General features: G+C 37.7%; 4 protein-coding genes and 1 long non-coding RNA gene across 9 annotated transcripts in view; 2 read left to right on the top strand and 3 right to left on the bottom strand.

Annotated features, from left to right (window-relative positions):
* The window catches only part of MGLL (monoglyceride lipase), a 190,039-nt gene extending 177,952 nt beyond the window's left edge, over window positions 1-12,087 (top strand). For all 5 annotated transcript variants that reach the window (XM_087954696.1, XM_087954697.1, XM_087954698.1 and 2 more), the window contains exons 7-8: window positions 4,461-4,676; window positions 7,001-12,087. In XM_087954696.1, the coding sequence (XP_087810822.1) occupies window positions 4,461-4,676; window positions 7,001-7,135 (351 nt within the window). In that variant the 3' untranslated portion in view covers window positions 7,136-12,087. The remainder of the gene's footprint in view (window positions 1-4,460; window positions 4,677-7,000) is intronic.
* Window positions 12,088-27,340: 15,253 nt separating this feature from the next.
* On the bottom strand, window positions 27,341-62,206 carry ABTB1 (ankyrin repeat and BTB domain containing 1). The gene is made up of 12 exons (XM_087954692.1): window positions 61,557-62,206; window positions 58,443-58,505; window positions 55,699-55,754; window positions 54,365-54,509; window positions 53,551-53,710; window positions 52,307-52,352; window positions 51,256-51,372; window positions 46,267-46,382; window positions 37,146-37,240; window positions 36,383-36,554; window positions 32,914-33,114; window positions 27,341-30,239 (listed from the first exon to the last, which is right to left on the bottom strand). The coding sequence occupies exons 1-12, from the start codon at window positions 61,610-61,612 to the stop codon at window positions 30,033-30,035; spliced, it is 1,434 nt and encodes a 477-aa protein (XP_087810818.1). The 5' UTR covers window positions 61,613-62,206; the 3' UTR covers window positions 27,341-30,032.
* Window positions 62,207-62,225: 19 nt separating this feature from the next.
* On the top strand, window positions 62,226-65,601 carry FERRY3 (FERRY endosomal RAB5 effector complex subunit 3). The gene has a single exon (XM_026678081.2). The coding sequence runs from the start codon at window positions 62,336-62,338 to the stop codon at window positions 63,959-63,961; it is 1,626 nt and encodes a 541-aa protein (XP_026533866.2). The 5' UTR covers window positions 62,226-62,335; the 3' UTR covers window positions 63,962-65,601.
* Window positions 65,602-72,021: 6,420 nt separating this feature from the next.
* Window positions 72,022-77,751, bottom strand: LOC148132016 (uncharacterized). The gene is made up of 2 exons (XR_015747503.1): window positions 76,498-77,751; window positions 72,022-76,467 (listed from the first exon to the last, which is right to left on the bottom strand). It is a non-coding gene; the product is annotated as an uncharacterized LOC148132016 (long non-coding RNA).
* A 1,647-nt stretch (window positions 77,752-79,398) lies between these two features.
* PODXL2 (podocalyxin like 2) lies at window positions 79,399-128,123 on the bottom strand. The gene is made up of 8 exons (XM_087954691.1): window positions 128,044-128,123; window positions 108,471-108,761; window positions 94,980-95,860; window positions 92,981-93,055; window positions 89,316-89,472; window positions 85,479-85,540; window positions 82,302-82,481; window positions 79,399-82,156 (listed from the first exon to the last, which is right to left on the bottom strand). The coding sequence occupies exons 1-8, from the start codon at window positions 128,087-128,089 to the stop codon at window positions 81,947-81,949; spliced, it is 1,902 nt and encodes a 633-aa protein (XP_087810817.1). The 5' UTR covers window positions 128,090-128,123; the 3' UTR covers window positions 79,399-81,946.
* Between the last annotated feature and the right edge of the window lie 16,056 nt (window positions 128,124-144,179).

The following is a 144,179-nucleotide window of genomic DNA, read 5'->3' as shown; positions in this document are numbered from 1 at the left end:
TAGACATTCACCTTGAGATACCTTCCTACTATAGGGCAGCTTTTCAGACATTTAAGAACCTAAAGTTTGACCTGGGTTGTAATGCCATGTTATTTTATCTGCTACTTTTAGGTTTCGTCTAAAAAGCAATATGTAAAAGATCTGCAGTTTGGCAGAAATAAGTCTCCAGCTTCATAATATCACCCACATTCAATATTGCAGAATACAAGTTCAGATTGTGCTGGGAACAGCCACTATTTACATGTTGAATATATTCACCAGGCAGACCAATTTCTAGTCTCTATAAATATCATTGGGATAGTCTCCAAGAATTTCCTGATTTGTTTGTGTTCATAGCAGTTTGGTTTTTAAAGCACAAACTGAAATGTAGAAAGATTTGAGACATTTTAGGTTTTTCCCCCCTTCTGGTTAGGTTAGTTAAATCAGATGCATAATTCCAAATCTCAATTCTTTTGTTATGTGTTTTGTTATGTTCACAAACCTGGTGTCCTCCAGAATTCTACTAATGAGATTCAAATGAGATGGAACTCCTTAGAATTGAGGTGTGAAACATCAGGATGACAGTAGATCCCCAAAATAGGCAATATAAAAGATAAGGCAGCATTGCTGTTCAGCACAATTATTTTCGGTCTTGCTTGCCTTTGGGAGAGATCTCCTCTGTTGTAGTTTCAATTGTAAATTGAAGATTGTGATCATATTTCTATTTGAATCAAGATGGTTGCATTGGACTTGCATTGTGACTACAGTACATGTGGGCATTCTGAATCAAGCTTTCTTCCCCACACTGGGCTCTTCTTAGCTGGAAAAATATATGAAAAACTTCATTAGTAAATTTGAAGATGGGGAACTGCCAAGATATAGTTCCTACACTGTGAATATAAGGTGGAATAATTTAGGACATTATAATTGGCTTTTTATAACACAGCAACCCATATTATTATGTCCAAGCTTTAACCCAGTCACAATGATGTAGAATAGGCACCATATGCATAACAATCACATAGGAATAGCTAAGGTGGTACTCTAAGAAGAGTTTCATTTGTTTTCTTTTGTTAAGAGTATATAGACAATTGAATATTATTAATAATATATATGTGTATTTCTACAATCAATAATATAAAAATTCTATAATACCAAATAATGTCCAGTACAATTGGAAATAAACTCTATGAAAACATAGACAAGTTATCATGACACCAAAGATTATGAAAATCATGGTAAAGATCTTGTCTCTGGATGGCTTACAAAATAAATAAATAAAATAAACAGAAAAAAACAACAGTAAGAAAAATAAATAAAACACAAATTAAAGCTATTAAAAACAAATGTAAAATATGGGAGTGTATCAATCAAAAATTTATATAATCATTTCACCTGTTCCATACCTTCATGGGTTTGCCATGCAGATACAGAGTCACTATAAAAAGCTAATGCTACATTAGCAGTTTTTAATTCAAGACAACTCATAATCTACATCAGTGAAGTCCAAACGACACAATTGATTTGGATTTGCAGGGCAAATATGGTCTGATGTTACTGAGGAGTATCAGATTGAAAAAGCTTTATTAGCTCAAAAGTGATAATAGGACCTAAAATGGGATCTTAGAAATTTCCAAAACAAAATTTGAAAATAAAATATGAAAAGAAATTAATAAAATGTATGGAAGATATTTTAAAGACTGAATGGAACACAACTATTTCCATATACATGTTTCTTCACAATGGTCATACTAAGCTTGAAGCAATAATTTGTAAATATATGCTGAAGGCAGAAACCTATACATTAGAAATCTTCAAACAACTATGATTGTGATAAATAATGGGATAAAGCTAGTCCTCATTTAGCAACTACCTCACTGAGCAAACTTACAAATATGGCATTAAAAACATTTTCTGACCAGCGTGTGCATTTACAACCAAATTTCAGGCACTTGGTAACACGAGCCTTCAGTGAAACTAATTTAAGATAATGAAAGCTACACTTTCAGGTAGCAGCACAGCCTGATGTAAGGTTCTACTGAACTAATTAAGGACATAGAGCTGAGCTTGTTAACTTGCGGTTAGCATTTTTTTTTTAGGGAAAGGCTGCACTGCCTAGACATGCAGCTCAGGAAGAGATAACTTGCTTAAGCAATCCCTTTGCCCTGTGAGGAGGGAAGGGATGGGTGAGGTACAGGACTCTGTCCAAGAGAACTTTTATCTAAATGAGAAGGCAGAACCATGATCCTCCCAGCCTGTCTCTTGAAAGTCACATGTTCATTTAGCAATCATTTAGTTTCTTGTTCAAAGGAGAGGGTGTAATGCATATGAGCTTAAAGGGAACATTGATGTGTTTCATAAATTGTAAAAATCATTAATGTTTCCAGGTCAAGAAGCAGAATTATTATTAGCATTACAGTTACGGTATCCAAATGGGAACAAAAACGAGGCGCCTGCCAGATTGTAACAAGGAGTCATATATCTGTTTGCTGTCACCTAGCGGTAGCCCAGATTTTTATAAGTAAGATATAGCAATTCTGTAATTGGCAAAGTAATCAAAAACAAAGCATGATAATACCATAGCAGTGAAACCGCACCAATCATGTATGCTTTTCTGGAATTAAACTTGGTGTAATTACCCAAAATAGAATCCAGATAACAAAGTTTAACTGCAGATTTTCATTATAGTACAGTTCTCATTATCTCATTCTTAAGTATAAATGTTGGTGGTAAATAATAGCAAATAATTACAGGTAATCCTTTGTTTAGCTACCACAATTGGGACCAGCAACTCAGCCATTAAGAGAAGTGGTCACTAAGTGAAACCATGCTTGTGCTTGTGAAACCATGCTTTAGCTTTGCTTTGCAGACCTGTGAAGTTCATAAATGTGAGGCTTAGTTGCAAAGTTACTTTTTGTTCACTATCTCTGTATGAGGTTGCAGATTGATTGCAGTCCCTGTACAGGGCACTTCACTGTACAGGGCCTGTACAGTGAATAGATTTTAAGTGAAGGTTACACATAGGTGTAGTATTCAACACTTCTGATCAGAAACACTTAAGGACCTTCTGTACACAAAGCATGGATATCACTATTAAGTTATTCCGTTCTTCTCAATATCCTGCCTTTAAAGGTGGTTGGATGAAGAGAGAATCTGTGGTTTTGAGTTTTGTTTTGGTTTTTTAAGTTATAAAAACTTCAGTGAAAAATCTGGACTATGTTGATAGTATGCAAAACTGGCCAAATGATGCTTAGAGAAATTAATTAATGCAGACGGAATACTGGAAAAGAAGAAATGTAATAAAAAAGAAAGATTCTTGGCTTGTCCTTTCTTGCCTTTCTGCATCCCTCATTAAAATCATCATCATCTTTCACAGCCTTTCTCCAGAAGGTCTCCATTTGCAACACCTCAAATATGTTCATATTTATATGAAATCGTAATTTAAAAACCAAGTGTAATCTCTAGCTATTTTTCTTCTATTCTCTCACTGCGTTCCTTGCTTGGACAATCACGTAATGTCACATACTTGGATCACATCTGTTGAATCTCTTGTATTTCTAGGAGTTTTTAAAATATCAGTATAAAATAGAGTTAGAGGTCAAGAACAAACAAAAAAAGCCCACCTCCCAGCATTTGTGGCTTTGTACTGGGGTGGCGAAGGGAGTATGTCATACCAGTTTATATCATTTTACTCTGTGGGAAGGGAACATCTGTCAATTCAACCACCCACTCCTTTGTGGTTTCTTTCTTTCTTTCTTTCAAGAGTGCTTAAAACTGTTGCTTTTTAGTAAGTGAAACAGCTTGGAGCTATGTTGCCTCTGTGTGAGATGCTGTGGCACAGCACCAAACAACTGGGCAGTTTTTAGGGTAGAGTTAGTTGCTAAGTAGCCAGAAGAACCCAGCACTTTTGTTTAAATTGGGGGTGGGGTGGGGTAAGGCAAATGGATTTGAGTGAAAATGTCAGGGCTGCTATGAAAAATGTCAGGCTGCAAAAAAGAATTTACACTTTTTCTGGTAGCATAATTTTCTTTCTCCCTTGCCTCTTCCCTGGTTGCCTGTGTGCAAAATAAAATCCTTCTAAACCAAATTTCTTCCCTTCCTCGTCATTTCTGGGAGTTAAAGTCTACAAGTCATAAAAGGGCCATCGTTCCTCACCCCTGCTCTAGAGAATCCGTTTCCCTTCGGCCACTTGACAGTGGACACTAGTCTTTGGGCCATTCGCAGTAGTTTGTGTATTATGAATTGCTTTGACATAGTTTTTTTTTTGTCAGACACTGCCATACATTTGAAATAAGATTAAAAATTAACTTTTAAATCTGAGTTCAAAGGGGAAGGGCAACCATATCAAATGTGAAAGGGTATGTGACTATTAAAATGTATCCTCTTTAAAAACATCTCTTCTAAAATGGCATAGAAAATGCTTATCAGAAGTTGATTATTTGCTGGCTAAAATGTCTGAAATGTTGTTTTACTCCCAACAGGTTGAAAATTACCGTTCAGACCCTCTGGTCTATCATGGTGGCATGAAAGTCTCCTTCGTCATTCAGCTACTGAATGCTATTGCCAAAATTGAACGCTCTCTCCCTAAACTGTTTCTCCCCATCTTGGCGCTCCATGGTTCACCGGACAAACTCTGTGACATCAGAGGGTCTTACTTATTGATGGATACTGCCCCAAGTCAGGATAAAACATTCAAGGTTAACTTATTTAATTTTTGCAGGATCAAACAGTTACTGTTTCTAAAGTTGTGCTCTATTCAATGATTCTGATGTATTGGTCTAAGTAGATATTTTACAAAACTATCTATCTATCTATCTATCTATCTATCTATCTATCTATCTATCTATCTATCTATCTATCGGCATGTTTTAGTTTTTCAGATACTGAGAAAGCCTGGATGAAATAAATGTTGGGATGATATTCAAGTAAAACTTTCAATTTCTTCCATTCACCATAATTCAAAGCCCATTTACTAAGATGATTAATCCCACTGCTTTTAGCAGAACTTAAACAAGAGATACATTCACTTAAAAATAGCAAGTACAATGACTGTTTATAAAACATTCACTTCTATGAAAATGCCCAGAGGAATACCTGAAAGAAGCAAGTTGCATTTCAGGAGACAGTTTTTGTTAGCACATAATTTTAAAATCAGAAATAGATATAAGGATCCCCCAAAACTGCACATGAGCATAGAATAACAGCATCGAAAAAGGATTATTTAAAATGCATGATCCATCCCCTTGGCTATTTCAAATTTGTGTATTGGTCATAGACAAATAACCATTTTTCTAAAATGAGTTTCCTACTTGAGCAGGGAGTTGAACTTGTTCTGTTAGATAATTTCTAGTCTCTATCAGAGCAACTGGACACTGAAAACATCACAGTGAATATATTTAGGAATTTCCCTTAGGATTTATCTTGTGTATAGAACTCTGAAACACGTTTAGAAGTTCCTCATGCCATCCTTTACTATTTATAAGAAGTATTTATAGATTTGAATTGGTGGAACAATATACATTTTAAAGACAATATTATGTATTTGATAGACATTTATGGATGAGATGACTGAATTCTAACATAATACATTGGGACTGATAAACTCGCAGCCCGCAGGCCAGATGCCCACGTCCGGTTTAGCGAAGGGGGGGAAAGTCATGATACATCACATGACGATGCCATGACGATGCGAGTTTGACATCCGTGTAATAAATGAAATGTAAATTAGAAAAATGGTGCATTCTTTATTTAATGTTAGAAGAGATTAGCAAAAGATAGGTTCTCCTTGAAATTTGGAAATAAAGAGAGATTCATAAAAGAAGATAGGGTGATGACTGTAACCAAGTATATAAACAAATATTAAATGTATTTTGTAGATAAGGAACAGATTAGGTTATTTTTCATAAAGTCATTAGGCATAGAGGGTTATTGTGAGTATACTGAGTAAATGGGCATTCAGACAGGAAATGCCAAATCGAAAGAGAAAATAATGGAGGTATTTGGGGAAAAATCCATATCTGTGGCTGGAGATAATAAAGGCACAAGACCAGGGTTGGGTTTTCTACCGGTTCTGTCCACCTCTGTAGAACTGGTAGCTCTGAAGAGCAGTTTTGGCTCACCCGCCCACCCAAGCTCTTATCTGATCTTGATTTCCTGCTTTTTCAACTTCTGCTGCCAAGCGAGGCACAGCTGTAGTTTAAAAAGCAGGAAAAAAGAGCTTTTTGAAAGGCTGCTTCTCTGCAGGCAGCGTGCTGATGACGATTTATAGGCCCTCATGTGCAGCATGCAGGGAAGCACATCGTAAATCATCGAACCTTGTAAATCACTGAACCGGTAGTTAACCCTATCGGATCCCACCCCTGCACAAGACTAAAACATAGATGGAAGGAATGGAAAAGAGTTGTAGATGCAACATTTTAAAAGTTGATTAACTTTTTCTTGGTGTCGTACATGAGAGGAGGAATATAAAATAGAGCATGAAATACTTAGTGGCATTTCAATTAATAAAAATATTTCAATAACAATTTTTATTAATCAGATATTTGAGACGTTTACATATGTCTTCCAGCAAATGAGCAGGATTTCTGAGCTCTTACTAAAGTTTTATAAATGTAAACATAAATATGTATGAAAGGAGCAATATTCAGTGAAATTCATGCATAGATTGCCCCAATGTGTTTAATTAATGGATACTAAAATTATTGCAATGGAGAAAGATTAAAAAGAGTCTTGGTTAGTGCTGCTTAGCAGTGTTATACAACACATCTGAGCACAAGGGGAAAATATGTGATTAAAATATTCTAAGCTATTAACCACCTTCCTAATAAGCAAAAATTTACAAATACAAAAGTCAAGATTGCTCCCTAAAGATAATACTTCAAAAATTGGGTTAATTAGATAGATATAGGACAAGATGTGGCCAGAATTGCAAATTAAAATGACACGAAAGTGTATATTGGAAGAATAGTCTATCAGAAGTAATTTGCAATGTGCCTTCAACTTCCTTTCTTGCATTCTGCAGGTATATGATGAAGCCTTCCATGCTCTCCATAAAGAGCTTCCTGATGTGACTACTTCTGTTTTTAAAGAAATAGAAACATGGATTGGTCAGAGAGCAACTGAGGAAGCCCACCAATCTAAGCAAAAGCCACTCTGAAACCCTGTGTCTGGTGGTTGGGGTATACTGGGAAGGGAAGTTCTTTTTCTTTTAACAGCCTCTCTTTGAGGGGAAAGGTCTTATAGGGGCTCCTGAATTAACTTATTTTTTTACAAGAAATTGCTGTGTTACCCGGCGTGGGATGGGAGGAGAATGCCATGCTCCATTTAAAGCCCTTACTCTACAGAGGAAAGAGCTAGCAAGGACATTAGGATGGACTTCCCAGCTGGGAGTGCCATTGTATTAAAGGACTTTGTCCAGTCTTTCACCAAACCTAGTTTTTGGTTTTCCCAAGGGGTTCCTGAGGTGCTGAGGTAATTTTTTATATTGCAATAATTTTTGGAATGTTTCAAAGTTTGGCATCTTCCACAACATTCTGTTTTTTACTCTTGCCAGATTTTAATTCTTCCCTCCTGTTCTTTGAAAATTTTCAAGCCTACTAATAGGACCAAGCATTTGACAGGCAGGATTAGGAGGCTGAGGAATTCAGAACATCTCACAACATTCTAATATGTATTACAGTTAATCTGGCCAAAAGTTTTCTCCCCATACAAACCCCAAAATGCCTTGAAAGAAGAGGCCATTAGATAATAGAAACAGCACAGTTTTGCACTTTGAAAGGGTGTAGTTTGTACTCAGACAATTAACATTTATCTCCAGAGTTGATACTGTGGAGAAATGAGAGTATGTAAAATGTATCTAGAAGACTTATAAGCATTGAAGACATGATGCTGCTTCCAGAAGCCAAATCATTTTTTCAGTGCAAGATATGTAAATACTTGGGCTGCTTTTTTGTTACCTGTGTTGCAGATAACTTAAAGTATAAAACTGAAAGTTATATTTAAGAGAGAAATAATTAAAAAATAATATATAAAGTTTCTGTAAGTTTCTCAAAGATATCTTAAGGAGGAATGAAGGTGTACAAGATGGAATAGATGCCATTCCTTTGCCTAATAACTTTTATGCCCGAGAACTGCCTTTGTTGTATACAGAAGGCCATTGTCACTTGAAGGCTGGGAAATAATTCCTTTGTTCTCACATTCCTGTTCCTACTCTGACTTAGAAGTTGGCCAGCCATTAGTGACTCTTGGAAGGCAAGGAAACCAAAGAGAGAAGGAAGAAAGAACTGCCTAACATAGCTGTGCTTGCAAGAATCCAAACAGATAATTCTAACTCTCTACTGCCATCTAGAGGCTGTTTGAATTTTTGCAGCAAGTAGGTAGGCTGGAAAAAGGGCTATTTCAGTAGTGGCAGGCAAAATTCCAAATAGCACTTAATCAGTAGAGAAGGTTATTGCTAAAAATTATTGAGGAAAGCCAATTATATAGGACACACAGTGGAAGACTAGGATGTGGATGAAGGAATTTAATTGGGGCTTCTAGACCTTGGCAACTTTTAAAAGGCTGCAGATAGTGAGTTAGTTTTCTAAGTCTCTTTGCTTCCCTCCGTTGGTCATTTAGAGTTTTGCAGCCTAGACATAAAGGTTCGGTGCACTTATGAATGGACAAGGTAGTTGTGTGCAATCTCAATTTCACCTGATGTTGAGGTTGTTTCAGGCGTAATTGTGACTAACTACTTAATAAAGAACAGTAACACTAGAAAAACACGGAGCTGCCCATTGTAATCAAATATTTGCTATTCAGCAACTAGCAATTTTCATGAGTTCTTTTGGTGGAAGAAATTCTATATTATTATCTCCTGTAAAATAGTCTTTTCTTATAATCCATTTTTTATTGTAACTCCCTACACATTTATTGCATGAGAGCATTCAGTACAATTTACAGGCTACTTCTAAATCTGAATTTCCTGTGTGGAAAGCCTGATGCTCTACAGAACTAGGCTATCATGAGATTTTTCCCAAGAAGCAGTAATCCTATTTGCAACCATCAGGCACGTATTCTCATGATTTTGTTGCCTGAATATGCTTTCTGTGTAGGAAAGATGTAATATTTGAAGTATCCTTCAAATATTCCAATTGATGTGGCCGGTGTAAATTGGAAAGGAAAATATGGCCTAATGGATGCTAGGATACAATGTTAGTAAAAACATGAGATTTCCATAGTTCTTAATTACCAAATTAAGATGGATGAGATGAGAAGTTGGAGGAGAGAGAACAGTTTACTTTCCAATATAACTAAGCTTTAATACCTGGTTATTTGGATGTGATTGTTACTCATCCTAGAAATCAAATAAGTGGCTGATTTATAAGTGCAGATTCATTAATTATTTGAACATCAGAGCTCGGCAGGTAGTAGAGGCACTAGTATCGCTACTAAGTAACCCAAAGTCAGTGGGGAAAAAGTTTTGCTTTCTACTGGTGCTTCAATTTTTAATAAGATCTTTCTGAGGCATTGCAAAAAATACTACACACAGTTCTGAAAATAAGGTATCATTCTGGAAGCCAGCTCTCACGCTAAAGACTATACTAATGGTGCGCGTTTTGCAATTCTTAGAACAGAGTTGCCAAGTTTGGGGACCTCTGTCTTAGAATGTTCAATCTGGCTGATTTTCCACTTTGGGAGTTGGAGAATCACACAGTATCATTATTATAGGTTTTTAACTGAGGACATGTAAAACAGTTGTACAGATTAAAACAGTTTAACATTCCACCTTGAAAAAATATTTTGTATTTTTCATGGGCAGCTCCAAATCTATTGTTAAGGATAGTGGTTGGCATGCAAAAATGCAAATGGCTATTAGATGGCAGCAAAATAATAATAACTTTTTGCTGTTATATAGTGATCATTCTGCATTTATGAATCCAGATTTATTTTAATAAGTTCTACTCCTTCCTCTAGTAAAAATGCAAGCATTAGATGCTTAATAGGACTTGCAGAGATCTGGGGTTGATGGGTAAAATTTGGAGCATGTGATGGTGTCATGCACTGAATCACATTTTGCCTTTCACATATGGATCTCTACACAGCTGTAATTCCAAATATAAGAATCTGCAAGAGCTCAGTAGGAGTAACAGTTGCCTGTTTTGTGTCTCTGTGTGCAAATCATTAAGGTGCCTAAAGTGACACACCTGAATTAATTCTTGGTAGCATGAATTTTATGGATCATCCCATAGCACAAAAGAAAGATCCTGCCCACCATGTATGGGAAGCTACTGTAACTTGAGAGGGAGGTCCTTTTCCCATTCTATGAGCAGGACTGAGGATGACCAAAAGTGTCTCTTCAGGGTTTGGGGCGGGGAGGACATTAGGCCTTAAAAAGGGGGGAGATTAGCTATACTATGGATGTAGTAAGAGTTGTATTCAAGAATTCAAGGCAATCATGATAAAGATTATTCCAAAGATGTACAATTTGGTTTAATTCTTAACCTGTTCAAGTGTATTGGGATTTCAGCTATAGTGAAATATATCTAGACCAGCACTGCTCGTTCTGGGGACCAAACATTTAAAAAAGGAAACACCCATACATAAGGCAAGGTACGACTTTACTGGTTCCTTCTTACAGTCAGAAGTTTGAAGATCAGTGCCTTTGAATAACTTTGTTGAGGGAGTATCTGTTGTAACTCCTGAGTTCTGAAGCAATATAGAAGTATTAGAAATTATATTCAGCTTTCAGCAGAGTTGTGGGGACTAGGGGGATAGGTGTGAAATAAGAGGCTGAATCATAAGGAAAGTGGGAGTTACCTTTCAGTTATTTTAGATGAGACATATTTGTTTGGACAGTCAGAATATTGTCCATTGTCCCAGAGTCCCTAATCCAGCAGGCTTCTTCAGCTTTAATCTCCCAAGAAGCTTGGGAAAGAGGAATTGATTTTTGCCAAGCAAGATCCAACCCCTACCGTATCTGAAATCTTACAGTTTTGCTTTTTTAAAAAATACCTAAATAATTACAGTTTATTAAGATTGAATGTAAAAGTGGCATTTGTTTGAAAATTAAGTTGCAGTTCTTATGTAAAACTGCAGCTTTTGCAACTGAAGTTAAACTTACCAAATGTAAGCTAGATTAAATAAGGAATTGGAGAGTTTGCTATGGAAAGGGAACAACAGACCTGTAACTTGGGGAATGGCTGGTAGGTTGCCTACCTAAGTGTTCTTTGCCACCCTTGAATGTCAACTGGGCATATACTCGATAAGTTTTCTCTTTCTCTTCCCCACTTCCCATCTATTCAAGACAGTTCTAAACAGAACCAGAGGTGGCTATGTTAAGACTTACATGGGACAAAAAGAAAAATATACTAATGTGCTTTAAAGCAGCTGAAGTAATCTGGTACTGTTCTGATTTAGAGCTGCACAATTTATATTCTACGAAATGGTAGTATAACCCATAAAGTGCTTGACATATTTTATATTTCTACAGTCCTGTACATCTATAAGTCTCTCTGATGGACCTTCATACATAGAGACAGGTGAATTTAATTTGGATAAGTAGGGTATAAATTATATCAGCTGAATCTACTATAAAATCTACTTGCACTGAAAGCAAAAGAGTTTGTTAATAGAAGCAAACAGAGATCTCTATGTTTGAATGCAGATAGATTGTGATGACGAGGTTAGAATTGTATCAGCTCCAAGTCACTGCTGATACACCAACAGTTTCCCCTTGAGAGCATAATTCCTCTGACAGCAATAGTTGCGTGTAACTAATGTATATCACTACTATATGCAACAAATGTGGCATGACAATTTACCTATTCATAATATGTCTGGAACCATGTTTTATAATGAGCCTGCTCTTTTTATATTAGTCACTGTATCACTTTGATGACATGACCTTATCAAGATACTTATTTTTCCAAGTAATTTCTGATTACTGTTTCTTGTTTCGTTTCTGTGCTCCAATTTACTCAGTACTATACACTCATACATATATATATATATACATATATATATACACATTTGAAATACTTGTACTTAAAGCAAGGATAATATGTATAACTTAGATACTTTTGAGGAAAATATATATGAACATTAATAATAAAAGATAAGTTTTCTGAATATGGCTTATTTGAGATTATTTCTATTCATTCAATTACACCAGGAAGTTCAGAAATAAAGCTTTTTACACAGAGAACAATAGCCATGCATTGCACCAATCTATTTTTGATGCATAAAACCCAAAGACTGCACCAGGCATGCCTAGAACAGAATCCCCAGGGATATATTTTTCTCTAATACCATGTTATGTATTTTGGCTTCCTAGCAAAACTGTTTTGAAAAGCAGGATGGAATAATAAGGAATTGACCTGGGCTGGAGAACTATAACTGTGTTTGAAAAGAAATAAACGTTAAACTTAATCTTCAACACAAAATGAAATTGCACATCCATTCCTCATTTTTAAAAAAATGTTGAATACATCTACAGTTCTTATTGACTCCATACTTTGCCCAGCATTCACACCATAATGTGCTCGTTTATATAATTTATATATCGTCCACAGATCACTATAGATGCCATTTATTCCATTAACATGCATAATATAAAAAACACAGTGCAGCCAAGTTCATAAAATGACCAGCATTAAAGCCAAAAGATGAGTCCTTCATACACCCGATGCCCAGGCATAAAGCCAAATTTTTGGACCGGCAGCAGGGTTGAGACTAATCTCAGAGGGAAGGATGTTCTAAAGGATAGAACCAGAGCAGAGAAGTATATCCTGAGCCCCACCTTGTGACACCCAGCAGGCAGCTCTCCTGCTGGACTGGTTCCTGCCCATGAAACTTCTTTATTCTTAAATACTTTTGGAATTGCTTGGGGAATTATTATTATCCACCTACATTCCAAGCAATTTGGAAAGATGCATGTAATGAATTTAATTACTGAATAATAAAAAGACACCAGCTATTGCAAATCTGGGTTCCAAAAAGCTTAACAAAATGAGTCTCAATGAACCAAACTGAAATAGTCCAACTTTCGGCTCACTCTCTCCTACATCATAACTATACAAATAAGAAAGGGAAACATGAAAAGGCAAGCAGCTGCTTCAGCCCTTCTTTCCCAAACTCCAGAAATGTGATTTGTCAGGTATAGGTTTTCTTTGCACTGGCTGTGTGACCTGAAAATAATGGCAACCTTTCAGATACCCATTTCATTATTTATGATGAAGGCCAAGAGAACAGGAGGGAAATAACTTGATATGTATACACATTGCCTCAGCAACTTTATAGAATAATTACCATTCTGTTTTAAAAAAGGGGCATTTTACTCAAAATTCAATGTTTTTTAAAGTTGACTGAAATATAAAGAATATATTGAACATCCTTTAAAGTGATTTTGCCTGTTGGTCCAGAGATGGAATAGGATAGACAGATGCATCCCCAGGTTCAGTACAGGAAAAAAAATGTAGCTGAAAGACACAGACATGCAGTCTTACAATCACTTTGGGAAATTATGCATAAATATTGAAAAATTCAACTCTGATCTATTTCCACTAGAAACACAAATGCAATTCACAATAATCAACAAATGCTATCAGGAAGCATCTTTTGCCCTCTGTTTTTCCTGCTTGCTCATTGTTTTTCTTCCCCAACTGGAATAGTTTTTCTATCCAGAAATATAAGGTGTGTTGAGACTGAAGCATGGAAGCCAGTACTGTATTTTAAGCAGCTTTAATCAAATGTAGTTTAACTCTGTTTAAATAGTTTGTTTTATCCTTTTTTAATTTTTTTTCTTACTTTTTTAATTTTCTTTCCAAGTTTTAATTTTTTACAACAAATATACCAACAAAACATAAAAACATAAAACCCTCTTTCAATTATATACATACAGTGTGTCGGTTACAATCTTTTATGCTATCCTTTTTTTTACCATTACTCACAAGTTATATAAATTCTCACCTTAATCAATCTAGCTTGTGCTTATGTAATATCAATTATTAAACATTCATTTATTATTAAACTATTTTTCCATCATTTTATACGAGATATTCTAATATTCATTATGAGTTAATCTTATACATTCATCCAATGGTTATATATTTTATGTTGTATTCTATATCAATCTATTAACTTTTATTGTAAAATAAAAGTTGATAAAATTGATAAAATAAATCCCATATCATATAAAATTGTTTATCCTCTTGTTCTCTAATTTCAAATATCAATTTACTCATTTTGGCACAGTCCATGATTTTCTTAATGATTTCCTCCTGCATAGGTATTTTTAGTTTGTTTTATCCTTTGAGGTGACTGCATGCCACAGATTTCATCTGGCATTTCTTGAACAGCAAGAAATATTTTGATAAACAACTATAAACCCTGGCCTATCAACATTATAAGCAGAATGTATCCAACTCCTTCAGCCATTCTTGACTTCCCCTTATTTTTTTGGCTAATCTTATCAACAGTTTTAATTTTTCATATACTATTTAAGAGATCATGATGCAGGCATTTTTCTCTAAGCTATGTATCAATTACCCCTGAAGAAAAATTGCTATACAAAATGACAAAGTATTTCAAGTATTTCTTGGCTAACAGTTCATGGCAGTTTTTAGACAAATTCTGAACATTTTTGTTTGGAATGAGTCTATATACAGACTGCAGCTCTAAGAAATTTGGCTTTCATTTACTTCACATCTTTTTTCCCCCTGAGCATTCAGGGTGGCTTTCAGAGAGTCTTCTCTATGCCCTTTCTGCCAATTCTGAGAATCAAGATGAGCTAAGAGTGATGCACCCAAAGGCACCTACTGAGTTCGAGGTCAGCTGGGTATTTCCTGGTCGAACACTTATATCATCACAGTACATCTTGGTGTAGTTTGCAGGACCACCCATCTCTCTATAGTTCCATGCTGTCCTATTGATATGCCAAAATGAACAATAAAAATGCAGCACTGGAATTTTTTTAACGAGGGAAAATAGTCCCCATTTTCTTCATACTAATCTTCCTGGGATTTAGGCTGCAGGTAATAGCATACGTATACCTATTGATGTGTAAGCAACCCCATGTCCTGCAGGCTTCAAAATCCTGCAGTTTTCAATCAACAGACAACTCTTCCCTCCCCATCCAACAATCTCAGACTTTGAATGTCAACAGTGCCTGATACAGGATGACTGGTTCTGTCCTGCAGCAGCCAAGATGTCTCAAAGTCACATGAATAGGGAGATGAGTGGTGCATAAATTTAATAAAGAAAGGGAGCTGGGAAGCTGTCCTTTTCATCCCCACTTCTCTTGTACAGTACACCTAAAAGCTCAAAACCAGCATCGGTGGCACCTTTAATTGTGAAGGGGGCAATGGAAAGTACACAGGAGAAAAACCAGAGGTTCTGTTTGTTGGCAGCTTCCCAGGCTCTTGGGAGTCATTTGCATGGTAGAGAGAGTTAAATGAATAAACTAACCCCAACCAAACTCAGGTTTTCTGAGGACTAAATCCAGCCTCTGCTTGACTAATGAAGAAAATCAGCAGATTCTCCAGCCTCTGGGCCCAATTCAGTACATGGTACCAATGGGACTTGTATCTTCATTTAGCTGGATCAGGCCTACGCTTGATTTAGTCCAACACTTTGTCCTCAGTCAGGAGCCAGATGGTCCTGGCAAGTTCCTAACATACAGAGCAGGCTGATAATGGGCCTTTCTCCTCTATATTCACTGCCATCCTACCCCACCCCAGCAGCTGCTGCATCTAAAAAGAAAAACATCCAGGTTTTAGCCATCAAGTTTAATGGACATTGATTGACCTTCCCTTATGTTTTTAAAACTACTTTAAGTATGTCGTCATATTTTGTGCTGATGAATTCCATTAATTATGCATTATGGGAATATGTAATCTCCTTTCATTTTTTACAGACTTGCTCTGGATCAATTTAATTAGGTGGCCTGAGCTAGGAGGATGGCAAAGCTGACATTTTGTTCAAGGCAAAAAATGGATAGTTACATTGGTTCACTTTTTTTTTCTCCAGACAAACCATAACTACTCTTATTATATTCGTATTTCCCTAAATCTTTAATCTTATCTGGAACTTGGCAATCAGACACATTTGTAGATTTCTGTATTATAGGCAGTGGGAAGAGATTGTTGGCTTCCAAAAATATTCTGAAGGGAAGCCCTCTCTAAATTTTAGAAAATAGCCATAGGGCCTCTAACCTAACAAACATAAATGGTTTCTCTTTGAGGCAAATGGGTGGTTCAGAAATGTGAAAAATGAATAAATAAACATGTGCCTCCTTCTCTAATGTTTCAGAGTACTTTTTCCTATGCCAAGCCCTGCTGACAAAGTGGTCACTGAGAACTAACAGCATGCAAGCATGTTTATAAAAATGTGGAGATATTCCTTCACAGAACCTAAAAGGAGTTAAGTAGATCGCTACAAACCCCATTAGCATATTTTAAGTGTCCTAAGGAAGGAAAATAATGGACTACAAAGCTGAGTGCATTGAACTCCTGCCAAGTATAAAAGGAATTAATAGCCATAACTAAGCATTTAGTACTTGCCAAGAGATCATTCCTAGTCAGCAGCAGAAAAATGCTTTTCAGCATTTCCATTGCTTACAAAGCTTTTTAACCCTGAACTAATCCTGACTCTTGTTCAAGCGCTAGTCCATAACAGTTGATAGCAGAACAGGTCCAACTTTATATTGGCCTTTGTGATACCCAAAGCAGTAGCTGCTAGATTAAGATTGATTTCCATAACATGTGAAGCTGCCTACACCCTAACCTTGGGAAGGTTTTGCTATGGCTGGGCCTCTGCTACTTGATTCTCTTCAGAATCCGTTTTTATCATCACGAAATAGGTGTGTTAATTGGCTATCCTTGACCCATCACAGGCCAGCTATCTCAATCAGTTTTAGCAGTTTACAATGGAATATTTAATCTGCAAAAATCTGGCTACAGAGCACTTCTAACAGGCTGCAGGACAGAATGAGCTACAATTGTTTTGGTATCTGCCTCGGGTTGATGGCCTCTCAGAGATTCCCTAAAACAACAGCAGCAGCCAACAGCATTTTTAAGAGCGGTGGATCAGAATTTTGCCTGAATATGTATGACACAGTTGAAAAGAGATATTAACGTTTGTGGTCTGTTTGTGAATACACACACTTCCTCCAATAACTCTACTTCTAAGAGTTCCTGTGTGCAATGAACAAGGGATGCTCCATTCTGTTTCCCTATCTTACTGCTGTTTTGACAATGTGGATTTAAAGAAGTCTTTCTGTGTTTTCATCTCTCTCTCTCTCTCTCTCTCCCCTCTCTCTCTCACAGACACACACACACACACACACACATTCACACAAACTGTTCACCTGTAATATTGCTGTCCTGATTGACACCATCTGCCAGTGACAATCCTCACTGCTCCTTATTTGCCCTGAATGGCTCCAACACTGCCAATCACTATGATGCCCAGCATAAATTCCTGAGGAACAGCAGCTTGACTAATATGAGAAAGATAAAGCCCATCTTGCCTAATGTTGGTTTCATAGTATATAGTGTGAGACCCCAGGGGATAGAACATGATCAGTTTGGGCATGTTTATCTGCAGCTTAGACAAACTCAGTCTAATGATTCTGGCTTGGAGGGGAGGTAAAAGAAGGCCCGGCATTCTAGCGCCTTTCCTTCCACAGATGCCATCTAATTATAGAAATAACAGAATTTCTGCCATCTCTAATGACTAAAACAAAAAGCAAAGACCTTAGATCATGGCTGGCTGAAGAATTCTGGAAGACAAAGGCCACACATCTTAAAATTGCCAACTTTGGGAAACACTGCTTCAGATCTCTTAGGCCATAGGCCAACTTTATGACCTGTGGATTTCAACTCCCACAATTCTTGAGTCAATATGGCTGCCATAGATAGCACCGCTAAAAACAATGATTGCTCAGTAAATACCATTGCCATTTTTGGAAAGAGTAGTGACACTGGATAACAGGAAATCTGCCTTTTCACCTCTTTCTGGTATTGCACCCTCCACCTTGCTGCATTCCTGCCCATTAACGCTATTTTTCCCTGAACTTCTCCATTAATGATCATGATAGCCATCCTATTTGACAAAAGCTCATTCTCACCCTTGTGTACACCAGCCTTTAATAGTGCTTCCATAATCTGGACTGCAGATCCAGTCAACCACAGTTGTCAACTATCTGGCTTTAGCTGTTGTCTAGAATTTTGCATCCAGTTATGGTAGTCTTGTCCAGACATCTCTTTGGATAACTCCGTGTTATCAAATAGTACAGAAGAAGGACACAGTCACAATGATCTATTCCTGTTATTCTATTCAGAATTCAGAGTGGGGCTATCATTTTTGGTACACGTGCAAATGAGCATTAAATGTATTGGCACCATCCCACCCCCCCTGTGCATTTCTAGTTGGTTTAATTCAGTGGGTGAAGGTGCAAACACACACATTTCCCTTCCTTTATGTGACAGCCTGTAATAAGGAGAGTCAGGAGCTCTCTTATTAGGAAAATGTATTTCATATCCAGATTTCAAGTGCCAGATTCCTTGTGAGCAAATATGGGTGTGTATGTGTGTTTAAAAACTTTTTTCTCCAGGGTAAAAAAAATCCAACTTGATTTTCTAGAATGAATCAGTAACAGAAAGAGCATCTATGCCAGGGGTGTCAAACTTGTGGTGTCACAGTGGCATCATGTGACATATCAGGACTTCCCCCCCCCTTTGCTAAACCAGACGTGGACGTGGCCAGCACGTGACGCATCCGGCCAATGGGCCACGAGTTTGACAGGCCTGCCCCATGTAGCCAAGGGTTGCATTGGTAGCCAGGTTACATATACCAATTGAGTCTGCCAATGCAGCTTGGGATCGCTCCATGATCTCCCAAACAAGAGGCAAGGACTTGAGGTATCTGGGGCCTGAGGCCATCAGCCGTGCTTACAGCAGCCAGGCACCACCATCTTCTTGATCCTGCAAGAAGGTATGAAGAGGGATGGCTGATGCTACTTTTCTAGCCTGGTTGAGCCTGGTTGGTTTTTTTGGCAGAAGTTTCCTTACTAAACGTTATTCCAATGCTGATGTTACCTAGTTTGGTTAATAAAACGTCTGTAAGGAAACAACCAAGCTCAGAGAGCACCAAAGACCCCTCATTTCAACCATGAGTTATAAATATTCTCCCTTATTGATTTCCCAAGTCTGTGGTATAGCAATCATTCCTGCTTGGCAACGTCTCCTTATAAGTTCCTTCCACATGGCCTCATGAGAACATCCATCTGCCTTGTAAATCCCACAGTAGTTGTGTTTCAAAATAGTTGGAATTGGTGGCCAAGGAAATACTTTCTACAAGTACACTTCCCAACCCTGAATAACCATTTAAGCCAAAACTGTTGAATAAATAGCATTAAGCATGAACCTCTAACCGGTGGTCTCTTTCTGTTCAACATGCAAGCAAATTATTAACATATAGCTTCAAGAGGAGGAAGAAAAGTAAGTAAGGCAGGATGTTTCTAGCAAGCAAGTGAACTTTTGAATTTTCTGGTTATACTTTAAACAAACTGAAAGAACAGGGAAAGTTATGTTACTTCATGCTGAAGCCATAGAATTTACCTTTAATCTTGGCTTGAAGATAAAATCCAGAAGAAATAGATAGTAATCACAAACATTCAGACTTGAGTCCTGATAAGCGGCTTGCAAGTTAAGATCTTAGTACTTTTAAAATAATAATGGCCCCACTCCTTTTGAAAATAAAATCAAAGTGTTGCCATTGTATGGATTTTAGAATACTTTTATCTCGTTTCTGTTATATATTTTAGCACAAAGCAGCATCTATTGAGACCCCTTTTGATTATAGGTTTTTGTTTCACCAGGTTCAAGTAGCTGAGCTACAGAATAACTATAAAATTTGCACTCAGATCAGGACAAAAGAGATGAAAATCCACATGACTGTGTAAAATCTCTCCTTACTTGCTAAATTGGTCATATATCCAGAGCATAGGAGAGAATGCGGGTGAAAGATGCTTTCATCTTCCCAGAATCATTGGAATCTGATGGCACATAATAGCTCTGTCAGGATTCCAGCAATCGCTCTAATTAAATCATGATTCTCGAGCCAAACTTTTAAAAACTTCAAAGGATTTATTAGAGGCGACATACTGTTTTATGAGTTGACAAGCTTATTATTGCTATTGCTAATATTATTCTTATTGCTATTGTTAATATTTCTTGCCTCTTATTCCTTCTTTTTCTTTTTTGGCCTACTGCTAGTATTAATGTTGTGTCCAAGCAATGTTTACCTGCAGTGGACATAATTTATTAGTTGGTATTCATGCTGTGGTTACATGTTGGTAAATGCATGTCAACCATTTATTGATAACCCTAAACCTAACCTTCAACCAGTGTGTGTGTGTGTGTGTGTGTGTGTGTTGAGTGGGTATTTATGTTAGACAGCCAAAATAAGTGAATGTGCAAAACCAATTGACAAGGCTAAAAAGAAACAACACCCTATTTCTCTAAATAATCTTCATAAATACATGGAATCCGAGGCTGTAGCCCTTTGAAATAACCAATACTCCTTTATTCTGACACAGATCTATTTTGATAGTACACAATTCCCCCCCCCCCCAAATTCATCATGTGATAAAATTTATTAGAACCAACAAACTGTGTGAACCTGAGTTTGGTAACACTGATAAAGAGCTCAACAGAACTCAAAATCCTGCTTGTTCTTTGGTGTCATTTTGGTTGTTACTAATAAAGTTACCTCCCAGCTACAGTGTTGGGATTTCTTTTTCTCATGGACTAAATTGTTTTTAGGACAAATATACTGCAAATCTCTTTAAAACCCCGATCATTTTTGCCCTTTAAAGAATCCGAAGTACTGACATTTCTAAACAATCATCTGGATTTGGAAAGGGCATCTCTTTCTGCATCTGATGAAATCGTCTATATTCCATTAAAGCCTATGCCCGTGATGGCGAACCTATGGCACACATGCCACAAGTGGCATGCAGAGCCACTTGTGCTGGCATGTGAGCTGCTGACAAACTTACCTCACTGCGCATGCGCATGCCTCACAGCTAATTTTTTTTTTCGGTTGGTTTGAGGCCTTTTTCAGCCTCCCAGAGGCTTGGAAAAAGCCTCTGCAAGGCTTTTCAGGATGAATTATAGGCCCGTTTCGTCACTTACAGGAAGTGACGAAACGGGCCTATAATTAATCCTGAAAAGCCTTGCAGAGGCTTTTTCCAAGCCTCTGGGAGGCCGAAAAAGGCCTCAAACCAGCCAAAAAATCAGCTGTGAGGCACAGTACAGGTAAGGGGGTGGCGGGGGGGATTGTGCGTGCATGCACAGGAGGTGTGGGGAGGAGGGGGCGCATTGCATTCTGGGTGCTGGCACATGACTTTTGGCACAGGAGCCCAAAAAGGTTAGCTACCACTGGCCTATGCCATTAAAACTTGTCTACTCTGTAGAGTACACAAGAGTACTATACTTTTTTTTGTAATTACAGGCAATCCTCAACTTACGACCACAATTGAGACCAAACTTTATGTTGTTAAGTAAAGCATTTGTTAATTGAGTTCTGCCCCATTTTACAACCTTTCTTGCCATGGTTGTTAAGTGAATCACTGCAGTTGATAAGTTAATAACCAGTTGTTAAGTGAGTCTGGTTCCCCATTGACTTTGCTTGTCAGTAGATCGCAAAAGAAGATCATGTGATGGCCCCCCGGATCACTGCTACCATCATAAACATGAATCAGTTGCCAAGCACCTGACTTTTGATCCTATGATCGTGGGGATGCTGCGAAGGTCATAACTGTGAAAAATGGTCATAAGTCACATTTTTCAGTGCTGTTGTAACTTTGAACGGCCACTAAACAAACTGTTGTAAGTCAAGGACTAGCTGTATTACCAAAAGAAATTAGATATCTTCGACTGAAAATTATTATTCTGAAGTCAAAATGCTAGTGGCAAAAACAGAAATTCAAAATCCATTTTCCAGATCAATCTACTATATTTTAAAATCCTAAGAATATTTATCTGTTGATAAAAATAATTTAGTTGTTCTATCCCATTAGAGTTGTTCTATCACTTCATTTTCTCTAACGCTTTTTTACTAAATAAAAAGTCCTTTCTGCAAATGTTTCATTGCATTAATAAGTAGCTAGCAGTTGCTGAGGCTCAAAAACACTTCTAGATGTCACTCTTGCCACTTTTTTGCATTAACAATTCTATATTTAGTTCAGCAGTAGAAGAAAATCCTCTTTACACCTTCTATCCATTCAGTTTCGTTGTTAATTAATTGGATTTAAACTGTCTGGGATCCACATCAAAACCAAGACATTCAAACTAAGATAAAAGGTATGAAAAAGTCTTCTAAGAATGAAGAATATCCCCTTCACACACGAACACACTAATGACTGGAACCTATTACATTTTAGGAACAGCAGACTAGTTTTGCTCTTGTCAATAACCCCACAAGCACCACAACTCTTTCGCGGTCTGGAAGACTTACAAATGCTGCTATTGCTTACACAAAGTCAGTCTACTCTCTCTAGCTGTCAGTCACAGACTATAACATTAGTAACCACTAATGAGTCAATAATATATGTCAGTGGTGTTAAGGTTGCCTTTAAAAGATGTGTTTCAGAGCAGCATGCACTTCCTCTTGCCAGCCTTCCAGAGAAAATGCATAAAATGATTTTTGGTAATGAAGGGCAAGGCTTCACTGATTTGGACTCATGTGCTGTTGCTATTATGATGATTGGAGCATTTTGCATGAATGTCACGCTGCACCGGAGACAATGAGAATGCAGAGCCAGCATTACATAATTAAGGTGCAAACTACTTTCATCATCCATCCATGCACCTGTCAGCAGCAAACCCTTGGCAACTGATTATTTCCATAGCCATAAATGTGCTCTATAACAAAGGCTAACAATGCCATTAAACCAAGGAAGATAGTGGGCCACAAGAAGAACAATCGGAACATTATTAAGGGCTACAATAGCATCGTTTGTTACAAACCTTGTACTAAAGGTCATGGAGGAAAAGTGGGGAGAATGCAATGGAGATAAGTCTCAGGCAAGAAGATGGTTAGGAAGGGTAAACTTATCATTGCTGGTGAAGGGATTGCAAACAATGAGTTTAAAGGTGCAACACCACGTAACAAATTGAGACGTATGGATTGTTCTGCGTTAGTTTTTAGTTTTGAAAGTCATTGTATTTTGGAAACAATAGTTTTTGGTTTGGCACGCTGTGTGAATTCAGGCAATTGTAGTACATTCAGCACCCCAATTAAACAAACATGGTTAAGTATGATATGTGACTCAGGACAGAGTCTAATTTCCCAACTCATCTAAACCATTTCCATTTGCAGCTATGGAAACACAGCTTTTCAAGCCAGTTTCTCAGGAGATGATAGATTGGGAAATTAGATTCTGTAATTACATTTGCAATGTATCTTGAAATAGTTAATAGCACTCTCAAATGCTAAGTGAGATTAGCCTTGTCCGCTCTAATGCTCTTCAGTTGTGTAGAGTCAACACTTAATCGTTCCCAACCAGCGTGGCCAAAAAATGCATGCTGTAAGATATGAAGTGCTAAATAACTGGAGAGTGTAAGGAAAAAGCCTTAAATATCACTGATCTCTAAATAAGAAATTGCACACTCAGTAAGTTTTGTAGCCCAGCAGATCAAGTGACCATGGTCTTAGTGTACAATGTTCTGGTTCACACACTGTGTATAAGACCATACAAAATTCATTGGAAGGGGTGATTTGCCAAGGGTAAGCACATTCTCCAGAAGCATTGGCACAGCTTTTCCAAATGGCCTGTCCACGTACAGACAATGTATCAACTGGGACTGCTTGTCATATGCATGCACGTTCATGAAGAGTCATCTAGTTAGCTGCCTCTATGTCTCTTTTCCTTCTTGGTAGTCATCATTCCTTGACTTTGCCTGTTGTCAAGTTCTGTTAAATACTGGGGACCTTTAATTTATGGTTTCAGTTATGGCCATTTTTTCTGCTACCTTAGGTTCAGATTTACGGACCTAAAGGAGACATGACAATTAAGTTATTTGAGCCGTGTGGTAATTGGCTGTGCTTTATAATGAAGGCTCCTATCCCAAGCATACCCTTTGGCTATCAATTTGGATCCGCTATTCCTTCCCAACTCCACTACTCTAGTAAGCTTGAATTTTCTCAAATACCCACTAGATCAGGGCTGTCAAACTCGCGGCCTGCGGGCCGGATGCATCATGCACTGGCCACACCCAGTTTAGCGAAGGGGAACAAATTGTGATGTCCCATGACGATGCCATGACAATGCGAGTTTGACACCCCTGCACTCGATAGTGGAGGATGGGTAAGGACCATATGAGAATCAGAAGCCCATTTCTTGCTATATTGCCTCTAACTGCAAAGAGCCCTTTTGAATCAGAGAAAGATGAATTTGGGAGAAGAAAAATGGGCTTTGTTCTCTGTGACATTTTTTCCTTAATCTTCAATAATTAATAATACAGTTGTGAAAATACAAAGAATACTGACTTGAGGAAGGAGTGGATTTAGGTTCTGCAAATCCTATAAACATCAGTGCTAATAGGAGTTGTCTCATGCTAGAAGCACCTGGCCACTCCTTATTTCCACATGTTATGTCTCCATTTAGATCCTGGCTTGCTTTCTCCTCTGCTCTAGAAGAGTTACAGATTGCATTATTTTGGGAGACAGAAGTTTCTCTTCATAACATAAGTTTCTCTTCAAAACTTCTGTTGTATGTAAGTTATAAAGTATATTTATAAATTATACATACTTTATTAGCAACATATTTTATACAAATGTACAATACATATCCATAGGGATAGGAAACTGTTATATAAAATGTGTTGGAAATTGAGCTTTTCTTTCCTCTGAAACGTCTTGTCACACCCTGTCAGCATCTACTTCACTGAAAGCTCTCTTCCTGTGAGCCTTGCAAACTCAGGAAAAGCAATAACTCCTTTAAGGAGGTGCTGACAGGTGAGTTGTGAATCCTATCCCATCTGAAGCACCCTTTGACAAGACCCTATTCAACTAAGATTTTGCTGATCCAGAACCATGTTAACCAGTAACCGTTTGTGCCCTTTTCCTGTGCCTGGCTGGCTTAAAGTTCTTCCTTTTTCAGCCAAATAGCAGCAACAGCTACTGATCAAAGTGGTAGCATGCTTTAAAAAAATAATAATCACAGGTACCAAATGGCTTTTAAGTAGAATAAAGAAATGAGGGCTTTGCAATAACTTATTTATAGCAGCTGCTGAGATCCCTCCTCCCCAATGCAACCGGAGAAATTCACACATTAGAGATGGCAAAAACACCTTAGTTTCTACTGCATGGGGTGTAAGAGGATTTGGGCAATTTCAGGAACCGCAGTAGCTTGGGGTGGGCAGATTACTAATAGTCCTAAAGAGCTCCCTGTTCATTGTCTAGATTCTAATGTCCACAAGCTTTACAATATTTGAGAGTTTCGAGTAAAAATAGTACCCTGTAGAAGTGCAAATCCCATTCAAAATCTGAGTTTCTATGTGGATGATGTGTACTTTTATCTAATAACGCACCAAATAGCACGTATCTGGCAAAACTGCAAAAACGCATTTTTAGAGAGAAGTCCATCAAATCTATATTTGATAAAAAATGCTAAATATCAAGGAGACATCACTTCTCACATTTTTCTTTTTGAGATTCTCCTCCTCCTATCATTTCCCCCAAACTTCCCCTTTTCAACTCATTCACTTTTCTGTGGTGACCTCCCATTTACTTCACATTATTTTAATGCCCCCACCCTTGCGTATGAAAGGACAAACAAACAATTGGTTAAAAAGCAACCAGCTTTGATCAGCCCAAAGTTCCTCTATATTCCTGTTGCAGTACCTAATTGGTGGGAGTTTCTCTTACTAGCTGGTGATGTGCTGCAAGGGGAGGCAGCAAAGACAAAGAAGAAAACCAAGCATGGTTATCATGATTGCCACAGGTAGAGCTGTGGTGGCGCAGTGGTTAGAATGCAGTATTGCAGGCTGACTCTGCCGACAGTTCAAGTCTCACCAGGCTCAAGGTTGGCTCAGCCTTCCATCCTTCCAAGGTCGATCAAATGAGGACCCAGATTTTGCGGGCAATATGCTGACTCTGTAAACTGCCCAGAGAGTGCTGTAAAGTACTATGGAACAGTATATAAGTCTAAGTCAAAGGTGTCAAACTGGTGGCCCGTGGGCTGGATGCAATATGTGCAGGTCACACCCACCTCAGCTCCGCGAAGGGGAAAAACATCACGAAACGTTACATGACAGCAATGTGATGCAGCCAGTTTGACACTGTGGTATAAGTGCTGTTGATATTGCTATGTACTAATCAAGACAAACCTTTAGAAATAATCTATAACAGATGCAATATATGCAGGTCAGGGACTGGCAATAGGACCAGCACATTTTATGACAGCATTCTTTTACTCAGAAGTGGAGGAAAAAATAAACAAAGATCTCTTCTTTCTTCTCTACTTCCGTGAATAACCAACTCCCAAACACGACTAAAGGTAAATTGTTCTCACATTCCAGGTCCACAACCATTTAGGTGATAAGCATTACAATTTGAATTTAAAGTTGTGGACACCATACACATTGATCTCTGGAACCCCATATATCTTGTGCAAGGTTTGGTTAACATCTTGTAGCATGATATTGAAAGGTTAGGAGTATTGTGAACTAAGGCAGCCAGAATGGGCTACTGACAAGCCTTGAACTACTAAAACTTGGATTGCTTTGGTGAAGTTAGAATGATACCTGTCAATTCTGGAAAGGAGACAAAATATTAAATTACCTAAGAAAAATGCTGGTATTACTTCAGTTTCCCTCTATGTTACTTTTTCCTGGCAAAGCCATGAAAAGCTTGTGCTGATTTCAGTTTTTCATTTTTTTAAAACCACACAGGATTAAGTACTATAAAATATCAGCATTCATGAGATCAGATTCAGAAATGATGCAAGTTCTGGATCAATAGCCTGATAGTTGTGTTAAGTGTCGAATTAAGTGATATCAGTTCTACATATATAAAGCATTTTCCCAAGCTACTATAAAATCTCTAAATGATAACTGAAAAGGATATTCTATGCAACTTCTGGCAATTAAATATGTCATCAGAAAATGTTACTGTTGATTGGAAGATGGCATCAAGGTTGAGTCTTGGGAGCCTAAGTAACATGGAACTTTTGCAGCAACTCAATTTTAGTATTTAATGAGCACAGGAAAAGCAGATTAATGAAATAGACTCTTTATTGCTGCACTCATGCTTATATATTAAGCTCTTAAATACTGTATATAATTATGTTGCCATTCTGTAAAGCTTTACATTCTTTTTATTTTAAATAACACAAGGTTAAAGTAAATTCATAATAGTAAGAAGTCTGACATTTAAGCTTTTTACAATGAAATTAATAGCCAGGAAGACTATACAATAAATAATTAAGAGATCCATTGTTTTCCTAACTTCTTTGGATTTAAGAAAGGTGACTTTTCACCAAATGTTAAATAGGTACTACTGGTGCTTGTTTTTATCCACAACTCTGATTTATATCAAGGCAACCAACAAAATATGAGACAGAGCAAGGGGATAGCTCAACAAGGAGCTGTACTGAGAAGCAGCTTCCAAACACAGTAATACTGGTAATTCATTCTGAATTTACTTATAATTCTCAGTACTATGAACAAAGCTTTGTTCAGCCACCTTCATTGCCTAAAAGTTAACTGGATCTTCACTTGACAATATTTTTAAAAAGTCTTTTATTTAAAAAAAAACCACCAATAAGCAATTACTAGTAGTAATTTTCTGTGCTTATATCATGTTAACTTTACTAGATATTTGCAAGGAAGAGAACACTAGGATGCTTAAAAAAGCTTACTGTGCTTTGTTTTTGTTCCAATAATTTACTATTTCAAATAAAAAATTGAAACAGAAAAGGTTGTTATAATTTATTCCACTATGATGTCCATTTATTCACTGGAGGGGGCTTATAAGTTGGTACAAGAAACAGTCTAAAATATTTGCCAAAGATGTTTGCCGAAAAGAAATGTCAAGAAATCCAGCATTTTAGTTCCCTTGATTTTCCTCATACAATGCAGGGGGAAAAAGATCCTGGCCAGGCTTTTATTTATGGCTTGTGAATAACAGACGATTTCCACATGCTTTTAAATAAGCACCATTCCTTTAAGAGGTGTGCTTTCCTTGGCATACTATTAGGAATACACAACTTCTTGACCTTATGTGTAAAGAGTTATCAGTGCATGGAAAACTGTGCTAGAGTCCAACATCATTTTTGTCACATCAATGTCCCACTAAAGTTAATCTATCAATGCAATTGCTGTAACACTTACTAACAGTAGTACCGTAGTATAGGAAAAATATTGCCTCATAAGGTCAGGGTAAGCCAAATGGGATTTAGTATTTTCCTTGTCAAATTTCTCTAATGACAAGCACATAATTCTAGGGTGGTTGGGTGACATAGAACCCTGGCTGATCTACTTACTATGGTTTCTATATTACGCACTCATTTTACTGCATTTCCCCCATCTCTCCCTTCCCACTTTCTGAATGGCCAGAATGCATTTTCCATCTATCATTCATATTAATTGAGCGGGTGGGGGGGAGTAACAGAGAACATAATGACCTGGACAGTGGTAAGACACTATTTACTTACAGACTAAGATCTTAATAATTGTGCAACATGTAAATATGGCATGACGATGCAGATTATGAAAGGTCAGGTAGAAAACTTGACAAATGTTAGTTCAGGGCACCTCTATCACTCTGCTATGCTATTCTGAATTTAGTAATTAAACTAATCTCATGAGTTATTTATATATACCCTAGATTTAATATATACAGAATGGGGAAACAGCACTAGTCTCATTTAGGAAACCTGCCAATTACATAGAGCCAGCCAGAACATCTGTTATCAACAGGTGATCATAGATATTAGAACTGTGTACATATGGATTACCTACACCTCACTGCATCCAACAAGAGAATGTTAAATTTTCATACAGCCCTTCACATAGGTGACCTTAATGTGAACTGACTTAATCCAAAGGATGTTTACCCTAAAATATTGCACTGTGTAGACTATGGCATGTGCATATATTCCCATCTGCCATTCAATATATCAAAGGGTAGAACTAGCAAGATGATACCTTCTATTGCCTCACAATATTGGGATCTGCACAAAACAAATGTATACCTCCACTGCAAAGGGAAACAATGCTCCATCGGTCCATTGTGGTATCATGCAAGTAGAACACAGTCACTTGTACATACATACTCCATGCTAAAATTTGTGAATCAGTTGGGTGAATCCCCAAGCATAATAAAATCAAAGGAACATTACTATCTACAGATATGGTAAGCCTCCATGTCTCAATGTCCCCTACAAAATAGCAGGGGGGAAAAGCGGGGGGAGTGCATTTGCACCTAGTGATGACAAAATATTTTATTTCAAGGATCAGAACAGAATTTTTTTAAAGAAGCAATTGGAGTTGATCACCTGATGAATAAGGTAGCTAGACTAGAAACGGGTCTGCTCAGTTCCAGCTGTGCACATTTGGAAGATTAGGCTGTAAGACTAACAGCAGGCAGTCCCAGCTTCTAGTCCACCAATTTCCTATTCTTATAATTCAGTAAAAGTTTTTATTTCCTTCTTTATCCAGCAGGAATGGCAATGTTCTGAAGGGTGGACCTATTTTCATTGGGCTTTTTGGGACTGCAGTTATACGCTAAACGGTACATTCATTACATAAAACATGCAAATCTTTCCTCAACAACATTAGATACACCCAACCATATTTTTAAATTACAGATTCTTCTGGGGACCTGTTTCCTGGAAGAAGAAAAATATTAACCCAGATGCAATAGTCAGTAACACAAAAAATAAGAGAAACTTAAATAAAATATAAAGAAATGGGAAAACCAAATAAGAGAGAAAAAGATGTGAACTTTGCAGAAATGAACTCTGAACTGATACTTCATATAACGACACAAGAAAATCTCCCAGCTTAACATTCAAGTCCGATGCTAGCCAAAAGATTATCCAGGGCATCTAATTTCTGGTTAGCCTCTTCAATGGCACTGTATGTTTGAACGTTGCTGGTTATGTGAAAACGGATGTCATCCACCAGAGGAATAGAATCAGTCTCCTGCCGCTCCTCCACGGCATCAGCATTCTCCTTCACGGCTGCTGCAAATTCCTCAAACTCCACTAACTGAAGAAACAAAAGACAGAAAATGGATAAATCCAGGAGAATCTTTATCAGACTGTTTTCACCTATGCTGTCAATGGCAACAGAAGTACAGTCTCAAGCGCATAATCCTGCAGCGTAGGAGTGCAAGTCGTCTAACCCTAAAAATCACTGTTTTCACCGGCCTGATATTGCTCTGAGAATATGATGAAACATATATCTTAAAAATGCAGCCTTCTAATGCTATAACAAAAAAAATATAGTGATGGCACATATATCTTAAAAATGCAGCCTTCTAATGCTATAACAAAATATATATATATATAGTGATGGCACAATCTTTTAAAAACAATAGCTAAGGATCTTGGGATCAAACCTTGACCCTTGATCTTTTAGCCAGATTGCTTTTAAACACACAACTCACAGGGGAATGTTTGCAGCCTCACATCATAGAAAGTATTGTCTCCACTTTGTGCTTCTGTTTTCAATAGCTTCTTCTAATAAACTATAATAATGAAAAGGACTTCTTTGAATTCTGAACTCTGGGGAGATTAGTTCAATATCTCGTACTGACTTGGAGATGAGAAGGACAATTACAAAAAAACCAATTATTGGGCCTATGGCAAGCAAAATTGGGCCATGCTTGTTCCTATTTTAAAAAAATATAGGTGAGGAATTTTGTATTAGTGAAACTGTTAATTTGGGGGGGGGGGTGCTTTTTCACAGACAGGAAAGAATTTCACACCTCTCTCAAAGCCTGTTAAGTAAAGAATGTTGCAACTTATGTGGGAGTGCTAATTAGAACCATTTATAACATCAGTGAATTGACTAGGGAACAGTGAATTTCACTAAGGAAAAATTGGTGCTGGCCAAATAGATTTTCCATATTCTATAACCATGTGTGAAATTGCATTGAAGGAAACACCAGCATTTCAGTCAAACACTGGTATGGATATCGATATCTATCTATCTATCTATCTATCTATCTATCTATCTATCTATCTATCTATCTATCTATCTATCTATCTATCTATCTATCTATTATCATCACATACACATACAGTGAATATAACAATGTACTACAGGCTACTTAAAGCATAATTCAAAAATGATTTCCCCATCAATTTAATAAGAATGATAAAAGTTGCTTTCTCTATGTGTACAACATAAAGGTACAACATAAACTCAAGATTAAAGCAACAGGCCATTGGTGCATGTGACCTAAGTATGTATATGATAACTCATTCTTTTAATTATCTCTTGTAGCCCTAAGCTGGTCCATGCAGCCAAGATTTAGTATATGGCAAAAAAAATAAAAAATAGAAGATATGAAACCAGTGTTATTTTAATATGCAAACTAGAAAAAATATTTTCCATATGGCAAAAAAATACACAATTGAATTTATAAATAATAATACACAGACACACATACAGCAAATTCTGTCAACCCATCTCATAAATAACTAGGATGAATATCTCATTCACATGTTACACCTCTATCTAAACATACCAACCATGTGCTAAGCATATCAGGCAAACAACTGGTTCAGACAAACCACTTCAATTTGCTTACCACATCACCAATAATATAAAATACTTCATATTTATATTGCATATTTTCAAATGTTGTAATACAGCAGCCATATAAATCAGGATGACAGTCATTTCAATACTAACAATTTTGGAGTAAAGGTTTTAAACAAAAAAAAGTAAATAACTTTCCAATGCATAATAAGAGACTTTATAGCCAAATAAGAACATTTTCATACGCATTCTTAATTATATCAATTCTCACTTATATGGATGTTAACACAATTGCCACTGAGGTTCCAAGAAGCTTAGGGATTATGTTAACTGTTCTTATGAATTCATCTTGTTTATGACAAATTTAAATCACTTCAAAGAAATTCTAAGAAATCTCTTCATTCTATAAAGGTTTGGTCTGAGAAAATTAAAACGCATCACACATTCTGGTTAATAACACAGAATATTATCTTAGAACAACTGACATAATGTATTCTTTTAGGCCAATTCTGTCTCATTATTGTTAGAAATATTAATTATTTTTTCCTAGACTATGAGTTTTGGGCAGTACAGAAACATATAAAAGTGTATCATCACAATATCCTGAAGTAGGGGAAAAATCAGGAATTAATAGCATCTTTTCTTTTTCAACAAATATTTTTTATTAAAAGGCATTAAGCTTTCATGAGCTGTAGTTCACTTCATCAGATCATTGGTTGAGGAGGGAATATCTATCATTGGTTTCACTGAAGCTGGCAATGTTAAGATTTTTGTTAATCTTCATATTCTTCTATTTATTCCACCTTTGATGAGATTGCTTTAAATTTAGGATTGTCTTGTTTTTGGCTAAATATAAATTGTAATTGTACATAATATTTATATTGATAAAAGTTTTTTAGATGAAGAAACAGCTCCTTTTTTATGGCAGAGTTATCACTTTTCTCACTATAACATGGGAAATAGCATTTATTTCACTATATGACATCCGTTGTTGTAGACATCAATTTCTATCGAAACCAACTGTGGTTATGGTTATAAAAAATAGCAAATTTTACAAATAAAATAACTGCTTATTGGAACTTAAGTTTTAAAGACCTTTTGTATCAAATATTCATTTGCAGCCTGCCGGACAAATAATATCTATAGTAGCTGTCCTTCAGCTCCTCTTTATTACCTTCTCAATTATCCTTGCCATATACTCTGTGCATTGATCTTCCAATCGGGTCAGCTGGAATAGCTTTGCAATCTTCCAGATGCTGACAACACTGTCTTCCTCAAGAACCTGTGCCAAAATTCTCCCACACAGACGCTTGAGCCCAGGTAACAGATACATATCGGCCACACAAAGCACTTCATAGGCGTTTTCAGGAGACAACTGCTGGGACAAAAAGGTATCAATGTCAGCATGACTCCAAACCAATATGTGGCCCAACTATAAAACAGATTGAAAGCCCAATCTGGATTAGGACTAAGGAGACGCAGGTTGTAGTCCAACCTCAGCCATGGAAGTGCACTTGGGATCACTCATACGTTCTCTCCTCAACCTATATCACAGAGCTGTTGTGGGGGGGGAAATTAAAGGTGTAGTGCTGTGTATGGTGCCTAAAGTTCCTTGAGGAGAAAAGAAGTATAAATCCAACAAATAACAAGTGTTTTCTGGGATCTTATTCCTCAACTCCCTGATCTGCATAGGCGTAATTTAAGATTAATAAACCCACAATATTGTTAATGATTACACACAGCATTCATATTTTCAGTCTTTTCATTTATCTCACAATACAGGTAACTAACGATCATTCAAAGTTACAATGGTGCTAAACAAATGGTGTTTATCATGGGTCTGCCGTGGGTCTTTCAGCATCCCTGCCGTCACAGGATCAAAATTCAGGTGCTTGGAGCATACCATTCACCTTTACATCCACAATGCTTCAATGTCCCCAATCAACCTATCTCCTCACCACCATCTCTGCTCTTCTGATCAACCTGCCTGCACCTCCATCTGACCTTTGTTATCTCCTTCCTCCTGCTAATGAGGTGAAGCCAGCAGCTGTCTCATGAAAGTCGCCTGGGGGTGGGAGGGGTGGCAAAGTGCAGGGAGTCAGGGGCAGCAGACTACAGCGTGGCCAAAAAAGGGCAGAGATGGGAGGATGGTGGGCAGGAGGGGAAGAGTCAAAATACACCCTGTGATCATTAATGCAGGCAGGCTGCCAAGTGCTCACATTCTGATCAAATGACCATGTGGTGGCTGCAATGGCCATAACTTCGAGGACTAATATAAATAGTATTTTTTTTTTAGCGCCGTTAGCATTTCAAATAGTCACTAAACAAATGATCCTTAAATGAGGACTACCTGTATTGTATCTGCAAAGGATACCAAGCTAGGGGGGAGTAGTAACATCTTAGGGAATGAAATCCTGATTCGAAATGACCTTGACAGTGCAATTGGGGAAGTGCCTTTTAGCTGGCTAAAGGAAAACAAGGACAGATGGCTTCGTTTGGCAGCATTACTGTTGCCCTGCAGGGCAGCAAAGGGAAAGGGAAAGTGTACAATCTCAAGCAATGTTTCACAGAGCAACAAGAGTTCCTGCAGAACAATTTTCTCAAGACTGTGGCGCAACCAACGTATCTTCTTGGTGCGATAAATTTAGGGAGAGGACAGATACAATAACTGTGTTTTTTATGCTAGAAAGAAGTCACTATCACTAATATGCTGCTCTATGACCTTATAAAGATTTGATTTGCACTATCTTTCACTTATGCCCGTTGAAGAGCAAATATGGTTATTCTCTAAGCAAAACAAAAACAAAAAAACAAACCAGGCAAAAAGCAGTTCTTGTGAACAGCAATCTAATCCCTAAAATCCATTTTCAGAAAAAAAGCGGCAGCTATTCTCTGCCTTTGTTCTTGCCTTTCAGTACATGAAGTACTGTGCACATGTACACATGTATACAGTACACATGCAAAGTTCCTCTGCAGTGAAATTAGGCTAGCTCATTGTGAGATATACATTCAAAGTATGGAAATGAGGTCTCCACCTCACATTTTACCCATCATACTATTACTACCCGATGGAACTTCCTGGCTCAGATTGTTAATGTTAATTTCTTTTTATACTTAGAAAAATAAGGCATATATTTATGATTTTATCTTAAAGTTCATTTTGTCCAAATTGGACTGCATAATGAATGATTGAATGTGGCAGTTATCATATTTCCATTTTACACTGAAAATTCCCCATCTGAATGGGGGGGGAAAAGATATTTAGTGGGCTGGTGTCTATAATCATTTTGACATCACAAACACCACGCTATTATTTCATATCCTCTACCTTTTTGAAGAATTCTCACTAAACAAATTCATCATTACTTGTGAAAAATACATGTTTAGCAAGTTCCTCAGAACTCAATTGTCAGAATACGATACAGAAAATAAGAGCATCCATGCTATAGAGTTCAGTTCCATTACGAATTTTCTAAATTCTAAAGCTGCTACTGAGACTTTGCACTATATGCGACAAGAAAATGCAGCATAAAAACAGTGGAAACTATTTTTAGCTCTGGCCAGTTTGCTAACTGTCTACTGCCCTCTCCTGGCAAACTGACCACTCTGTGCACTCAGGTTTCTGTAAAGTCACTTTTCCATTGAGCTTCCTGCTCCCTTTATGGATATACATCCCTGTAGTATTCTTGGCAATCACTACAGCAGTGATGGCTAACCTTTTCAGCTTGGTGTGTCGAAAATCGGGAAAAAGTGTAGCCTTCCTCGGGTCGTGTATCACTTCAAGAAATATCAATAATTTGGTTTATGACGGACTGGGCTGGGGTGATCACACAGGGCTGTGAAACTCGTCTCCCTGGTCTCAGGGCTGCAGGTGCAGGATATGGGGATCGGAAAGCCACCTTACAGGGCTGTGAACCTCATGGATCTCCTTTCCTCCTGTAGCGTTCCTGAGGTAATGGAACTGACAAACCTCAGTTTATGGCGGTTAAAACTGGTTCTCTGCTGCAAAGATCTTGCGGCAGCGGTGACACCACACCTCCACGCAACAAGCAGGGAGCAGGGATTGGAGCAGAGCACAGGCAGCCTCTAAATGTGCAGGTTTTCCCCACACCAACAGGCGTGTCAGTCAAAGTGCCTCGGCGTGTCACGAGTGACACGCGTGTCATAGGTTAGCCATCACTGCACTACAGTTTCTGTTTCTGGGACTTTTCCCCCCGTCTTTCCTATTAAGCCAATAGTATACCGTACAAAAAAGAAAAAGAAAGAACATGTGTCTATATATGCACAAGTGTGTGTATGCATGTTGTATATGCATATGTGTGTGTGTGTATGTATACACACACACACACACGCACAAAGATATATGTGAAAGTAAAGGCCAAAATGGTCCCAGTGATGGTACAAGTATTTGGGACTGTGACTCCTAAGCTGGGAAGAGTGTGGCTCCCAACAGGTCCCAGGATCCACTCCCTTGTCCAGAAGACTGCAGTGCTAGAAACAGATAAGACATTTATCTTCAAAAAAATACAGCAAGCATCATACAATGCCTGTTCTGCCATGTTTACTTTGCTCTATAACACTGTCATCCTTGCTAGAAGGAATAGCCTAAAAGGCCTCATGCTGAAAAAGAACCCCAGCCTCACCTCTGTGTCATCACTATAGATGTAATATAGAACTCTGATGAAGATCTCCTCTGAAATGTCGTGAAGAGTCACCACAGGGATGCTGGGTTGGGTCTGTAGTTCCTCACTCTCTGAGAAGTGGTCCTCTAGAAGGGCTTTGAAATAGTCACTTCGGCCACAGAAAAATGCCTTCAAAAAGAGAAAAGAATATGTACATGTATGCATATGTACATGTGTGGGTACATATGTCTATATATGTGTGTATACACACACACACACACAAAAATAATGGAATCTTCTTAGTTAAAATAAGCAAGCAGCAGGATCCAGAAAAGGGTCTGTGACAAGGCAACTACTGGTAAATTTCAAAAATAAAAATAATTAATTTGGGAAAGCGATCTCACTATCATGAAAGGTTTAATTGATTCACTAACCCAAAAGAAGAAGATGATGATGACAGCGGGAGGCAGGAGTCACTCTCTTCCCCTCCCTCGGAGGCCCCCTGAGTCAGTCACTCACTGAGAGTTAGGAGGCATACAAGTTTAATAAATAATAATTTACTATTATCTCATTCCTATTCTGGAAATGTCCTACAAGATGTCCCATAAATAAATGAGTGAGTATCATTGGTTCTATACAAAATAATGGAATCTTCTTAGTTAAAATAAGCAAGCAGCAGGATCCAGAAAAGGGTCTGTGACAAGGCAACTATCCCAAACTTTTTAAAGATCAAAAAATCATCACGCTTGCCATCTTTTATCTTTATTTTTTGTTTTATTGACTTTGACACAGGAAACTGTAATTTGCCACTCGGAAACACAGATCAGGATAACTACTGAAGCTGTCGGTGCTATCAAAAGGCAACTCTCCAAAACCTACCTGTACACAAAACAGAAATAAAACAACTTTAATATTTGACAGTATATTTAATAACATTACATTACATAAATGCACAATAATATATATGCATAATATCCAAATATAGTATAACACAATACATGATAGGAGAAATATTGCCCTTTTACCAATTTTATCACTATGGTACAGGAGTAAATCTAAACTTTGATCAGACTTGCTTTTTACCTTAATCCCAGTGACATTCTAAGTCTCCCCAACCACTCCATTTTTTAGGATACTTCAGCAAATTAAAGAATGCCCTTGGTTCTTTGGGCTTGGACAGCTGTTTGGCTGTAATCCTGAGTCTGCTGTCTTTAATATTTTTAAATCTATACTCTTTGTTGCATCATAGATCGACAGTCTATGTAAGACTATGAAACTCTATGTTGACTTTCTCAGAAAGTCAAATGAGTTGTAAACCAGCATTATTCATACATACACCTACAAATACATCAAGGGGCCATATCTCTGTTGAAGCCTTGATTTGTGTTGAACTATTTGCTAGGCATTCCTTTTCCTTTCATGTATGCTTTATTTCCATTATACATTAAATGCTGTTATTGTAGTCAGCCTTTATACTCATGTGATAATTTAAAGTTACTTGCTTTATTACATGTTTTATTTAATAATAAATTTATATTTAATAAATAAATAATATTAATATTATTTTAATATTAAATAAATTTAATAAATATATCTATGCTATCCCTACTAATCAAATGACAGGAGAAATAAATGAAAAAAAAAAAAGGGTTTCTATTACCGTGTTTCCCTGAAAATAAGTCCTATCCTGAAAATAAGTTCTAGCATGATTTTTATGCCCCTAATATAAGCCCTACCCCCCAAATAAGCCCTACTTAAGAGCCTGCGCAGCTGGCCTCCAATCCATTCTGTCTGGTAGCTTGTGGTGCCGCTGACACAAGGTGAGGCGAGGTAGGTGCGGGGTTGGAGCTGCCCCACGCATCCTGCACTGCAGCCAGGGCAACCTTGCCCCAACAACTGCCTCATGGTGGCAGCACTAGCAGCCATGCCAAGCAGGAACCCATGTGGCCATGGGCCCACTTCTGCTTGCTCACGAATGCAATGCAGCAGGAGGACGAGCGATGTGCCAGTGCCATGGCCACGAGGCAAGGCAGGTGTCGGGATGTGGATGGCCTGGCTGCGGAGGCCCTGAGGTAAGCCAGTGTGAGGCATATGGGTCAGCTTCATCAACCTGCCTCATCTCGAGACCATGGCACCAGCGTGTTGCTCGGCCTCCTGCTTCATTGCAGCCTCAAGCAAACAGAAGTAGGCTGGCGGCCATGTGGGGTTCTGCTGGACAGGGCTTCTGGAGCTGCCGCTGCAAGGAGATGCAGGTGTCAGGGTGTGGGTGAGCTGGCTGTGGGGCCCCCGAGGTAAGCCAATGTAGGGTGCATGGGGCAGCTCCATCCTCCCACCTCATGGCAGCAGCCCTTGGACACCACATGGCTTCGTGCCCCACTACGGCCATGAGAAAGCAGAAGAAATGGGCCTCGCATACAAGGGGGGGAAATAAGACATTCCCCCAGAATAAGCTCTAGTGCTTATTTTGACACCCTCCCCCCAAGACTGGGTCATATTTTGGGGAAAACATGGTAACAGAAAAATTACCATATGGGCCAGCAGAGATCACCTGGCATATGCTAAATACAATACAATATAATAAATGCTGTCTAACAGGAAACTGGTATAAAATGATTTATGGTAAATTTTCTGTTTATAGCAAATCAAAATATTTTGTCCCAATGTTTAGATTTGCAGACCAAAGCTTTTTATGAGTTCCATATTTTATTAGTTTACTTTTGTTAACAGAGCCAAAAATGCAAGGGGAGTGCAGAAAAATATGAAAGGATTTAACATAGAATTAAAAACACATAATGCCCGATTTCTGAATGCTCGTCAATATAATCCATGCGCAATCAAAGGATGTGTGCAACTTCATACAGTCCTTTTATTTGTCATGTGCTCAGGCTTCAATTTTCTACCACACATTCTCCCAAAGGCAGTGGGAACTTTAGCAACTTCTCAGTGGAATAAGAATGGAAGTCATACATATTTGGGACAGTATGAAGCACAAGAGCTCTCACACAACTATATACTGCAACTATTACAAAATGAAAAGCACAGTTTTTCTATATCTAACATGCCAGTATATTGGAAAGGGAAACAAAGAATACTGAAGCCTTGCATCCAGAATTTGGGGTTTACCCCAAATATAAAAGTTTATTTTCCTAAGGCTAGTGGGGTCTGGAGAGTTGAATGAACTGACTGGGTTAAGGCTGGACTGAACCCACAAGTATTTTTTTCAATGACCTGGAAAATGATAACATTTCCACCAAACACAATGGCTACTGAAATAAAACTATCTGAGCTAGCAGTATTGACAATAGCAAGCTTTTTGCAAAATATTACAAAAAAGTGAGACAAAATGAGGCTGTCAATTCAGGTTAAAAATAGAGTTATGAGTAGGTAAACTGCCCATCAATATTGTATAACTTTGGTTACCCTAAGAAATATGGATATTTTTTTTTGAACAAATTTTATTAATTTTTAAAGACATACAAAACATAAATACACAAGCACACAAAACATAAAAGCATAAAAAATCTCTTTTCTGAGAGTTGCTTAGTCCCGGGTTAAAACTCTTGGTACAGACACAAATTCAAATTCATATTCATTTTACATACCATTCCATATCTTATTAGCATTTTCAATTTTCTATATAACTTCTCCTCTCTTTTAAATTTTCTCAATTTTATTTTATTTATCTCCTCTCAATTCGAATCATAATATTTATTATTCTTTGTCTGTTCTATTTCCAGCTATCCATTTATCTTTCTTCTTTAAAAAAAAAAACTTCTCCTGTACACTAAATGGAGTATGATGCCTTTATCTCTTTCCCCTATATTTATAATACTTAATATAGAACACATAACTTACATTGGGATTCTGTCTGGTACATTCTAAAATTATACAGTATTATCAAAACCAATACAAATCTATTCATTGATATTGATATTCATATCTTAAATATTTAGCACAGTACTTTTCAGTTAAATCACATACTTTTATGGGAGCACCTATTTTCCATAGTTATTCCCCCCCCACACCACATATTATAGATCATTATTTCATTACGATGTTCCCCCTTCTTCTACTTCTAATCTCTCATTTCTCAAAATGTTTCACTAGGATAACATAGTCTAATCATTAATATTAACAATCATTTATATCTTAAACATTTTACCCATTTCAATTAAATATCATGCCTTTGTGGGAACACTTATGCTTTCCAAAATTGTTCCCCCCCCCCCCACATCACATATCTTAAATAATTGTTTCATTACAGTACTCCCCTTTTCTTAACAAAAATTTCACTAAATTATACTAAATATTTTATCACATTTTAAATTGCATATTATTTCCAATTTTCTAAGGTTATTTCTAAGTACAAATGTAAAAACACAATCTTATGTACCTTTCTAGAATCCCTTTTTCAATAAAAATTTATCCATTATCTCTAAAAAACTTTTGCTTCTTTACATCTTGCTCCCCACCATTAAGGCTTCTCATCCCTTCCTTTCTCCCTTGCTTCTTCTTCTCCTTGTCCTCTTTACCCCCTTGTCTCTCCATCTCCCTTTTATTCTGCTTTCCCCCTTTCTGTTGTTTCCTAACATAATATCCCCTTTTCACCTTATTCTTCTCTTTTTGGGTTGTTTTTCCAGGTCTTAAAGTCTTCTTTTCCTTTTTCTCTTTCTTTTTCCCTTCTCCAACCAAAGTTATTTGTTCATCAAAGATGGCTTCTTCTTTGTCCCCATCATCCTGTTGCTCATTTAACTTTACATAAGTACAAACCACCATTTCTAAAAATTGAAAAAGAGTGCCAAGGACATCTTTCCCTTCTTGCTTTTCTTTTTCATATTTTTGATATACAAGTTTCAGTCCATCCACAAGTGATGCCATTATGTAGAGAAAAAGTTTTTCCAAACAACCACCCAAGTGCTTTTAGTCAGAAATAATTCTCAGAAGTTCCAAAATCACCACACAATCCAAACAAGCTGTTCCTTTTAAATACTTTCTCCTTCTTCACTTTCTCTTTCTGGGGTTAAAGTTTAGTCACAAAGTTCCCTTTAAAATATATCTTTTAGAAGTCTTATTGATGTTTAGTAACTCTTTAGAATTCTAGGCAATCTTCTCCTTATTTTCAAATTTTGCTCCAATTTTTCCCCCTCTCCCTTCCCACTCACAGCCAAAAAGATTTTTTCCATCCGCTGTCACGTTAGGAAGGAGAGTGAAACGAAAAAAAACAAAAACTTTCCCTTTAAGAATATTCGCAGCTTGTAACTCTCACTGGAAACAATGTATCCTTAGCAGCCTTCAAGCCTCCAGGGCACTTTCTCTTGCCTTGTCCCGGTTGAAAGCAAATTTCGTAATTCTTCCAACTTTCTCCCTCCTGCTCCTGCTTGTCCGGCTGCAGATTTCTTCGTGGCGGCCATTGCTGACCGCCGCTCCTCCGCCTTGGGAAAAGGGGGTTCTGCCGGGTGGGGAGGGGGTCTGCGACACCCCCAAGCCCCTGTCCGGATCCCCCCTGTCTTCAGCTGCCTCTCACGGGGCAGCTATATCCCCCAGATCCAAACGGATCGGGGTAACCTTGGCGGCGAACGCAGCAGGGATCGCTCAGTATCGCGAATCCCTGCCGCTGCCGAAACCTTGCAAACCGGATTTTTTTCCCCTTATATGAAATGAACTCATTTATGTTGCTGTTCCTTTAATGCTTTTGGAACCCAAAGTGCCATAAAGTTTTACAAATGATACAGTTTAGCTTTCACCAGTGGTGGAAGTAATTCAATCTATGTTCTTAAAGAAACTGCATGCCTACAGTATTCCTCCATCTGGAGGACAGATTTATCTGCAGTTATGTGAAAAAGTAAGTACACCCCATTTGATGTCTGTAGAGATTCTCAGTCATCCAGGTGATGGTTGTCCCAAAGGTGCTTTTTCAGGAGGCAACTGGACTTTCTGTTTTTTCTTTTGAAGACATGAACCAGGAGCACTGCTCGGGTGACCCTGAGGACAGCGATTAGTATTTCAACGACTCTCTAAAAGGATGAAAATTACTAGCTATCTGCAAGGAATATAAGTCCTTCCATTCCCCACCATCCTGTCAGAGCTGAAGAAGCTTCTTGGATGAGAAGCGAAACATCTTCAAAGAAAAGGAAAGAAAGTCCAGTTGTCTCCTCAAAAAGCATCTTTGGGACACCCCATTTGATGTTTCAACTTTTAAAATATATTTCAAAATACAAATATTTGATCTTCATTTCAACAATGCCACTATATATATATAACAAATATCATGCACCATTTACATTTTGTAGTCTATCTTGTAATTTAAATAAACCTAAATGAAAATGTCTATGGGAAAATTAAGGACACCCCTACATTTATCATTACCTCAAATATCTAGAACTAGACTCAGGTGCATGAGATCAGGTACAAATGATTAGAACTTGGTTACAGAAGATCTGGGAGGAACCTGTCTTGTTGAAATCTCAAGACATTTAATTTGTTTGCTCTTTGCTGTTGAAATGTGTAGTATCACCATGCCTAGATTTAAAAAAAAACACACTGAGGCCTTCAGAAAAAAGATTATTGAAGTCTATAGGTCTGGGATTGGATTTAAAAGGAATTCCAAGCAATTGGACATTAATCATTCCACTGTCCAGAAGATCATCTACAAGTAGAGATTTCAAACAACTGCCAAGTTGTCCCAGTCAGGCCATCCTAGTAAGTTTGGCACGAGAGCAGAAAGCAAGATGCTGGAAAAAGTCTCTAAGGACCATAGAATGCTATATTCACAACCTATCAATAACTCTTGCCACTACTGAGGTCAAAGTGCATGAGTTTACTTTTAAAAATAGAGCTGCACAACTTAGATCTACATGGAAGGTGTGCCGTGTGAAAACTTTGCTGTCCAAACAGAACACCAGGGCAAGACTAAAGCTTATTCCTGGTTTTTGCCAAGACCAGGACTTCTGGAACAATGTACTCTGGACAGAGGAGACAAAGATAGAGATATTTGGCCAAAGTATACATCAGAGGATGTTTGATGAAAACCAAAGACAGAATTTCACCAGAAGAACCTGATACCAACTGTAAAACATAGTGGCAGAAATATTATGATTTGGGGCTGTTTTGCTGCATCAGGCTCTGGGCAGCTCACCATCACAGAATCCACTATGAATTCTTCATTGTATGAGAGGATGCTCAAGAATAATCTGAGACCATCTGTCAGAAGACTAGAGCTCAGACAAATGAGAACTTTGCTACATGTCAATGACTTAAACATTCCAGTAAACTCCCCAAGGAATGTCTGGGGGAAAAAGAAAAGAAATGGAGAGTTCTCTAGTGGCCAAGTCAAAGTCTGGCTCTAAATCCCATAAAGATGTTATAGACTGATTTGAAATTGGCTATGCACAGCTGAAAACATTCTGCATGGAGAAGTTAGAAGTGAGAGTTCCTCTCCATCAGTATAAGAGACTGATAGACAGTTAAAAGAAACACCTATTTAAGGTTGTTTTTGCCAAAAGGGTCAATTACTCAAGAGTATTCTTCTTGTACAGGAGGAAATGAAATGTCTGTTAAATTTTTTATTGAATAAATGATTGCAAAGTCAATTTTTTATAGTTCTTTTGATTCAATTATACATTACCTTTATATACTGCATGAATGAAGATATTTTATGTCTACGTTTATTGAAAATGAAAAAAAAAACCTGTACATGGAGTGTACTTAATTTCTCACAGGACTATAATCTCTAATATAGTTGGTAAATGCCTGTAAATAAAAAGTTACATTGGTATGGATTTCCCCTATAGTCTTTATGCCTTTGAGTTATGGGACAGAAAGATGGGGGAAAAGTGAAATCCTTAACACAATTATGTGAGAAAATCTTTTGGCCAAGAATCTTGATTAGTAAAATTTACATGTTTGTGTATTTTCATATTTTATTTCCTAAAATTTAATTGGCAGATATAGGAAAATATGAAAGATATGGCTTAGAAACAATGAAATACTGGCTCAAACTCCACTGTACTACTATAGAATAACAAATGATAGAATTTTAATCCTGCCTATGAATAATTTATTAGGATACTCTGGCAAAGATTTTCTTTTCTTTTTTGATTGGGACTATACTATATCATGAAGAGTAGTAAGATTTTTGTGCGACTGCCAGCAAAAAGTGAAAACAGATAATGTCTAATTTAGCAATTCAGGCTGCTTTTTTATCTAATATGTTACAAAGCCTTTATTTATTGATTTATGTGCCGCCAGATTCCAAGACAACTCTGCGTGGTTCACAATACAAAACAAGTAACAATAAAATAGAACAATACAAGTGAACAAGATCAGCATCTAATGAAAAAATAATACATAATACAGGCAGAAACCCATCTAGCAAGAGGACCACACCTATTCTATCCCAAGGCCTAGTAGAACAGCCAGATTTATAAGGCCTTCTGGAAACAATCAGAGTGAAGCCACACGCATTTCTGAAGGGAACTTCATTTTGAGAGGATAGACACTGTGACAGAGAAGACATAGTTCCTGATCCTGACAGATGGCATTGTTTAATAATAATCATAAAAACCTGGACTGCATCAACTCTGCCAGCTTTTAGTAGTTGGCCAGAAACCATGGATAGGTGGTTCCTCAAATAACCTGGCCTAATGCCATGCGAGCTTGTAATCAGCACACTGATTTGCACCTGGAAGCATAATGGCAATGAATGTCACTTGTGAAACAATGGTGTCATGTGGGCATATCGTGACATGCTAAAAACTGCCAGCACCAATATTTTTTGGACCAGCTGAAGCTTAAAAGTGCCTTTCAGGAGGAGCTCCGTGTATAACATGCTCCAATATTTGAGCCATGGGGTGATTAGGGCATGAGTGACTGTCTGAAGGTTTTCCAATAGAGGAAGGGGCAAAACTGTGCTGACGAAACTATGTAAAGACCTTCTTGGCCACAGCTGCCGCCTGACCTTTGACAGGAGCTGGGAGCCAAGAGGACCCACATCACATATGATATACAACCCCATACAAGAGTAGAGATGGAAAAACCCTGGACTTGGGGGACCCCAATATCCACAGCCATTCAATTTGATAGGATTAAGTTGGAGCTATTTCTCCTCATCCAGATTCATATGGAATATCCTTCACTGGAATAAGAACGTGACATCATCACTTGGCCAGCTCAAGATCCAGATGTATATTGGGTATCATCAGCATATTGATAATATGCTGGCAGATGATCTCAGTTTCATTTAATGTTGAACACAAGGGGAGCTAGTATTGAATTACGGCACTGCACAGGACTGATTGGAACCAGCCATGAAGGAAGAGAGTTGCTGTAAACACTGTTCCCAATTTCCAATCCCCACAGCCAATCCAAATGAATACTACTACACTGATGGTGTCAAAAGCCAAAAAAATTCAAGGAGCACAAAGCGAACTGCATAAGTCTTAACCCAGCTCTGCAAAAAGGTAATCAACCATCACAACCAAGGTTGTCTCTTGGCTAAATGCCAACCTGAGACATTACTGAAACCAAGATAATTTGCTTTCTCCAGGGTTCTCTGCAACTGCAGCCAATCACTTGCTCAATAACCTTCCTTAAAAAGAAATAATTGGAGACAAGATGTTAAATTGTTCAGAATTGTTGGATTCAAGGGCAGTCTCTTGAGGAGAAGGCATACCACTGTTTCTTATAAGGTTGAAGGCACCACCTTCTCCCAGGCCAATAACACAGCACAGACCAAACTGTAAAATCATCTCCCAGACCACCTTAATGATTCAGGGGGGTCCTGGATCTAATAAATAGCTGGTCAAATAATTATCAGGCAGAATATTAAACTAAATGTAATTTCATTAGATTATTCAAATGGAAGAACACATCAAAGAAATGGAAACGAGAAATGAAATACTTCCTACCCTGAATTCAGCTGGCAAGGCACACTCTGCTAGCAGAGCGAGGTCTTCCTGCAACCGTGAATCACCTGATGGTTCAATTGTAAGCACCTTTACACAGGTGCCTGGCTTGGAAGAAACTAAAAGAAACAAAAGCAAAAATATCAAAACTTTAAAATACAGGCATGATATTCCCCTCCGGAAAAAAAAAACCTGAAAAGTAGCCAGGGGTGCAGGTGTTGCCTAAGCACCCGCCGCGGTCCGCGCAGCGCCCCGGTGGGAATTAAATTGGCAACGCCCCCTTGAAGCTTTAGCAGAGTAAAGTAATCAAAAGTGATTTTTCAAGGTGAGTCTGCATGATAGTTTTATTATTTGACAAAAAAAAAAAAAAAAGCACCATGAGAATGCTCTCGGGCAAAGGATTTCACATTTAAAAAATAAAACAAACAAACAAAAACAACAAACAAACCCTGCTTAACAGACAGAAAAACAGCCACAATGCTTCACCTCTAACTGGACTTTCTCTTTGTTCCCTTTCCTTTGATCAGCATTGCTTCTCTATGCTTCTTCTAGCTAGTTGAGCTGATAGCATAACTTTGAGTCTGGCCTGTCTTTTGGCTACAGTTGTCTTCCTCTTCAGTTCCAGATTGGCCCTCTTTGCTGCAAGCTTCTGTTTTATTGTCTTCAGTTCTTCCATGTACGATTTATGTGCCCTTCTCATATTTCTTACAAGACTTGGATTCACTGGGTCAAGGTCCTTCCTTTGATACTGCTGTACAGCAGACTTCCCTGAAGCCTTCAATGAGTATTTAACACTTTGAAGAGCATCAACTGTCCTTATGCCAAGGCAAGATGTCTTGGAAGTTATAATGTTACCCATTAGGCTGAAAGAACTCTCAACTTGGGGTCCATGGAAGCAGCTCATGATTGCTTTCATCATCTTGAAGAGGCAAGGATACTTTCCTGCTGAAACAATCCCAGTCCACCAGTTGTCTATCATTGCTTGGTCTGCTGCACTAGGTATCCTGGCATCACTGTGATACCGGTGAACCTCTAGTATGTAGGGCTCTACCTCTGAAGCTTCCAAGACATTTGGTAGAAGCTGTGGAAGTGCCTTCATGCACTTCAGTGCTTGGGAGTGTCCTCTCACAATGGGGTCTGTTGCTGAGAAATGAGCAAGTAATTTGTTCTTGATAGGCAGTTTTTCCTGCAAGCATTTTCCAGCTGAAACATAGGCAGACCTTGCCCTAGTAAGGAATCTGTTCTTCACCTCTTTCTTGAGAATCTCTTTCGCTTCAGGCCAACAAACATGTCTATACATGGTAACAAAGAAATCTCAGCTTGGACATCTACTGCACACACTTTACAGTCACGAAGTACTTCTGGCTTCACAAAGCATGCAAAGAAGTTCTTTGTCAAGTCTACAACTTCATCATGCAGTTTGTGGATTTTTGTTTCCTTCTTCTGAAACACCAGAACAAACTTCTTCAATAGAGGCAAGGAAGCACAGTAGAAATGCAGGAGCAATCTTGTGTAGCTGCGATTCACAAACAGCTTCTGTGTGATTCTTTCTTTTCGTTGTTTCCCCTCTCCTGTCATCTTCTTCTCTCTGAGTTTGACTTGAATTGCTCTGATAGCCCTGACAGCTTCATCTCCAATATCCTTTGTGTTGAAGATACCCTTGCACAAGAAGAAAAAATGCTGACGATTGAATGAAGGTAGGAAGGAGAAGTAGAAGATAGTGTACACTTCAAGCAACCTTAGAGTGTCAACTGCTACATCATACACACTAAGCCACCTGGTTGGAATGTATCTCTCTGGCATGGTGAACTTTACTCCAAGAATGATGCTCAGCTCCTCCAGGTACTGGCGAAGATCCGTAGACCATTTGAAATCATTGTAGATGGAGGTGAATAGCTCTTCTCAATAATGTTCAGAAGCACTTGAGAACTTCTTGCAAGAATTGTGTACATGATGACACACATCTCCATCAATGTCCAGGAGATGAGGAGCATGCTTTGTCCTTATCCGTGTCTCCAATCCAGCCTTTGAGCCCCTCATAACATTGCAGGAATCCATGAGAATAGACATGACATTTTCCCACGGTATGTTGTGTTGTTTTAGCAATGCATCGATTACTTTTTCAAGATTCTCACTGTTCACCACTATCAAACTAAGTGAGGCAAAGTGCTGAATTATAACCTTCTTCAGAGAATCAGAGTAGTAGCTCACCAGGACAGTCAAAATTTTCTTGTTGCTGTCAGAGGTTGCCTCATCAATGTTCATTGAGAACTTGCTGCTTTGCAGGTCCTTCACTAAGTCATCTTTGATAGTCTTTGCAAGGCCATATTACATTTTATATGATGCAGTATTTCTGTCCATGGAGAGTTGACTTAGGACCTTGGGATCTCCAGCAAGAGCCTGTGACAAGCTGATCAAATCTGGTGACAAGCTAAATGGAAGCGACTTCTCTGCAAGAAACGCCAACAGCATGGCCTCGTGGTTAGTAACTCTGTCCACGAGAGGAACCGAGGCTTGAAGAGGTGGACAAGATGGTGCTACGTTTGACTTGACGGAAGGGTGCAAGCCATACGTTGAGCTGGAGGTTGATGTTGAGGAAGCAAATGCAGCTGTAAAAAGAGAGAGGGAGAGGTAAAACAAAGTAATATGACATCATAATAATGATGATGATGATGGTGATAATAATAACTACAATTATAATTATTATTATTATTATTATTAATAAAATTTATGATACTATGTACTGACATTTCCTATATAATTAATATTACAGGAAAGAAATAATTTTTGAAGATATTGTGAGATTTGTCATGCTTTAAAACATTTTTAGAAGTACAATTTATGACACATTTACTTCATGTTTCAATACCAAAATACCTTGAAATTATTTACAAATTTATCTTCCCTAAAGTCATAAATGTTCATAGATTTCCTCTGAGGCAGATGTTGAATTGGAGGCATGATTTTTCTCCTGATCTAAACTTGCTGAGTTCACAATTGGTTATTTACATGTTGTTTATTCAAAATTGTTTGTGATCAAGTCTAATTATATGTTTATTCAATTTTTGTTTGTTTGTGATACTATATTAATTAATATGCAGGGCCTTCACGTACAGTAAACCAGTTTATAATAACCACTGATAAAGCTACCCTGGGTAAAAAAAAAAAAGAATAAATAAATAGAATAAATAAATAAATAAATAAGTTTGGATGCATTCACTAAACACTCCTTCAATCACTTAATCTCTAATTAAATTTCATCAAATAAATCAAACCAGCATAAAAACCCCATTCACGTAAGATCGGAATGGAGCCGTCTACTCGAGCCAACCAACAAACCCCCACAGCACAAAGACTCGTGCCACCAGTATTCACCCCCGGAACTCTGGCAGGGCTAGCCTGCAGTACGCCCCAATATAATCAGCCGGTTTGCTTCAGCAATTCAGGGATCGTATCGAAATTGCAGTCAGCACCACTATTCAATGACTAATTAACTTCACAAAGGGGGGAAAATTTGGGGCTAAAACACACAAATTTTTCATGTAAAAATTATCTACACACTCTACAGTAACTTTCCAATGCCAATTTTGGGGACTTACGGTTTTAAAATCAAGGGATTTCATGAAGAGTTTTCCGTATATTTCGAGCTGGGCATCCCCGCATAGCACTGTCTAAATGCCGATCCCGTACACACGCAAGCACAAATATGAACGAACAAATTCAAAGTTTTAGTTCTAACTTGGTCCGGACGTGAAGACAGAAATGATTACAAAACATTTATTTTAATAAATGAGATCACAGATGAAACTTACCACTAAGGCTGTAATTTGTTTCCCTAAGTTTCTTCACGTCCATGTGTTTCTTCTTTGTCATATGCCGCTTTATCACAACGAGGCCACCCTTTGCATAGGTGATAACACTTTCACACCAGACACAAAATGCTTTCCCTGGTTCCGCGACTTTTCTGATACATTCAGATATCATGGTGCCATCAACAGTTCTCTGGGTCCATTCCCAATTCCACTTGTCACGGACAGTTCCATCAATTTTCCTGACAAGGGCTTCATCCTTTCTTTCCAAAATTTTCCACCGAGAAGCCATGCTGTTTTTGCTGTCTTTAGATACGGGAGGCCAAATCCAGCATGTGCATAAGCAATGGCGATACATGGCGTGTTGTAAAAGTAGATATTTTCGCGCGATTAATTATCGCGTTCGGTCGAGTTAAAACAATTTCACGTGTTTCTAATTTCACGGAATCAAGACGTACATAGAGGTACGTATAACAAGCAAAAATATTTGTGTGCTTTTATTTTCGCGCTGTCTGATTGCGCGAAATGCGCGAAAATTTCCACACCGCGACTTTTGGGCATGCGTATGACTGATTGAAACACAGGCCGTACGCACGATGCCAGCACGCGCCCCAGCCCTCGTACACTAGCTCGCTCTGCCTGGCTGGCGCGGGTCATGGCCGCGGAGCTAGCTCTGATCGGATCAAAAATACTGAATATTTTATTGATATGTTCTTCTAACACGAGCTAGAAATATACATACAGTATATTATATAACCTCTATATAACCAGCATGCACTTTATTTCCACACAGGCATCTATGGGCAACATGGTACCCAAATGTCTTAAACCAAACTACTTAAAAATCTGCCCACTTCCATTAAAAGACTTAACTTTAGCTTGACAGTTTCTGTGCATGATACAATTGCAAGATTCAAGGGATATATACAAGAGATAGTGTTTTAGTGTCATTTTCTTTCATTTCCCCATAAGATGAAAGATATTCTGTTTTAGACTTTTGATCTATTGTTCAATGTTAGATACTATGGTTACCGAGTATGGTATCTCGTATGGTTATTCTAGTATGGTGAACTAGATATTGTAAAATAGATAAATTTGCTTTTGGTAATTAATATGAGAAAGGGCTACTTTTCCATTTTCCGATAAAAAATGACAGGGAGATAAAGAAGATTGGGAGGCTTACCAAATTCATACACCTTTTTACATTTGGTTTCCAAGTCTTCAATGAGATCTTGGAGCTGACATTGTTTGGCCAATCTCTTGCAGTCATTAACATATTCTACATCTATGTCCAAACACCCTGGTAAAGAAAAGAGAAGCGCTAATTATCCTCTCACTTCATTCTTTCAATTCATCCTTGTTATTGTTTACCCATGTCTTCTCTCCCTCCATACAACCATAGCTATAAACTTAAACTCCAGCACCACCCTGTGGTTTAAAATAAACCTGTTAACACTTGTGTGAACAGAACAGGTTATACAGGCATCTTAAAGTGATCTTCTAAATGATTATATTAGCATGAGCTAATTCTATTCTTTTACTGCATTAACTCTTTATATGTTGGGTTTTTTTTCCATTGAAAATTATAAATTACAATTATCAAAAATTATGCTACTAAATTTCAATGTCTGAGGCAGGGTGTTACCAGTAAATACCTGAAAAAGTTGTCCAAAACTTTACAGGTATATGAGGGACATATCTAAAAACAAGAACCTCCCATTCCCTCCCTTTTAAATTTTTTTGGAAATTCTAACCACATTTATTTGATGATTATTACTACTTATTTTTGTATATATGGTGGCAGACTGGAAAACCATTTTAGTGATAGATAACATAGCATTACTGTGCTAGGGTATGTCAAATTTTTCTACTTTCAATTTCCAAACATTAGGGGTGCTCAAAAGTTGTACAAGCCTTGGGGATTGTAAAGATATTTTGATTACTTTAATATAATTTAGATGTGCTTGATAAGTAACTACAGAAATATCGTAATTTTTTAACATTTTGCTTGTTTCATGAGTATCCACTCAATTTCGCTCTGAACATCCACACGCTATTTAATTCTAATCTGGAGCAAAAACCTGTCCGCCCAATGAACTATTTATTCCCAGAATCTTTCAATAAATTCCAACAAATCTAAAATTTTGACAGGAAATATCAACAGGAAATTTATGTAGAACCTATCACAAATAAGAAATAAAATCCATAGTTTTAATATATCACATTAGATTTACCTGTATAGAGGTATTGCAGAAGGGAACTAAAGGCTGCTGGATTGATCTGTATATGGAACAAATGAGTTATATACAAACTTTTGAAAGAAATAATAGTATAAACGAGACCTAAATTAGAAAGTAAATAGGGCCTAGAATTCTGTTGGCTGAATTGGGCAGCTACAGTTGGTGCAAAATGCAGACTCATTTGCAATATTGGCAAGTCTCATTAAGTCCTATAATGGCTATAACACCCCTGCTATAAGGGATGCAGTGTTTACTACCTGGCTTCTGGCTGTAATTCAATATGTTGTTGGTTTATCATCTACAAAGCTCTGCATGGCATAAGGCCTAGCAATTTGAAGGTCCATATGCCTCCTCTGGGGTCCACTCACCCTGAGAGCTCTGACAGTTGGCTTGCTTCAGATTCCATTAATTAGGCAAGGTCATCTATGGGGAACCTAAAAAGCAGGATTACTCTGTTGCTGGATCTGCCTGTTAAATATAGCTCCCTCCCCCATCACTCCAGAAATCCACACAGCTCCCACTTTGTCCATATTCAAGCATATTTTAAAATTTCCCCCAGCCTTGAGTTAAGATAGACAGATAGGCCTCTTTGAGGGGAATGTTTAAGGATAGCTTTGCTCTACTGGCTGGCCACTGTTTATGAATATTGTTTCTTTTTACAGACTTTTTCACTTTCTGAATCTGATCAGAGCCACTGGGAGTTGACTGGCCAAAAAAATAAGCAAACAAGTTTAAAACTTCCCTCCAGCATTTAAAATTTAATGGCAAGAAGCAACAAGGAATATACAACAAGGCAGCAGAAGCACGCTCCTTATCAGGCTCCTTATGACACTTTTGCTATCTTGAGGATACGTTAAGCGCCCAGGTAATATTTGCTGAAGGCTGAATGTTTTGCATGACAATTGACTTGGGAAACTGGTTCCCCATAATTCTAATAAAAAGTGTTTTATGAGATCTAGACTGCTCATGAGAGGTCATCTTTCTGATCTCATTTTCATTTTAAAATACTGAAGAGAAATATAAAACAGAGGTTTAGTTTTCAGTACCTCTTAGTTCTAATTCACCTGCATCGCAGATTAATGTATCTAAAAATGGAAATGTGTGATACTTCTGTTAGCATGACCCATAATTCCACTACTTTGCAGTAAAATTTGTTGGGATCTGTTTTTGCCAAATGATAAGTAAGAAAGTCTTAAATGTAAAAATATTCAGGAAAAAACCAAGATTGGGTTTCTTACCAATGGATGTTTCAGTGCTATGACATTTTTCCCCTTCCACTTGGTCTCAAACATTTCTGCAAAATATGCACTTCGAGCACCCAGTACACAGCGATGAGCACAGAAAGACTTCCCATGAACAATAAAAACAATGTCACTGTGGTAACCCTGTTCTAGAAGCCTGCAAGGAGATTGAGAGGGAAAAGTAGTTTCATGATTAAACAAGAACAGTATGGAATAATTCAACTTGACATTTCTATGCACTGAGAGGATACATCACCATCTTTTCCCCCCCAAAGAAAAAGATTAAAGCTGTAATATAGCATTATTAATATTGTATTTGATAAATCCTATTTATTTTTCTTATTGTAGTGCTGATACAGTTTTTATTCTAGATGATAAATTCTAAAGATGTAACACCAGTCACAACTGTATGAAGAAAGAACAGTTTTAAACACCATTGTAGTTTTTTTTACACACTCCATCTCCTTAACTACTTAAATTCCTAGCAATCAAATCCTGCTCTAATCCTCTCCAAAGGCCTTTAAAGAAGCTATGTCTTTCCCTGGGCTTCCACAGCAACAGCACAAATCATTTCTTCAGCTCAAAGACATATTTTTCTGATAGTAGGCAAGTCCAGGCAAAGGTATGGCTTCTTTAAAGAGCAACAGATAGCTAGGGAGAAGAACTAAACCTTGCATACTTCTATATAACAGAGTGCCATAACTTAACGTCACTTTTATTGCTATGGGAAGGCATGATAATAAATAAAAGACAATGATATAGTCCCCTCTGAAGATGACTCTTTTGCCAACATCAAAATACATCTCTTTACCGCTGAAGAAATGCATCATAATAGTCCCTCTTCATGCACTTTGCTGTGATCTGTTTATATTCCTTCAACACTCGCCGAATAGTATCATTCAGAGCTCCATATAAGCAACGTTCACCATCAAATGTGTTTGCTTCACATTTTGCACCTGTAGGGAAGATCAGTTTACATAATGTAAACATATACCACGTAATATAACACATTTTTATCAGCACTATTTTTGGAAAGGTGACTGATAGAAACCAAATAACTTCTATAGAGTCCTTAGATATCACTGCAATTTTTTTAGGTCCAAAGAAAAGCTTATAAAAGAGAATCAAATCCCATGCAGTGTCATCCACTTAAAGAGCTAATTTAAGATTATGGAGCAATATTTTAGAAAAAATACATTTTTATTGCGCATGAATTATAAAATTATAAAATGAAAACAGCAATCCTATAGTAGACAAATTTAGGTCCTCAAAATATTAGAATGACACTACTCTATTTGGCTGAAATAATAGAAAAAAATCAGTTTACATACAGAAAATACATAGAAAAACAATAAAAATAATTTGTCACTACATTGAGTTGAGTATACTATAATAATACTCTCAGCTAAATTACATTTCATTTCTAGGTAGCTCGCCTACAGCTTCTGTTAAATTCTTTAATTGTAAAATATTTTATATCTGTATCCCTAATTTTAAAAAAGCAGCAAGTTACCCCAAGAAAATCTTCATGTATTAGGACATGAATCTGCTTTGTGATTTAAAACACACTCTACTGTTTTAATGTCTGATCTTTATTTTCTCAGGTAAATTTTCCTGTTAGAAGACTTGTATAAAGCTAACTATATTTCTTTTTCATATATTTTCCTTGCAATCAAATTATTATGAAACAGTGTATTAATTCTCAAGAACATAGGTGAACAATAGCTTAGTTTTGATGGATTTCTATGCCAAACAGCTATTCTTAGTTTTCGTGTTTCTTCTACTATCCACTTCATAGATGACAACAGCTGGCCATTTCTAGCTTGCTTTTAAAGTGAATGTATTTCTGGTATAAAACCTGGTCCAGTTAGATCTCCCTCTAATCTAGTTTACCCTTTTAGAGGTATCAACATGAAATGGAACAGAAACTATGTTACATAAAATGTCACCAAGTACTCTCCAACTTCTTAAAAAAAGACCCATAAACAGAAAGGAGGGAAGACTTTCTTCGGTGTTGGAAACAAGTTGAAAGGAACTATAGTTTTCATCATAGCAAGATTATTAGCTGACTTTACAGTTCCAGTTCTAGAGGGCATAAAGTGACAACATATATTTATTTCTAGAAGAATGTACCAGTCTTCTTACCATTGGCTAGAAGATATTGCACAAGTTCTTCATGTCCACAGAGACAAGCATAATATCTGTAAAAGAGAACAGTGTGATCAGATACTTGAAGATGTTCTAATATCTCCCTCTCAATCTCTATTGGAGCTAAACATACTGAGATCCTTTAACCATTCTTTGTAGGTTTGCTTTTCTGGCCCTTTACTATCCTGGAATCTTTCCTTTGAACTTGTTCTCCTTGTCCTTCTTAAGGACCAGACATAGTACTCCAAGTGAGGTAGGACCAGGGCAAAATAAAGTGGAGCAATCATTTCCTGTGATTTATATTTTATGTTCTTATTAATGCACCCAAGATAGCAACTCTTTTTTAAGCAGCTGCATTACACTGCTGGCTAACCTGCAACCTTCTATCAGTTAACGACACCCAAATCGCTTTTAAATGTGCTACCGTCAAGCCAGGTCTCCTCCACCACATTAAGATATTACAGGCATCTTCACTTAACTACTGGGCTAAGTTTATAATCAGTCGAAGTTAAAACATCCTCAAAATGGGCATTTTACAGCCCAAAATGCATCCCCAGCAGTCGTAAAGGGTAATGCAATGCCTCCTGCAACCACCTGACTGCATGTTGGGTAGGCCAGCTTTATAAACAATTATGAATTCCACAGTAATGTGATTTGTGATGTTTTTTGTTCATTTTCTGGCCAAACAAAAGCCCAATCAAATGAATGGGTTTTCTTAAAAACCACGGCATTCACTTAAAGACCACAGTGGAAAATTCCTTCTGATCACACGAGTGCTTCGACTTATAACTCCAATGACATGACCCTAATTCCAAGCTCTATTATGGTTGTAAGTTTAGGGCTACCTGTACAATCATCATGATAAAGCACTCAAATAGCCAAAAGTGTTGCTGCATTTGCCACAGATTATCCCTATATTACAAAGCTTTCAAAATCAAACTTATTTTCATTAAGCTGTTTAATTTGGTTATATGTATATGCAAAATATTTTAAAATAAAAAAAATTATTCAGTTCCAATACAGTGTAGGATGACAACCCCAATAAAACTCAAGATTAGAATTATGCAAGTGTAGAAAAGGTTCCTAAGCACTCTAATTGTATCACTGAGCTCCTACATATTCAATCATAATGTGGCGGCCTATTTGGTGTTAGCTTTGCATATTTTAGAAGCAAACTCATATAGTTTATTTAGTAATTCATTATGAGAGAAAAACAGCGTAGCATGATAGTCTCACAATAGAATATAATGTATTACCTGTTATTCCCTCAGTTGGGAAGAACTCATCTCCAATAAACAAACCAAGAAAATTATACATTTGATATTTTTAAGAAATATAAATGCTCTGCTCCTTTTATGCAAGACTTCCAGAACAAATCACATAAATAATAAATATTTTAAGCAGCAATTTCTTATGAGCAAAAGCATTCGGCCTTAGATTTAAACATATAGAACAGTGTATACTTAAATATCTTGTCTTGGCTCTAGAAAGATTTGTCTGAAGCCAGCAAAAGTTTGCCTGAAAAATTCATTCTACAATAAGAGCCCTTTTCCCAGTCTCATCTTGAGGAATCAAGATAAAACAAAGTTTAAGTTGTCCAGAAGTTGCTTAAGCGTTTAAGGCAAAACCATCACTTTGATTTTTTTTCCTAGATTCAGACTGATAACTAAAACTACTGTTTCAGGACTAATGTAAAATACAATTTTCTGAAAGATACTTGGGTAAAGTTATTTTTGTCTACCTCATAGCCAGCAAACATCCTCACCAATCCCACAATGTTGTCTTTCAACCATTACTAATGCAAAATAAATTAACATGTTTCCTTACCACCCTCTGAAAAACTGTTCTCATTTTCTCCCCAATTTTCAAAATCAATCAAACTCACATTCCAATAAATTAATCAGTTCTCAAACGCAACTTTTCTGATAATACTGCTCTCCAAATGTTTGCTAAGACATACTACTTCTCAAGGTGGTAATGGTAATGCTGTTTTTCTGCTTGGAATCAAAAGACAGCTGCTTACAGTGTATATGCTTTGCTTTCTGTGAAGAAGATATTTAAGAACCATAGGAATTGGTCAATTAGACAGAGAAAGGAGCACTAGTTTATTGGCACTCTTATTTGGCAAATGGCTAACTAGAACCAGACTGAACAATGACTGAAGAAGTTTTCTGCAAACTCCAAACTTACAAATTTGAGGCTGCATGCTAAGAAAAATGAGTTCTGTAGACAATGAAGACAATGTGAAATCCCAAGTACATATTAAATTGCATTACAAACAAATAAGTGAAAACTTTTATGGTGTGACTGATCACATTGTATAATTCTAGACATCCTTATGCTATATCCTGGTCCTTATGTCAGTCCTTTTGCTTCAAAAATAATATAGCTCCAAACATAAGTTGAAAACAATTATGAGAATTAATGTTTCCATGCTAACGGCTAAATCAAATTAGCAGGATTTTTCTAGCAACTTATTCAAATGGCTACTCTCAAGCAATGATAAAAACTGTACTGTTACGCATATTTTTACAAAGGAAAAAAAGTATCCAGAGGGGTAAACACTCAAGTATTCTTCATACATATAATCTGGGAGAGATTACTTAAAATACTTGTAACAAAAAGCATTTTCTTTTCAAAAAATACAAAGGATAGAAAATGCTGCAAAAGCTGAAAGACCTTTCTTAAATCCCTTTGTAAATTATCAAACAGTATGGGTGTCTCAAGGCCAAAGCACTCACAAAGGCGTACTGTCCCATTTGTCTCGGACATTGATTTCAACATCTCGCTGTTCAAGAAGGTATCTGAAAGACAAACAGACAATTTTAATAACTAAGGATCTATTCCAAGACACTTTATTCATGGGTTGAGTTTTCTTTTTTATTAAACAAGTGTCCTAGCAACGGAACCCTCTCAAAGCCTCAACCCAAGTAAGTAAGAATCCGCCAAAAATATTTTCAACACATTACACTAATTCTACTGCTTTTCATTTGTCTGCCTACTATAGATCAAATCTAACTTTCTAATGTGTGTGGGGGGAATCAAATAACAGAAGTTCTTTAAGATTATTTATCAAAGATACTATTGATAGGAATACAAATATTGTCCCTGTATATTAGGAGCATTAAGAAATAGAAGTATGCAGCAAAAACTGCATTGGTCCATTTGGTTGTCAGGTGTAATTCTAAGTGCTAATTATCACATTTGAAATCCTTTGCTACTTGGAGCCTCATTATCACTAAAAGAGCTTACTTCAATTAGAATCTGCCTGCAGAAACTAAATGCTCAGAGTTCCCATTCACCAGGAATTAAGGCAGAAGAGACTAGAGACAAGCATTTTCTGCAGAGACTCTCCTGTTAAGGAATTTTATACTATCAAATAAAGCATTGGTCCTTCATACATAGAATTTAGGAAATTATATCTATCAGAAAGCATTTGGACTAGGAAATGAAGAATGCATACGCCAGAGGTGAATGGTAGTACAGCAAGGATATAATGCTATTCATGATTGTTTAAGATAGCATTCTACTGATATAAACACTATAATATTATTGTACAGACTAATAGGATTGTTATATTGTTTTGTTCCATGCTGCTTAGATTTCCACTGACTGAATAATTTTCCTAGAAACCAGGAGGGTGTGAATTCTAATCCTATCTTAGGCATGAAAGCCAGCAAGGTGACTTTGAGCCAGTCATTTTCTCAGCCCAGCTTACCTCACAGTGTTATTGTTGTGGGGAAAATAGGAGAAGGAAAGACTATTAGGTATATTCACTATCTTGAGTTATTTATAAAATAATAAAAGGATTAAAATTGAACAAATAACTGAAATAAACAAAAATAAATAAAAACAAAGCATTGTTTCTTGAAAAATCCTTTAAGCACTATAAGAATAATTTATCATCTGATTTAGTCATCTTACTGATTTAATCAGATTTAAATTATGTGAAGTACATAATATAATCACAAACATGGGGCCTTTCTTTATATATTGCTAACAATTATTATTAGCTTGTATTTTGATTATGTTCTGTCATACAGTAACAGCGCTGAATTCTTCGTTACAGGCCGCATGAAACATCTAGTGGAAAACCAGAAGATAGATTCAAAGCATCTTCAAATAAACACCATGCAATTTTAGGATGAGACTGTATATTTATAAATTGCTTCAAAGCTCATCTTACATGTACTGTATCTCTCTACTTTTTACGCTAGCTGTGTTAGGATATCTGAAGTTGTCAGCTGTTTTAGGGATGAAGTAGAGCTGATAAGCAGGAAAAAAAAATTTTTTTGGAAAGAATGTAAGAACCAGGGACTCAGCTAGGTGGCAGCATCTAGCATAACTTGACTGATGGAAAAAGAAAACAAAAGGAAACCATAAGGCAGTTAATACCTGGATGGTAAAGCACAAGATAATTCCAAGGCTAGACCAAGAAACAAAATAAATGTTCCAGAGGCAATGTCAAACCACTTCCATGTTGTTGCCAAGAAAATTGCAGTGACACAGCCATCAAGTCACCAGGAAGTGAACCTAATCAAGGAGGATATTGGATTTCCCACTACTGTCATGAAACAAGTTGAGGAAGAGACTTAATAATACCAAACAGTAGTTGCTTTGGGAGATAAGTAAATGTGAGCAGGCCAAAAGCATGCTCATCATGACAAAATTAAAATAGCATTCTTTCTATCATTTTTGGGTCCCAAATATTTAATATTCTGTAAGACAAATTTGTCTTACTAATACAGGATTCTAACACATACTTGAAAGGATCAAATGTGTGGAGTACGCATACACACTTTGCTGCTGCTGGAAGAGATAAAATGGAAATGGAAGTGATGAAAGCTAATGAGAATTACCCATGGTATAGCGACTTCCAACAAAGCAAGTGTGAATCAGGCATTCTTTCATTGAATATTTTAATATATGTAGCGTGATAAGAAAATTTGGTAACCATGAGAAATGGTGTTAATGCCTCACTACTGTTATATTTAATGCTACAAAGAGCCAGATGTGGTGCATACACAGCGCATTTCCTCCCAAAGGCTACTTCTCAACCTAGAATACAGGTAGTCCTCAACTTACAACCACAATGGAGCCCAAATGTATGTTGCTAAATGAGAAATTTATGAAGTGAGTTTTGCCCCATTTTACAACTTTTCTTGCCACATTTGTTAAGCGAATCAGTGCAGTTGTTAAATTAGTAACAGGGCTGTTAAGTGAATCTGGTTTCCCCATTGACTGTCAGAAAGTCGCAAAAGGGGATCACATGACCCAAGAACACTGCAACCGTCATAAATGCGAGTCAGTTGACAAGCATCTGAATTTTGACCATGCTGTGAAAAATGGTCATAAGTGTGAAAAATGGTCATAAGTCACTTTTTTCAATGCCATTGAGACTTTGAACAGTGACTAAAGGAACTGTTGTAAGTCGAGGACTACCTGTACTTAAATCGCAGTTTTCATTCTACATTTCCATCAATCCGGGCAACTTTTGCCTTGCATGCCACATAACAAGTGGCTGCATTTTCTGCTACCCCTAAAAGGATGGTGAATAAGTAATTAATAATTAGAAGCACTTTCAGTTAAGCGCCTAGTCCACATTTATAGGTTGGAAGAGTCTGAAAATGCAAGAGCCACTTTGAAAAGTTCCGGCTGGTAAACAAACACGCAGCGACTCTCAACAAACACAAGGGTTTCGGCAAAGCCCGAGAAAGCGGCAGTTGTACCACCCCGCACTACCACCACCCAGCCGACCTCGGGGGCTCAAGTCATAACCCCAAACGGGCCACCCGCACCTTCTCCACCCTCGGCCCGCCCCCAGCACCCCCTTAAAGCCTCGGCCCAGGCCTCACCGCACGCGACAAACGTCGCCCTTCTTGCAGCTGGTGAAGAGGTCGCTGGTGTCCATGGCCCGGCGGAAAGCACCGCATTGACCCGGCCTGGAAAGGGAGCGAAGGTGGGTTCGGGTAGAAGAGGCGGGGGTGGGGGACTGCGAGGCCGCGGAGTGGAAGCCGAACGGGACGGATGTAAACACGACTGACGGGGGCTGAGCCTACCAAGGCCGGCCCTCGCTCTCTCCACCCCGGCCAGCGCGCAGGCAGGCCCGCCCCTCTCGCCGGTTCGCAGGAGGCTGGACCTGGGCGGCGGGAAGGAGCCTCGTCTCGCCTCTGCCCGGTTTGAAAGGTGAGCCGGGACGGCAGTCGGTCCTTCAAAGCCCCCACCACCACCACCACACCGTGGCTCAGGACGGCCCCAGCTGCGCGGCGGCGGCGACTAGCCCTCTTTGGACGCTACGGGCGACGGCCTGGCCTCCCCCGGAAGCCCCAGTCACGCCCGGGGATTCGCATGCCGCCCGCTTTGCGACCCTCGCCCGAAAAACGGCGACGCCGCTCGCTTATTAAGGTTTGAAGGCATCGCGGGCCGGGAAGCCTTTCTCTCCACGCTCCGGAAGCCGGCTCCCATTTAAAGGCAGCGGGCGCTGCAGAAGCCACCGAGAAGCGGAAGCGCCTGTTAGTTTTGTGGTTTTTTTGCTTTTGAAAAGGACGCGAATTGAAAACGCAGCTTTAAAGAAGGCGCCCAGCCCTGAAAAGGAAGAGCCGCCGAGGAGGCGGGGAGGAAAAAAAGCCGCAGGATGGAGAGAGAATTTGTGTATGAATTCAAGGCCGGGAACCAGCTTTTTCTGCTTACCGTGCCGCTGAAGTTCCCCGTCCAAGAAAACGTTAGTCATTTGCCTAGGTGCCTAATGCTGCTTCATAATTTGCCTTGCTTCGTAGAAAACGGCTTGAAAGAGTCTCTGACGAAATTCATAGAGGAGGCATCCGTAGAAGATTTTGACAGAGAAGCGGAAGCGGCTCTGGAAGCTGTAAAATCTGGTAAAATGGATTTACACCAGCTGGCGAAGGCTTGGGCCCAAGCTTACACTGAGGCAACCTCGGAGTATGCCAGGCCAGAAGACCCCAGCTGGGATGAAGATTTTGCAGATGTTTATCATGACTTGATCCACTCTCCTGCCTCTGAAACTCTATTAAACTTGGAACATAATTATTTCGTTAGCATCTCCGAATTAATAAGCGAGAGGGATGTGGAGCTAAAAAAACTGCGAGAAAGACAACGGGCAGAAATGGATAAGGTGATGCAAGAACTGGGGAAATCATTAACAGATCAAGATGTAAACATGTTGGCAGCTCAGCACTTTGAATCCCAGCAGCTACTAGAGAACAAGTGGAACAGTGAATTGAAACAAACCACAGCAATCCAAAAGCAGGAGTACCAAGAATGGGTGGTAAAAGTTCACCAGGATCTGAAAAATCCCAACAGTACTATTGGTGATGAGATCAAAGTTACTCCTAATCAGTGGAGAGAATCTGAAGAAGGAACTGGAAGACTCTTTGAGGACCAGAGGCAATTGGAAGAAAGTTTCACTATCCATTTGGGAGCACAGCTGAAAACCATGCATAATCTGCGACTCCTGAGGGCTGATATGCTAGATTTCTGCAAGCACAAGCGCAGTCACCGCAGCGGAATCAAACTCCACCGTCTTCAAACTGCACTTTCACTTTATTCAACTTCCCTTTGTGGTCTAGTCTTGCTTGTGGATAATCGCATCAGTTCGTACAGTGGGATCAAAAGAGATTTTGCAACTGTTTGCCAGGAGTGTACAGATTTCCATTTTCCTGGAGTTGAGGAACAGCTTGAAGTTGTTCAGCAAGTTGTACTTTATGCTCGAGCACAACGCAGTAGTAAAGCCAAAAGACTAAACGAAGCAGGAAACAGAAATAGTGGCAATGAAGATAAATCTAAAAATGGGGAACAGAATCAATCAAATATTTTTCCAGGAGAATTTTATATCACCCGACATTCAAATCTCTCTGAAATTCATGTGACGTTTCATCTTTGTGTGGATGACAATGTGAGGTCAGGTAATATTACAGCCCGGGATCCTGCAATCATGGGCCTCCGAAATATCCTTAAAGTATGCTGCACCCATGACATCACCACAATTAGTATTCCTCTTCTGCTGATACATGATATGTCTGAAGAAATGACGATATCTTGGTGTCTGAAAAGAGCAGAACTTGTATTTAAATGTGTCAAAGGATTTATGATGGAAATGGCTTCCTGGGATGGTGGGATTTCTCGAACTGTTCAATTCTTGGTACCCCAAAGTATTTCTGAAGAAATGTTTTACCAACTGAGTAACATGTTGCCACAGATTTTCCGTGTGTCGTCTACGCTAACTCTGACATCCAAACACTGAACTCCATCCAAAATTCTGCAAAGGATTAATTAAATGATCTGGATTTTAATACCTGAAACACTTTGATAACTTGAGCGTGATTGTTGAAATTCCTAACAGAAGCACCTGCAAAAATTTTAAAAAAAAGTCCCACTGTACTTTCATGCCTACACAAAGGAAAATGGGTTATGGGTTATTCCCCCCCCCCCCTTTTTGCCATTTTGGGTTCTAGGCCCTCCCTCTGCTAAATACTGTTCTAAGGTCCTTCCAACTCTTAGATAATAAGTGTAGTAGAAAAGTGGGAACTAAATGTCTGTGTATCACTGGAAAGTAGCTGTATGTTTATAATTATCAAAGGGAAAAAAAACTTGCTTTTTTTTTAGATATGGGTAAATTCATATAGAAGTTTTCTTAGGTGTTTTGTTTTGAGAGTGATACCAGTTTGTTACTTCACAGGATAGAATGTTAACACAGGCAAATAACACATGCTAAGTTTTTATATTACCAGGTGGGATTTGAGATTATATTTTATTCTGTAGGGCAGTAATTCCTACTTTGAAATATTTGGCTGGATTTTTGCAGCCCAAATACAGTAGTCATATTTGAGATGGCATTATGTTTTGGTCTTGAGTTCATAAAAGAGATAAACATGAAGAATTCAAAACCACTGCAGTAAATTAAGAACTTCAGTTTTTTAATAGCAGGGGAGCAATTCATGTCCTTCAAATTTCATTGTGGGATTCATGCACTTTACCTAGTGACCATTTGCTTGGTCTTAGCTTCATGTGTTGTATAAACTTGGCCATTGTAGTTTGCAAATCATGGCTTTAAAAACTTGATTCACACAGTATGTAGAAAAATATAATTTTCCCTGCAAAGACACAAGATATTATTACTATACTGTAGGTAGTGAAAATAACATCAGAACAACTACATCTTGGTTATCTTTATGCCAGTAGGCAAAAACATTTTACTTAAAGTACATTGATGGGTTTCTGCTGTTGATTTGGTCAAACATGGTGCTTATTCAGTAATGGTAATAGTGGAGAAAGCTGGGATGGAAGTTGAAGAAATAAATTATTAAAAAAGTATAACCATAATTAAATCTCAAATTAATTAAATTAATCAGGCATGCCTCTTCTCTGCGCTACTGTTGATACAGACATGCCTCTGTTTCATCTAGATTAAGAAATGAGCTTGTAACCCACAATTAATGCTAATTTAAGTTTGGTTTTAGGTTGGATTTTTTTTAAAAAAATAAGATAATGAATCTACAGAGAAGCAAAAACATAACTAATTAGATTATTGAGGAACCTGGACTGGCTCATAGACAATTGTTATGACTTTGTTGTGCATAAAATATAAAGTGAAGTAAAATCATATGATATTGCCACTTTGGTGGTCAAATTTCCATTTACAGATATTTTCTAACGTATTTGTCACCTTAGCAACATTTCCAGTTCTTTCCTGTTTTTCAGGGTCTTGTTAATACTTGTTAATATTTGTCTCTTAAAGTAGTGCTTGGATTATATATATAAAAAAGGCCAAGTTAAGATCTAATGAAATAACCAGAGTTATGATCAGTTGCCTAGTGATTGTTCGAAGTGATGATGGACCTCAAAAGTACCTATGACACATTTGAAGTTGGAAGGCTAGGTTCACCTGAGGTCACAAGATCACATTTTTGGCAGTTAGCAACTAGCCTACATTTATGGGCATTTATAGCATTCCACAGTCATGTGACTACACTTTTTTTTGCCTTTTTTTGTCAGAAACTAGTGTTTGCTTCCAGACAGTAGGTTTGCCTAACAACCACTGTTTGCTTAATGACCACTGCATTTGTTTAGTGACTGCCTAAAAAATATGTAAAATTGGATCAGTCATGTGATGACCCACTTAACTTTAATTATAGGCTCAAAGTTGAAAATTACCTGTGCAGAACAACCATGTAGTATAAAATCTACCTATTTATATTTCCTCCAATAAATGGAGTTTGGAACTCATCATGTTGAGTTTCTTTAGTTTTTAATATCTATAAATTGCTTTTGTTCAGTGTTTCCTAATTTGGGGCAAAATTGATTTTGAGTGGTTTTCTCTACAGAAAATAACCATAAAGTCATGGTAATTTTTTTTTTATATCAGATTGTAATGCTACATTGAACTAATTCAAAAATTTTGTCTTGTAACAATGTTTTAAATTTTTGAAATCCTCCTTTTCTCCTACTGAGTGATGAATTTAGCTTAATTTAAAATTTAGTCATGGCTTTAGCTTATGGGTTCTGATTGCTAGAACTACAGTAAGATGCAGAATATATAATTGCAATCCATGAATGAGTTAAAATTCTTTAAAAGTGTTAACCGGTGGTTGGGGACCCCTGTGTTAAAGAATGTTCCTGTCATTTCAAAGTCCTGTGGAAATTCTTTTAAATAATGAAGTTAATTTCCCAGAGCTGATACGATTTAATTTTGTTTTCATCATAACACTTTTAAAAATGGATGTGGAGTTTAATTAGAGAAGCATATTTTCCAGTTTCTTGAGCATATTCGGAAGAAATAGATTTTGAATGTTTCAGGTTTGTGATGCAAGAAGAAGTGCCCACATTTTTAATACTGTTTCTTAGACTTTCCATCTTAAGCATCAGTTGTTCTGACTTTATCAAGCTTAAAAATATTTCTGCAAATATTTAGGAATATAAACCCCCTAAGATAATTGAGTGTTTATTGATTTGAATTGCTGATGATTTGCCCAATATATTTTGTATTGTTGTAGGAATATTTATCTCAATAGCGAATTAGAGTTGTGTGAGTTGTGTTGTGTAACAATAGTGAATTGTTAATTTTCCAAAAGTTAGAAGAGTATTCATAATTGTAGAAAATCCACACAATTAGGGCAATATCATTAACCAAAAGATTTATAGTGGGTGCCATTAGTTTCTAATCCCTGTATTTCCAAACACATTCTATTTCCTTTGTTAAGGGTTTTAATTAAATTGCAAGAACATCTTTGTTTAGCATCTCTTTTTGTCAAAAAAAATGTTAACTTTTTGATAAAGGTTGGTTGGTCTTTACTATGAAACCATTTAAGGCTCTCACTCTGCTTCAGGTCTTTATCAGAACTGAGAAGAACTAAAGAAAAGCTGAATTTTGATTTGCTTTTCAAACTGTGATTTATTCTCAACCCACCCTATTAGAAAGCAAGGTTACCCACCAATTATAATTTATTCAGTAACTAGCTTAAAAGAAAATAGTGCTTTAGTGTGATACGTGAACCTAATCTGCAGTACTTGAATTCCAAAACTAACTCCTATCTTATCCTCTGATTATTTTCTTCTGTGATATTATAAAGAAAAAAATGACTATATTAAGTAAAACCTGTCTCTTCTTCCTATTTGTTACACTGATGTTACCAGCACCTATTTTGTTAAAATAAGAAAATTAATTTTGTGTCAAACTAAGACTTGATCTGATTGGTTAATTTTTGACTAGCTAAGTAAATTGTATGAGTTTAGATACTATAGTATGTAAAGCATGTTTATAGCAATATATGCACTGTATTGTTGCTTATCCAGCAATTATTACTAATGTATGTTAATTATAACTTAGCCCCTAACAAAAATGATAACAAATCAAGGTTTACCATGCTATGCTATCTCAATATATGAATGTTGGAATGTATACCACAGAATCAGATGTTATTTGGAGGGGAACCGATAGTTTTTTCCTTCAAACTATATTTCCCTTAAAATTTATAGTGTAGTAAATATTCATATCTCCTGGGCCATTATGTTATGTATATTGGGAAAAAGTTTGCTTGACTTTTGTTAAAGTTTATTATTGATCATTTGCTAATGCTCTTGTAGCAGTATCCAATGTTTTGTTATGAAAAGTCATGAATAATAATTTAAAATGTTTATTAGAAATTACCGTATTTATCGGCGTATAACACGCACAGGCGTATAACACGCATCCGCGACTGAGAGAGCTGAGCTGAGAGAGAAGGACAGGCTTGGTTGCTTCCTCCTCCCCTTCTTTCATTTGTGTCCTTGATCCCCGATCCCAGCAGCATTCACCGAAGGCTTCTTAACGATATATCGGCGTATAACACGCATACATCATTTGCCCCCTATTTTCAGGGGAAAAAGTGCGTGTTATACGCCGATAAATCGGTAATCATTTGGAGAAGCAAAAACAATGGATAGATTAAAGGAAGGACTCAAAGACAATTCTGCAAAAAGTCTTGGACATAAGAAAAAACAGAACCCCAAAATTAGAACATTTAAGAAAAGAATGGCGATAAAAAAATTGAACAGAGGAGAATGATCAGAATACATTTGGCATTGTTTCTTGGGAAAAAGCTTTTACTTGGATAAGTTATTCTTTGTAGAGCAAATCCTCTTCCAATAGTAAAGGTGTACAACTGAACATTTTAACTTCTGGAAATGTTTTTGTAGCACACCATAGTAGTAGTAATTTTTTTCAAGAAATTTCTAAAGAAAACATTTAAATTGTATGGAAAAGTAAAAAGATTAAAATATGTAAAACTTGTGCTTAAAACTGGTAAATACTTCCATTCTTTCTGATAACGTGCAATCTGCTTTTCTTGATCTTTACAGATCATTGCTAAAGCATTGTTAAGTGAGATTTAATGTTAAGTGTGTATTAAGGGACAACAATCCATTGATAGCAAAATGACTTAATTCTGTAATGATCCATGTGTTAGTAAAAAATAAAGACAATGTTGGTCCACGTGTTATTTTTATTATTACTTGGATATAATTACTAGGTATAGAAGACTGTCATAGGCAGTGGCTGAATTCATATATAAGAATACTTAATAACGTTAATACAGTTGTTGAGTATATAGCATTGTGTGAACTATTGGGATTTGCAGATCTGTATAAACTAAGTTCATAGTGGCTTAGTATAATGTATAAACCTGACAATTATGGCTTATTAACAAACTTTTTTCCCATTCAGTAACATTCTCAGAGACTTCCTGGACGAGTAGCTGCAGTTTTCTTGGCAACGTTTCTCCCCCCACCCCCCAGAATGCCATTGTTTCCTTCCTAGGAATTAGAGAAAATGACTGGCCCAAGGCCACCCAGCTGTGCCTAAAGTGGGATTAGAACTCCCAGTTTCTAGTCTGAATGCCTTAACTCAGTCATTCCCAACCTTTCTGGCTCTGTGGACAAGCGGCGGCAGTGGTGGTGGTGCAGGAAATGGATGGTTCAGCGCAAATGGAGTTTCACCCGCTTACCTCCAGCCTGGTACTAGGGTTGAGGCGCCCTGCCTTAACCACTGCATCAAAGTGGCTCTCAAACATTTCTTTGAGCTAATTTATGACCTAGCCCCATATGTGTAGAAGGGTCATGATTTATTTCCCATGGTTCTTACATTGGCTGAAGTCATGCAACATGTTAAAACCCAATGTAGTTTAGCACTAAATTATTTTAAGCAAAAATGGCTTAATCCAGCTACATTTATTGTTGAACAGCTTGCTTGGTTTACATGCCAGGAGACACTAAGACATAATGTGTGGTATATAAACCACAGTAGCTGGATTCAAACCCAGCCCCAAAAGGAACATTATGGCTTTGTTTATGGTAGATGAAATGTATATGTTCAAGCTATCTATTAAGATAAAAAAAAAGCTGTATGTTTAAATTGAGATTATGAGCTAGGCTGCTGAAGTTTTTATCGTGAAATGTCAATCTTCTGGGTCTCAGTAAAATGGATTGGTGTATAATTGGATCAAATTCTGCTATAATTTCTGTCATTTAAGTGATGAAGGATTGATGGACCCTGGTTATATCATAAGGAACCATCATGGATAACTGCAGTTTTTTCATTTCTTACTGCCAATAGACATGTACCAAAAGTATCATGGAATATAATTATTAAGATTAATATAATCTTAATAATATAAGATTAAGCTGAAAACTGAATATATACTTCTCTATTGGGAACAAAAATGGAGCTTTGAACTACTTCCCTAGCTGGTTAAAATGTATTTTAGCTCAAAACCTGGACTTAATACTTAACAAAGATATACTAAAATCCAAAAATAATGGCAGTTGAATGGTTGGTCCTCCAGTCAAAAGATAATCATATAAGTGAATCCTTTTCCCCCTGCAAAACATCACAATGGAATTAGTTCAGATTCCTACTGTGAATTTGCACATTCTGTATTTTCTCTTCTAGAAGAGACAAGTCAATTTTATTTTCCAGCAGCAAGAGCCCATATTTTTTTACCTTAGTCAGAAAATTTCAGTTTTAGTTACTTGTTCAGCTGTAAAGTTGACAAGAAAGTGACTCTCAATCTTAACTTATTTTATACAATTGCTATATATCACTACATTTTCAAAAGGCAGAATATAAACAAATAGTGTTTTTAATTGTAATCGGTTTTCACTGTAGATGTATACATTATATACATTGAAAAAAATAAAAGGGAACACTTAAACAACACAATGTAACTCCAAGTCAATCACACTTCTGTGAAGTCAAACTGTCCACTTAGGTAGTATCACTGATTGACAATCAATTTCACATGCTGTTGTGCAAATGGAATAGACAACAGGTGGAAAGCATAGGCAGTTAGCAAGACATCCCCAATAAAGGAGTGGTTCTGCAGGTGGTGACCACAAACCACTTCCCAGTTCCTATGCTTTCTGGCTGATGGTTTGGTCACTTTTGAATGCTGGCAATGCTTTCACTCTAGTGGTAGCATGAGACGGAGTCTACAACCCACACAAGTGGCTCAGGTAGTGCAGCTTATCCAAGATGGCACATCAATGCGAGCTGTGGCAAGAAGTTTTGCTGTGTCTGTCAGCGTAGTATCCAGAGCATGGAGGTGCTACCAGGAGACAGGCCAGTACATCAGGAGACGTGGAAGAGACTGTAGGAGGGCAACAACTCAGCATCAGGACCGCTACCTCCGCCTTTGTGCAAGGAGGGACAGGAGGAGCACTGCCAGAGCCTTGCAAAATGACCTCCAGCGGGCCACAAATGTGCAGGTGGCTGCTCAAACGGTCAGAAACAGACTCCATGAGGGTGGTATGAGGGCCTGACGTCCACAGGTGGGGGTTGTGCTTACAGCCCAACACTGTGCAGGACGTTTGGCATTTGCCAGAGAACACCAAGATTGGCAAATTCGTCACTGGCACCCTGTGCTCTTCACAGATGAAAGCAGGTTCACACTGAGCACATGGGACAGACGTGACAGGGTCTGGAGATGCCGTGGAGAACTTTTTGCTGCCTGCAACATCCTCCAGCATGACCGGCTTGGGAGTGGGTCAGTAATGGTGTGGGGTGGCATTTCTTTAGGGGGGCGCACAGCCCGCCATGTGCTCACCAGAGGTAGCCTGACTGCCATTAGGTACCAAGATGAGATTCTCAGACCCCTTGTGAGACCATATGCTGGTGCGGTTGGCTCTGGGTTCCTCCTAATGCACGACAATGCTAGACCTCATGTGGCTGGAGTGTGTCAGCAGTTCCTGAAAGATGAAGGCATTGATGCTATGGACTGACCCGCCCATTCCCCAGACCTGAATCCAATTGAGCACATCTGGGACATCATGTCTCGCTCCATCCACCAACTCAGACTGTCCAGGAGTTGGGGGATGATTTAGTCCAGGTGTGGGAGGAGATCCCTCAGGAGACCATCTGCCACCTCAGGAGCATGCCCAGGAGTTGTAGGGAGGTCATACAAGCATGTGGAGGCCACACACACTACTGAGCCTCATTTTGACTTGTTTTAAGGACATTGCATCAAAGTTGGATCAGCCGGTAGTGTTTTTTTCCACTTTAATTTTGAGTGTAACTCCAAATCCAGACCTCCATGGGTTGCTAAATTTGATTTCCATTGATAATTTTTGTGTGATTTTGTTGTCAGCACATTCGACTATGTAATGAACGAAGTATTTAATAAGAATATTTCATTCATTCAGATCTAGGATGTCTTAATTTTGTGTTCCCTTTATTTTTTTGAGCGGCGTAGTTCAGATGCAGTATTTGTTCAAACAGCCCTCGTTTTGAATTTATCATTAGCACAGTTGATAGGGGAAGAACAGACACAGGAATCTTGTTCTGATCAGAAACTTTATTTCAAAAAGTGCCACTGATAACTAGGAAATATGTACAGTACTGGCAAGTGAAATGACAGGTAAAACCATTATATTTTGCAAAAGGTAAAATTACGTTGAGAAAATTCTGCCCTTATATAGGCTATAGACATTTTTCCAATGAAGACCAATAATGAGAGGCTGCTTAGGAAAATAAGATTTGGAGACAAGAAGTGGTCATGTATATATCCTAAGTGATTTGATATATGAATATAGTCATCCCTAAATTCAGTTTACTGTCAGGTAGATTTATGACTGCAACCTCAGTCTTTCAAAGTTGGAATAATCTGAATCAATTTATATTGGTCCATAAATTCTTTGCCCACAGAAGGATTTTTTTCCAGTTCTTGGCAATTGAGCTATTTTACTAATGAAGATTTAGCCCCCTATTTTAAAATCACTGCAGTGATCTTGAGGACTGCAAACAATCAAATACAATATACACATCTAAGTTATGCCTAAATTGTCTTACTTTTCATGAGATGGACCGAAGGATTATAATATATTCTTTCCCATCAATAGTACTCTTGAGAGAACAAAATATTAGAGGAGACTGATTTATTTTAATCAGAAATTCATGAAAATCAGTATCCATGACTGACCCAGCTAAGTGGCATCTTTATAGCAATCTCTGTGCTTTATTCCTTCAAAGAAATTCAACCCTTTTCAGGCTTAAGATGATTATCTTTGAAGTGTGATTACAACAAAAACTAAAAGCCATACTGTAATTTCTTTCATTTATTTGAAAATTTCCTCTTATCATCTTAAAAGTCAGAGTGGATTGTGTTCTGTGTGAAGAAATTGTGTGCAAGCCATTACATGGACATAGTTACCAATAACAGCAGAAATATATTTATGGCTGAGTTCATATCTCATGCTTAATCACAGCAGAATTGGTTTTGGTTCTGCTGTAATATTATTGTGAACACAGCCACTGAGTTTTGTAAACGGCACAAAACTCTACACTTCAATGTTATACGTGGCTCAGGCAAATGAAGCTTGTCCAACAAACTACAACTCAACATGATTGGGAATTTGGGAATTCATGGGGATTCATGATCCTCTGAAAAGAAGGAAGTAACTATAAATGAAGAAATAAAAGTTGGTATATAAAGAATAATGTTGGGGGCTTATCCTAATGAGCCATTTTCCAGCTAGGAATCTAATTATTGTGTAAGAGCATTTACCACTACACCTGCTTTTTGAAGTAGAATTACTAATTTGGAAAAACTGGTCATTGATTTGTATGGAACGTATTGGAATGCATAATATTATGTATTCACGAGTACTATTATATGGGTACTCAGGTTTCTTTAAAGTTAAACAACTCTGTTACCATAGTTTAAATTGTTATAAAATTTAATATGTAGTTTGTAGTTTTAATCATGCACTACGCTGATGAACCTAAGCTAATAGCTGAAAATGCAAATGATCTGGATAGTTTAATAATGAAAATCAAGGAGCACGGTTAAAAACTGGGGCAATTGAACAGAACTTAAGACAACAGGTTTAGCAGCCATTCTTATAAGGGACAACAGAGATTGATAGTTTCAGCCTTTTAGAATCAACTATCAATAAAAAAATAAACAGTCAAGAAATACACTGCAGACTAGCACTTGGTAGAGTAGCAATAGAAAAGATATTCAGGTGCCATGATATATCTGTACTGATAAAGATCAGAAATGTGCTGACAAGGGTTCTCTCTGTGATGCTCAATGGAAGTGAAAGTTGGACTTTGAAAAAGCAAGATTAAAAGTGACCTTGCTTTTGGAGAAGACCAAAATACCGAGAATACTATCCTGAGAATACTATGGATTGCCAAAAACAAACAAATGGATCATATAACAATGCAACATTAACGTGTCAGTCAAGGCACAAATAACAAGGTTCAATTTATTATATGAAGATCCAGCTTCTTTGAGAAGTCTATAGAAAAGAAAGTGAGAAAAGGATGACCAGCAGAAAAGATTCACTGAAAGACTTAAAGGGCCAGACCTGGGATGAATCATATATCGGAGAAGGTCTATACATTTTGTGACCAAGAATCAACATTGATCTAGTGGCATGTAACCAATCAGTTTTGATCAAGCAAAGAATCACAGTCCTAAGAAAGTGACCAGTCAAGTAAAAATATGTTTTCATGTAAATAAATATAGACCATATTTTTGCTTCTTATAAGATTAGTTAAATTTAGTTTATTTAGTTTTTAGCAGTTTTCCTAAGTGCTAAGTTTAATTTATGGTTTAACTTGCAACCCTAAAGCAGTTTGCAGTGAAAAAAGAGGCAGCAACAGTTTTTGGCTGCAACTTTCCAGTTTAAAATCTAAGACTAGTGTAATTTCTAGCTATGATTGGCATTATGCCTAAATCCATGACAATTTACAAAGCGTCTCATCATTTGTGAGGGACTTACAATGAATTTACTATATCCTATTAAATGAGGTTTGCAAACTAGTTTGTACAAACTTTTTTCTCTTAATTTTGGTCTTCATTAACAAAACATTTAAACTTACAACTTTAAGACAGAAGGACTGTTACTGAGCATAAGATTGATACTTTAAAAGCTAATTTTAGAGCGGACAGAACCTATTGAGTTTATACTGCACCTTCAATTATAAATCAAGATGTATAAAACCAGAAAGCTTAAAACATATGGTTAGCCAGTAGCCCCCAAATTTGGGGTGATAGTGGAGACATATGAAATTCTGAAAATAGAGTCACAGAACTAGAAGGCATTACATGTATTTCTTATTTAGCAATTGCCTCAGACAGTGATTGCTTACAACCAACCCTCACATTTATGACTTTTGCAGATTTGTAAAATATAGAAAAGCTGAAGTAACATAAGTAGTTTCAGTTTCACTTAGGGACTGCATGCATCACGTAAACGTAAACAACTGATTTGCCAGTCTCAAACGTGGTTGCTAAATGAGGACTACCTGTATTATAGAAAACTCCCTAGAATACATCTTTTTCCCCCTTGAGGTAGGGGTATTTTCAGAGAAAGCAATGGGTTTAATTACTTCTCATTTTAATTTACTAAGCAAGCTTTTGAGGCTCTGGTGCAACCTAAAGGCATTAGCGGAAATAAGAATGATGCCAGGAGGGTGATACTTTCCTTTACAGTTAGCCACCTTCCCATTATTGTAATTAAAAGAATAAATATAATGGCCTGGTTGAGAGCTCACAGGCAGCATAGAAAATATATGCAGGCACTGCATTTGTGATCCCAGCACTAAATCAAACCACAGTGTGGCTTAGTGTGATATATGAACCCATGCATGCATGTATAGAGGCACAATTTAAAAGAAGTCAAGGGTCTGGGTTGCCATACAGATCCCAGGAAATAGTCATTTCCCATAATCTTTGAAATCTTGCTCTTCTATTTCTGTGACAAAAAGTTGTGCACCATCTTGGAACATCTTCTGCAAATGGCTATCAACAAATTACCAACACAGTAGATCTCCATAAATTATGGTAATTGTATAGTATTCCATACAATTCAGAAATTATAGCAATAGATCTTCTAGACACTTAAGAATTTCCATCGTTCATGCTTGCATAATTTCATATGAATAAAAAAGTCTAGTGGAAAAGCATTTCTGCAATTATTGAGAATTATTCTTTCATCTTTTTAAAAATAAGACTTGTGACACAGCCCAAAAGTTTCAGGTCTACACAGGAATAAAGGCAATTTTTAAAATCCATTTGAACAAGGATCAAAGATGTACTTTACATTGCAACAAACCTATTCCTAGATATTTTTGCAAAAAAAATTCTTCTATTTTTTTTTTTTTTTGGGGGGGATAAACTTCCCTTGTAATTCCATTCTAACAGCACAAGCTTCCTTCTTTTCTATGTTATTTTCATCAGTTAAAACTTTGTACATCAAAAGTGTTTGCATTTACTTTGTTGTTGGACATTAATTTTCAGGAACCTCGGTGAGATATTCTAGGATGCTTATAAACAAGGTATGGCATTTCTTCTGTGTTCCCTTTGTTTATTTAGTTTTTATCCTGATTGTTCTTCAAGTGAATCCTCCTTCATTTATAGCTCTCCTCATGGGTCATGGATATTTATTTATTTACTATGGCTCATGGATATTTATTTTAAGCTTGCCTTTATTACTTTATAAATTATTCAGGGTAACGAATGCACATAATGTTCCTTCCACCTCCTATTTTGTTCACAGTAACAATCCTGTGAGGTGTGTTGGACTGAGGGAGAGTGATTGACTCTCAGTCAGCTAGTTGGCTTTCATGTCTAAGGTTTGACTAGAACTCCCAGTCTCCTGATTTCTAGGCCAGTGTTTTAACCATTACACCAAACTGGCTCTCTATTACAATCTTTTTTTAATCAAACAAGAACAAGCAGGGGGAAAAAAGATGGAATACTCCCATAATTACTTTCATCGATGGAACTAGCAATTATCTACCAATTATCTACTAGTGCTTGGATTATAATGTTGACTGGCAATAAACTATAAAAGATTGCATCTTTTTTTCTAAGAAGTCTTCTTGCAGCATTAATATACAAACCTTCTTTTGGCTTTTGTTCCTCTATAAGTGATTGTTAACTCACTAAACAGAGCATATTTTAAAGAGTCGTCAGTTAATACCAAGTACTGAAACAGTACTGAAATAATTATATTTGTAGATGAATACAGAATAGGGTACAAAGTAGCTTTAATTTTTCTGGGTCTGTTCTTAGCCGCCAGAGGTCAGTGTGGTTCAACATAAGTTGCCAAGATGGCCACAGATATAACTTATGGAAGAGGACCATTTGCTGTCTTATTCTTGCCCATTATTTTTACCATGTTGCTTGATTTCAATAAAGGCATTATCTAGCTGAAGTGGATAGTTATGATTGCTTTTCTATGGCTGCCTCCTATGCTTGTACATTTGAGTGCTCTCAGACAGGAACGTATTGCATAATTTACTGCAGTTTACTCCTTAATGAGTTTTTTCCTCTATAGTAAACAAAAAGATTGGAAAAGCAACGGAAAAGCAGGAAATATAACAGATTAAATGTGACAGTGCCTGGATACTTTATAAAATTCTTTAAATGAGGGGAGGCGATGACTTTTCTAGATAGAAAGCCTTTTCTAGATTGAAAGCATTCTCTGCCTTACAATCTATGGTTAACAGTAACTTTTTAAAAATTATGCAAGTATAATAAATATGCATTTTTAAACATTTTAATTGAACCTATTAAAAGCCAAAATAGGAACACAAGAAACAATGTAGCATTTGATCATATCTATGTTGTTTTCAAGAAATCATGTTGTATTGATAAATTGTCATAATATAGTTTTTGTTTTAAAAAATGTTGATTGTAAATATTTGCAAATGAATTGGCCTGCCTTCTTACAGAAAGAAAGGATAAGCAACATTATCAGTTAGTATAATTATTAAGAAATCAAGAAAGGTATTGGTTATGAAGTAGGGTTTTTTTTCCCCAAATGTCTTCAGTTCATTTCCTTCCCTCCCTTTCCCATCAATAAATCTCACCAGACCCAGTTTTGTATTGATGGCTGAAAGTTTTGAATAAAAGATCAAACCAGTTCAACAAATTATTAGCTGTTATAACAAAATTCCTTAACTCACCAAGATCTTGGTATAGATTGACTTGATAGGAAAAAAGACTAAAACTGAGAAAAGACAGTAGAGATTAGGAAAATATATGGGTGTAGAGATTAGTAGAGATTAGGAAAATATATGGTTTGTTCAGAATCAAACAATGGTTAGGATTATATAACTTGATAATCTAAACCCTATTAATGAGATCATATAACATGCTCTGGCCAACAATGGTATGGTTTAATGTGAAGCCCTTGTTCATGTTAAGATTTGGAAACTGTAGATAGATTTCTATAACATTGTGAACCACAAGCTCCCTGATCTTATTTTAAATTAGTCCATTGTCTATGAATCCAGTCACTGAATATGTTGGTTGAGGAAAATTCCCTAGGCAACTTAAAAATCCACTCCAGGGGAAAATTCAAAGCAAATTGCATATGACAGACATCTTATGAAAGCATGCAAACAACGTAAGAAACTGCAAAAATGTATGATGATGCTAGTCTTATTACATGTCAGAACTGCTGGCTATGAAAAACAGTTCAACTTGTATGGTAAAAGCAGAACTTCATGAAAACTTGAAAGTAGCTGTTCATCAGTTGGTTTCAAATTGATATAAACAAAATGGGTTAATTAGTTGATTAATTAGTCCTAAAACCAGATAGAACAAGATAATAATAACTAAGTATCTGTAGACCAGGCAAGAAAAAGATCTTGAAAGTTGTGTCTGTGTCATGGCAATCAACAAAGAGTTGGGTCAGTTGGGTATCAGCACTTGGGAATCCTTGGCCTTATTCAAAAATAAGTACACTCAGTATGGCATCTGCACACAAGACTATGCTTAATATCCTTCTAACATGCACAGGAAGAAAAGCCATCAGTGGAATAAAGTGAGAATGAAAGAGGAATCTTGGATTATAAGACATTTTGTGAGATATATTTGAGGATGAGTTATATTTATACTACCTTGCCCTCTTTAATTTCCTATCCTGCCTTCTTCCCACTTAGCATCCTAGTGTCTAGTGGCTGTCACAGAGCAGCTGTAGGCCAGACAAGGAATAATGGATGGAAACTGGTTAAGGAGAGATTCAACCTAAAAATAAGGAGAAATTTTCTGACAGTAAGAACAATCAACCAATGGAACAGCTTGCCTTTGGAAGTTGTGGATGCCTTATCACTGGATATTTTCAAGAAGAGACTGGACAGGCATCTGTCAGACATGGTGTAAGGTCTCCTGCTTGGGTGGGGGTTTGAACTAGGTGACCTACAGGGTCCCTTCCAACTCTTGTTATTCTGTTATTTTATTCTGTTCTAAATCCCTTGAGGCACAACTGAACAAGATCTTTTATAATGGATTGCAGTGTGTTCTTGTATATAGAAGGAAAGATCATAGGCAATATTTCTAACCTTACATTTAAATGAACATTCTTTTATTGTCATACTTAATATTAAATGGCGCCATTTTCTGCCACTCATATTCTGTCCCCAAAATGGCTGGTTAGCATACCATACAGTAATTTGACAGCAAAGAATGACCAAATTAAAGAGCATAAGAAATTTAGGGCAATATGAGTGAAAGAAAATAAATGTGATGGCGCTTCTTTTAATCAAGATAAGAAAAACATCAGCTACAAAGAGAGTTATAACTAATTATTCCTCATAATTCCTGATATAGATAGGACAAAAAAGGAGACAAACAATAAATCAAATGAATAAAGATACAAAAGATCTCAAAAACAGCATCAGTTAGAAATTAAGATGCATGTATCTCCCCCACAAAAAGAAATATGTAATCTTGAAATATACAATTTACACAAGTTTACTGCCCCAACTGGAATCTAGCTAGGGATTTATTAATAATTTTACCTCTATTTCAACAACACTGTTTAAGAGAAGGCATGTATATAATATATATATATATGTATGTGTGTGTGTGTATATATATGTGTGTGTGTCAATGAAATTAAACAGTGCTAAAAATAATTTTATGTCTTATGGGGACAGATTTCAGTACTCAAAGTGAGCTACAGATGAGATACACACAGATTTCATTTACAAATTATTGTCACTTTTCTTTCAGTATGTATGAATTTTTATGAGCAATTCTTCTCTTAAAGAGCAACTTGCAGTTCAGCTGGTTCTGCAGTCAGAAATCTGGTATTTTTCAAAATAAGAAACTATGGGATGTGTGCAACATGGTAATGTTCTGAAGAGAACAGAGCAAAGCAATACAAGATTATTTATCAACGTTGAATACATACGACCAAATCAAATTCTGCTTATATGTTTCTTAAAAGAGTTTCTGGGAAAAGCCTTAGGACATTCTGGTTTAATCAAGTCTTTCCATTCTTATGAGAAATCGTGGCTCTAGTTTTGATCTCAAGGGCTCTTGTAAGCTAACCAAATTTATTTAAATAAATTTTTTGCTCACGCAGATCAAGTGAGACCAAATGAAAATGTATTGCATAGCTATAGAACAGCATTTGCTATGTGTTTCCTCCAAGATCAAACAAGATTAGAGACAGTAATTACCGCCCTTCTCATAGGAACTAAATTAGCTGCAGTGAAACACCTTGGAGGCTGAAACTATTTATTTATTGCTATTCTGGTCTAACTGCCAGTCTTAAGAACTTATCCAGTTGATATATTTAAAAGAGAGCACACAACTCCATATTTTCTTATTCTCTATTTCTTTTCTCATTCCATTTTTGTTCTTATTCTTTCTTTTCTTTCTCTGCAGGAAAGGAATCACACTCCTATTCCGTCTTTTCATTGAAATTTGTCATTCATGCTCTCATCATAATTTACTACTGCTTTTTTAAATAAAACCTCAATTGTTCAACTTCTAAAATTATAGATTCATCATCCTATCATAGGATATGTGCTGATTTTCAGAACCATGGAGCCTGGGGAAAAGATTTATCCTGTGGATTCTCAGTTCGAACTGGACCATACTACTGTCCCTTCATGGTAACAAAAAAGGGAGAAAGAGCACCACATAACCAAAGTTACAGGTTACTTTACCCTTATGTTGTATTTAAACAACATGGCACTCAGAGCATATGGGTAATCATAACAATGTGACTTTCTTGGCAGTTCTTAGCTGCCCAACAATTGTTGATACCAGAGATAGATGATAGATAGATGATAAATAGATAGATGATAGAAAGATAAATAGATGATAGATAGATAGATAGATAGATAGATAGATAGATAGATAGATAGATAGACAGACAGACAGATAGATACATAGATGATAGATAATATTGTATACCCACAATTTCTGCACCGCTAGCTAGTGGAACACATGTAAATGAGCAGATAATATGACATGCACTGAAAGCCAGCCATGGTCATGGAAGAGGTTTGAGGGAAGAGCTAACTGGTATGCATTTGATGTATTCCTGACTAACCATCTGTTCTGCTTATCATGTTGTCTGAACATATTCAGTCTTGTTGAAATGTTAGTAGGAATTTATTCTATATTAGGAAAATAGTTTTCTGTATTCTCACCAACAAAGCTAGAGTAATTCAGGGGCCATGTCTAATCCTGCAGTTTCCACTAAGAATTTTGGATCCACATTAAGGAGCTTCTACTGCAAAGATAATTACCAAGGTAAGGAAGTCATGCAATCTATCAAATGAGAACCTAAAGTCAGGGCAATACAGAACATCAGGACTTGTGCAGAATATAATTTCTTGCCTAAACACAACCATTCAGAGAAGTTAAAAAAAAAATACTGCCCACAAAAAGATGCCTCAGCTTAACCACTTGCCCTTCTGTGGTACATGGTGGCTTTAGGAGAAAGCCTCACAAGCCTGCACTAGGACAACTGAGCAACAGGATCAGTGGTGAATTGACCAAAGATATTAAAATTATATCCCAAAGGAGTCTGCGTTTTTCATCGTAGCTTCTCCTATTGCACTTTTTGAGACAGATTATGAACCCAATTCTTCCGGCTGCTCTATTACCTCCATCAGCAAATCTTTCAGGACACATCGTGCTGGGGCATGACACTGTTTATTTTTCAAACTTGGCCATTCTCTTCTTCTACCAAAAGACTAGAGCAAGTGCATCTTAATGTGATTAAAGCATTGGTGCTACTGACAGCAAGAGACAAACATGCCCATCCCCACCCAACCCCCTTGGCTCAGGGTGGCCCTTCTGGCTCCAGGACTGTGCTAATGCTTCAGAGCAGATCTATTCCGAACTGGGGGGGAAAAAAACCGAGTTCCTGAGGAGCCACCCTCAGCTTTAGGCCTTTAAATCAAGCACAAGTGCAATCCTATAAGTGGGGTCTTCATTTAGAGGTGGGTATCTTCCTCAAAGGCCTCTCCCTCTTCATTTGTTTGCTTGTTAATCAGAACATCCCAGCTCTCCGGTCCATTAACAGCTCCCCCACCGTTTACACTCGGCTTCTTTTCTTGCATCTCAGAGTGGCTATCGCTGGCTACATCCAAGGTAGGATTGTCATGGCAACCATTTTCAACAAATCGTAGTTCTTCACCATGTGACTAGAAGAGAAGAAATGGGTGGGAGAGGAAAATGAAAACCCTGTTTTGTTTTGTTTTTAAAAAATATGCATTTGGGAAATAAGGCAAGCAACCAGGAAGCTTTTGTTCGGGGAAAAAAAATAGTTTAACCCATAAAGGGACTCACCATGTTCTTCATTTTGGGCATGCGTCTCTGCCAACAGTTGTAAATCAGTCCCATGATAATGATGATGACACAAATTGAGCCGATAATAACCAGCACCACAAAGAGCTTCCCATAATCGCTGTGTGTCTGGCTGGGACGTGACTGGCAACTTGATGTAGTTGTATAGTTCTGGATTCCAATCTAAAAACGAATTGTGAAATACTCTCAATGCAATAATAATTTATGTATTAAATTTATATGCTGCCCACCTCACTATCAAGCAGCTTACAATACAATAAATAACAATATAAAACAATTAAAAGGTTAAAAACATTAAAACATTAGGCACTGAAAGTTTAAACAACGTGAGGTTTTTATAATAAGCACACAGAGCAACCTCCCATTCTTGCAATGTCTTCAGTGATCCTATTTCAACTGAAACGAGGGAAATGACTGGTGAGGTGCATTGACCTGTTGACAATATTGTCCCATTCATGGAACAACCTTTCTAGATAAGATTGCTTAGCAACAAATGTATGGTCTGCTCAGAACCACATGAAGCCTTTTTAAATTCTCCCTGTCCTTGTAAATAGGTTTTTTTAAATTGGGTTTTTCTATTTGAAAGTCATGCTGTAAGAGTGAAGCTAACTTTAATACCATTTTTATATATATATATATATTTCCCCCAGGCATTGGACTCGGTGAGACTGGAGCTCAGCGGATGTATGGTGGAATTCTCTTTCTGGATCTCCACGAGATGTGGCTTTGCAGTTGGTATTATCGTTTCTTTTTATGTTTTACTCTTATGCTATGAGCTATCTGGTATTATTATAAATAAGATGGACTGTCATATAAGTCTCTTAAATACTTACGTACAAACAGCATTTTAATATTGTGAACCAGAAAACCCGCGTTATGACAAAACAATATGCCTGCTAAAAATAAATCAATTAATTTTATTTGTTTACATTTTAAACATTTACATTTTTAAGATATAACGGTTTGACTTTGGGAGTTTGCCTCAAAAACTGTAAAACTATCAAGTCATCTCCTCCAAAACTGAAGAAAGGGCTCTGATTGTGGGAGACAAAAATTCAGCAATAGAGCTCTCTCCTAGATACCCAATATTATCAATAACACTTAGACTTATATATACCACTCTGTAGTGTTTTACACCATTCTTTGAGTGGTTTACAGAATCAGCATATTGCCCCCAATAATCTGGTTCCTCATTTTACCGACCTCAGAAGAATGGGGGGCTGAGTCAACCTTGAGCGGGTCAGATTTGAACTCCTGGCAGTGGAATGTGGAGTCATCCTGTAACACTGCATTCTAACCACTGCACCACGGCTCACGGTATTACTCTCTTTCAATTATTGAATATTTATTCTGGAAGAGATATTATGAACTCTCATCCTGGGTACCACAAGGATGCTCCCTTCTACATGTTCATTTGCATCCCCTTTTTTGTATTTTACACCAAGGGTATAGCTGGGCAAAGAGATTAACCTCAGCTTGTAGAGGTTCTTGAGGAGTGGGTGTTTGGTAGCATCACTGGGCAGGAGAATTGGCAGTGTGATTTTATTGTAGATATGCTGCTAGAGAGGCATGTTTTTTCATGACAAGGCCATTGCTTCCCTCTGGACTTTGTTACAACATTGGCAAGAAAACATTTAGAGAGTCAGCCCCTTCAAGAAGTGAGATCACATTCAAATCACCATTTCTTGAACTTTTTCAAGGTTCAAGGAAGTTAGTTGCTTAGTGAGACCTTCTTCCTCTTTTCCCCCCTCATTTCAACAGAACTTTAGAAATAAATTATGTAAAGAAGCTTGGATTATATCGGTTCTGCCATCCATCTACTCAATTAATTCCCCCAAAAGAAAATTGAATGGGACGAAGTTTGTTGTGATGGGAGAAACTGGCAGAAAAAAAAAGACTGAATTGGAAAATGGCATTTTTTTGCGGGGGTGGGGGGGGAGAGATACCCTTCCTAAGGGAAAAGGAAGCAGCTTAAGATATTCCATTCCTAAATCCTCCTTCCTTCTGATCACAGGACTATAATCAAATGGTGGGGGGTGGGGGCGGGATTCCAGAAACTAGCTCTGCTTTTTCTATTTGTTTCACTGGTATATCCTTATGAGCTCAATTGAAGGCTCATTTCCAGTACACCGATTTTATTCCAAGTGACAATCAGCAGAAATGATATGTCATATTTAAATTCACAACCCAACAAATTGGACCTAGGAAAAATAAACCTGTCCTAATAATAGGCACTTTCTCTCTCTTTAGTGGAGTTTTGGTGAACATGCAGGAAGGTTACAGACTGAAAAAAAAGAATAACCTTTACTAAATTTCCATGCCTGAAGCAAAATAATCATGTGATGAAAATATCACTTGGAAATATCCAATGAATTCATGACTATTACATATTTATGGATAGAAAATTTTGGATTATATTACATGTAAATGTATGTTTTGTGATGAAATGTTTAACCAGTGAGACAAATCTGCTCTACCTTATTTTAAAATATATTGAGAGGTAAATTTTGAGGAAGCAGGGTTATCACCCTTGTATATTAATAGGCAATTGTTTTGATATTGCTGAAATGTCCAATAAGAACATTGTGCAAAGCCCTCTGATCTTCATGTTGTCCCTTTTGAACTTTCTAGATTTTGGGTACAAAAATGAATTTCCATAAAGAAATTCAGCACATATCACATTTGGGCAGAGAATGGGAAGGCCAAAGCAACATTTAGCCAGTGAGGATTTCCTACAGACAGAACAGAAAAGTTCAATTACTGAAAACAACAGAGCTTCAATTCTCTGCATACAATGAGCAAGAATGAGATCTAGGCTTAATTTATATATTTATTTTTATATCATATTTAGAAACCACCCATCTCTGTTGCGTATCAAGTCTGGATTTTTAATGTCCAATTAATTGTAATTGATCAGATAAACTGAACCAATCTGGTAATTCTTCAACAAGACCATACCAGATCTTGAGAAATCATGATACAATGCAAGTATACAAATCCACAGAATCACTCACAGCTAATGAAAAGTGACATCTAACAGCAATGTAATCAGTAATCTACAGGCAGAAAAGAAGAAACTACTGTGAATGGTTACAGGAGACAATCAATTCATTTATTCTATTCGCCTAGTTTCTCCTATAGAAGTAAATAAGGTCTTACCTCAGCTAAACTTTTCTGCACATCCCCTAATGCCAAGAGGACATCATTTGTTGGAACAACCCCTAGGAGATGAAATGTATCAGATTTTAAAAAATGCATTAATTCAGAGTACTCTTCTTCCGCTTGCTTTCTTGAATAGAGAAATATGTCTATATGAAAGCATTATTTCCTGTTTAAAAGTAATAATATTATTGGGAACACTTGTTTTCAATGTTGAGTACTAAATATGCTTTAGAATTCAGAACCAATGTTCACATCAGGGGTGTGGTTCTACATCGATAGAAAAACTTTACTTTACAAGCATCCCACAGTCACTATTATGAGAACCAGTGGGGTCTGCAATCACTGAGAAATACTGATGTGCAACATAGTGACTTCATCATGTCAAATCTACAGCTGCATATTTGTGTCCAGTCATCTGAAAATTGTTGCATTTGGGAATGACATTGTCTGAGGTGTCTAATTTTTTGCGCCTTCCCCATTTATCCTCCATGGATACACAACCATAAGAATGAATTCTTTGTAAATATTCTGTAGGCCCACTTATTGCAAGTCTACCTCTGCATTAAAACTGCTTGAAATAAGCAACCATTTGCCACATTCACATTAAATGACTGAGAAAAAGATGTTACATCATTCTAGAATTTGTTTTTATCCATTCACTGTTTCCCTGAATAAGATGTAGATCACTTAATTTTGGGTGGCAGAGCAAGAAAAAGCAAGAACCAACAACATATTTCAACCCTAGAGACAAACTGTTCTGTGCAAGAGCATCAGTACTGTGAACCAAAAATAAATGGACCACAGTGCAAACTGGATAAAAGCAATCACTGCTGGCATGTGAGCCCTGATGGGTTTGCTTGGACCAGAACCGTATGTGTAAATATGCACTCATATAGACACAAACATACTTATTGTCTTCACATGCTGCTATATCTCACTGTAACATTGAGTGGTATTTTTGAAGTACCGTAGTATCACTATTGGGAAGGTGAAGGACATGTTTTCCAGTCTAGAGAAAAATGTAAGAATGGGATCTGAGGAAAACATTGCAGACTAAGTGGGGATGTCATGGATTCTCCGTGGCTGGGACAGAGTTTGTAAATCCAACTCCAAATTTTACATACATAGAAAATGACATCCCAAACCAGCTCAGGCTATAAGATGTAGTCATCAAGGAATGTCTTAGGACTGTATTTTCTAAGAATTGGAAAAACGATAAAACACCTATGCAGGAGGAAGTTATTAAGAGAATTATGGACTGTGCTGAAATGAGTAAATTGACATTTGAAAGTAAGAGAACAAGAAGATAAACTATTTTAGAAAGAAAGGGGAAAGGCGGAGAAAAGCCACAAAGTGTTAAAATCAGATGGGAAAAGAGGAATCCTTTTTAGGGATAATGGGTAAAGCATAAATTTTTTTTAAAAAAGATTCTGCAAGGTACACAATATGGTATTGCAACATTTGTATTAGAAATAGAAAATTAGAATGGCTTAAGAGTTAATAAGAAATTAAAATGTTGAAATGTTTAATAATGATTGATTTTTAAAATGTAATAAAATATTGAAGGGAAAGGCAATGAGAATGCTATAAGATTTATTATTTAGATTTATTATTTAACTACGTATTTAGGAGGATATTATGTATTTAAACATTTTTGATTTTTTACTCTGTTTTTATTGTTACTAAAAGTAAAAATTAGTAGATAGAATGTACCAAGCAGAATCAAATTGGGTATTAGGTGTTATTTTAAATGTTAATCTAATTAATTTAGGGAGAGGATAGAAAGGCATCATACTCTGATTAGTGATTTCAGGAGAAATTTTTTTTTTTTTCATTATAAGGAATGAGATAGAGGGATAATAAAGGATGGGCAAAAGATACAAATATAATGATTTAAATTAAGATGGATTGAATAAGATAGAATTATGAAGAGTGAAATGTGTGGAGAAGTTTATATAGAAGATACAGAATGGTAAATAAAATAAGTAATGATCTGTAAGATGAGCATGAATATAATTAAAGCCCATATAAAGAGAGGTACCTGGGGCCAAGTTACTTTACTAAAAGATTTTTTATATGTATGTTTGTGTCTGTTTATGTCTTTGAGAGTATTGGTGAAACCTTGTAGAAACATAGAAAGAGAGTGATGATAATCAAGTCAGAAAGAAATAGATGAAATAATATAGAAATGTATTGTATAAGATAAGGTTTTATCTGACTTGTTAAATCTATAATGGAAAAAGGTTCAAATATGTAATGGTTGATGATGATTTGTTTGTTTTTTGAAATTAATAAAACTTGCTTAAAAAAAAAAAAGAAGATAAACTATTTTATATGAGATGGGATGTTTTATCAATGGTTGGATAAAAAGACATGGTAATGTAATAGACTAGATAATTCTGTGATAGAAATTTAATAGACTGATATAAAACATAATATAGACATATATAACCATTGGTTGAAAGTATCACATAAATTTTAAGATAAAATTTGGAATATCTCGTATAAAATGATGGAATAAATAGTTCAGTCATGGATGATTAATAACCGATAAATATATAAGCATATGTTAGTTTGACAATGTGAAAATTCATATAAACTGTGAGTAATGACCACAAAAGGATAGTACAAAAGATCCGTAACCAACGGAGACACTGTATGTATATAAAATGGAAGGTGGTTTTATGTTTTTATGTTTTGTATGTGTATGTTTGTTTTAAAAAAATAAAAACTTTTTTTTTTTTTAAAAAAAGGAATGTATTAGAAATGCTGCACCAACAGAAACATGTGAGAAGAATATGATGGGGGGGGGAAGTAGGGTGGCAATGATTATACATAATAACTGAAGAAGTTTGAAGATTCTAGTGTGACAAGATTCTAATGCAAAACAGCAGGGGGAAACTTGTAAAAGATTAAAAAGGGAGAAATAGTTTAAAAAATGACAGCCAGTATTAAGAGTTAATATACTGATTTTATGAAGCTCCCTGAAAGTCCCACAGAGCTTTTCCAAAAGCAGCCACTGCACTGAAATTTTAAATTTAATTTAATTGGAAATACATGTGGAACAATTATAAAGTAAATAAGATTTAGGTGCTTATCCTTCTCAGCTATTTGTCCTACAGCATGACTCCTGACAGAACATCCAAAATACAATCATAGTTCACATCTCTGTTATACAGATGATCAAACAAAGCTAGGCAGAGTGGGATCTCACTAGTACTTGGATGACAGGGAAGCAAGGAATTTTATGTACAGGCTAGTCTAGGAAGTTGAAAAATATTATAGAAGAAAACCACTACCTCCACAAACCTTTTCTGTGTTGTTGCCATGAAAATTACATAAAGTTAGCAGAGAGTGAGCTGATTTTGAGAGAAACTTTACCTGTACCTTAGGGCATTTACTGAACAAATAGTAAAATGCAGGATCTAATCAGGTTCGGTTCCTGGGACCAGAGGTTTAGTCCAAACTTTTGGTCTCATGCTGGAGCCCACCTTCAGGGAACTTCTCTGTAGCAGAACTTCTCTAACTTTCCGTTAGAAAGAAGTTCCCCGAAGATGGGCTCCAGCACGATCTGAAAGTTCGGACTAAACCTCTAGTCCTCCCAGTGACTAAACCAGATTTGATGCAGGATCCAAATGAAGGCAAATATACCTGTCCTAGTATATTAGGGCAGGTATATTTGCCTTCATTTGTGAAATAGTAAAATCCTGTTGAAATGATGTCTAATGATGTCCAGTTAGATGCTTTAACAGCGTGAAAGATACTTGTACAGGGAAAAGATTGGAATAAGCACAATATAGGTCAGACACCCTTTATTTTTCACCAAAACCTTACCATGTTCTCCTGCCAGGGTCATCAGCAGATGTTTGTCATTCTCATTAGGTTTACTTAAGGAGATCAACCATTGCCCTTGCAATCCATTGTCATATCTGGAGAAAGCATCCTCCATCAGGGCCAGCAACTGGAGGCCTCTCTCCACTCGGAACTCTTCCTATAGCAAAAAATATTTTTTAGTTCCCTAAGTAAAAACAAACAGATTTCTTGAATACACACTTTCGCATCCAAATATAGTATATCAAAGAAAATGAGATCTTTTAAAAGCCAAGATTTTGAAAGACATCCATTTCCATTTTACTCCATCAACTTCATTGTTTCAAAATATGTGTTTATGTATTCCCTAGTAGTTCCACCATAACTGCTACCTTTCTTGAATTTTTTGATTTTCTGGCTGCAACAAATAGTACAAACCAGTTGTAGTTTACAAACACAATTGAATTCATTTTTTATCACCTGGTCATATAACCTGGGGATCAAGATGATTGGGAGAGTATCATTTAAAATTCAGGAAGGAATATCCTTTTTGAAGTATCCTGAAACCTCACTTCCTTAAAGGTTTCAAATATGGACAAAAATGCAAGGTCACTAGGCTGGAGGTGCTGAAGATAACACATAAGGATCTGACAAGATGCTGCCTTGATTGATAATAGAGGGACATATCTATTTACACCATTACTGCAATCTTTGGAAGAAAGAAAAAAGACACAGTATTACTAATTTTTTAAAGAGCAAGAGCCTCATCATTTGTACCCAGATTCAGGTCAAACAGAGATGGTCCTATTCTTCTAAGATCTTGCACATCAATTGGCAAAGTCATCCCCACATCTATTCTGGCTCAGTTGCTGTGCCAACTCAAAGGCCACTCTAGTTATTAATATGTGCTAACACTACTGGTTGCTATGGGAACCTCAAATGCTTGGGTCTGGCAAAGGGTGGATGGGGAGAGACAAGGAAGAGCCAGACTTGAGTCACAAGGACACACCAGAACCTCAGCTCACAAGGCAAAGCTTATGAACAGCAGAAGATAAAAATCTGGGATAGCAGAGCAAAGGACAGGCCCCCTAAAGGAAAGGAAATTAGGAAAGCAGCTTTAGTAGTAAGCAATCCCTGGCCCACACCGGTAGAACTATTGCAGGAATGATAGGTCTCCCTCCATCACCACAGACTGAGCAGTCAGAGCCTTATGGGGAGCAGAGAAAAATGTGTTCCTGAGAGAAAAATAACATTTCCAGTGATATGACAGAACAGAAAAATACCACCCCCTTTCTATAGAACTTGATGAACAAATAGCCAGCGCATCTTTCTTGCCATCTCTTTTCCATTTCAGAAATGTCAGTATAAATAATGTAACACAAGGAGAGCTCAGATAACTATCTTCTATCATGACACGAAGTAAAAGACTACATGCTTGCTCAACCAGAGCTGATAACCTTTAAAAATTAATGAAAATGCCTACAATTTCTTTTATATGAATATATGTGATAGAAGAAAAGTTACATTCTATCCAGTCAGTCAAAGCAGAAACACTCCACCCCTTTAAATATTTTTGAATCATACTGCATTGGCTGAAAAGATTGGATGCAAAGCATGATCTCTTAATGCCTTGTGCAGTAATCCTGTTTTGGGTTTTAGCTAGCAAGACCAGATTTATTTCATCATATATGCTATTTCTTATTTCCTTGATTGTCTCTGACATACACCTAATGAACGTGTTTATTTTTATCGGTCTTGGAACATTGAAGCATTCCAATATCTCATTAAACCTCCATTTGGATATAAATGGTTCCATTTTACCTACCTAAAGTTCAGAACTTCACTGGGAGTTTATCTAAGGTGGGTCTTCTTTGCTTTGGGAACATTCTGCATCCCCTTCCCCAAAGTGAGGTTAGTTCCATCCAATGTTTCAGAAATCCCTCAAGACCTGGCTATGTCATTAGGCCTGGGGTCCCAGGGGACCAGTGACATGGTTCCATTATTATGTTTGATGTCCATCATCTCTTGTACCTGTTTTATATATTTATTGCTTAATTGATGTATGCTGCTTAGAGTTACTTCATGTGAGATAAATGGCTATATAAATTTTATAAATAAACAAATATGTATCCTTTATAGAGTAGGTTGATTGTTTGCATCATCAATCCTATTAACCTTGAGAGACAGATATTCCATCCTTTGCATCTGTGACCCACTCCTGCTGTGTTACAAACAGAGCAATACAATAAATGTTCAGCATGAGCAGATTTCTCCTTCATCACAGATATAATTATCCCTCCATGACTTATGTATAGTGAAGAACTTCTAAATTTGTGCTTGCTCAATCACCATCATTTGATTATGAAACCGTTTGAACTAAATCTTTTTTATTCCAGCCATCCAAAACCATAAAAAGTATCTCCTTCATTTGTCAAAATTCAAACTCCATGAAATACTAAACACTGAAATGGCTGGCTCGCCGGTCTAAATAGTGTCTGGAAATTTGCTTGATAGCTAGCATATCAATTGATGAGAGAAAATAACCAGTTGCATTTTCTAGGTCCCGCTTTGCTGTGCTGCTGTTGGAAAAGAAAACAAAACTCTATTTCTCTCCTTCCTGTTCTTTATATTAAGAAACAGAAAATATTTTGTCCTCTTATATGCCTTACCTAAGAAACTAGGACAAGAAAACAGCTTCTGTCAATGGAAACTGCCTATTTAAACTGCCTGTTTCCAAACTGGAGGAAAGATATAACTCTAAAACCTACACTGCCAACCACCAAAACTGCAGGTAGTTTACCAGTCTATCAACAAACTTCTCATGAAGTTCTAATCTATATAGCTATCTGAATTCCATGTCTGGGCATCACCTCTGTTCTGAAAAAGGCAACCTATAAAATAAGTTTGATTTAATGGGAGGGGAGCACATTTAATCCACCCCAATAGTCTGAATCTCTCTCCTGAGTCAGATTCAGAGATCCTCCCATCCCAAGTCTTATTGTTCTCTCTGATCCTTTTTGGTTTCTTGTCCTTGGAATAATCCAGGAAAGCAAGAGGATAGAACTGGATCTCTAATATTCCTTTGTTTTGCTAATCAATTGATACAAAGCATACGCACACAAACACATACACATACAGTTCTCCCATCAACTTTCATGCAGAATCATATGTTTCCTAATCCTAACATAAAATGTATCATCCAAAAGTAATATTGTGGGCCTATTCAAAGAAAAGTATTTATTGGAAATTGATACTATATGTGTGGGAAAAGGACTATTTAATAGCAGCATCTTAGTTAAGGGTATTATAGCAACAATCTGTCCAGAAATATTATATAAAACCTTTATCCAAAGTTCTTTATTTGCACATATTTAATTGTTTAGGAAATATTACAGCCATAGTTTGTTAAAATGCTTCAAGATCTATAATAATGGAATATTGTATATGAGTATACAATATTATACTGTATTATATTATACTCATACAAATATATGAGTATACGATATTAATGAATAATTGGCCAATGTAGGATGAAACATATTTTAAATGAACATTCAAAATATTGTTCTTGATGATAAAATAGCATTTTACTACTTGATGGAGATAATAAATCACTTTCATTAAGCATTACTGAAAGGGAGGGGAAGTTGTAGAGGACAGAGATTTAAATATAAAAGCAAGTGACTCACACAATCAATGTTATCTGACATGTTCAGGATGATATAGTTTTTGCCTGCCAAGTTGCTCCAGTCCTTACAGATAATCTACAAAACAAAACCAATCAAGACATCTCTGAGTTAACATGGAAATATTTTGGGAAGCAGCACGATCATTTAAAAAAAAAATATATATGAAGTTTTATCCCAAATCAGGCAACCAATTGTTTTATCCCTTAATTTTACACTGTATCTGGTAGCATATTTCTCAGATTGATGATGATATTCAAAGATGTAGACACAGTAGATGAATCTGAGAACAGGGGCCACTGTAGTTCCAAAGTATTCAAGAAACTTAAGACATGGATCAATAACACAGGTGCGTAAAATTCATACTAAATTTTGGGCCATTATATTTGAAACCCAAGAAAATGACTTATACAAACTGGCATACACAATGTAGGTGTTCAAAGTTTTGTTTGAGCACTGGCAAACAAGCACAATGTTTATGCTAGTAATACGGTAGTCAATCTGTATACAAATGAAAAATGAACTGAGTTAAGCATCTGAAACAAAACGTTGGGGTGAAATCTCAGAGAATGGACTATATAATAGTTAGTTGGCAGGCACAATACTTTCTTGAGGGTGAAACACTGCTATTCCAGTCCCATATAAATAATATAGTACATATAGATATATTCCTGTATGCTCTGTTGCACTTTTCTGGAGCTAAATCCAATGTGTTGTCTACTCAGTTGTCCTAGGTGTGTACATATATCTCATTCTTTCTCTAAGATCAGATTATTTGAATCTTTAAAAATATAAATCTAATTTAAAAAATTCAGAAGAATGAACACAATTAGAGTTGATCTTCATAGTATCACAATTACAATTTTTAAAAAAGAAAAAAATTAAAAGTCAATGAATACTTCAGATTCAACCATAACAACACAAGAGCAAACAATAGATACAAACTCAAGGTTAATCACACCAAACTTGATTGCAGGAAATACGACTTCAGCAACAGTCAATGTCTAGAATACTCTACCTGACTCTGTGGTTTTTTCCCCAAACCCCAAAAACTTTAACCTTAGACTGTCTACTATTGACCTTTCCTAAGAGGTCTGTAGGGGGCGTGCATAAGCGCACCAATGTGCCTACCGTCCCTGCCCTATTGTTTCTTTTATTTCTTTTTTATTTTTTTATATGTATCCATGTATTCATAACTATGTTTTTACTTATACCTATTATTTTGTAAGCAATTGACAAATTAAAAAAATATCTTGAGAATCAGCTCAGTTAATTTAAAAATTAAATGGATCAATGAAGACAATAAACCTATTGCTCCGATGAAATGAAACAAAACACATTCAACTGTATCAAAATATTTGACATGGCTACAGAAGTCTTACTCTTAAAGAATTTTAAGAATTCTAGAATGACTGATTCATGACTTTAAGCAGAAATACTAAGCTATCATTACTAGGCTATTTTAAATATGTGAGCTTTATCATAGTTTCGAAAAATGTATCTTAACTACCCCAAACTAGAACTTGATAGCTTTTTATTAGCCAATTAATAAATTACTCAAATTAAGATTTATTTTAAAATTGTTTGTTTTACTGATAAGGAGAGATATTATAACATTTGCAGTATATTGATTTTCACATTTGTTTTATTCATAATATCATAGATACCATTTTGAGAGGGTTTGGGCCTTAAAAATAACCTGGAATTTAATTATCAATTAATTAGTTTTAAGCCCCTTTATAAGAGAAATGTTGCAGCTTTTTAAAATAGAATTTTGATCCTGTACATCTGTGGCACTTTAGTGCTATGGTTTTGCTTCATGCTTGTGTTGCTTATAAATTAACCACATGTAAAGAAATTAACGGGCAAGTCATGCTGGATGAAGAATGTAGATCACATCAAACCATGTTAAATGGCTTGTTTCTCCCACCAGCCTTTAAAGACACAGGTGTTTCTAAGTTTAAATACTCATCACTCAATGGCCCCCACACAATTTTCTTACCTGTGTCAAACTCCAGGGAACTCCTGAGGCAAGCAGGAGATCTCTGTTTTGTGCGGTAAAACTCTTTTCTGCTGCAGCAGTTGTGATGATTGGCAGTTCTGTATCCTGGCTATTCTGACTAGGAGTTGGAGTTGGGGCTCGTCTACTGGTCCAGTCCCAAAAATGATGCAAAGAGCTGTGATCCGATAGGCTGTTAGGAGTCCTGGAAACAGTCTCAGTTCCTTGGAAATTGTCCTCATGAGAACCGATGACATCTTCTCCTGTCAGTTTCATCTCAGCTGCAACTGTTCCTGACACAGGTTTTGGAATCTCCTCCTGTGTTGTGGCTTTTCCTTCTGGTAGATCGCCTTCTACTGCAGCTGCAGTTGCTAACTGTTCCCCTGCTATTTCTATCGCAGCCACTGTGCTCTCTTGGGTAATCTTGGGAGGAAGTTCTGAGACCAACTGGGGGTCTGTAGTGGTCTCGGTTGAAAAGATGGGAGACAAGGGCAAGATGTTGGGCCCCATGCTGCTTCCTAAGTCAAAGCCTGAAGAAGAATACTCGAGTGCAGATTCTTTCCCATGCTTGTTTGTAGTTGCTTCAGTCGCTGGGCCCATTCTGGCGGCCATGGTGGAAAACAGGATAGCATATAAGGAATCCTCTTTAGGTGTTTCAGAAAAAGTGGTTTTTGACATTTGGCTGCTTTGAGTCATTCCCTTTAACTGGTTGATAGGAAGCAAACCTTCCTCCTCCTCCTCCAGGACTCTGGTGGAGGGGGCTTCAGAGTCTGGATCAAGGGAATCAGAGAGGGGATGAAAAGTGGGTTCTCCTTGGGGGTCTTTCACATGTGTTCCATTTTCTTTGGGCAAGGCTTTTTGAGAAGCTAGTGGAAAACTGTAATCTGAAAATAAACGAAGGAGGGGTCCTTAAATCCCATAGCAGAAATCCCCCAAACACCCCCTCTTTAAAAATATTATCTGGAAAAAATAAATAGCTTATGCTTTTTCATGTCACTGTAGGAAGACATTTCATTTAGTCTAACTCAGTAGTAGTCCTAGAAATTGGAACATCCCTGACTCCATTTATTTCTAAGGAAAAGGTCAAGATACCTAACATGTTATTTTATCCTGCATTCTTTTTAACCTCAGTTTCTCTTCCTGCCTCTCAAAATACTTCAGCAAGTTTCCCCCTGCTCCTTCTGCAGGCCTTCCCTATACAATTTCATCTTAGTCAATTTTCTAAAATGCTTCTTTTGATCTACAGTGCTAAACACTATTCACAAATCAAACCTTTCCAAGTGATGTGCGCATGCACATTTTATTTAATCCACACTAGGCACACACCCTGGCTGTAATATTTTGTCCTATCTCATAAACTCACTAGGATAGGGCAAAGCATTCTCTGCTTATAATACAAAGCATACTGGTCATATTATTTAAAGGCTGGATTTGCTCATTCTGGTAACCTATGTTTTGTTTAATAATGGTTTGTGGATTAAATAGAAACTGCCCGCATTTACACAATTTACCGAAGCATAAGCTCTATTTTACATCTATTTTAATCACAGTGGTTGGATTCACACACACAGGGTGGAAAATAAGCAAACCACATCTCGGTTCAATGTGAGATGTGAGCCCAGTCTATGGATTACAATAGGTTGTATACAGCCTGCAGAAAAAGAGTCATGCTATTAGGGAACAATTTTTCCTAATAGTCCTAATGTCACTTACCCATTCATTTGAATACTAAACTATATTTTCTAAGAAAACATACAACAGTAGCACCAGTAATGTGTTTTAAAGATTGTAGGCACAGTGAATACCTGAGTATTTGGTGTAGAAGGAAATTTATTTATTTTACATTCACTGCATGCCTGATTCTTGATGTGCAACTGATAATGATGCAGTGTTCACATAGTAGATAGGTGTAATCTCAGGTTACCCCATGGCATGGGCAGATGGAACAGCCTGCAGAGCCCATTTTTCACCTCACAGATTAATGTATTCATGTTCTTAAGAGTAAAGGTATCTCAAATAGAGACGTGACTAAAACTTAAAGGTACACCCTCTTGATTTTTATATTTGTATATTGTTCTCACACGTAGTAATCTTTGAATACATGGGGGGATCAATAAGCAGATAGGAATGTATAAAGTGGAGGGTGGTAGAATCTCTCCCTAGCCCAGTTAAGAAAAGTAAAAAATTAGAATAAATGGACAACAGGACAGTGGGACACTTGATTTCATTTCTGCTCTCAGCAGCATTCTCATTATTTATCTCCCTATTATTGAGATAAATTTACTGAATTTAACATTACTGAATTGATGCCACAATGTTGAAGTCACACCTCTGAAATCAAAGCCAATAATTCTAGGCCATTATTATGCAACTTCACTGAATATAAGGGGGGAAAGTATTATACATAATATCAAATGTTGTTTATTTGGTATATGGCACCCCCATCTCAAACAATAAGTCTTTATGGCACCACAGTTTATGATAATCCTTAACTATTTAATCTCCCATAGAAGACCATGGAAGCACATTAATCAGGAAGACTAGTAACTAGCTTTTGAAAAGACAAAAAGCAACATTTTTTATTTCCCAGTGAAAAGTGGAGATCTTATAAAGAGGACGCAGATATGATTAAACTAAATTAAAGTAAAGAGTGTCTAGTTGACCTGGCTGTTAGGTCTATCAGTCTCTTGGGAGTTGTTGTTCTAATTCAAAGAGAGAAAAATCAGGTGTCCAATCTTTCTTACAGCCAAAGCCCAAATGACTATGGAGGCACAGCGCCCACCAACTAGATAGGTAGGCAGCGTGTATACAGAGAGCATTTGCACCAAGACAAATTGCTTGTGTGTCCAATCACACTTGGCCAATAAAAGAATTCTATTCTATTCTATTCTATTCTATTCTATTCTATTCTATTCTATTCTATTCTATTCTATTCTATTCTATTCTATTCTATTCTATTCCATTCTAATTTCCCCACCAGTATTACCAAGCTGATAACTGAGCAAGTTACTATGCCCTGATCCTTCATCCTCAGACTCATTTCTAGATTGCCTGGAAGGTAAGCGTTCTCTTAAGGGAAGAAAACTGATCTCCCAAACCAAAAACCATTAAGGACAACTCTAGATTAGGAATGAGATGCTACTAATGCCATGAGGATACTTCTCTCAAAAATAGTTAATAAAGCCTATTTATGCTGCAACAAGCAACATGTCAGCATAACCTCTATGTAAATTAGAGCTAGCATCTTTGCATACAGATATACCTATATCAAGGATAATACAGTATCTGTCAAGGTTCCAACTGACAAATCCAACCAAAGCAAGCACCACCAAGATGGTCCAATCTCTCCATGCAAAACTTTATTGAGTACATCACTTCGGCACATTTGAAGGCAAAACCAGTTCTAGATCTTTCTCGTGCTAAGCCCCTTAACTTCACATTCTTACACACACACACACACACACACTGCAATTAGCTCAGGTCACAGTGTCCAATACCATCTCCAGATATTGTTGTGGGAAAGTCTTTCTGGCTTTTGTAAACACCTGCCAAAATATCCTTGGTTCTCACACTGACATCTCAATGTCTGGCCCATGTTCTGTCTCCCTCCCCCCTATAGTTTGTTGGCAAGCTGAGATGCAATAGTAGTGGCAACAGCAAGATGTCATTTTGAAGCTTGAGAGGATCTATAAAATATTCTATTTTGGGATAAGCAAAAATATGCAGAGCACAAAAATGAAAACAGTAATCCACAGAAATTAAAGAGAAGTACAGCTAGTTTATACCAGCACCATTCATTAGAGTTATTCATATTTTTCTATCCTTGTAAATCATCTTGCTTCCCTCTTGTATATACAATACATTGCCTTTTGTTCTGTCTTATGCAAATATTATTCTGTACTAAATTACCTTCAGAATTCAGGCTTCCTCTAAATTTGTTGCACAACCTTTTTAGCATAATGTGTAAAACAGTCCCATGATCATAGTCTGATAGAAAAAAAATACTTGTGCTATCTTTTATGATGTGGCAATGTATAAAATAGTTACTTCGTATTCCTGCAGAGAATTCTCATATAACATGGGCTTGAAAGGAAACGAGAGAATGGAATTAAGGAAAAGTGAATGCAAGTATTAGATGTGGAATCCAGTCAAGAAGTTAGTGCTTATATTCTAGTTTTAAGTGACAATATTTCTTATAGCAATGAGTGATTAGTAGGTCCTGGTACAGGATTTGCTGCATGAATTATGTAATGAAATACAGTAAGTATCCTCTTAGGAATGGTAACATTTACTTAAATCTTTCACCTAGGGGTAGCACTTGGCTCATGATTGTATGAAAAAAAAATGAGAAAGAGTTCTTTTAAAAGTTGCTGCGTGTTTAAGTCTAGGCAAACAAGCAAACCCTGAGCACACCAGTAGCAGCTGGGCAGTGGGCCACTTGAAGGTAAGCTTCTTAAGTGTTGTCTTTCCATAGTGCTTAATTTCATTGAGCTGTAGCTGAAGATGAGATTAAAAGATGTGCACTTAATGTCAATCTGTGCATAAAACAGTTGCAAAACTAAAAGTAATACCGTAACATTAAACAATTCTTATAAAAAGTAGCCTATTGCTTCTTCACACACACAAAAAGATTTTAAGGTGTATAGATAAGAAAAAAAATATCTGCTGTGAACTCCACATGGCATCATCCGGCCAGTAAATGCTCAGCTCCATCTAGTTGCCCCAATTCTACCCTAAATTAAGGAATTGCAGAGTAATAAAAAGTGAGGTATGTATTGAATATGCAGAAAGATGGGAACGGAGCCACATACAGTAAAAATTCCTGCAGTTCTATAGTTCTCTCTTGATATTTTCCTGAATATCTTAAGACTCAAAAGACTCAGAGGAGGAGAAATACACACTAGTGCACACTCTGACCTACATGGAACCATGCAACTCTTTCCTTTTTGTAATTTTTTTTTATAGTCCAGGATCAGGCACAGAACAAACATTAGCATAACTCTTGAAAGCTGAATCTGTCAGAGTCAGGCTATGAGGGAGGAACAGCTTTCTGTTATTTTGTCATTCAGATATAAGAATACAGGGTAGTCCTCAACTTACAGCCATTTGTTTAGTGATCAAAGTTAAAATGGCACATTAAAAATTATTTACGACCGGCCATTGCACTTGCAACCTTTGCAGGATTCCCAAATTTTGGGTCTTTGCAACTGACGTGTATTTACGATGGTTTGCAACATCCAGGAATCATGTAATCATCTATTCAGCCAGCTTCCAACAAGCAAACTGATTTATTGAATGACTGGAGTGATTATACTTATAGAATTACTAATTCCTATGGTTTACATCAGTATTAGATGTAGAGCTGTGGTGGTGCAGTGGTTAGAATCCAGTACTGCAGGCTCCTTCTGCTGACTGCTGGCTGACTGCAATTTGGCAGTTCAAATCTCACCAGCCTCAAGGTTGGCTCAGCCTTCCATCCTTCCGAGGTGGGTAAAATGAAGACCCAGATTGTTGGGGGCAATAGGCTGACTCTGTAAAACCGCTTAGAGAGGGCTGTAAAAGCACTGTGAAGCAGTATATAAGTCTAAGTGCTATTGCTATTAGTGTCACCATTATAGTGGAATTATTGCAGTGTTCCAGACAAATGCAGACAAATACATTTTTACATGCAACCTCTGCTTCTCTTAGCTTTCTTATCTTTAGTCCAGCACAGACTTGATTCATTGCAATTATCAAAGCAAGATAATTCTCATACGAAGGACAGATGTCCCATTTTCATATATACCTGCAACACTTAGGTCTAACATAATAGAAATATCCACCAACAGAAGTATCCAGTATTTGGAAGCATTCTACAACCCCCATGGAAACATTTAAATTTTCCTGTCAGTGAATTTAGTGCACACCTCAATTACACAAGACAGCCTGCTTTCACATGTGGTTTCTGAAATTCAAGGCTTGATGACACATCTCTCCTTTCAATGGGTGATTCAGCAAAAGGCAGAATAACCCAGTTGGTTGCAAAAGCTTATACCTGACAGACGAGAAGACCTTGAGGATGGGAATAAGGGGAAGAGTGCAGAGTTTTGCCAGACAAAGCAAAGATATGCTTTCCCGCATCCAATTGTTTATAACAATCTATCCCAGTGCCCAAGCCAGAAAACTTAGTTCATCTCTTCCTCAGTGTTCCAGTTTTATTTTGCATGAGAATTTCACTTGGATATATAGAGAGGTGAAGCTGAGTCTTTTCCACCATTGGCTAATAGTACATCTAAGACTTCACTTTCTGGACCTCACTTAAAGCCACTATATACATTTTTTTATAAAGAGCCGGTTTATATTTTCAATTTGTATTTTTTTTCCATTATTCTCTTATTTTGAATTTGTATAACCCCTTTAGCCCCAGTTCTAGGTTACTGCAGCGCAAACTACTTTTTAAACTCTATTGGCCTAGATAGAATATCAGTCTAGGGTTAACACACACACACACAAAAGCATTTATGTTAAATAATCTAGTTATTTTTCATCCAACCCCTTCCAGGACAATGAAAAGCTACTCATATGTCTGGTGTGCTGGAAGTCATGAATTGATTACTGTAATAATAGTACATAAGTTATGTGCTTACAAAAGCCCAGTTGAAGTTTCTCATTTAGAGCCACTTTTCATTCACTGTAAGATGATAAGCAGCGGGTTTCTAATAAATTTTTAAAAAGAAATCTATTGAATAATTCACTAAGTTGCATTAATTAAGAAAGTGAAATGTCACTGAGAAATAGACTTAACTCAGATAAAGTGCTTCTTCTATTCCAAATTGTGGTTTGAAAGTTTATGAATAAGTCTAAAAAGGAACGTACTTCCTTTCCCTCTCATCTGATTAGTTTCATATGTAATTTCCTGTTTAATTTCTGCTGTCACAATTGAACAAATTACAGACTGTTGGTTTCTCAAAACACCAATACAGATCTTTTTCCTCCCCATGAATTTCTAAATGAAAACTATTTAAGAAAATATTTGCTCTGGTTTAATGATGGCTCCCTTGTCTACCTGGGACCAAAGAACACTCCTTGTCTTCCATCAAAAAGTGTCTAATCAAGTTGGTTGTTTAATGTTTATTTCTGCATCTATTGACTTTCAAGCAATTTTTGCCCAAGGTGCTTTCAATGGAGACAGTTAGGTTCATGCTATGCTTTAATTATGGTGTGTTCAGTTTACTCTAGTGTCCTGGCTTTAAACAGTGTTTAGGTTCTTAAAGACATCAGCCCAAACAAATCATTTTATTTTGCTCACTTTATGCATCTAGTCGTTTATGTTGGACTTCAACTTCCCTCGTCTCCTTAGAGTGATCCATGGAAAAAGACTGTAGGAATGTTAGTCTAAACAATTGGAGGCCACCAGATTGCTTGCCTATACTTTAATGGGATGTGTAAACCTAGACAAGAGCGAGGAGGGTTTGATGCAACTACCTACTAACCCTATAGCTTTGCTACGATGCTATAGTTTTTGTATTAACTATTTCTAAAGCCAACAGAGGCATGTTGTATAGGCTTATATTTCTAATAGGAAGAAGATAGCTGAGTTTAATCAAAGGAAAAACAGGCACAGAAGATTTAGAGGTGTCAAACATGCATGATTGCAATACATTAAAAGCTTTTTTAGGGAAGATAATGGTTGTACAACCTGCACATTCTTACCCCCAACCTACTCCAGTGTGATATCTATATGTATGTATGCAAAGGCAATGATGAAGCCAGATTCACTTAACAACTATGTTACTAGCTTAACAATTGCAGTGGATTCACTTAACGGTGGCAAGGAAGGTCATAAAATGGGGGGAAATTCACTTAAGAACTGTCTCACTTAGCAACATAAATTTTGGGTTCAATTGTGGCCATAAGTTGAGGACTGAATACCAGCGGGGATTCAATTCTCCCAGACTGAAATCTTCATAGATGTATTGCTTTCATTTGAACACATATCGCTTTCTAGTGCCAGACTAGAACCAGGCTGGACAGGTACCAACTGAGATGAAATGGAAGCAAAGAAGGCAGCAGGTAGGACAGCAAGACAGAAGGTCACCTTCTCATGTTGCCTGGACTGAAAATCAGGACAAGATTGGGCAGGATAATCTGATAAAGGAAACCTTGAATATGCTCACCTCTGTCCAACACACTCAGTGGGCTTCTCAAACGTGCCTGCTTAACACCATAGGTCACAATTACATCAGATTTTTGAACAACAATATGGATGAATCGTGTGTATATAAAGGTAGCCATTTTATTACCATTTTCTTCTTTCCTTTGTGCAAACTGGTAAAATAACCAAACAAAGGTAAAGTAGCAAGAAAGCATAACACGTTTCAGGCATATAAACAAATTAGGATCCTATTATTGCTTCAGCTCTTTTTTAACAGCCAAAACTGGTGAAGTAGGAATCAATGACTTCTAGTCTATGGAGAACCAGTACTACTATGGCCAAGTATCCTTTGACATGGAAAAGTAGGAGAAAGAAATTTAAGAGTCTAAACATTGGAGCATAGGTATATAAAGACTGACTGCTTTGCAGAGCAGCAGGCAGTCAACTCTTTTTAGGGCTTCATTCTTCTTGCAATAAAAATCCTAAACTTGCCAAGTCATATTCAGAAATTCTCTGCCAAGTATAACCAAGACCTGAATTAATATTTATCCAGAGATTTGTAATTTATTGCATAGCTCAATGGGAAGCCTGGCAGCTAATGCTTAATAGTGACTATGAAACTGGTATGTATGTATGCATGCATGCATGTATGTATGTATGTATCACTGGTGGGATTCAAATTTCTTTACTACTGGTTCTGTGGGGTTGGCTTGGTGGGCATGGCAGGGGGAAGGATACTGTAAAATCCCCATTTCCTTCCCACCCCACTAACCTGCTTTCCAGCTCCGTTCTGTGCAGGGCAACAAAAGAAGATCCAGCCAATCAGCTGGGACTCGGGAGGTGGAGAATAGAAGGGGCGGGGCCAATCAGAGGTGGTATTCCAAACTGCTCAAAATTGCCGCTACCGGTTCTCCGAACTACTCAAAATTTCTGCTACTGGTTCTCCAGAACTGGTCAGAACCTGCTGAATACCACCTCTGGTATGTATGTATGTATGTATGTATGTATGTATGTATGTATGTATGTACTATGTACATATTTATATTTTTATTTATTTTATTCATTCATTCAATTTCTACAACCTATATATCATCTCATATTTGAACATCAGTCTAAACTCTTCAACCAAGCCTCTTTTTCTGCTTAGGTAAAGGTAAGGATAAGTGGGAGGAAATGGAGAACAGTATTGTTCATAATTTTCCTTATTAAGCTAAAATTCATAACTTATTGTTTCCTCTATTCTTGCAAAAGAGATTACAAATTATACTGAGAAATAGAAGAGGTGTCTGGGGGAGGAGCAGAAAAGTTATAATGGTGGTTGAACTATAAGACAGAAACTCTGTGCCTTTTTTATGTGTGTTGCATGTAAAAAGTGAGGGGTCACTCATGTGACCATTGGGGCAACCATATTGACTTTAATGTTTTATTCTCTCCATCCCTGGAGAACCAGAAAAAGAGAGTATGGTTTCTGTGAATAAAAAGAACATTGGAAAAGGTGATTTTTTTTTTTTTTAAGTCTTTACTAAATTCTGAAGCAGCAATACATTCCAAGGGGAAAAAAAGATGTATGGCAGTTTTTTTAAAAAATAGTACAGTATATTAGAAAGACTGAAATTGAAAAACTACTGTCAAGTTCGAAGCGTGCTTATGCTAATTGCAACCATTATTGCTTCTAAGGTTGCCAAAGAACCAAGAGGGGAGGGAAGGGTGAGATGGAATGCAGGCTCCAGACTTCAAGAAGATGAGCTGTGAGAGCCAAGGACACTCTGGGAGGTGTTCACCAAGACCAGAGATTTTTTCTCATAACAATATAATGACACTTCACTGGAAAATGTGACCTGCACTAATAGTGGGGAGAGACAAATCTATACTGTCACTATGTGGGTTTGTATGGGAATTAGGTAGAGCTGGTTTTGCCTTCAGCAGTGCCAAAATAATGTACTCAATAAAGTTTTGCATTCAGAGATTGGAAGGTTTTGAGTGTGCTTGCTTTGGTTGGGTTCGTCAGTTGGAACATTGACAGCTATGTCAGTAGTATTCTGTGTTACTTACCAGCCTTCCAAGATGTAAGACTGGCTGGAGATTTCAGTCAAGAATCTTTTTGAGAGAAGACTATCCTACTCTTAGAAGCCCAAGAACAGTACCATACATCCCAGCTACTGATTATGTTTATATAAAAATAATTATATAAAACCAAAAGGGAAAATCAGGCAAAAACAAAGCAAATATTCTCTTCAAACTGCAGCTATCTTTGGAGCATAATGCTATAAATAAAGAAATGTAACTGGACTCCAGTCACCTTGGAGTCTGATTATAAGGGAATATGTATTTAATAATATAGTCAGAAGAATAATAGTTGAAAAAATGATTCTTTCTGTGAATGAAAAAAGAAAGATTACTTTTCAAGATCATTATAAACAAACAAACAAACAAACAATTAAACTGTATTCTACTTAATATCAATTAATTTATCCTGGTTATTTTATTTTGTTTACTCAATCAATAGATTAAATAAGATTACTAGATTAAATTAATTGAAGATGTAATCTTGTAGTCCTTAAAGAAGGGTTTAATGATCCATTGGATGTGTAATAACTTATCTTCAAAAGCACAAGCAGTATATATATCATGTAAATATTGCTGGGCAAAATTTTAATTTATTATTTTGTTTTGTGTAAAAGAACATTTTAAGAGGGCTTGAAGGCTGCTCACTCATTCAAGAGTTAACTTCATTGAACAAGATAAATTTTGTTCAAGTAATTTCATTCAAGACTATGCTCAACTCAAGGTAAGTGAACCTAGAGTGAATTTACTCAGTCCCTTGATTAATCATCAGTTATAAATGACCACTTAATTTAATTAATATATAGGCAACAATGCCTCTCCCTTCAAATGTCAATGATAATGAAATGGCTTTCACAGCTTTACTTCCCTTAAGTAACTCTTTTGTCCTCAGTGATTTATTAACGTGTGCAATTTATTGTCAAAAAATATGATGATGGCTTTAAAAGAGGATTAAATGAATTGACAAAGGAGAAGTCAGTCAAGGGCCATTAATTCTAAAAATGCCTTGTTACCTCTGAGTTGGGAGTAGCATCCAGGGCCAAAGTGGTGGAAAAGAATTACATCTCCATGTCCTGCTTATGAACAGAATCATCTAGTAGGACATTTTGAATAACAAACGCTGGACTGATGCAACAAAATTATCCCATGTTCTTTCAAAACTCTAGTGCCCAAATTCTTTCCATGTTAAGATTATTTATATTGTTTGGCACTTGATATACAACTGCCATGTTTCATTCATACATTCATTTCTTAGAAGGCATCATCATGACACTGTGGTTATATCACTATTGTCTTCTTTTTATCAATGTTTTTTAAAAATTGTTTTCTGGTTACAATTTTTTTCCAAAGCATTCTTTATTCCAAAAAAAAATGGGCTGCATACTATAAGTTGATTTATCTATGCCCATGCAGATAACTTTATTATACCTATTAGTATGCACTGAAAATGAGATACGCTCGATTTGGCATTGAGACACATCTAGAGATTGGGGAGAGAGAATTGCTGAAGTCTACAGGAATTCATTTTCTCTCCACTTGTAGCCCATAATAAGTACTCAGGACAACTTGTTTGGAATTCTCAAAGTGTCTTGCTCAATTTGTTATTCCTACCTGAATTGATGGCAACACTCTATAGCTGAAGATCCCTAAATGCTGGTTCTGGGAGACTTCAACATACAGGCCAAAACTGGCCTGGTTAAAATAGCTTAGGATTTCACAGGACAAATACAGATCTTTCCCAACTTCTTACCAGCCTGACACGAATAGCTGCCTACTTTTTTTGGTTTTTGCTCTTTAATTTTGATTTAAACTTGCATAAGTGGTTTTTCTCTAGAGAGGTAAGACAGGAACTATTGCGAAAATCTGTCAAATAGTCTTCAGGAGAAGGACAGTCCAGTAGAAATTCAGATCATTTTAAATGCAAAAAGGGCTAACATGATGGCTCCTGTTCATCACTGCCCACCTTGCAGAGAACATTCAACTTTCTGATCATTATTCAAATTGAGACCAATGAAGAAAGATGGGTGCTGACTTAAACACAGGTGGAGGTAATTTAATCCTAACAAAAGTTCATTATCAGCCAATTCAGGGCTGACAATGGAGGGGGAAAAAGCCCCCACAGTTCATCTTTCTCACTGTGTCATCCTAAATTACCATATTACCCAGCATAGTTTTTCCAAGTGGTTTAGATTTCTTGGGGGTCTAGTCAAACAGGTGATTTAGCAGAATCCTCAGTAGATCACTATGCTGTGTTTGCACAAAATTTGGAGGGGGAAAAACATTCTAAGCATTTATAATTAGATTCTGCAGCTTTATTGGATCAGTTGTTCTGTGCAGAGAACACTTGGTTTGGATTCTTTTGAATGAATTTTATTCTATAAGGTTTGATGATATGCATAGGCATCTGTTCAACACTTGCTCCTAAGGGTTTATTACAACAAGAAGGTCAGCTGGATTTAATTATAAATTCCTCTTTACAAGAAGGAACACTCTCAAACCCAGTAACGTAATTCATAATGAGACCACTCCTGAGAAAACCATAATTATACCCAGAAGATCTACATAATAACTGCAAAACTGTACCTAAAATAACTTTCCTAGACAGTGTCCCACTTGAAAACTGATCAACCCCAAGCATTCTTAAATGAAATGGAGGTTTAGATTCATTTCCATCAAAATTTACACCTGAAAATTGCACTGAAACGGGACTTTCAACGGGAAGATTTGGTTACCATGTGAGATGATCCTTTCTAACAGAAAGTTGGGGAATGCAACTTGGGTGACTCTACTTACTTCTCAGAGGCTTCCAATACCATTATTGTTGTTGTTGTTGTTAGTTGAGAAGTCGTATCTGACTCATGACCATGGACAACATTCTTCCAGGCTTTCCTGTCCTCTACCATCCTCCAGAGTCCATTTAAGCTCACGCTGACTGCTTCAGTGACTCCATCCAACCACCTCATTCTCTGTCATCCCATTCTTCTATTGCCCTCAATCTTTCCCAGCATTAGGCTCTTCTCCAGTGAGTCCTTCCTTCTCATTAGGGGGCAATTATTTTTAGGTGACATCATTAGGTGACCATTATTATTACCATGCCATTATTTCAATACCATAATCTTTTGCACCATGATGACAAGGTTAAAAACATCCCACCTGAAACGTCTAAATTAATTTCCCCCTAAAAATACATGATTTGGAAAAGAGGTTTGAAAAACCCAAGCTCCACTTTTTTAACCCAAAATAAAAAACAAAAAAGTCTAACCAAACTTAGAAGAAAATAGTGAAAAGATGGTTACCTGCTGCCGGCCCCATGTACACACTGGAATCATTGCTGTCTCCACCTTCTTCCCATAAATACTGAGACTGGAGGACCTTGGAGTCTTCCTTTTCCTCACTGAAAAAGCCTGAACCAGGTGAGGCTTGCAGGGCACCGGGACCAAAATCGGACTCCGATAATTCTAGGTTGGTCTGTTCACTGGAATCCAGAGACTTAAAGTGGGACATTTTTATGAAGTCTGCCAAAGATGTTGAGCTCAGACCTTCGGTCCCAGAATCTTCTGACATAGCTAGAGAAATGCACAGGCAACCTGTTAAAAAAAGAACCACATCAGTTTTAAGCTTGTGTGAACCTAGAAAGGGGGGAGGGGAAGCATTGTTGGGCCTCAAAAACAGCCTCATGTAGAAGCTATAAAATATCAGGCTTTGGAAAACTTTTTAAAAAATTATTTTTATATTCTATGTTCCCAAGGTAATTGCACAATAACGATGGTGGATATGCTGTCTGGGGAAAAGTCATTCTCAAGTGGAAAAATTATATTGTATTTACAGCTGAGAAAAAAAATAATATACCATGGAATCAATTTGAAGAGCTTTAAACAATGCACAAACTCAGGCAACCCTGTATATGTGTGCACTGAAATGTCCATTTGCCCTCAAAAGGTTTCAAAGAAATATTAAAATGCTACCCATAGTTGCATGAGTTTCTGGCTGTATGCATGGATGTAACTACGTACATTCAGAAGTATTTATGATGATATTTGTATCTTTCTAATTCCCATCGAACATGGAAAATTAAACAATATCTAAGTCATAGTCACATTGCTCCTTAAAAGGGCCATGTTACTGTAGACTTAATTTCAAAGATTCATTCTTGTAAGTCTAGATACTTTTTTCTGAGACTAACGTTTTCCTATGTTGATAGGAAAGTCAGTATGTTTAGTCACTATATCAGTGCAACTTCTAAAACCCAGTTTTTCTTTTCAAGATCATCCTTAATTATTACACTGTCAGTGAACAGTCTGCCATTCATTACTATTTCCAAATATTCTACAGACAGACCTTTCATTAATTTAAGACTGTAATTCACTGTAAAAGAGCCATCCTTGAAAGCATTTTTCTCGACTTGAAAGGCCAAGTTTCCATAGATAAAGAATGCATGTAACTCTCTTTGCAGGCTGAGTCAGATAGATAATGGATGGTGTATACTATGCAACACTAGGAATTACAGCCTGACTCATTAGACACAGCATTGTTATCCAATATCTTAAAACCCTATATTTTGTTTTGCTAAATAAATTCTCCTTTAAAAAAATTAAATCAACAGGGGTATTGGTAACCAGAGCAATCTTTGGACTAGATTTAGCTGTACGTGTTAGTCAGTATGGAAATAGAAAAAGAATCAATAAAAGAATCAGGTGTGCAGTAATTCTGGACACCGGAATAGTAAGATGTTCATTTATCTAATGTTTATTTGGAAAAGAGTTTCCACAACTGACTCAATATGATTTTTGGAAACCTTTATGCTCCATGTTCTGCTTCTTTTCCTCCCACCCCAATCATATATCTCATCTTAGATCAATAAAACAAAATTAGCCAGAAAGAGAATAGCTTAGACAAAGCAAAGGCTTGCGAAAGCAGAAGGATGACAGAGGCAAGCAACCCTGAAAGAAAAATCACTGCAGAATAAAGCAGCCGACCAAGACATCTCTCGGCATCCCAGTGGATAGCACACTTCATCAAGTGTTATTTGCACATGGCTGAATCAGTCAGGCACTCAGATCAAAACATTTCCAAATATGCTTGGTTATAGAATCTGTATCTTTGCAGATCAGATTAGATTTTGCTTCAGTACACCTCTTGCTTGGTTTGCAAGGAAGCTACAAAAAGAAAAAAAAAGGGTGTGTGTGTGACAGAACTGTGTCTAGGATTGTTTTTATCCTCACATAGCAGCTGTCACTCTGCTATTATTAGCACCTCAGTATGACGATGCTGGGATCCTTTGATTTTCAAATTCAGTAACTCCAGTAGTCAGTTCCAATGACCTTCAAGTAAAAATGGAGTGCAGTGGACCCAAGCAGCAATAAGTAGTTATACAATGCTCATATAATTGGACTTTAGCCATGGGAAGGACGATCCCCGGAGCTACTTACTTATATTATTCTAGTATTGATACTAGTATCTAACCTGTCTGGAAGACACGGGTTAAGCTCAGGTCTTAGGGACACCACAGACATCTGCTTAGTTTTCTGGACAGTTGTACAAAAGTACCTGGCTGTTCCTGACTTCCCAAATGTTTGCTCAGCTTCCAGGGCCAGCCTACAACCTTGGGTTCTCAGGGGGTATCCTATGCAAATACAAATCAGGAATGACCCTGCTTGGCTTTAGATCCTCCAGCAACTGCCATTTGATGAAGACACATATGTTGGTTCATTATTACTCAGTTCTATTGCATAGTTTCATGAGATGCCAACATGAGTCATTGTTAAGCACAACAAATTAAATTCTATTACTGTTCATACACAATAAGAAAAAAAGTTGCCATATGCAGACATGGAGCAGACCTAAGACAAATCTTAGACCCTTGATGCGTATATTTATATGGTAAATAATATACATGGGGAAATTATCAGTCTTCCCATTCTTTTCAAAGTATTACCATTTTAAATACAAACCACCAAGAGTTATTGTGGTGGAATATACAGTAAACGTAACAAACCAGCAATTAAATATTAATTCCAATCTAAGTTCCTAGGAAGCTAGCAGCAGAATTCAACTTTTTACAATCTATACCTTTACCACATGAAGTAGAATAGTTTTCTTGAACTGGAGGAAAAACAGTGATTCTCTATTTTCTATTCTAATCAGAATTGATTTATATCAGATTAGTTCTATTTTTAGTGAAGTACTGAATATGTTTTACTCCTAACATAGTTCTGTTGAGTCTGATAAAGTTGACTTCTTGACAAACATATTGAGAATTGCAATACTAGGTCAAGAAGTAGTGGGAAAGGCTTATCAACGTATTGAGAATTGCAATGTTAGGTCAAGAAGTAGTAGGAAAGGCTTATGAATCTTCTGGCTGTAAGTTTAGAAAAGTTTTGCATAGTTTTATTCTATTAATTATTATATTATGATCATTAGCATCTCAAAACCTTCTTTAGAAACATGATTACATGAAGGAACAAATTGCAGACTTGACCTCAAGAATTTCTGTTTATATTTACTCTGTTTACATTTACTCATTTACTCTGTTTACATTTAAATAGATTCCCAGGGACCACTTCAGATCTATTTGTTACTCCTTTATTCTCTATGCATGCCTTATAGAAAGGTCTAAAGTTGAATTAAACCCCAGACGCTTGTGATGAACTTGGCCTTCAGGAAAACTAATCCCATTAGTGCAGGAGATCAGGTCTCAGCAGTTTATTTATCCTGATTTAATACTGAACTGTCTACCTAGTTTAAACTCCTTAAGATGCATGATCCTATTTACCAAGCAGACTACTACTGTATCTTGCTAAGATAAAATTACACTAATGAAAATATAAAAGGGAATGATTGTGGAAGGACTGAGTACTTTCAAGCACAGGTTTCAATCTGGGGTTTAATTCAAATATAGATTTATCTCTAGGTATTACAAGACATGGGGAAGGTTGGGGTCAGAGAAAAATATGTATAATTGTGAAAAGCAAAAGTCTTTGAGTCTAAACTGGAGCATGGGGCAGGTAAGATGAAATAAAGCAAAATACAAATGCATGTATCTAACTATTCCAAAAACGTCAGAATCTGATAATAACAATTTAGCCGCACAACTCAAGCTCCTCACAAAGGATGTTATGGGAAAGGAGTACATATGTGATTTTAACTGCCTTTCATCTATTTAGAAATCATAGCAAGATTTTGACAAGGAAACTTTATTATTGCTTTAGTAATTGTGGAAACGGCTCATAGAATTCAGCTGGGAAAGTGGGTGCAGGCGAGGTCAGTTCCCTCTTGCGAAATAAGAATTGGGGAATAGAGAGGAAATCAAAATTCCACCAATGGAGGCAAGGAGATTACAGCAGGAGGACTGTAGCATGTCCCTTACTGAGGAGGGATATCAAAGAAAGGGAGGCTTGTTCCTCGGGCTAACAGCTGTGAGGGGGGGGGGAGAGCTGGTTCTAAGAGGATGGCAGATGCAAGGGTATCGCCCAAGCAAGGAAATAGTAAGAGAGCAAAGAACAAAACTCCCAAGGAAATACTAGCCTGGCTGTGGAGCCAAAAAGGAGGTCTGTCTGAAGGAACCACCTGTCAGATGGATCAAGTCAGGAGACTTAAGACTGGAGTCATATCAGGAGCTGGACTAGCTGAGGGCAGGGAAGCTCAACCCAGGAATCTATCAAATGCCTGAGGGGACAAGAGAATCGGCAGAGGTTGATTAAAAATCTGCAGAAGGAATGCCGTAAGATTTATAGTCAGAGTCTAGAAATGCTATGCGAGCAGTACAACTCCTTTGAAAAGCCCTTTGCACCATCAAGCATAAACGCTTTATGCTGAGCACGAGAGCAGCCTGAAAAGCAGGGTTTAACTGGCCAGTACTTCATAACGATTATTGGCTTCCTAGGCTTACCGTCGAAGAAAGCAAAAAGAAACAACCCAGGGAGTTTTTTTTTAAAAAAAGGGTTTTGGGAAGTCCTTGATTTACAACCATTCATTTAGTGATCATTCAAAGTTACAACAGCACTGAATAAAGGGATCTATGACCATTTTCCACACTTATGTCCGTTGCAGCATCCCTGCAGTCAGTAAACATTTTTATGGGGTAAAAATTTGGATGCTTGGCCACCGGGATGCATTTATGATAGCTGCAGTGTTCTGGGGATCACGTGATCCCCTTTTGCGACCTACTGACAATCAAAGTCCATGGGGAAGTCATTAACAACTACAGGGATTCATTTAACGACAACAGCAAGAAAGGTTGTAACATGGGACAAAACTCGCTTAAAAACTGTCTTGCTTAGCAGCAGATATGTTGGGCTCAATTGTAAGTCGAAGGCTACCTGTGTAAGCTTCCTATCACTACTGGAGGTACTTTGTGGCCTGATGGAATGGCAAAAGAGGTTAGTAAGACCATGCGAAGCCCCTGATCTCTTGGTTGTCTGCTTTTAGTTCAGACGCAGCACACTTATGTCAGTACTGGCATAAGCATCCTGCATAAAATCCACTGCAATAAGACAGTCCTATCCCTGTTCCCATGCTTTCAAGACAGGGAAACTGGTAGAAAAGACAGAAGAGCAGAGAAAATATTACCCCACAATCCGAGTGTTAAATGAATATATTGGTACAAGACACGTGTTCATAAGTACATTTGTGTTTGGGGAAGTAAACCAAGGGTCACTTGGTCAATTCTGCTCCACCTGTATGCTTTATGGGAATAAAGAAGTCTAAAAGATTCCCTCCACTTCCCTCTGAAGGATTACACTCCTCTCCTGCATTTTTCTGTTTACGTGGAACTATGTCCCGGGGGTGGGGTGGGGAGGAATCAAAAAAGGAAATAAAGCATGATGAAGATGATTAAAAATAGCAACATCATCTGGTTGTCCCCTAAATTGGGGAAGGAATTGAAAACACACTTTAAAAGGTATGAAGGGAAGGAGTCTTTAGGTTTTTATCAGTTTGTCTGATTTTTTTTCCTCTGTTCAGTTGGAAATTTTAAAAAAATAAAATCCAGTAAAGGAAAGGAAATGAAATGGATCAAAGGCCCAGAGTTTTCTGTAAATGATTATAATCAGCTTAATTCTTTGCATTTTTCTAGCCTTTATGGCATTCCATGATATTGAAACATCCTATCCAGAAGACAGGATAAGTCTTCTGGGGTAAGACGGTTTCTTTCCATGGTAGCCCATTTCTCTTCCCTCCAACTTAAAACTAAGAGCCTCCCCTTTGCATATCCAAGTACCCACCTAGCTGAAACTGTTTAAAATAAGGAGCTGGATCAAAAAGGGCCATTTATTAATAATTCTTTGCTTGCCATGGGAAAATTAAGATGAACTACTGGAGCCACCTGCAAAAGTCTCCCTTTCCATATATACAGCTGTTAGGAAAAAGACAGGCAAAAACTGAGTGTACAAATCACACGAAAGTGTAAGGTTTTTAAACAATGGTTAATCAGCTCTAATTCTGGGAAAAGAGGAATGAAAGAGAAGGAATGGTCAGCAGCAAAGTGGATGGACTCAGTTATAGAGATGACAATTACACCACATAGGAAGTCCTGAAAGACCAAGTTAAGAATACATTGTTATGGAGAAAATATATGTGGTCACTAGCAGTCAGAAATGACTTGATGGCACATAACCAATGAAATCAACTTATCAGTTAAACTGGATGCAGTCACACAATATGCTATGTACAAAACCAAACAATACTACTTTATCATTGCTACCCAGGATAAATTCTTTTTGAAGAAAGCATCAGAAGATGAAAGCATTGGAGATTCTCTGTTACTTGCAGAGTCATATTACTGGCTATTATCATTATTAATCCTAAAACAAGTTCTTAACTTTTAAGACCATTGCCTCCATTAAGCTGGGGCCCAGAGAATAGAAGAATGCAGAAATCCCGGTCAATGAATTGGGACTTCTGGCAAAACGACCTCCTCAAAAACTGGAAATTTTAGAAAATTTTTGAAAACTGTTACAGGTATAACACACACTTGGTCAATCAGACTGCAGAAAATGAAGTTCTCAAAATCACTAAAGGATTAGAATGATATCATAGAACTTGGGTTGAATCTTGCCTGTGCTCTAGCTACATCTTTTTATGACCTTCTTTAATTGTCTGTATTTTTTCCTCTCAAATTTTGAGATTGAAGAGACTACGTTAGTTTCTTACTACATAATGCAAGACTAATTGAGTTCTATGGTAACATCCATAACCAGATTCCTCTTTCTCTTGTCCAGAATCTGGGAACAGAACATTTATTATGGTTGACTGGTACTAGGCAGCAAGCAATGGTGATACAAAGCTGATACAAATCCCACTTTTACATACTAATGCTCAAATATCACTTGCCCCACTTGTTCCTCCAGTTATGGCCATGTGTGAACTCAACCATAGTTACTAGACAATTTGGTTATGTAACAGTTTAGAAAAGAGAAAATGGTAGGGTTTACATGTTGCATCAAACTTGAATATGGTTTGTTTATAATATATATAATATATAATATAGGTTGCAAACTGTAATTTATGGTTAGTGCAATGTGTGAATCCAATAATCTTGGCTTATTTGAGAAACCATAGATTAAGATGCTGTGCAATGCATCAATCTAACCAGGGTATGTGCAACAAAACAACATGAGGATTTGGATTCCGTTGGATTTGATGAAGCTACCTGGCACAGTGGCACAAAGCTCATTACATACGGAGGAAAAGTATGTTCACAAAACGTGCAATCAACGTATGGGATCCATTGCCTTACAACACTGGGATTGCCTTTGAAAGGATTAGGCAACGTTGTGGAGGATGTTTGTCAAGTCCGATTAGAAGTAATCCCTGACAATATCTCAGTGGTACAATGTTATCATTCAAGATACCTATCAGAAAGGATTTGCAATATCCATTAGCATCTTCAGAAAACTGGGATGACATCCAAATGTTACATGCACTATGATGCAATTACACAAATGCTGCAACTAACATACAACCTGGCCAAAAGTAGCGCTCCCATGATGAGGTCCCTGTGATAACTCTACTGGACACCTATGGCCCAGCCACAGTACCTCAAGCTATTCTCTACAGACAGAATGTTATTCTGATCAGATAAAACTGTTCTTGTTCTTTTACTGCCAGATGGATGAAAAACTGACCCAGAATTAGTGCTAAAAACAAATGATTTGCCAACCCACTGTTGCCTGTTCCTCTGCTATTATCTCTTTTCTTTTGTATGGAAAGAAAGCAGAGGCGGGAAGAGATTCATTTCAATCCCTGCTTTAGAGCTGACAAGAAGACACACAGAACATCAGAGCAATAAAAGGGAAGGTCTTGTTGGGTGAAAACTGCTTACAACACCATCTTCCCTAGAGGCTAAGATGACATTCCACAGAAAAACCATTTTTATTACGAGGATTTTGGGGACACATATTGGAATACGTTGGGCAGTCTTTTTTCCCCGTTTATATTTTTCACAGCGCATTGCAACTTCGCTCTCTCAAATCTGTGACTCAGCACAAACTTTCCACTCCATAATTTGCTACATTCCTTTCTGCAGTCAAAGCAGAAGCATCGTAAGTTATTTGTCTTGACAGAGAAATTGTACAGGGTGGATAAATATATGCTTATATCATTCTTGTAACAGTGCCAGGGCTCCTTTGGGGTGCGACATGCACACTCGCAAGCAACAGGGTGAAAGAGTAGCGATCGTAGCATCTATGGCAGACTCCCCCTGAATTTAAAGCAAAGCGAAGCAATCTCCGTGGTGACTTTCGTTGAACACACAAAGAAAGGTTGGGAGCCACACAGAACTCCTCTGTCTGTTACCCTAGGATTGTTGCAAAGTATCTCTACCTGATACTTCTCTTGTAGCCCTTTCTCTACCTTCTTCCTTTTGCTGACTGTCTCTTATTTAATGGTAAAACATTGTGAATGCAGAATTGGGAAGCCCAGCAGAGCAATCAGTTCTAATTAGGACGGCAGAAAACATAGGTGAAAGGCCAGCATTCTTCTGATATAGTCCAAGCAGGGAAAGAGAGACTCCCTGCAGAGATATTAGCACACCCTCATTCCCAAGAGCCCCAAATATTTTCTGAGCTTGTAGCCAAGAGGGGAAGCAAATGCTAGTTAATGATTCAGGATGAAGCATAGGGGATAATCACGCAGAGGCTTGTAGAAAACTTGCAAGGCTATAAATATGTTAGAATTGTCTGCGGAAAGAAAGGAAGGATGTTTAGAGGAATGTCACCCAACCCTGTCCACCTGTATAGATGGAAGTTGCTATGATGTGTCCAATTTTTTTTCAACTATGAGGTGTGCACATATGCAACTCACCTCCTTTAAAGGTAGGATTTATTTATTTATGAAATCTTAGGAATCTAATGGGGATGAGAACAAGGAGGGAGACAATGCCAAAATCAACCCTTGATCTTTAGAAAGGTAAGAAGAACTTCACAAGAACTCTCGCCAAAATTGTCTCAAGATGACTCTGAAAGGCCACTGCTGTAATGCCACCAGGAAAGACCTCTGGCAGCAGAGGAGAAGAAATGAAGACTGAATCGGAAGAATAGACAGGCCAACCAGACACCTAACAAAAGAAATCTTGGAGATCAGTGTTAGTCCCAGTGCATCTCAAATTGCAAACAGACTTTCTGGGTCATCTCACCTGCTGGTTGGCTGCCAGTCAATATTGGAAAGAGCTCTAAAGTAGCAATTTCTAGCTTGACAGCTCAGCTGGACAGCAGCATCTGGCTGAGCTAAGCAATTTTGTTTAATCCCAGAAAATCCCAGGGCTGCAGACTAAACCAAGAAGTCCAAAAAAACATTCTGAAGGGCTGGCAAACTACATGACCTTAGTTACAGGACATCATGAAGTTTTTTGTTGCCGTTCAGGTTCCCTATTGATCCATAAATCCTATAGTAGTTTTCCTTATTCAGACATGTGCATTTTGATCTATGTTCCGTCACACGCTGCTCTTAGTGACTTCAATATTCACTCAAAGGGCTGAGTTTAAAGGGCATGTTGTAGCCAAAGGGCTTAGTTTGCCACTACACTATAAAACTAAAAACATCAGGGTATGACACAATGTGAGAATGCAGGTTCCTTTTTATGCCCTCTACAAGAGAAAGTTCACATCCAGCAGTGATTTCAGCAAACAATGAAGACCCCTAAAGAATGATGCATACACAGTGATGTCATCAAATATATGTCTTCATGTATGCTTTATATTTTGATCCTCGTTACCCCTTCATGGATACCCATAACCCCAGGAGGAAAATTAATTCAAGCCTTTTAACTGTCAACAACTTTCATTGGTTATTAATTAGATCAAGAGTTTAGCAAGCTTCAGATTGTGTCTGCTGTTTCTCACTGCCATAAAATTATGGAATCCAGGAGTCACTCTGCAAATGAGAACCCATGGGAATTAAAAGGTCCAAAATAAATTTTAGTTCTAGCCAATGAAGATGTTAACAGCAGTATTTCGAGGGAAACAATTTCTATCTTTGCAAAATTGAAATTTGGGCAAACAATTCTAAGAGTTTTATTTGATAGTGTCACAATGAAACAGCCATTTTTGAGAGGAGTGACTATGACCACAATTATCAGCTAGAGGTGGCAGATCTATGCTAGAAAAATGCAGGGCAATAGGTGGCAATGGAGATGTGGTGGATTTTTTTGTACTTATATTGTCATCTAAAAGAAGGTTTTTCTGGCTGTGTGTTATAGAACATTACTATTCTGCAAGAACTTGATGTTTTCTCAAAGACTATGGAAGTTCACTTGGATAGTGCCATTTTGTTTAAATCACCAGAGCTTTGACTCTTGTCTTGATCAGGGATTCCTTTTCTGAAAAAAATATGAAGCCCTCTGTACTAACAGTTGTCTGGAGTTTGGTGCCCACATCTGGCAGGTCCAATGAAGAAATAAGAACTGGAATGGGCTGGCCATCCTTATGATTCAGGATAAAGGAACTACTGTATTTTTAATTTTCAGTTCAAAGATTGAGCCTGGGTTTTTACATTACAGCATGCTAAAATATAATGTAATTTGCCTCTCTGGCGTAATGTATTTGTATAAAGCCAGACAACTGTAGTTTATTCCATGGCTAATAAAACCAGTCCTCAGTAAACCTGTCCTATCCTGTTTTGTGAACCTAGTCAAGACATAAACAGAAGGGGATGCGTTTAAGGAAGACTTTATAAATAGAAAGCCATCTGTGGAAGATTTCAGACTTCTACTTGTGCCTTCCTATTAAAAAAAATATTATGAAGTCTTCCTTTAAACATATAAGCACTTGTATAAGAATTTGATCATAACCTGGACTGTTTGTGAATTCCTCATCTTTTTCTGCCCTCTTAGCATGTCCTGCCATTCAAAGAAAGTATCAATTTTGCCTTTTATTGGTATAGCCATCAGCTGCAGTTGCTTGCAGGCAATTTGAAAAGGACCACATTTCATTTATACAACACAACATCAACTGCTTTTAGTTGTTCTGTTTTTTTCTTCCTGTATATGAAAACGCTTCATTTTTATAAGGTCTACTTAACTTTATTAGAGGCCTCACTGCAATAGCCTAAGACCCAACAATCAGAGGTAAAGAATGATGGAAATTCTTTTCTATAAAGCCATCTTAGAAACTTCCCAGAGGCCATTTTCAGAGTCTGCCTTTAAACTCCCGTATAAAGAAAGTATGCAGCAAAATAGTTTCACCAGAAATAGTTGATCGTTTCATAGTCCCTGTAGTTTGAGCCTAGAAAGTGCATTTCATTTCATGTCCTAATTTATCTTTACAAGAGTTTACTGAGAATGGTACCTGTACTTTACAAACCTGGAACCACTAAGAGAGTACTGTATATAAAAGGTTATGATCCTTGAATTGACTTCAATGTGTGTCCAAAAACCTTTTCTTACAGTTCCATCACACTAACTTTATAGTCTGAAAGAGCCTTCCTCAAAATGGTATGGAACAGATATTAGATATGCGGTTGGTTTGAGCTCCAATCTTGGCAATTTAGTTGCAAACATTTTATCACCATTCGAGGAGACATCGCCAGTGCATTTTGAGTTGTGCTCGTCTGTCTGAACATAGGTTTTTAAATACCTTTTTATAAGATGCAAATTAGTCTGTTGTTTGTTTGGATATTTCTGAGTCATGGTCTGATCAGACTAATTTGCATCTCATAAAAAAGGTATTTAAAGACCTGTGTTCTGACAGACGAGCATAACTCAAAACATTCTGACGATGTCTCCTTGAATGGTGATGAAACGTTTGCAACCAAATTGCCAAGCTCAGAGCTCAAACCAACAGCCTAACTACCAACCCGAGCTACAAATATTCAAACACATTTCAGGTATTAGATGTATTTGAAATTATCCATGCTGGCTAGGGATAAGAGGACCTGTCATCCAACTCAGTTAAAGGGATTAGATTTGGGACTGATCTGCTCTGACATCCTAGGAAAGTATATACTCTTCCATGATCATGACAAGAATCAGCCTCAAATGGTGGAGAACAGTGGAAGGACCTACATAGGTCTAGCCCAGCGGTCACCAACCAGTGGGCGCGCCCACTGGTGGACCATGAGAAAATTTTGATGGGCCGCAGAGAAATCTCACCCCAGAGCACCCCACAAAGCAATTAATCCAGGCTGTGCAGAAACACAGGGCTGCTCAGCCCACATGGCCCGCGGGAACCTCCCCGCCCACTCACTCCTTACCCGGCACTCCTTGTCTGCTAAGTTGCTATTTTTCCTTTTTCCGACTGTCATCTGTTCTGCTGTGCCAGGAGATTTAGATTAACTAGGAAGCAGGAAATGGTTGAATTTCTTGCTTTCTAGCTAAACACAGCCGAACCTCCCTTAGGACTGAAGGTTTGCTTGCAAGCAAATTCAGTGCAGACTCACGGCAAGCAAATTTGAGAGACTGAGCTAGCCGATGGCAGATAGATAGATCACTGAATGATTCTGTGAGCAACTCAATCTGCTTGCTTTGCCTGATTTGGGGTAAAAGTTGCTCTTTTTTTAAATAAAAAAATTCAATATTTACATACATGGTGTGTTGTGAGTTAACTTTGTGAGTTTGCTTGCAAGCAAATATTATGTGACAGACTGACCTAGCCAATGGCAGATAGATAGATTTCTGAATGAATCTGTGATTCTGTGAGCAACTCAATCTGCCTGCCTGCTTTGCCTGATTTTGTGTAAAAGTTGCTCTGTTTTTATAAAAAATTCAATATTTATATAAATATTTATAATATTTACATACAAGTCATGCCCAGCCAGTCACATGACCACCAAGCCACACCCACAAATTAGGCCACACCCACAGAACCAGTTAGTGGTCCCTGGGATCTAAAATTATGAGTCTGGTGGTCCCTGAGGTCCAAAAGGTTGGCGACCCCTGGTCTAGCCCATCGAAGAGAAGGATGAGTGGGAGACATGATAACTGTCTTCCAAATACTTGAGGGGCCATTACAAAGAAGAGGACATCAATTTATTCTCCAAAGCATTAGAGGGCAGGACAACAAGTAATGGGTAGAAGCTAGTTAAAGAGAGATCCTACTTAGGAGTAAGGAGAAATTTTCTGATAACAATTAATCAATGGAATAGCTTGCCTCCAGACATTTGTGGGTGCTCCATCACCCATCAAAAATAGATTGGATAGCCATTTAACCAGGACGGTATAAGGTCTTCTGCCTTGAGCAGGGGACTGGACTAGAAGACCTCCAACGTCCTTGTGGCCCTATGATTCTATGTTCAAACAAAAGGAGTCTCATAGAACTGTTGCCTGCAGGGCTGAATATCAGTCCTTGCAATCTATGGGTCTAATTCATACTTTCTGTCTCACTATTTTTTAAAAATCTAAACAGCATACTAAAAAGCAGACACATCAACCTGCCAACAAAAGTGTGTATAGTCAAGGCTATGGTTTTCCCAGTTGCAATGTATGGCTGGGAAAGTTGGACCATAAGGAAGGCTGAGGGCCAAAGAATTGAGGCCTTTGAACTATGGTGCTGGAGAAGACTCCTGTGAGTACCTTGGACTGCAAGGTGATCAAACTGGTCAGTCCTGGAGGAGATCAACCCTGATTGCTCTTTGGAAGGCCAGATCGTGAAGATAAAACTCAAATACTTTGGCCACCTAATGAGAAGGAAGGACTCACTGGAGAAGAGCCTAATGCTGAGACAGATTGAGGGCAATAGAAGAAGGGGACGGAAGAGAATGAGGTGGCTGGATGGAGTCACTGAAGCAGTAGGTGTGAGCTTAAAAGGACTCCAGAAGCTGGTAGAGGACAGGAAGGTCTGGAGGAACATTGTCCATGGGGTCACGATGGGTCAGACACGACTTCGCGACTAACAACAATTTTTTAAAAAGAGATATTGATAATACAGCAATAATAAATCAGAATCTATGTTTTAGTACAGAATACTTTGTCTAAGAACTTCCAAATATCTGGGACTTGGAGAAGTTTCCAAGTTAGACTATGACATCTACCGAGGGCTGAGTCCCTAAAGTTTAACATTAAAGGGGAGTATTTTAGAGCTAATTTCCAACCTGTATACTTATTTCTCTACAGATTTGCCTCTTCAGAAACATAGGAAATTAAGATGGAGCCTATATTGTAGATAAAGTTTAAGTCATATGATCACCAGAATGGCCAATTTGCATCTTTCCAAGTATATCATTCATAAATTTGTTAAAGGAACTGTTTAAAAATGTTTAAAATTAAAATTGTGCATAACTCATTAAGATTATAAATTGAGGCTCAGACATTTTTGTTAAAAAGAAAGGTCACTTGCACTGTTGTTTTTTTCTTGGAAAGGTGTTATAAAAGATCAAGATATCTTGAAATGGAAAAGAAATCAGAAGTTAAATTTTTCTCAGTGGTACAAAATTACCCAATCTCCTAGACAGACATAGAGCAGCAATTCCAGTTCAACCATGGTATGGGAAAGTGTACTACCTCAAATATTTTCTTTCATTGTTTCTAAGGTAAATTAGTATATTCCAGCAAACAAAATGAATATAAATTGAAATACATAAACATTAAACAGTCTTGACAGGCAAGTAACACTGGAGACCAATTTGACTACATTAATACTCAAATTGAGACATAGGTTCATGTATGTACCAATACAATTTTGGGTGTTCCAACATTGTATGATATGGCTGCACACTGTTATGATTTTCCATTTTGCTGTAATTTACTGCACTTTGTAATATATGTAGATAAAATTTGCTTGACAACTGCCCTATTTAGCATCTGAAGTGATAACAGTGCTGAAAAAGTAACTTTATGACTCAATTCACACAGTCACGTGATTAACGTGATTGATGTTTGGAGGCTTCACAACAGCCTTTTGACAAACCTTCAATGGAAAAGCTGGAAATAAAATTGCAGATCATGGTCACATGATGTCTCGCTTAGCCACTGCAAGTGACTCACTTAATGCCTGCAGCAGAAGGGATGTCTTAAATTTGTCATGCTTTGCTTATCAGCTGTATCATTAAGCAAGAGATTTGCCAGTCCCAGTTGTTGTTAAGCGAGAACCTACCTATAGCACACTGTTTTCCCAGATAGCATATCGTGCCTACCGTCCCTGTCCTATTGTTTCTCTTATTCTTTTATTTTTCTTATATGTACCCATTTCATGTATTCACAACTATGTATACACTTATACTTATTATCTTGTAAACAATTGGCAAATCAAATAAATAAATAAAATATAGAATAACCTTACATTTCAAACTGCTGAAAGTTGACAAATGTTTCAACAAGTATTTTTGATAGACAGAGGTTTCATTCCATGCAAGAAGAATAACACAAGACAGGCAAAATTTCAACTTTTCCACCATAAGAAACAAATATTTAAAACAAATACAGTGATTATGATTTTCTTTTCCCACCGAACAATAAAGCTTAAACCGTGGTGCTCTGTAGGTTTGGTTGTTTGCTTGCAGATGTTTCATTACCCAACTAGGTAACATCATCAGTTCTAGTGTGAGTGTAGAGTTTATATACAATAGTTTGCCCTGTCAGTGTTGGTGTGGATGTGGATTTCTCCTTGGTAGTTTCTTGATTAGGATATAATTTTCTGTTTGATTATTTTTCTGGTATTACTCCCTGCTTATCTGGTTTTTGATTGGGGGAGAGGATATGTTCTGTTCTGTTTTTTTTTTTTTAATGATATGTAAATGTGATTTATCTCTGTGTGTCTATTTTTGGCTGATTCATCAGCCAAGCTTCCAGGAATTCCCTGGTGTTTTTGAATTTAGCTTGGTGTAGGATTTGGATTGAGCTTGGTCCAGCAACCAACACCCAGATAAGCAGGGATTAACACCAGACAGTCAAGCAGAAAATAATACCCAAATCAAGGAACTACCAAAAAGAAAAGTGGACTTCCAACACTACAGGCAGAACAAGCTATTGTATATTAACAGAGAGAAAATCCAGACTCATTAGCATTGATGATTTTACCTAGTTGGGTAATGAAACAACCGACTGTTAGCAAATGACCAAGATCAGAGAGCACCAAGCCCTCCTCAATTCAATCCTAGGCTACAGATACTCTCTTCTATTACAGCTTAAACTGGACTGTTGAGATGTCTCAAGCAAGGGCTTTTTTTTAACCTTACAGACACAAGTAATAATGTGATCATAAACAGTAGTTCATTTAAGAATAAATAAACCACAATTAGATAAGGTGGCATAGCATGCTAATTTACAAGCATTATGTGCTCTCATATCAGATAAGATTCCTAGCATCATAGACTTGAAAAAGGCCACTGGGCCAACCTGCTGCTCCAAGCAGCAATCAAAGTAACAGGCATGCATGCCATAAGAAATGTATCTTGTTTTGAATCCCAAACAAAGAAGGGCAGCAAAGGTGGCTAAAAGGAGATAGGCCAGGGAAGTCATTGGAACAGGCTGCTCAATTGGATATGCATACTTGAGTTCAATGGCACACAGAGGAGCTTACAAATCCTTCCCCTGATCATTCTCAGTGTCTTCCTTTCTCTGTGTCTGCTTAACCAGCATAATTGCCACTGACCTTGACTTTTTCCTGTTTTTCACTATCCTGAAAATGTCTTTCTGGAATACACGTGTTTTGGGTCCATGCTCAGACCAAAGGCACTTATTTCAGGTCTGTGCCCACAGCATGAGGATTCTGATCCAAATATAGACCACCTCAAACCAGCTCTTCCATGACCAGAATGTTTTGCTTATGCATGCAAATTAAGGTATACTGGATAGACATCTGGACATATATTATGAAACAGAGTTTACCATTTATCTGGGAAATTAGTTCCACTAGCAAATTGTTAAAAACTTTTTTTAAAACCCAAACGTTCCCTCCCAAACATTCAGCTGGAATTTGGCATTATCTGAAATCCATTATTAGGAGTCTTTTATTCTAGAGGTCAACATACTTTGATTCCCCCCCCCATGTGACGTCCATTCATATATTTGAAGAATACTATCATATCCCTTTAGTCAATCTTTTACAATCTTTTTACAAGCCTAAATGCACCCAGCTCCTTCAAAATAAGACGTGATCTCCCAGTGAGCTACGCTGCCTTTCATTGAACATGTTCCAATTTCTCTGACTCCTTGAAGTATGGTGTCCAAAAGTGGATACACTACTAGATATGAAGTGTGATCAAGCTAGAATCAAGTGGAACACTTACTTCCCATTACTAGAAATCAATACTTTTGTTGTTGCAGTCTAAAATTGCATTTTGCTGTTTGCAGCCAAATCATATTGCTAGCTCCTACCGTGTTCTCTTTGCAATTAACTTTTTCAGAAATATCACTACTACAGTACTTAGGTAGCCAATATTTGTGTATTTGATCTTTGTTTCTCAGTAAAGAACTTCTCACTTGTCTCTGTTAAATCCCACTGAGTTTTACCTTAATCTTCTAGGATAATAGCTAATCCAACTAGTTTTGTGCCATCTGCCCATTGGACAAATTTTCTAGTCACCTTTCATCTAAATCAATAATAAACATGAAGCTGAAGACCCAGGACAATTCATTGTGATCTTACTTTGTATCAGTTTGATGAGGAGACACTGATATCTGCAATGGCAAAACCATTTCTGAAAATTGCAGGAACTTGTTCAAGCAGTCACGAGGAGTCAATACTGACTTGTGTGTGTGTGTGTGTGTGTGTGTGTGTGTGTATCCATTTAATATTCATTTAATTGCTATGCCACCCACCCCACATTTAATTAGTTTATCAATTTATATATCATGGAATGTTTCAAGCAGTTGAAATACACCAACAGGCATACCTACAATCTGTTAAGTTATTTGACCAAGAGATTAGACGAAGCTACCCTGTCAGTATTTGTTTTTGATAAATCTATAGAGTTTTGGTAACAATTGCAAAATATTCAAAGTGTTACAGACAGATCTTTTTACGATCTGTTTTAGATTCTTCCCAGATGTTGATGTTTCACCAATTTGTAGTCTGCTCCATCTGCTTTTCCCTCTTTCTCCTCTTCTACCAGCTATCTAGGATACATGAATGAAACCGAAGAAGTCTTTTTTTAAAATCATTTTTACTTTTCTTTGCATTTCTCAGCTCATTCTGAGCATCTTTCTTGATGCCAGCTCTACAGTTTCAACCTACTTACCCCTGTTCTCTTCTTTTCTGACCTCTCCTCTTTTCATTTTTCAATTTTCACAAAGCTTTTTGGTAGCCCCACTGGCTTGTGTTGCCTCCATTTTCCCCTCACTGAAATTAAGTATTTGTAAGTGTGCTTTTAATATATCTTTTAAGAACACCCCCATCTTCAGCTCCTTTCACCCCAGGTTCTCCTGCTTAGATCTTATTCTTAACAGTTCAGAGTTTATTCAAATCTGGCTAATTTTAAGCCCAGGATGCACACTTGGTTATCTAAACTATTCTGTTACTTCTACTTATTCAGTTACATCTTTCCTATTTATTGGCATCAATGCCATAAAAATCGACGTGGATGTCACTTTTACTGAAACTTTTGCCCAATGCTCTGTGTGAACCTATATGTAATTTAGAAACCCTGCTTTCCATCTTAGCATGTTGTGCAAACCTAGCCACTATGGTGAAACAAGCCACAACTTAGCATAATGTATTGAAAGAAGCTTTTAAAGTCTGTGTCATCGTTGTGTTCCCACGGCATTGCTTTTCCAATGATTTATTCAGGAAGGTCAGCTTTCTGGATTTGGTTGAGACACTGAACCCTAATCCAATCATATTGGGCATAAAACATGTCAGGGTACAATGTGGTTGGCTTGTTTTACGATTTTATGCCTCCTGAATAGAATAAAGAGGAGGGGGGATTTTTTGGAGGGGGGGGGAGAACAGCAGCGTCTAACTGAGGCAGCCAGGAGGAAAGTAACTTCTTACAATCCTGAGGTGAAACCACCTCCAGGGAAAGAAATGCCTTTTTTGCCCGGCCAAAAGGAAGACGTGCTTCCTCCTGGTGGGTTCTTCTTCCTCCCACCTCCCTCCTGACAAGAAAGCCTCAGGACCCCATTCGGGCTCCCACCACAGGCGAACAGATCGGCCCCTCTTGTTTGCGCCTTAAAGGAGCGGCGAGCGAGCAAAGAGCGGCGGCGGCGCCGGCGGCGGCAGTAGCAGCAGCAGCAGCTAAAACCGGCCCAACTCCCGCAGGGGGCGGCTGGAGAACCCTCCCACCTTGACTCTATAGGCGGCGGCAAGCAAGCAGGCAGCCCGGAGCCCCGTTCCCAGCTCCGCGCTGCCTGCCTCTTTGTCCAGGACGCGTTGGGCTCCGAGCTCTCCTTCTCCTCCTCCTCCTCCACCACCTCCCGGATCGAGGCTGCAAACACCCCACGCCCCGTTTTTTTTTGTTTTGTTTTTTAGGAAGGAAACCCCCGGGAAATGAAGAAAGGCTCACCCCAGGCCAGAAGCAGCCGCAGCGCCCGACGCCTCACAGGATTCATGATGCTTCCACTCCGCCGCCGCCGCCGCCTTGCTCCCTTCCTCCTCCTCCTCCTCCTCCTCTCCTCCTCCTCCTTCAGTCGGACGTAGCTTTTGCTGCAGCAGCTGCCCACGGGGCTCGGCCCCTTCTCGTTCCTGAAGAGCCCGCTCTCTCCTGCCGCTGCAGCAGCTCGGGCTCACACGGCATCGCCCCCGCGACCCCCCCTCCCTGATGACTCGCAACTTTGCCTGCAAACCTCTCTAGGTCCTCCCTCCCTCCCTCTAGGGGAGCTTCAGGCGGGAGGGTGTGGGCGTGGGTGAAGAAAAAACAAAAAAACCCCAAAAAAAAATAAAATCGGAGGGCTTTTACGTTTGCCCGATCAATACACGAACGGCTGTGGTCCAAGGCCAGCCAGTAAATGCAGCATCCACATAGCAAATGTGCATATAATATACAGGCTGCTGGCTTTGCTGGCCGGTCAAACCCCTGGCGAAGCCATCGCGCGCATCTCTCTCTCTCTCTCTCTCTCTCTCTCTTTTTCTTTTACTTTCCCGGATTTAAAAAGAGATGCGAGAAGCGGAGAAATCAAGAAGGATGAAGGAAGGGAAGAAGGGCTCTGCGCGGCCAGCTGCAGCGGCTCGGCTCGGCTCCTGCAAGCGACTCAAACGCCTTGCCTCTCCACGCCCCCTCTTGGATCGGTGTGGCCGCTGCTGTGGGTCTCCCAGGTTTCCAAGATGCTGAAGTATGAAATCGTGTGCATTGCGCAGTGGGCTGCATTCTGCCCCTTCCCGGCTTCAGTTTTCACCCGGGTCCTAGAGGGAGATGGTGCCGCGGATTCCGTCTAATTATTCGTTGGGCAACTTAACGGGGACGACGAAGCCAGACGGGAAATTTGGGCTTTGCCTGAGCGGAACCCATGAAGGCCGAGATCGAGTGATGGTTGTAAAAGCGCTACTTTGTCTGGCCGGGTGTAGGACTCGTTTTCCATTCAGGGGATTCTCTGAAGTATGCCGTTCTTTCATCCGCAGCTGGGGAAACTCTTCTGAATATTTGCCTAAATGCAAAACTCTCCCAGTGTCACTGCAGACACAGCAAGGGGTTTTACTCTGAACGCATTTCAAGAAGTTTAGCATAATCTAATTTTCTTAAGAATGCAATATTGTGTATTGCGGGGAGGGTGGGAAGCTGAAATTGCATTGATGCATTCAGATCACAATTACAATTGGCTTGTTCTTTGCTGCCAAGTCCTGAAAAAAGGCGATTGAACAAAAAGCTCCAAAATTAAGGCATCCACATAGTAAACATCATAATATCTATATCTATATATATATCTATATCTATATATATCTATATCTATATCTATCTATCTATCTATCTATCTATCTATCTATCTATCTATCTATCTATCTATCTATCTATCTATCTATCTATAGTATTCAGCTTTGTTCAGGTATTTTCCCATGTCATTATAGTTGTGCTTTAAAAGCACAACTATAATGACATGGGAAAATACCTGAACAAAGCTGAATACCATACATGTAAGTACCCGCAAAAACTTAAGAATGTATGTATGTATGTATGTATGTATGTATGTATGTATGTATGTAGGTCTAGGTGTGTTCGGGTCTTTTCCCGTGTAAGATTGCACTGGCACGAAGCCGAAAGCATCAGCCTGAGGATGGCGAGTCAGACCTCATGTTTTCTTAAGTTTTCGCGGGTACTTACATGTATGGGCTTCAGCTTTGTTCGGGTATTTTCCCACGTCATAGTAGTGGTGCTTTTAAAGTTGTAGCAATGATGATGGCAGATGAGATTCTGCTGAAACGTTGCTACAACTTTAAAAGCACCACTACTATGACGTGGGAAAATACCCGAACAAAGCTGAAGGCCGAAACATAGAAAACATATATATATATATATATATATATATATATATATATATATATATATATATATATATATATACACACACACACACACATACATACATACATACATACATATATACACACACACACACACACACACACACACACACATATATATATATATATATATATATATATATATATATATATATATATATATATGAATGATAAGTATAATATAATATATATTAATATATAAGATAAGGCATAATATCGTAAGAAATTTAAAGATAATCTTTATTGCCTCAATCTCATAAAAGATTCAGATTACAAAGAAAGCCTGCAGAATATCGGTCTTAAATATGTACAACAAAACAAATGTTGAATACAGAATCCCTGTTAAAACATATGCTTAACTGAAACTGGTTCTTGGGTGTGTTCCCTTAAAAATCCAATAAAATAATTCTGAACCTGTTAAAAGTTGCTGTCTTCTAATCATTTCTACTTTACTCCAGCAAATTCTCTCCAAGGCATTTGCTTCCTTTGTGCATCTTACCTCCAAAATTATTCAGTCTCCTAAATCTGCTGAAGAGGAAAGATCTGGTGTGATCCTTTTGTATGTAACCCAGAGCCATACCATTTTCAGAGTTCCTGTAGATTGACCAACAGAGTTTTGCAGCTTGCATTTTGCAAATGTCTGGCATGGAGGTGAGAGATTGTACAGTAAGTGTCAGAGCTTGAGGCCTACTATTCACAAAGATAATTTTGAAGAAAGAGGAGTTAAAGTAACCAGGAGACCAAAATAAACCAGGGGAAATGTCAGCAGAGAGAAGTAGCTGAAGTCTTTGGAGACATATCAGCTAATTAAAGTAAACTTGAGCCCCAGTGGATAATTCTAGGAGTATTTCACATTAAAATAACTCTAGCTAGGTCTTGGGTGTATTAAAATCACATTATCACTTAACATTGGTGTGAATTGTTCTATGAATTAATTCATAATTTCAACATAATCATTTGATACAACCTGTCATGGACATGCCTTTTCAGATAATCGAATATTTTGCATTAAAAATAACATGTCTGGATTAGACCTAGCAATAGCTTTTCCTTAATGGAAAACAATTTCATTTGTACAAGATCCTAGAATTCCAGATGAGGCAAAATGTTGATCATCTGTACCCGTTGCAATCTTCCATGCATTCCCCCATATTGTTCCTCCCTTGCTAATCTCCAGATATGCTAATATTACAACTCCCTCAACTCTCTGAAGAATGGCTTATAACCAAAGTCTCCCTTTTCCCCCCACAAAATTAGGTACTTGGGTACTTGGGCTATATCAGAGGCATCCAGGGAGATTAAAAAGTACTAATAAAAATGGTGGTAATTCCCTGTGCAATGAAAGCTGCCGTCTTGTTTCTTTCAAGCACCATCCCACCCTAGACACCTATGGGCTGCACAGTGCTTTATGTTTGAAAGGGGAAAGATAATCTGGAGGTCAGGTAGCACTGTTGGCATTTTTTCCTAAGCTCATGTGCAACCACATGAAAAGTCTTATTTGACATCAGGATGCATTAACAGAAACCGTACATTGATGAAGGTTCTCAGTTATCCAGGCAAAGTTGTCTGAAGGTTGAGTCATGGCAACTGGGCTAATTTTTGCTTCTTAGTTTGAGACTTTTGACTGTTCACCCAAGCAGCTTCATCGTCAGTCAGAGCAAGTATTGTAATGCATTTTGGGGAGGAAACCTCTGAGGGTGGCTCAGGAAGAGTTGGTACAATTCAATGATTCTCTGCCTAACTAACTTGCTCCGTATAATCAACTTCATGCGCTATATCAGTGGTCCTGAATAGTTCTGGTACCAGGAACCAGTTTTGGAAGAAAAATTGTCTTCCACAGACCGGGAGAGTGGGGGATAGTTTTGCACACAATCTAGATCCTGTGCATGCACAGATGAAGCTTCACTTGCTTGCCCGCCGCTTGTGTGGCCTGATTCCTAACAGGCTGTGGACCAGTAGTGGGATCCTACCTTAGTTGCTACTGGTTTGGTGAGTGATTGTGTGTGCGTGTGCATGCGTGCGCCCCTAATACATGTGCACCTAATATGTGTGCACCCAATGTACTCGCACTTAACGCATGCACACCTAACAAGCCAATCAGCTGAGAGGATGAAAAAACGAAAAGCTAGGAGTGACCCTCCCACCCTTCCATGCACTTTTCAGTCTTTTATCCTCTCGGCTGATTCTCTCAGCTGATCGGAGGCTTTTTTTAAAACTAGGTTGTAGTGATTTTTACTACCGGTTCATGTGAACCAGGCCAAACCGGTAGCATACCACCTCTGCTGTAGACCGATATTGGTTCCCAGGGATTGGGGAACCTTGCCCTATATGTCCTACTTGTCTTCACAGTTTCTTCTCTTCAGTGCACTTAATCTGGAGCTCCCAGGTTCTCTAGTTGTCCTTCTTAGCTTTTAAAATCATCACTTTTCCTTCCTATCTGTTTCCATCCTAAACAAACTAAACTGGCATGCTGTCATTTTGATCTTGCAATCTAGCTTTCGCCTTTTTGGTGCCCTCCAGATGTTTTGTGTTATAGCTTCCATCAGTTTCTGTCCTAGAATCTCTTAGTCCAGAATATCTAGAGGACACTAAATTGCCTACTCTAAACAGTTTATGAGGCTTTTGCCCTAGAGAGATTGCAAAATTGATGGTTCTCTTATTGATAGCCCATCTAGAATTGCTCCTGCTGACCGAGACTTCTGGTATTTGTAGTTCAGTAATACTTGGAGAGCCCCCAGCCCCCCTCCATCTTTGCCCCACAGCCTACTCCTTTATATTTCTACATGAATAAGACTGACTGCAAGAGCAGATATCAATTGCATGCAGGGCAATGCTGACCTTGTGTGGTATAGCAGCTCCTTTGAGCCTCAGCCAAAATGCTTTCTATCAGCTTCTTTTCATTCAAGGCTCTCCAAATGACTGAACAAAAGAAGCACGAATCTAACGAAGGTATTAATGATTGCTGGGGCCAGCTGCATTGGCAGGGAACAGAATTCTCAATGGGTATCCTCAAATTATTCAAATGAGAAAAAGCCATAAAGGAGAGGATGTGTATGTTTGGAGATACGTGCTTTCCTAGGAAGTGTATAGTAAACAGGAACAGGAATACAGGAAACGATCTTAAATTAAGTAGGCACTATTTCAGCATAATTTGTACTGCTAGATAATTTCTATAGGATATAGGCAGTATAAATGGATAGGTTGGAATGAAGCAAGAGGGTAAAAGTAACTGGGCCATTATGAATTCCAAGACTGAATGAGAATGGTAGCCATCTGGTAAATTTAGCTTTCCATTTATCAGATAACAAGCCTAGCATTACCTATAAGACAGTTACATTTTGTATCACAGCTATTAAAGCATGCAAATGATTTGCCACAGGACTAGGTTAGGGTAACAAAGAACAGCTATTAAATCCAGGGTGAATTATGTTGTAAGTCACGTCATTAGCATTTTACATATGATTTTAAGTGCTGTATTATTATTCTGCTATTTTGTTCTCCAATTCTCTCTACTATTCATTGTTTGAGTAACTGATTTTACCCACTTAACTTTAGATATATGTATTAAGCATAGTTCTATTCACACATAGCATGAAAACGTACATCTAAAAAGAAGACTGGTGTTATTGTTTATTATGAAAGCTTGAGAGAATTAGTAACAAATGCAAAGGGAATGAGAAGTTTGGCAAATGGTACAGATGATTTCTTGGTAGTGGTTATGTGTAACCTGGAATAAAATGGACAGGGAAGAAAAAGAAAAATGGAAGCAAAAATGAAAGCATGAATGTTGGAATTGAACATGCCAGTTGAGTTTTTGTTGCCCACAAACCTACTAAAAAGGGTACAAAGAATTCTTGTGTTAACTAAAATAGCAATAGCAATAGCACTTAGACTTACAGACCACTTCACAGTGCTTTTACAGCCCTATCTAAGTGGTTTACAGAGTCAGCCTATTGCCCCCAACAATCTGGGTCCTTATTTTACTGACCTCCCAAGGATGGAAGGCTGAGTCAAACTTGAGCCTGGTGAGATTCAATCTGCCAAATTGCAGGCATCCAGCAGTCAGAAGAAATAACCTGCAGTACTGCACTCTAGCCACTGCAGCACCACAGCTCATACCCTACAAGCAAGAATAGGCAACATGTGCAGAAACAAGACAGCAATCTACACTACGTAAGGCAGACAAGATACCAGTTATACCAAAGAAACAAGGGGGGAAAAGCCTACAATAAAGGACCAAGAAATACCTAGCAGCCACCCATGCCCTCCAAATGACCCCCACATTTGACTAGAATAGCATAGGAATAACCAACCAAGCAAACAAGAGAACAGCCAGAGAATTCTTGGAAGCGTGGCACTCAAATAGCACTCACTCAAATGATCCATCAACAAAACAATAGAACTAGATACCATTTACCACCCAATCAGGTGTAAAATCCAAACTATTCACAACAGATTGACAAGGTGGACCAAACAGAACAGAATTAATATCATGTCCTGCTAATAATGGGTTCTTCATCAAATCACCAGCCACCATGCCCACAAAATTCAAACCCACCCAGATTATAAATACAGCTGGGAAATCTTGACTTCTGGATTCTTGCATGAATGAAGTTTTGATGAATACCATAACAAAGTATGTGCAGCACTTGAGATTCAGCACAGGGTGACAAAATGAAAGAAATATGAAGAAAATATACATTTAGGGGAACATTGCAGCTGCTATTTTGTTTTGGACTACAATTCAAAGTGCTGGCTCTGACCTACAAGCCATATGTGGAACTTTTCATTGGAGTTTAATTTGTCCCTAACTCTGTTGGCCTTTGAGATGAGGCTGGAAACAGGTTTTCCAGAAAGCTGTTGGGGCCTGACACCATATACAGTGCCATGGTGGGGCAGGGGTTAGAATGCAGTACTGCAGGCTAATTCTGCTGACTGCTGGCTGCCAGCATTTGGCAGTTCAAATTTCACCAGGCTCCAGGTTGACTCAGCCTTCCATCCTTCAAAGGTCGGTAAAATGGGGACCCAGATTGTTGGGGGCAATAGGCTGTAAACTGCTTAGAGAGGGCTGTAAAGCACTGTGAAGCGATATATAAGTCTAAGTGCTATTGCTATTGCTATATACAGATAGTCATCAACTTAAACCACAATTGAGCCAAAAATTTCCATTGCTAAGCAGGCAGTTGCTAAATGAGTTGTACCCCATTTTACGACACCGATTGCCACCATTGTTAAGCAAATCATTGCAGTTGTTAAATGAATCATGCAATTGTTAAACAAATCTGGTTTCCCCCATTGACTTTGTCGGGAGCCAGTTGGGAAGGTTACAAAAGGTGATCACATGACCTCAGGACATTGTCACTTTCATATATGCATGCCAGTTGCCCAGCACCTGAATTTTGATCAAGCAACCATAAGGATGCTACAATGGTCACAAGTGTGAAAACTGGTCATAAGTCACATTTTTCAGAGTCATTATATTCAAATATTCACTAAATGAATGACTGTAAGTTAAGGACTAACTGTATTTTCCTGGGCTATATTGCCTTATATCTAGGTTGCTTTATTTTGTTGTGTTTGTTTGTCTTGTGAACCCTGAAGAGTTTTGCGTTACAGTAATATATAAATGTATAGGATTGTATTTGACAGAGGAACCCGTTCTGTGAAACTGTGCATTTACTTTCAGAGTTTAGGAAAACAATGAAGTTACTACTCTTATGAGGAGCTTTGGGGTGGTTTTTTGTTGTTGCTGTTTTTTAAACCACAATTTAAAATGACACGATTGTCATTTTAAACTGATTATTTTTTCAATTTCTATGTGACCTGTTCAGAGTTTATGAAATTGCATAGGATATTATTAGTTAATCTTGGGGTTATGTTGAATGGTTTAACAAAATAATAATAATGTACTGCAACTTTGAAAAAAAGGCAAAATCCATTTTAGGGATCATTAGGCAAAAGATCAAAAATAAGCCTACCTTTTACAGATTTATGATCCTATTATTACCCCATGTACAATTCTGGTTATCACATATCATAAAAATCCTGGAGACTGTGCAAAATATAAAAGCAAATGAATAAGAGATAGAATGCTTTTGAGAAAAGGTTAGGATGCTTAGGACTATTTGTTTAGAAAAAGGGTAACAAGGAAGAAAAGATGATAGAGACAATTGAAATATAGGATTTTTCTCCCTTTGTCTAGTATCTAGTGAAGCTTAATGGACTGGAAAAAATTGAGTAGAGTAGAGATGGAGGAGAAGGAGAAGAAGAAAGCATTGTTGAACTTCAAAATTGACTATCCCCAACTGTAGCAGAGATCATTAATTTAGGGAGCTTTCAAAGGGGCCAGTTTTTTATTTACAATGTTTATTTTCCTCCCCCTTAAGTACAACCCTGAATAGATTTAGAGAGCTTCATCAGCAACACTTTTCCTGAGTAAGCATCTAGTTTCTGATATGTTTCAGGCTAAATTACTCTCATGTGTTACATGTAGGGACCATGGGAGATGTTAAGAATTAAGATAGAACCACATTACATGAAGTCTGGAGGGTTTACATTAGTTCCCTATTTATTCCTAAGTCCAGTTCAAAATTCTGGAGTAGTCTTTAAAGTCCTAATGGTGTAAGCTTTAAAAAGCTGAAGGAAGGAATGCTTCTCCAGCTCATTCTTGGCTGAGCCTTCAGGTCATTCCCCAAATACCATTATTAGAAACAGTGCATTGCACATTTCCAAAACATCAGGTATTTTTTATTTTTGTTTGTTTGTTGAGCATTATTAGGTAACAAATATAAGTATAAACAGTATAAGTATAATACTTAAGTATAAGTATGAATACATTAAATGGATACAAATAAAAGGAAACATTAGGACAGGGACGGTAGGAACATTGGTGCCCTTACAGACCTCTTAGGAATGGGGTGAGGTCAACAGTAGACAGTCTAAGGTTAAAGTTGTTGGGGTTTGGGGAAGAAACCACAGAGCCAGGTAGTGTATTCCAGGCATTGACCACTATGTTGCTGAAGTCATATTTCCTGCAATCAAGTTTGCTGTGGTTTACCTTGAGTTTGTATCTATTGTGTGCTCATGTATTGTTGTGGTTGAAGCTAAAGTAGTCACTGACAGGTAGGACATTGCAATGGATAATTTTATGTACTACGCTTAGGTCAGACCAAAGGTGCCGTAATTCTAAGTTTTGTGGTCTAAGTTCTATCATAGAGACTGGTCAGGCTTTTTTTTTTTTTTTTTGGCCTTAATTGATAATAGTCAAGAACTGTTTCAGGGGTGATCAACATAAAAGTTAAATTGAATTACCATTAATATATACAGTATAATTTCATATATCTCCACTGACATTATATGCACAGACACAACTTCATACAGTAGTGAAACATTTTGAAGTGAACTCTCCAGGGTCCTGAAAGTGACTGGCTCATTTTTCCAGTCTCAGTGAGTACCCAGTCTAGATTTTCTCATTGTGGGGGTCATCTAAATGTGTGGACTTGAACTCCCAGACTCTCCAGCCATTAGTGCTATCAATGAGAATTCAGGGAATTAAAGTCTGTATATCTGGATGCTGTTTTGTAATAATCCAGTAAAAATTGGTAAAGGCTGACACACTCTAGAGCTAACTTTCTTGGATCCTGATCCAGAGCAGGAAACTTTAAATCATTTCCAGGTAACAGAATACTCTTTGGCTTATGGCTGAATAGTACAACAGTCATATCAGTTTTCCCTTTCTATACATTTAGACATCAAGGAGGAAAATGCTACTTTAAAGAAATACATGTTGGCCCAACACTTGAACAGCTATATGATGCAGTCATTAAGTAAATCATCACATGATCAATCCAATTTACAACTATTTTTAAACCATGATTATTAAGTTAACCACTGTGATTGTTAAAGCTAATCCAACTTCCCCCATTGACTTTGCTTGTCAAAAGCTGGCTGAGAAAGTTGCAAGTCATGATCATATGAAATTAAAACATGGCAACTGTTGTAAATGCGAGCTGGTTGCCAAGCACCAGAATTGCAATCACATGACTATAGGGATGGTGTGATAATCTTAACTTCAGATGGATCATAAGTCACTTTTTCTGAGTGTCATAACTTTGAGTCATTAAACGTACAGTTATAAGTTGAGGACTACCTGTATAGTTAAGAAATTTAAGTACATTAAAGAAAAGGGGGAAAAAGGATTGCATCAGGGAAAGGAGGCAGCTGTATAATCATTAAAAACAAATGATACAATATCTCAGAGATCTTGATTTATATAAAACTAAACTAAGATTTATTTCAAGGTTAATCTACAGCAGGGTGTCAAACTCAAGGCCTGGGGACCAGATCCAGCCTGCGGGGTCCTTAGTTTTGGCCCACGGGGCTGCCCTGTAAACAGTGAACGACCAGCCCATGGTGCCTCTGCCAGTGAAAATGGAGCTCAGGAGAGCCGCACACGGCCCTAGGAAGCTCCGTTTTCACTGGCAGAGCACTCAGGCTACCACAGGAGCCCCTGATATGAGTGACATCAATCTGACAACACTCATTCTGGCCACGCCCACCCCAGCCCTCTGAGGTCAAACACAACTCTGATGCAGCCCTAATGGAATCGAGTTTGACACCCCTGAGCAGAGAAGCCAGAGACCACAATATGCTGAGGTATTTTTTGAGAGATTGCCGCATGTTCAGTCAAAGAGCATTGCCACCCAAGCCCCTTGCTTTCTTTTCCAATTTATTCTCGAATGAAAAGCATTTTCATGCAGTTGGAAGAATATCTCCATTTTCTCCCCAAAATGGCTGAATGCCATTAGTCATGGTAGTCATAGTAATACCCTTCATGGGGATTCTATAAATGCATTAATATGGCAGGGCTAAGCTACATTTGAATAATTCTTTTTAAATAGGGAAGCAAAATTAAGATTAGCTGTTTTAAAATATATTGTTCTCTATTTCACGGAAATATTTTAAATAGTTTCCTGCATTACTGGCCAGCAGCAGCTGCACAAATCAGTCAATTGTTTTCAGTTAGGTATCTTGTCAATTAAGCAGCTAAACCAATGTGGCAGTGCAATGGTTCAGGTTTGATTCCAAACTGTTATTAGACTGTGTAGTAATTCGAATGTATCATCCCTCTGCAGCTCTTTGAAGCAGGCATCAGCCACGTGATTCTGGGGAAAGATGTGGCTACTTTAAGGAGCTGCAAACTGTATTATGTTCCTGCACACCCCAAGGCATTTTTTCCAATTGATTTCTAAAATACTGCAGTTTTAATGACCAGATATAAACCTGGTTTTGCTAGCTTAGCAACTTTAGAGCTCTCTTCCTATAATAATGCAGTTGTTTTTCCCCTGTAAAGCATCAGGCCAAAATTGCCGCTGTGTGAAGGCAGCAGCTACAAAAGTCAGCCTTTTGCTTAGTGTGTAGTGAAGAGTTTAAATCATATCTCTAGCAAGCAGTAGCAACTGCACAGCTGGTGAAAAATACCCTGTGAATCGTATTAAAAAATGGGTATGGATTGGTTAAAAAGCACCTTGGAAATCATGGGGAAAGTACTGAGGCATTTTGCACAAGACTTAACCCTGCTGTGAGATGCAGTTGGACATATCCAGCTTCATGGCCAGATAAAATAAACATACAGACGTAAATACACTCAGCAAGGTCATCGGTGACCTTGCCTCATTAACATTTTATTCTGTCCTAATCACAGCTACCCAAGGACTTTAGGTCTGACTCCTAATGCGATTTCTACATATTTTAGGGATGTTTTTGTGAATTCAATAGACAGAGAAGTATTACAAAACCATTAGAAAACTGCCAGGTCAACAAAATTGAATCGGTGTAGCATATTAGGTAGCAGCAGATAAATTAGAGAATCTTAGGTTCAAATCCTAGGTTTTTCTGTCTTGCTTACCCCAGAACAGACACAGAGACACGTCTATATCAATTCTGCTGCTCAGAGTAAGTGGGATTAAAAAAAGTAATAAAAATTGACCTTGTTGTATCTTCAGGGTCCAAGCAAATATGAAAAAAGTGGGAACAATTTGTTTGAGGCTTCCGTCTGAATTGGAAGACTGTTGGCATATGGAGAAAAATTAGCCTAAATGACAATCATATGTGAGGATATTTAGGACAAACATATTTTCCTTTGATAGTTACCTCTTTTATATACTAAAATTTAATATATTATTTAGAAAATTCATCTTAAAGGGAATACACAGTCTAAGATAATCATTTACATCAACGCTTGTAGTACCCAACAGCCATCCAACGTGGGAAACCTACTTTGGTATGTTTGCCTTGAAAATTTTCAAAGGAGGAGGGTTTGGAGATGTCCAAACTAAGGAAATGGAGATAGTGGCTGTATCTGGTGAAAGCTGGGCACCATAAAACATAAAAATAAAATGAGGGAACATATTATCATATGTGGTGGTCCTGCCCAGAGGCTCGAAAATACTGGCTCAAAATCCAAAATTGGCTACAGGAAATCACCAATGAACAATTAGACCTAGAACCAGAACTCTGCCTATTGGGGATCTTCAAAAAAATATATGCAAAGAGTACAAAATACTTATTATTACACAAACTGACTGCTGCCAGGATTGCCTTTGCGCAATGTTGGAAACAGCCATATACACCTGTAGAGGAACTGGTTATACAAAAAGTTATGAATTGTGCTGAAATGGATAAACTAACGCTGAGTTTAAAAGATAAGGAAGCTTCAATATTTTATAAGGTATGGGAACAATGGTATAACTGGATAGATCAGAGACAGATTAAGGATAGGTAATTATTAAATATAGAAAGAATAAGAATATAATTATGCACAAATTAATATTTGTAAATATTGCACAAATGATTGTTATATGATAAGCACCACAAACAGCTGTTATTGAATGATATTTTTTATGTTTTTAATGTAATAAAAATTCAATAAAGTTTATTTTAAAAAAAATAAAAAATAAAAATATAATTCTTCAGTACAGTAGCCCAGATCAAATACAGAGTTCAAGAGACAGCACTGAAAAGAGAAAATGTCTCCAGCTGGAAACCGAGCTCTAGAAAGTAGCAAGCAACTGAGGTCCTCTTTATGAATCTGGTCTAGTGGCTGAGGCACCAGGCTAAAAAGTGAGAGGTTATGAGCTTTATTCTCTCACCTTAGACATGAAAGCCCGCTGGGTGACTTTGGACCAGTCAGTCTCTCTCAGCAACCAACCCCACAGGGTTGTTGTTGTGGGGAAAATAGGAAGAAGTATTAGGTATGTTCCCTATCTTGAGCTATTATAAAAAATAATAAAGTCGGGATAAAAATTAATCAAATAGACCAACCTTTAAGATTGCGCCACTAAATTTGGGTACCCACCCACTGCTGAATTTCTGTACAATGTCATAATTTTTTGCTCTTTGAAAAATGAAAAAAATATATGAAATAATCATACGAGCTCCGGATAAGTTTGATTTTTAAAAAACAAACAAACAAGCAAATGCATTCCAATAGGAAGCAAGATTCTATAAGGTAAAAGTAAAGGTTCCCCTCGCACATACATGCTAGTCGTTCGTGACTCTGGGGGGCAGTGCTCATCTCCATTACAAAGCCGAAGAGCCAGCGCTGCCTGAAGACATCTCTGTGGTCATGTGGCCGGCATGACTAAACATCGAAGATGCACAGAACGCTGTTACCTTCCCACCAAAGGTAGTCCCTATTTTTCTACTTGCATTTTTTACATGCTTTTGAACTGCTATGTTGGCAGAAGCTGGGACAAGTAATGGGAGATTCTGCACCCTTCTCCAATAACATCATCTTATTGCTACCTCTTTCCCTGGAACATTCAGCAACAAATTTTGTTATTCGCTAAGTACAAAAACATTGGCCAACCCTGTTCTAGGTTAAATACTTTAATGTGTGGCAGGGGGAGTCCATGTGGAACTGCCAAAAACCAGAAAAGGAGAAAGGGGAGAGTAGATTGATGTTGTCTTTTCAGGCCTATACTTAGCATTCATTTTCTCCCGTTATTGTTTTCTGTTCTTGGAAAAACCTTATCTATGATTTTATTGCTGCTGGGTCAATTACTGGATAAAGCTACATGCCTCGTCCCTCATCCCCTGGAGTTTGTTATACAATTCTGCTGACCAAAGGTCATGCTTGCTTTCCTATTTGGGTTAAGAAAACAGAATCTTTTTTTCCAACCTGAAGAAGGCTGTGATGCTGACAAACAGTGCAGAAAAGAGACGAGAGGAAGACCAGCCACAAAATAGAGGGTTGGAGGGATTAGATTACAGTGATGATGGATGCACCATTGGGACACTTGAAGAGATAGATTGAGGACATATTTGTTTTTGTTTTTTTATTTATTTATTTTGTCAAGTGATTATAAGATAACAGGCACAAGTATAAACATAGTTATGAATACATAAAATGGATACATATAAGAAAAATAAAAGAAAAAATAAAAGAAACAATAGGACAGGGATTGTAGGCACATTGGTGCATTTATGCACACCCCCTACAGACGTCTTAGGAAAGGGATGAGGTCAATAGTAGACAGTCTAAGGTTAAAGTTTTGGGGGTTTGGGGAAGAAACCAGAATCAGGTAGAGTATTCCAGACATTGACCACTCTGTTGCTGAAGCCGTATTTCCTGCAATCAAGTTTAGTGCAGTTTACCTTGAGTTTGTATCTATTGTGTGCTCTTGTATTGGTTGAAGCTGGTATTCGTTGACAGGTAGCACATTACAATGTATAATTTTATATACTATACTTAGATTGGACCAAAGGCGACGTAGTTCTAGGTTTACTAGGTCTAACATTTCAAGTCTGGTGGCATAAGGTATTCTGCAACGAGTAGAGGAGTGGAAAATTCTTCTTGTGAAATATTTCTGGACTTTCTCAACTGTATTAATATCAGATACGGAATGTGGGTTCCAGACTGATGAGCTGTATTCACGTATTGGTCTAGCAAATGTTTTGTATGCTCTAGTTAGTAGTGTGATATTACCAGAGAAAAAGCTACGTAGGATTAGGTTAACAACTCTTAATGCCTTTTTGGCTATGTGGTTACAGTGGGCTCTAGCACTTAGATCATTAGAGATGAGCACTCCAAGGTCCTTGACAGAGTTTGGATCATCAACAAGGTCTTGACTATTCAGCTTGTATTTTATTTTCTGATTTTTTGACCAATATGTAACAGAGAGCAATTAGTTGTTGAGATTTGAAGTTGCCATTTGTTTGACCATTCTGATACATAGTCGAGGTCTTTTTGAAGGGTAGCAGTATTGTCTGTGATGTTGAATAGCTTTACATCATCGGCGAAGAGAATGCAGTTGCTCTTAATATGATCATAGAGGTCATTTATGTAGAGTATGTAGAGAGTTGGTCCTAAAACACTGCCTTGGGGGACACCACTGTTGAGAGGTACAGAATTTGATAGGATGTTCCCATTTTTGACCATTTGTTGTTTGTTTGACAGGAATGCTTCTATCCAGTTATGCAGGTGTCCAGAGATACCATAAGATTTTAGTTTTAGGAGTAGTTTGTCGTGTACCACTGAATCAAAGGCTTTACAGAAGTCTATGTAGATTGCGTCTATTGCTTTGCTCTGATCGAGTTGTGTAGTCCATATGTTTTTGCAGTGTAAGAGTTGCAAATTATAGGATAGTTTTTTTCTGAAACCAAATTGTTTGTTAGAGAGTAGGTTGTTTGTGTCTAAGTGGATAATGGATTGGTTAATAATTGATTCCATGACTTTACAGGTGACGCAGCATAAAGAGATAATATATAATATGTCCTACATTTGTATATTAAACAGTCTCATTCAAGTCAAAAATTGATTTCCCACACAATTGAAAAACCAGGAGGCCAGGGATGGGGAAACTTTTATGGCTCACTCAGGAATTCTGGGAGTTGAAGTCCATAAGTGATAAAAGAGTCAAGTTTCCCTACCCCGGTCTATAATTTTCAACTAGGCTGGGGTCTCCTTTTTTGAAGATGGGGATGACCGTGGCTAGTGACCATAAGTTTGGCAAGGAGCTGGTCCTGAAAGATTTTTCAAAGATTATGCTTAGAGGTTCAGCTATGGCAGTGGATAGCTTTTTAAAGAAGTAGGCACATATTCCGTCCGGTCCAATAGATAGAGATGGTTTTAGATTGCGTAATGCTTTTTCAACATTGTCTTCTGTAAAATCTATATGTATTAGA

This window comes from Notechis scutatus, chromosome 2, assembly GCF_049901735.1.
Source record: "Notechis scutatus isolate UNSWTSFEM ecotype Mainland chromosome 2, rNotScu1.2, whole genome shotgun sequence".
Taxonomy (NCBI): domain Eukaryota; kingdom Metazoa; phylum Chordata; class Lepidosauria; order Squamata; family Elapidae; genus Notechis; species Notechis scutatus.
Note: the sequence above shows the minus strand (reverse complement) of the source record. Positions and strands in the feature narration are given on the sequence as shown.

Excerpts from the sequence above, each read along its gene's own strand:
- FERRY3 (XM_026678081.2), top strand. The coding sequence starts at position 62,336 with ATGGAGAGAGAATTTGTGTATGAATTCAAGGCCGGGAACCAGCTTTTT.
- ABTB1 (XM_087954692.1), bottom strand. The coding sequence starts at position 61,612 with ATGGACACCAGCGACCTCTTCACCAGCTGCAAGAAGGGCGACGTTTGT. Across the intron at positions 52,353-53,550 it reads TAGCACTGAAACATCCATTG|ATCAATCCAGCAGCCTTTAG; the intron begins GTAAGAAACCCA and ends TTCCATATACAG. Across the intron at positions 33,115-36,382 it reads TCTATAGTGATGACACAGAG|TTGTCTCCTGAAAACGCCTA; the intron begins GTGAGGCTGGGG and ends TTGTCCCAGCAG.
- PODXL2 (XM_087954691.1), bottom strand. The coding sequence starts at position 128,089 with ATGAATCCTGTGAGGCGTCGGGCGCTGCGGCTGCTTCTGGCCTGGG. Across the intron at positions 95,861-108,470 it reads GTACATGGGGCCGGCAGCAG|ATTACAGTTTTCCACTAGCT; the intron begins GTAACCATCTTT and ends GTTTATTTTCAG. Across the intron at positions 89,473-92,980 it reads TGTCAGATAACATTGATTGT|GAAGAGTTCCGAGTGGAGAG; the intron begins GTGAGTCACTTG and ends TTTTTGCTATAG.